Raw genomic sequence first — 144,179 nt, 5'->3', positions numbered from 1 at the left:
AAAGTGTATGCCTTTTAGTGGAATACTATTGCAATTGGCCTAATAACGTGGGTTTTATCTTTTATCTCCCAAGGCCTGAGGGACGGAGGGAGGGATGAAGGAGAGGGCAGAAAAACAGTAAACCGGTGACTGCTCTTATCTTTGACATGCTGTGAATAGACAGGATATTAGACTAATACCCACAAAATCACAGATAAATGATTATCTTGTCTTGATTACTACTGCCCTTTAACAGGCTCCTCTTTTTAGCCAGAGACATTAGTTCTAATTTATTTGACACAAATTTCAAGGCCTTCTGCCAAGAGGAGAGCAAAAGCTTCATGAAAATGTTCTTAGCATAAATTTGGGACATCACTTGTAAAATGAGTCGATAAAAAGAAAGAAAGGTCTTTCTACTGAAACCAGAAGATCTCTCAACTTAAAGCAGTTCTGGTTTCTATATTTTACCATGTATTTATAATAAAGACTTAACTCACCTTTGATGTGAACTTCCTAGCAAAAGCTGAGGCTTAGAGATTGTCTATATTATAAGCACTTAATCATAAAGTACAGGAGAGCACACTTCTTACCTTCATATGATTTATTTCCTTACAGAATAACCTTTAGGAATAAGAAGCCTTTCATTTTTTCTGTTGTGTTTCTGTGCTAATTAATTTCCAAGAAGAGTCAACACTTTATTTCAACAGCCAGGGAAATTCTTTGCCTTGCCGTAGGAAAATGCACCACTGTGTTATGAACCTCACTCGCTATGGGCGATGTTCCTAACAGTTCAGGATGTCGGTGAATAATGTCAGAGTTACTTTGTTATGTGTATTTTAAGAAACATTTATTAAATGTTTTGGATCCATTTCTGATGAATGATATGCACTATCACTTTCCCAGCTGCACAGATTTAACTTGGAGCAGTTAACGTGTCTTCATGGGGTTTTTTGTTTGGTTTTACGTTTTTGGTACTTCAGATGTTGAGTACATAAGAACCAAATGCATTAAAAAATGCCCTTCTTATTACCGAGGGTCCCTGGGTGAAAAAGAAGGTGCGTGCAGGGGGATTCTTCAGTCCAGCGGTGGATTTGCAGTTACTGCAGTTATCATTTTCATCTTCGTTTTGACTGGTTTCTGTATTATGTAATTCTGAAGCAGCTTTGTGTGTAATGAGGCTGTTGTTCAATAACAGGAAGCCACATTTTCTCTCCTGCTGTAGTTTGTTTGGGCCCTGGTATCTGTAGTCCTTCTCATATTCAACCCACACTAAAATTAATCTTAGAATTATGGAATAATTTGTGTTGGGAGAGACTTTAGCTAGTCCAGACTCCTGCTCCAAGCAGGGCTAACTTGAAGGCTAGATCATGTGGATTGTGGTCTTGTCCAGCTGAATTTAACCATCTCCAGTCTCTAGATTTAGAAAATCAAAAGTGGGAATTCTTCCAAAGACACAAGCTAAAGAGACATAGTAGCTACTTCAAGCCAACTAATTCATTACAGTATGACTTCTTCATACATACAGTTCTGAGTAGGACCAAATCAATAGCAACAAGCACTTTAATTAATATTACCTGAGCATTTCACAAATATTTGAAATTTAATAAGGGTCTAGAAGGAAAATAGTGAACATTATTAATTGAATAAGAAGTTTTGAGTAGACTCCTACTTATTTTTTTCAGGTCTTTGTTCAGAAGAAGCACTTGAGTATTCCCATCAAAGCAGTCTTTTCTCCAGAATATAGAGTAGAAAAATATATTTCTACTCTAGCCTTGATTCTAAAAAGACTCAGCTGTTTAATTACATTCAGGGATTGGGAGTAATTCCACTGAAATAATCCAGCTGCTAAAAGTCCCTGTGAAATTAAGTCAAGGAAATAGTTTTGAAACACTTAAATATAATTTCTACTTTTATTCATGGAAGGTAAGAATAATCCAATTGGAAAATAACAGAAGAGAAAAATAAAGAGAGATATTAATTCTTATTTTCTAAATCACGCAATTTTCTTTACATAGACTGATATTTTCATCAGGCTTCTGACACAAAGACTTTATTTAGGTACCCATAAACTTAGTATCATTTTTGCATGAACCGAAATCCTCACTTGTTTGTCTATTGAAATTTCCATTCACCTAACTGGAAGCCCTCTGTGCTTAAGGAGTAAAAACTAACTGAACAGTTATTTTCAGAAAAAAAAATCTGTTTAATATTTCACTCAAGTATTTATGAGTAAGAAAGGCAATTTGCTACAAATGCTAACAATATGTTAACATTGAGACTTGTCATAGTTAATGATGAGTTTTAGAAGACAATTGTTTAACAACCTTGTGCAATAGGAAGCAAGAGACTTTGGAATAATATTATTTATTTGGATTAAATACCACATAAGTGAAATTTGCCTGAAGTAAAATTACACTGAATAGAAAACAGAAGCTGAACTGATTGACTTTAATAAATCTAAAGGTTGAACAATCAAACCTTAACTGAAGAATACAGAGGAAACATTCATCCGGTTCTTTGTTAGAAATTCTTCTTAGAAATTTGCCAGAATAGTCATAATAAGAGGTATAATTAAGCAATCAGCCTTTCAAGAGATACATCTGTAATAACTGCCAACAATGAAGTGTCTTATTGTGGATTATGCTTCATGTAATTTAAGAAAAACAACTGTAATTGTAAGTAAAGCTTATGGCATCATACCTCATGTTTACACAGGTGTGATGTTATAACTTATCAGACTGAAAGCTTTCTTTAACACAAGAACAGTATAAAAATGCCTTACAACATTGCTAGAATTAATTGGATGGTTAACAAACAAGTGTATTCACCTGTTCAGAAAGAGCTTTGCATGTTCTGCATGCAATGTCTGTGCTCCATCACTTAAATCAAAGTGCTCTGAGTATGGAGGTAAAGTTAAGCCTTTTTGGACTCTTCTGGCTGGTCAGTTTTGTATTATTGACAAATCTGTTGCTGCTGTTTCCCAGATATGTGCCTGGCCCATGCAGCCTATGGTGGGAGCAGCCAGCCCACACTGTCTCCTTTTGTGTCAGTTTCTGGACAGGGAGGAGTGTTCCTGTTGAAGGAGCTGATGCTGATCACATGCAGGGACCCAGCTAGCAGCTGAGAGCAGCAGCAGCCACTGGCATTGCCAGATACACAGAGAGGCCACCGCCAATATCCATTGTCTGGGAACAGCCTGGCTGGGCCAGGCAGAAGAAGGTGGCAGCAGTTCAGGAGAGGTTTCCAAACACTTATAACTCTCCTCTGTGTTTGTCAGTGTGGGCTGGAACTGGTAAGAAGCTGTTTTAGGGAGTGCTTGGCTATCATGCAACCACTCAATCGTATCCCATTTCCCACCCGCAGACAGCACCCGTTTAGTCCATATTATTCCCCCCTTCCACACTCAGCTTTGCTGGTTCATGGGACGTCTGACATAAAAAACACCTCACTGGCATCCTTCCATCTTGCTTTCAATTGTGTATACCACCTCCTCTCCATCTGTCATCTCAGAAAATCCCTGGACAGCAACAACTTTGGTGGGAAAGCATGTCTATTTTTTGCTGCCTCTGGGCCATGCTACAGAGCAGTTTTGAGCTTCCATTCTCATCTACAGTGGAAGAGCCTGGAGACATAAAAGGACATCTAGAAATATGATCTTTAGATATATATATATTAGCAGCAAGGGAGCAGCGGACTCTACTTTTGTAATCAATATTTAAGAAAATCTCATTCAATGGTCAGTGCTGAAGCAGCATGGCTTGTTTTTTAGTCTGTTGACACAACATCTTTACCTTTTTAAAGGTAAAGTGCAGATAAAGTGGCAATTACAATAACTGTTCTTGCATTGGGAATTTTTAATTTTTTGCAGGACCCTGGCCTTGAGACTGTTGTTAATCAGTCATCTGTTCCATAAAGGTGAATATCCTAAGACAAGATATGCTCCTCTTCTCATTTCCAGAAAAGAAGTACTATAAAATACTAAATTAAGCAAGCTAACGTTATACATTCTTGACTTCCAATGACTAAAATGTTGTCTGTATCTATCTATGGCACTAAATCCAAAAATGTAAATCCATGAAGTAAACATAAAGATTTTTCTATTATCTTTATTTTATGTGCAAACTCTAAGCCAGATTCTCAGCTACTGTGCTTTTTAGCTCCTCCTCCCTCCATACAGATTTACAGTTGATACCACTTTAGGACTGTGTCCATATTTTAAAATGTGTTTTCAGGTGGGGGGTTGTCACTTTTCATTTTTATAAATGCAGGAAAGAATGGAGCAGATTTATGGGGAGAAAGAATTGAAGACTATTCTCATATTTTGTTACTTGTGTCTGAAGCTCTTTTCTTCCATTTCTACTTTTTTTTTTTAAATTTTGTAAATTTCATATCTTGATATCTTTCATATTTTTCATATCTTCATATCTTTGTCATTAGACAAAGATTTAGCAAGGTAAGTAACTCCTTGTTACTTTAGTAACAAGTACTTTACTTATTAGTACTTTAGTACTAATAAGTAAAATTAAAGTACTTTACTTATTAGGGTATACTAATACACACACACAAACACACACACAGACATAAGTATTTGCAGCCTTCCAGGCTATTACCTCTTTGTTCTCTGACCACCACTACACCCATCTTACATTAATTCCAAGAAGACGTGCAAGTATAACAGGAAACAATGATACATCTGATAGAAGTAGGGTTGTATATTTAAGGGAATCCTTTTGTTTGTGGTACTGCACAACTGAACTGGTCAGGGAAAATTGTGAATGACTGGATAGATTATTTAGCATTTTTCATTTTAAATTAATTCTCTCGATATTTTATCTGGGAGTCCATATCACAGATTAAGTACCAAATGATCTACAAACACATAACAAAGCTGCTATTTTGACCACAAAAGGTTTACAAGACAAATTTAGGTACATTCCTCTTACGAATCCTGAACTGACAGTTAGAACCTCAGTATTAAAGACAAGTTCTATTTTGATCTTCCTGTAACTGTCTTTGTAAACATCACGTGGTACATGGTTAGAGCAGACCAAAGAAAAAGTACATTAAATACATGGCATCGCATCTCTTTTAATATGTTGATTCTTCACTTGTATCTAGTTGGGCAATTAAACCTGATAATAATCCCTCACCCCTCCTGAAAACTCCTGGAGCACCAGCCTGTTGTCATGGATGATCTGAATCTGTCATGTTGTAAGAGTGGCATCAACTCCTAACATTAGAGTGAGACAAGAAAGAGATCTAAGATTTCATTAGAACAACCTGTTTTTTCCATGTTCTCAACATAGCTTAAAGGAATTCAAGTAAACTTAGTGGGCCCCTGAATCTAACATACAGTCTGTGTTCCTAAACTTAGAGAGTCTCTCTTGGTGGGAAAAGGAGGTGAGAAACTGGAAACTACCTACAAAAATGTTAATAAAATTGTGGAAAGAAATAATTTGTTGTGCATATGTTGTTGTATGTTCTTTTAAAATATTTTAATAACAACTAATTGGCCAGTTAAATTAATATGGGTATACGGAGCCAAAAAATTCCAGGCATGTGAAAATAAGCAGTTTAACTACATCATGCTGAAGTGAAGAAAGAGCAACTTGCTGCACACCACGAACTATGCAAATGCCAACAGTAACAGAGAGTGTGTATAAATGGAACATGAATAAAGGATCATAAACAGTAATTTTAAAAATGTATAGTCTACAGTGTTCTGTTTCAAGATTAGGTTAATTGAATGTGAAATGTTAGTTTCAGGGAAAAAAAGTGATAGATTAAGATTCACAAATCCTGAAGATAAGTGAGTTAAGGAATACTACTGCAACTGTAAAATAAATTTGACCCAAGAGCATACAGATAATCATAAGCTCCTTTATCTTCTGGACCTTTGGGTTTAGGGCTTTATTTTTTATTTTACTGTTTGAAAAATAGATTTTAAAGATTTACATACTTGCGACAGAATAATATCTTAAACGTGTCTGGATAAAATTATGACTTAGAGGAATTCAGCCATGATAGGCCTTGTATTGAAAAACCTGCCATAACAAATTTTAATTCATAATTGTTATTGAATAGCAAAGACAGATTTAATTATCTCCATTATTGACCTGTTCTAAGCAAGTACTTTATGTTATAAATCCACACATTATTGCCAAAGAGCAGGCTGAATGCATAAATTCTCTGCCAGTTCTCTCAGCAGGTTCTTTATGCCACAGGAAAACTTCTAAAGGAATAAAATATGTCCAGCTTCCTCTGGCTCACCTAGCTATAGCTCAGACACAGATTTGTCAAGGTTGCGGGCCCACAACAAACTAAAATTATTTGGGGATTCATGAGAGTTAAATAAGTCAAAAACTGAAATATTGTATAAGCCCGATTAAAAATTCAATGGTGAAAGAGTGGTTTTGATTGGTTGTGGCACTGGACATCAATTACACAGAAATCCTTCAGCAGCGCTGCCATTCAAACCCATCTGTTCCACAGTCATCTAAAGGAGTGATGACACTTTCTGAAAACAGGTAAAATGTGGGATTCTTTTTCTTCGCTGAAGAAAAGAAAAGGGGGATATAATAGCAACAATGACCTTGGTACAGGACATTTCCCGGGGAATTGATGACCGCCGTGGACCATCAACTCTCCCAGCTAGTCATTAATCCCCAGGAAATGCCCTGTGTCTGCCTTGTTATTGCTTAATTCAATTATTTGTGGTTGTGGCATTTATTCTGTGAATATTTTATTGCTCAATCTGCTCTCTGTCTTACCTCTGCTCCTCTTAAAGTCCATCTCACTGGCGCAGACTGGCTCAGCTCAAGAGCACCTCACATTACCAGAGCAGACTACGGTTTACACATTTCTGTGTGCCTGCTATTTCATTAAGATATGATAGCTAGAATGGAGTAATAAAAAGTGTACTTTTCTATCTATCTTAGGAATTTCATAAATTGTAATTACCAAGCAATGTAGGTGGAATCAGGTTTTACTGGGCCTATACTTTGTATATATACAAGCACCATAACAAAAACAATTGATCCTGCTACTTGAAATGTCATCATTATACTGAGAGATTTTTAGGTATGCCAGAGTGGTAGGATGGTACAATAAAGGTAGGAAATAGGATGGTGTGATTACTTTTTGTTAGTTTGGGTTTTTTTCTCCTGCCTTTTATCACTCTTGTTCTTATTTCTTGTTCTGAGGATGCAGCATGACGAGAGTTGCACCATCAGCTTTGTTTCCTCCTCAATACCACACCTCATTTTGGAGGGTATTCCTCTCCTTATTTCTAGCAGTGGGAATGTTCTGTGGGGAACTAGAAAGAAAGATAAGGGAGATGGATTTAAAAAACCTATAGAAAAAACAAGGCTAGTTTTAACCCCTGCAATCCATTTCACCAAACAGCCACACCAGCTCAATGGAGGGACTTGTCTGGAGCCAGGAAGGAGGGGTGAGGAGCAAGGACTGCTTAGCCAGCCTGCCATGGAAAGCAACGCTCCTCTAATTACAGTCTGAGGGTTGTATTCTCTTCTATGCTAAAGGCCGTCACAGTGCTTTGACTGTTTGAAGGAGCCATTAAACAAGTCTAAATATAATCTATGTTTATATTAGTACTAATGTGGAAGAAAGAAGACATTTCTGAAGCAGTTGAAAAACATAGGTATACAAATGGAAATTACTAGACAACATCTGATCATTCAGTCACAACAAATGCACAGAGGTCCATGGGATCAGATGGAATGTATGCCAGAGTGTTGAAGGAGTCAGCCAATGTCACTGTGAGAACACTGTGCCATCTTTTAAAGCTCATGGCAATCAAACAAAGTTAATAAGAACTGCAATAAAGTTAATGGGAACTGGAAGAAAGCTGTCAAGAAACCCATGAATTTTGAGAAGAGTGAATGCAAAGCCTTGAGTTGGCTACAGAGTAACTGCCCACACCAATACAGGCTGGGGACCAACTGGCTTGCAAACAGCTCTGCAGAAAAGGATCTGCAGGTCATAGGGAACAGCAAGTTGAACATGAGTCAGAATTGCAGCAGCAAGGAAGAAGCAAAGATCAGCTACATCCTGGGCTGTATTACAAAGACTGCAGCCAGCAGATCTAGAGAATTTATCTTTCCCCACTATTTGATGTTGTGGAGACTGCATCTGAAGTGCTTTTTCCAGTTCTGGTCTCCCCGATACAATAAAAATTTGGATTTATTTGAGCCAGTCTAGTGGACAAAGATGTTTAGAGCTGGAGCATGTGACATAATGAGGAGAGGCTGAGAGAACTGGATTTATTTTCTGGAAAAGAGAAAGCTGAAGGGAGACCCTATTGCAGTTTGCAACTGCACTGATCAGAGTATGCACATAAAAGAACCAGAAGTTTCTCAGAGGTGCACCATGACAGTCCAAAGGCCACAAATACAAGCTGAAACACGGGAAATTCTGATTAGATATACAGAAAAATATTTTATTGTGTGGGTGGTCAAATACTGGACCATTCTGCCCAGAGAGGATGTGGAGTCTCCATCCCTGTAGATGTTCAACAGGGTAAGACTCTGAGCAACCTTTATTAAATATTAAATATGACTTGCTCTGAGCAGGGGGTTGGACTATATCACCTCAAGTGGTTCCTCTTAACTTCAATTATTCTATGAGTCTATGATTCCAAAGCCATATTTCAAGCATGAGGACAACATTTCAAACACAGATGCCTAAATGGTATGGATATAACTATCTAATATAACTGAGTTTAGTGTATCTCTTTCTATTTGTTCACTAAAAGAAAGACCATCCCCAGGGAGAAAATTTTGAGTTATAACTTTTCCATTAAGTTCTGCATTATCAACAGTTAAAAGTTCATTTTAACAGTTTAGTAGCTTAAAGACAGCTACCCCTGTATAGCCAGTAATTGAACATATTGCCTATAGTGGATTGACATATTGGCGTGCCACATACTAGAAGATGGAAAAAGTAGTGATGTTTTGTATTTGCATTTCTGCTATACTATTAGCCTTCAGAATCATAAGATTCAAAATGACATTTTTGGAAGTATGACAGGAGTTGGTTTTGCTTTCTCCTTGATATCATCACACACAAGAAGCTGCAGGAGTTTTTTGCTAAGAAGTAGCATTGCTTTGCATCAAAACTGAATAGTGTTAGAGCACCTAATTTCCTTGAGATCCTTTGAAATAGTGCTCCTGTTATAGGCAACCCAATGATGGTCTCTACCCCGTTCATGCAACCTTTTATGTTCAGAGTCAGTGAAGTAGCTGCAAGTCCCATTAGAAATTCTGTAAATCCTATACAGGTTTATAGATACAACCCTTACCTTGATGAGTGATAGGTCCAAGGATGATTGACTGGCCCATTCCATCTGATGCAACTAGACAGGCACTACAGGGATGTGTGATTGAGCTCATTCCCCAAAAATCTCAGTTCTGCCCATTCAATGTTTATAATGTCTATTCTGCTCATTTCATTTTAGTTTTTCATTAATGTCACTAAAGAGGCCACGAATCTGAAGTACAGAATTGAAACTCAGAAGATTCATACTCTGGGCCCAACTCTGTAACAGGTTTGTGTGTCATAACTCAATTCCCTAACTAGAAAAAATAGAAAGAAATTTTTAAAAAACATTGCTCATCCCCTATTAAGCTGTACATGCTCTACTGGCATTTTTTTTCCAGTTTTTGAAATGTTTTTATTGTTTACAGACAACAAGCAGGAAGGATACACATGTGAAGATGCTATTGTTGGAACCAGTTTGTGACTTTGCTTCTCAGAGTGTTCAAAAACAAAGGTAAAAGGCATGTGTAAGTCAAGATGAAGTTTTAGACAGACAGACATAATTGCCTATAACACACAAACGAAATAGTTCCTAAATTCTTAAATGCTGCACTCCTTTGATAGCATAACCATAGTTAATGTTGTGTCAGGGTTTCCACTATAAACCCTCTCTTTTATAACTAGGCAATAAAATTTTACCCCAGGCATGAAGTACCAGGACTCAGCACAGAGGCTGACATTTTTATATATACACGTTTTCACACACATTTAAAAAAAAAAAAAAAAAATCAGTTTAGCTACTTTAATACATGCAAGTATAACTAATATAAAAAAGTTTAAGATACTTTTCAGTTGAACATATGTAATGCACATACACACACACGCACATATACACATACACACATGTATAACTCCAAACATTTTCTCCTTGTTACTGAAAGCATACTGGAAAAAGATAATACAGACTCCTCAACTAGAAAACACATATTCATTACTTATATCTAAAGAAATAATGTATATGACCAGATATTTGATTGAGAGTTACTTTGTTCAAGGAAATACGAGCCCTCCCACGTGGATCTACCTCCCACGCCATCAGCAGTCCCCTCACCCCCAACATGATACACTTCATTAAACACAGAAGTGCTTTGTTGCATTAGGGGGTTTAAAGAAGTGGAAAGGTAGGCTCCTTGCACTTCCTATGAGAAATGAACATTGACTTCCTCTGAAGAAAATGTAAATGGATTTGCTTAATTGGACTTGAGGCACTGGAGCAATTAATAATAGATTGTGTCATAGTAAGGGCTTTGTTTATATTTAAAGCAATAAATTACAAGTATTAAGTTTATATTTATTCCAAGTTAAACTCATTTGTAATTGACATGTTACTTAGCCCAAGGCTTTTAAGATCTTTTAGTATAATTAAATTAATAGAGAGTTATAGATCACTGCATGATAAACAAACAGCATGGACTTTAATATGACAGATATACAGAGAACAGGCCATGTAAGTAGATCATTATTATCGGTTTTACCTTCAGCAAAAATACAACTGAAATAGCAGCAAAAGATTCAGTGCAAACAATAGTAAGCGCAAGGATGGTTTGTAATGAATTTTCTTTTCCTTTCCTAACTTGATGGTTAAAAACATATTTAGCAGTGTGAGGCAATATTAGTCAGTATAGTAAGCTTTCCTATCCCACCATTCCACCATCATTTTGTTTCTTCCAATCTCACACCAAATACTTTGGATTACATTTCTGAAGAGGTCACACCATGCAAGCAATCACTAAAACTTTGGACACTTTTGATTTCCAAGGGATTCTTCTAGTACTTTGGCCCTCCTCATAAGGTTAAGTACACCATTCCCAACAGACCCTTGTTGAAACAAGTCTCTAATAGCTGTCATGGACACCAGTGATGGAGATCCCACACATGTCTTGGCAACTTATTTCGACATCTAATAATTCTGGGTTTTGATATCTGACCAAATATAGTTGGTGAATAGAGTCTGTTTCTTCCTGTTTACTGAGGCCATGGAGAAAAAACAATTCTGTTTCTCTTCCAGCAGCCTTTTAAGGCTAGTATGAGTCAAGCACTCTCCCTATTCTTTTTTCTGTGCATTACACACATTAAAAAGCAGATTTCTCAGCCTGTCTGCTCAGGAGCTGCTATTCAGATCTCTGACCATTCTCTTTTCTCTCCTGCAGTCTCCCACACCTCTGTTGAAATGCTCCACGCAGTACTCTTCCTGAACTCAGAAATGCTGAGCAGAGCAGAAAGATATACTGTATGTTTATGCGCTTTGCTCCTTTTAATCTTCCCAGGATAGCGCTTATCTTTTTCTCAACAGCATGATATTATTGACTTGTGTTCCACTTGTGATCTACTAATACCTTTAAATCCCTGTCTACTGGCCCTGTTGCTCAGCCAGTTTTTCTAGATCCTGAATTTGTGTGGCTGATTAGACCTGTCTGTCTGCACAGTTTCACTTGTCCCTCTTGAACTGCATTTTGGTTTTCTTCAGACCATGCTTTCAATCTGTCAAGATCCGTTTGAACTGAAATCCCATCCATCAGTATAATGCAAGGCCTTCCATCTCAGCGCCACCTACAGATTTAATTACCACTCCCTTCCCATCGTTCAGGTCATTAACGAAAACATGGACTAGTGCCAGATCCCTGGCAGTCATATGCAAATTTAGACTCGGTGCTTCTTTTCATTTTAGGAGTAGTCCAATAAATAAATACCCATTGATAAATATTTATCAGTGATTTTGCTATTGGTTTTACATTATGCTAAAGCGCACTTAATAAGACAATGTTTTCTTATAAGAATATCATGAGGTACACTATCAGAGTCAAGATTTTAGTAAGTCTAAAGTTAAGATAAATATTACATTTTTTTTCTTCTTGTCTGTCCATAATGCGTCTTTATCATAGAATAAAATTACATGGTATTGACATGATTTGTACTTAAGTAACCCATGTTGACTTCTACTAATCTCCTTGCTTTTTTGCAGCTGAACAGTTTCATTAGTTTTTCCAGGAGGTTTTTTAAAGTTGAACCATCTAGGGGTTTTTTTCCACTATTTTAAAGCGTATGTACCATGTCTCTTCTTTTTCCTATTTTTCATAACCACGTCTGGCCTCAAAAGTAAATGCAACAACCCTAAAAGGGGTATTTTGAGTTCTTTAAATATCCTGGGATGAGACATTTCAGAAACAGTATATTTAACTGTGATACTCTACCCTATTCCTTCTGTATGCCCTGGCTTTCTGCATTAGTCAGATGACTCCTTTCATTCCCTTAGCTGACCTCTTTCCTCTCTGCTGCCATGGACATTACAGTATTCTCTCAACTTCCCCTTCAAACCCATTAGAAGACCAGAGACTAATGGTCTTCAAAACCTTTCCTGTAAGTGGAGCTTATGCTGAGAGTTTATAGTGTTAGAATAAATATGTCCTTTTGGGATACTTTACCTTTGAAACTATTTGTCACCACCTTCTGTAGATCAAATGGAGACAAAGGAGTAATTTGCTAATTTATAAGGTCAGTGTTTGCATTAAACTTTCCCTCTGCTCCACGGTAAAGCAAAGAAATAATGAATTTTCCTGGTGATGGCTTCCTTCTGTTTTCTCCTCTTGTTCCTCACAGGACTTTCTCTTTTCCATCTTGTCTTACTTTTTCTAAATGAAAGCCATCTTCTTCCACATTGAGCTAAAATCCATTTGTTGTTTACCAATTCTATTCTTACATACAAACATGTGTATGTGTAATGATATAAATATGGAGATATATATGTGTATATTTATAAATTAGTTTTACATATATACACACACATATTTACTTGCATATATATTTATATAAATTCTTCTGTTGTCTTGTTTTTTCATTTCTAATGTCTCCTTTGTACTGCTTGCCCCATATTAATAACTGGATCTTTATTGAATATCTCTACTGTGGATGCCAGTTTGATTGTGCTGCAGTTTACACTATTCACTGTGTGATGCGAGTACATCTTCAGTTTCTGAACTAATACCGGATTTAAGAAAGTCCTTCTCTTTTCTGGTACTTGTTGTCCCAGGGAATGATTGTTCAAGAAACAGAAAATGACCTTTCTGAGTTGTTGCTCCTTCTGATCAGCTAATTGATTCCAAGTAACAGAAATCATATAATATTAGTTTTTCATTAGCCTCATTTGTCTGGATCTGTGCACTATGCCTTTTGTATGTTTGAGGGGTTTTTTATTTAATAGGTGGCTAATGGTACATTTGTACTGATGCAAATCTTTTGTGTGGTCTTCTCTCTCTGGTCATAATTTTTAACTCAGACCCACTGAAATGTTATCACTATTATTTATTTTATATATATATATAATGTTATATATTATATTGTAGAGATCTGTGACTTAAAATGTTATTCCTATTTGATTTAGAACTAGGTATTATAGTACCTTATTGATTTTTGTCATTGACATTTGTCATTGACTATGGTATATTAAGGTCTTCCATTCTCAGGTGTTATGGCACCCTGAGTTTGAAATTTTCTGTATTAGAAAACTGACCTTTTATTTGAGGATGTTTGATCAAGAATTTATAGTGAAAGGCTATGAATGTGGAGACTACTTTCAATACATACTCACTTTTTGTTCAAACTTTATTGGGGAGCAGAAAAAGAAGTACAATATCAGAGTGACAATCTTAATTTGCTGTGAAAAGATTCTAAGCAAGCAGTAAAATCCCTACACTCTACTACTAGAAATTAATAGAACAGATTTTTTTTTTTATTTAAAATGTTGTTGCAATCATAAAATTCTCTTACGAGATTAACAGTACTGAAACTGAACATGTGAATATTCATTTTCTTTGGTTATGAAGCTTTAGTAGAAAAGGTGAGAAAAAAAGACTAGGAAGTAAAAATAGTTATCCTTGTAGATTTATCAGCTCCACTCATCATGTTGAACATCCATGTGCACTTTTAATTTTCTTATGCATGGTAGCTTTCCTGCACATCAGGGCCTCTAAATATTGCCAGCCCAGAGAATAAGCACCCCCTTCTGGGATACACTTATGACATTACAGCATAGATTGTTGTCACATGAAATAATTTCATATAATGAAATTCACAATGAAATTACAGATAAAATTAATTACTTCATATGTGCCATAGACACCAGTATAAATTAAATAACATCTGAATAAAAAGAAATCTAGCTTTTTAAAAAAGAAAATCCAATAATAGCAAGTTGCCCTTGTCATGTGCTCAGAAACAAAGGATGTTTTTTTTCCCTTGCTCAGTCCTAAAGTTTTTTAATTGCTTTACCTGCCATACTTAAGTCACTCACCTTTACTGAAAGGCAATCCTACAGGCAATGCTTTGCTTTCAGATCAAGAGAGTTGATAAGCGATATGAATGTTAGTCCAGAGGTTTTTTTCACATCAACACCTCTTTAAAAGACAGTTATTACTGCAAGTACTAATTCCCTAGTATTTAATTTTCCAAACATCTATACTATAGGTTGGTTGTTTGACTAGCTAACCATTCCCATCGCTTTTAGGCAGATAAATCATTAGCTTCTACTGGTATCTTTCACTGATACAGGCTTAAAACAAGCTATGGCTAATTTGGTACCTAAATATAAATTTAGTGCTCAATTTCAGTCTCTCAAGTTTGAAAACTGTAATCTAAATGACTTTGCCAACCTCATCTTGTGATAACTGTTATCTTTCAGGCTTACTAGAATTAGACTAGGAAGGAAAAAAACTGTCTCAGATTGCTATGTGATAAGTAGTGACCTATCTTGACTCTAATTGTGACTGGTAACTATGCGTAAATCAGTGTCATAACTGAAACTAGTTATAACTAGTGTCATAACTGAAACAGGGAAAATCCTGATCCCTTGAAAGATAATGAGAGTTTTGCCCTTTTTATTTCTTGTGGATAACAACAGCTTATGCTGAAATGGAGATAGTTGCTTTCTTCAAAAAATGGCCAAGACTGTGTCTTCATTCTTGTGGTGATCTTGTGTGAAGCCAGGTTCTGACATTACCTGCTAACATGCAGAGCACGGACTAAATTTTTCAAAATGTCATTAACAGCATCAGGAATGTCTTATCTTTACTACACGGTCTAACCTGAGAAATGCCAGATAACTTGCTTTAGGGACCTGTGAAAAGAGCTGATCATCAACCTCAGCTCAGCTTGATTCTTACTAGATTATCTATAAAATTTTGATACAACCAAAGATGGGGAAAATGTTTTGGCTGTGATGTTATACATATCTGTGTCCAAACAGAAAGATTTGCATTCGTGAAAAATGCCACATAAAACATTACAGGATTACAGTAGATCACGAAAGTCAAGTAATAAGCTCTGATTCTTACACTGAATATGCTATGTGCAATTTTCTATTAATATTTTCTCACTAATGTTTTTAATGAAAAGATATTTTTAAAAGCAAGCAGAGAACAAACAAGATGATTTTTCAAAGTGTTGCCAGTATGCTTCTGACTCCATCTTGCAGTAATTTAGTTTTCTAAATAATTCCAGTTGATGTACCCTTTGGAGAAAATTCCTGCAGAGAACAATGGGGTTGATTGTTTTGTTGACTGCAATTGTTTTATGTGTGGGTTGTTGCTCAAACCTCAGTGCTGGGCAGAGAAAGGAGTGGTTCAGAGAAGCCCCTCTAATGAATGGGTAACAGATGACTGTAAACCACAGGTATTAGACCTTTTCAGCATGGAGCTTTAGTGACTCAAAATGTTAAAAAAAAGAGACAGAAGAAAAACTGTGAACTAAAAGCTCAAGGAGTTCATTGTCTCAAATTAGGTAATTTGTGGCCAACCTCAGTTTGGATTTTTAACATTTTTGGAAATGTGGTTGATTTTGCAATGCTCAAGTAACTGTACACTTTAATATCAAATGTACCTTGTCATTTTGCAGAAGATAAAACTGACTGTGGGACTTACCAATAGCACAGAGTCTCAAGATATATGATGGTGGTTGCATTTGCATGTTTTTAACCATCATTCCAAGTAGCAGAAATTACTTGATAAGACAACATTTATTAAAATAAGGAGGAATACATTTCAATAAAAGGGTTGCCTAAAATACATTCACAGCAGTGCTCAACCTACCCCATTTTGCTTGATTTTCATGCAGCATCTCCTGAATGCTGTAACACTTCCTCACATATTTCTGGAAATTCATGTAGTTCAGCATGATCACAGAAGAGCTAATTCAAATATAGGTCTAAGACATAAGGTATCTTCTTTAACCAAGTCTTCCCCACACAAAATAAAATATAAGACTTTATAGTCGCTGTTACTGATTGACAATTTTAGTGGAAATAGAGTGACATAGCAAAACATCCCTGAGATGCTACCCACATTTTGGTACTTTGGTTCACAACTTAAAATTAGCTAGTTTCCACTGTGAAATATTATTTCTTTGGAAAGCACATATATTTCATTCTGCTTGAGTCACAGGCAAATCTTAGATTAAACTATGTGGGATATTTGTCCCATTCTGTGCCTGGAAGTGGACACCATCTAACAGCTAGAAGATCCCCACAGTACATTATGCTTTACCTGTCTTTCAGACCTTGGAAACCTCATGAGACCAGCAATCCATAAAAATGCCATATCTTGTTAGTACACCTGTATGCACAAAATTACTTATTTTCTTTTTTATGCGTTAAATTCAAGCAATATTGAAATGAAGTGTCACTTCAAAAATCAAGGTCATTTATTTTGAAACAAATCTGAGACTTTACATTCTTTTCTTTCCTCTAAAGCTGCAATTTTCATCAAACAAACAATGGGCCCAAAGAAACCTTTCGTGGTATCTAACATCTAACATCTGTGTCAATCAAAGAAAACCCTCTTAGGTTTTTTTGCATGGAAGCAAGCATACCCTATCCCCCTCCTTGCTTCAGTGATTAATGAAGTGACTAAAACATTCAAACATCTTAAGGAATTTGGACACCTAATCTCTAGTTATTTTAAGTCAACTGATATGTCCACAAGGGAGCTTTCAGTTCCCTACATGGCCATAACTTACACATGATCCTTTCCATGTTTTTCTTGATTTCTTTTCCCTGTGAAAACAGAAAGACTAATACCTGGAGAAAACAGCAGGATTTATAGTGCTCTGTTTGAAAGGCTGCAGCACTACAAGTGTTTCTTCCCTGCTTTTCTCTTTTACTGGCTAATAATTGATCACTAGCAGTTTCTGTCCCAGTTTCTATTCACCCAGCTGCTATTCTCCTGCCCACTTTCCCAGGACTCTGAAGCGCACCGTAAAATGTCTGCAGATGGGCTTCACTGTTCGTCTAAACAAGTACCTTAATTTTCTTTATTACAGATAATACAGTCATTCATTTTTACAGATCTGGGCTTTGTTTCTCATCTTCTGCATTCTCTTGTTGTTCCCACTACATCAGTGGTGACTTTGCACCGGGACTCACAGTGTTATGATTGCCCTTCTCTCTAGTGGACCTGTTTCTCCCATTCCAAAAGGACTATATCACTGATCAGCTCCATTGATTAGGAGCCCACATGGAGTCCTGAATTCACTTCAGTAACACAGGCAGGTCTTCTCTGGTGCACTTTTAAAATCTGTGTATACAAATATATCTCTTCAGCTTTCTTGATGAATACCTGTCAAGATGACAAAGCTTTGGACACCATTTTGCCTTTATGACATATAGGACTTATACATCAGCGTTGTTCATACTGCTCTTGAGTGGTTGTTGAACAGATAATAATACTCTAATCAATGTTAGAATTCAAATTTCAAAGCAAATCAAATAACCATCATTGGATGTTGATGTGTCATTATTCACTGGAAATTAGAGACGTTCACAGTTTCCAGAATAAGCTTGGCTTGTGCAATCACAAGCAAAGTAATGTCATAGAAAATTCACACTATGCTGTCTATAGCCATATTTTCTTTACTGCAGTTGCCACCGTTCTCTTCACTAAGTACCAATTAGAAGTACAGTGCCCATGCCACTGGAGGTGGGTCCACACCAGCAGTTTGGGGAACAGAGCAGCATGAGGAGAAATTCTGCAGGTCTCTGATTGACAGGAGGACATAGCAGCTGCCTCTTATTTCAGCCACTGTATCACCGCTGCTCAGCTGGCCACCTCAGGGATAAAGCATTTAGATCCCTGTCTGTCATTGCTCCTTCTCAGTTGCCATATGCACTTATAAATAGGCATAGCATCCTAATTCTTGGCTTCCTTTATCTTCTACTTTCCCCTTCCTTCTCTTCCCCTGTACCTTACATGTCCACACAGATATACAGAATCTTGCCTTACATGAATATTATATCATTACCTTAAAATTATTTCCCTTTCAAATTATTATGCCATTAATTCCTACATCCTCTAATTTATAATAAAATGATGTTCTAACTCCTGAATCTTTAAACAAAAGGGATATCGAGTGCTTTGCAGAGAAGGGCTGTTGGAAGCAGAAACTCCCCATCCTAAATCTTAATTACAAATGTTATTTGTACAACGAAGAGTGAGGTTTCAGTAGTCTTCTATTTGTTCAGAAACTCTTTATACAGGTTTTCACAGCAAATTAATTTGTATAACACAGGAGGATTTTGCTACAGTTGTGACTAGACTAATGTAATTTTGGATAATCTTCATAATGTCTAAAATTTCAATATCTCCCTGAACAACAGAAGCAGCAGGAAAAAGAGAAACTTCCCTTCCCTGTGGCTTATGGAGTTATTTGCACTGGTCATATTAAGCACTGCAAATAATCTATTTGGTGAAATTAGCCCTTTCTGTTCAAGCGATTGGAAACCAAAATGTTCATGTCTATGGCCTTGTGTTAAGGACACTCTCCCAGAAGGGAAGAACAGGATAAAAAGGTGCAAAGAGAGGTAAAAATGAGAACTGCACCATTTGGCAGAGCATTTGACAAAGAATATACTGTAAACAGATGTTACAGTCTGGATCAGTTACATATCAAGTAGTTCATAGGGTGAGCATTTATACTAAAAACTTATTTGATGGCTTAAGGCACATATTCTGTTCACTAATTAGATAAAGTAACCTTACCAATTAATTCCACTTTCAGCTGAATTAAATAATTGGCAGCAAAAGGCACTTTACTAACATTTTAAAACCACTAGACTATATTGCAACCAGGTTCTGTAGGAAGGTTTCAGCTGTTTGTTATTTTATTAGTTGCAGATATCTAGTTGGAAGAACTATCAATTTTATCGTCTATCCTGCTTTGAACACAAGGTTGGATTAGGATTCTCCCAAGGTTCCTTCCAACCTGAATTATCCTATGATACTATTAACCTGTAATAAAATATTATTCTATTATTGTAAAGTATACGAATAATATATTTTTATATAAAGTTAAATATATAACAGTTGCTATCCTATGTTCATGTTTTTCTGTCTGCTGTTCATAGATTCTGCAGCATTCATGAAAAATAGCTAAGAAAAGTAAGCCTTTAATCAGCAGACTTATTTGCTTGTACAAGGGTCCTTATCCATACCGTGAATATGTTAGGGCCCTGCAACAAGGTTTAAAAATAATGAACTACATCAATCCTGTAGCTTTTAAAAGTAATCTCTGCTAATTGCTTGAGGGTTTAAATAGCTTGTTAGGATATCAAGATTTTTAGAGACTGGAAATAACCCTCTGCACCCAAACACTGCAGTATCATTTATTTTTAAATACCTATAATTGAGGTCCTCGAGAGAAGAGCTCTGCCTATTGGGAACTTCTCAGCCCTCTGAGATTGGTGGCTAAGCAAGACATTTACTGAAAATTGTCTAAATCATCAAGCCTTCTTTAGAAATTGTTTCAACATGGGTCTCTCATGCCTATCTATTACTGATTATTTGGTTTAAGCAATTTTTGTCTTTGAGAGGGAACACTGATACTGTAATTTCACTCAGAGAGTTCCAAAGCACTGCAGTTCTTTTCAAGCCCACAAAGCTATCTTTTTTTTTTTTTTTTTTTTTTCCCAATCTGAAAAAGCTATTCATCTTTTCCTTTTCTCTTCTGGCCCATCTCTTCTGTGGTAGCTGCAGGGACTGGGCTGAAGTTAGAAGAATTTAGCTAACGGAGTTCAACAAGTTTATGGTGTTAACAACAGGAAACCACTGCACTAATCTGCAGATTGCCTGCTTTCACATACAGGGCTATTCATGAATTTGTGCTTGCTGTTTTCCTGCATTTCAGAACTTCCATTGTTTTATATGGGAGCTTGGAGGCTGGTTTAATTAAAGTGATCTGAATAGAAGTACAGTATGCCAGATGTACATTATAAATATAGAGCAGGTTATGTAATGGTAAACCATCAGGAAATATATGGGACTGGTTTGTGATAACTCATTGTTAACTAAATATAAATCCTAATTTATTTCACTGTTTTAAACATACTACTTTTTTTTTTTTTTTTTTTTTTTTTAACTAGCACAAATGAACTTTCTTTGTATTTTTACTTTTTCCTTTTTTTACTACAGCTTTCCCATGGGGAAAGTCTGCTTCAAATTAGTTCATTCTGGTGAACAGGTACTATTCAATGTGAATAAGGACTGTAGCATTTGGGCTAGATCCACAGTGGGACTAAGATGAGGTATGCTGCTGTAGTTGCTTCTGCCCATAACAGAGGTATCTTAAAGCCATGATTCAGCTGTCATCTAATTGGCATAAAGACAGAAAGTCTTCAAAATTTAAATTCCCAAGGTCTTCAAAGAATATAGGCTTGCTCCAAAATATCTATTTTTCATTATGTTGAGCTGCTCAACTGCATTGTCCCATGTTTCACCAGTTAAGTATTGCCTCTCCTAACTTACATATGTGGCCTGATTGATAAAGCACTTTCAACATCCCCTTGACAGAAAAGACAAGGGCAGTGAAGTTCTTATTCTTACCACTTTTGATCCTATTGTTTCTTTGCTGGAGCATCTTAAACACAACACTGTAGTTCCCTTTTCACTTCCCTTTACTGAATCTCATTAAACGGGGTACATGGTACACTGGGTACCACATGGTACCCAGTTCCTGAATTCAGACTGAATGCAGAAGACTGCCTCTTCATCTCACAAGTAAAAACTTCTTTGTGCCACCCTGGTTCAGGACCTACAGCACCAGCTTTTTCTGGGTTAAAAGGTAAAATGAAGTTCATATTCTTCAACTACTTGCATACTACTGTATAATCAAACCTCAACCCAGAGGGTCACTTACCACATAAATCATGGGTGCATATACATGTTTCACATGTGATTTACTTTTCTCTTTGAAGGCCCATGAACAACTCATTTAACAGTCAACTATTTTCAGATTTTGGACCATGCTAATTTCTAAATGATGGTACTTTTTGCATTTCCTTTTAGACTATTTGTTTCACTCAACTAGAAAAGAGGCTATAAATGCCGAAATAACTTTTTATCAGCCACATTTTGTATCAAAATTGAAATATTTCTGACAAGAAACATGTTCCTACATGTTCATTCAGTGCTTTACCTGTCTTTTTCCTAATTAACAGTTTCACCTGGTAGATATTCTCAAAGTTGACTGGCCAAGAGGTGTAGAGCAGACAAATCCCACTGCTTGCTAATTAATTTCTCTCTTCTTGAGATCACTAATGGAAAAATCAATGGTCATCTAACACATGTGTTCTCTATAACCTGGCAGTGGTTTAGCATAATTTGATGAAAGATTACCCAAACACTATTCACAAAGAGATACAAGTATCAAAAGGTCATTAGAAGCAGAATAGTAAGAAATATTACAAATATTTCTCTAACTGTGGAATTTTCTTTCTGAAGAATTTACATTTCAGAGCAAATACACATCTCAGACTCTTGCAGAGAGCTTCCTAATTTTAACCTGCCTTTCAAGGAATTTCTGTGTCAGGGAGAACTTCTGACTAGCCTGGGAGACTGGAAATGAGACAGAACTCCTCTAGCTTCATCACCACAACTTACCCTATGATTCCACTTGTTGTAGTGGGTGAAACTGGAATAAACTAGAGTAATAAATCAGCCTGTCATGTCTGAACTGTCTCTCTAAATCCACAACAGCACTGGATGTGACTCAAAGTATGAGCCAATGGGTATGTTCGGGCAGTGATTTTCAAGATTCAGCTTCTGTCTACATCATCACCCATACATCTGGTGCTGCTTACAGCAAGAGATTTTGATGAATGATTTTAAATAATTTTCATGAGCTTTGGAAAACCAACCAGGGCTTCTGAAATTAGGCATAAAATCTTGCATTTCTTTATGTGTGGTCTTCTAATACTACACATATTCAAATTGTTTAGAAACCTCAAAATATGTCACAGAATCATCTAGGTTGGAAAAGACCTTGAAAATTATCCAGTCTAACCATTGACCTAACACTGACAGTTCCCAACTACACCAGATCCCTCACTGCTATGTCGACCCGACTCTTGAACACCTCCAGGGATGGGGACTCCACCACCTCCCTGGGCAGCCCATTCCAATGCCTCACAACCTGTTCTGTAAAGAAATGCTTCCTAATATCTAGTCTAAACCTTCCTTGATGCAATTTGAGGCCATTACCTCTTGTCTTATTGCTTCTTACTTTGTTAAAGAGGCTCATCCCCAGCTCTCTGCACCCTCCTTTCAGGTAGTTGTAGAGGGTGATAAGGTCTCCCCTCAGCCTCCTCTTCTCCAGACTAAACACCCCCACTTCCCTCAGCCGCTCCTCGTACGACCTGTGCTCCAGAGCCTGCACCAGCTTCGTTGCCCTTCTCTGGACACGCTCGAGTCATTCAATGTCCTTTTTGTAGTGAGGGGCCCAAAACTGAACACAGGAATCGAGGTGCGGCCTCACCAGTGCCGAGTACAGGGGTAAGATCCCTTCCCTGTCCCTACTGGCCATGCTTTTCTTTCCTCTGAATCAGTTCAATTATATAGAAAGGAATGTCCCCATCCTGCATTTCCACTCTCACAGGCTAGTCAGACATTCTGTCTGATGCAGAAACTCCTTGAAAGGCAGGATCTATTATAACAAATACAATGTAAGTTATGTTAAAGGCTTCTATAACACACTGCTGTTCTTGGTTTCTCACAAGCACCCAGGAAAAATGGGGGAAAATTATAAATTTGGTATTCATGAAACTATAAACGTGCTGTTTAGGATAAACATAGTTTTGATCATGACTCAAGGCAGCTGGGAGGTGGGTTGGAACAGCTCTGACAAAACAGACTGCCACCAGCTATAGCAGTCAAAGTCTAAGGGTCTTGACAAATGGGGAACGATGGCCAAGCCAGTCAAAGGACAGGCTATTTCAGCTATAAAACCAGCTATAGCAGCCAAATTCTAAGCATCTTGACAAACAGGGAATGATGGCCAAGCTGGTCAGAGGACAGGCTATTTCAGCACATTACCTCTGCAGCCTGAAGCCTCTGCCCATGCTGATATGACCCTTTCAGTGGTGATCTGCACCAGTCTTTCCCAGATGGATCCCCCTTGGAAAATCTGCAGGTGACACCACCTGCTGCCCACACTCCTCACTTGATTTAGATACCTTGAACAGGGTTAAGTTCAGCCACCTCCAGATGTTGCAGGGATGTACATGTTGCAGTCACCAGCTCTGGGCTTGCAGTGATGTTTCAGAGCTTTCTGGGAATTCATTGATGCATGAAAACCCTTTGGCAGTTTCATGGTTTAGCTTTACTTGCTCTTGTAGCTTTTGGTGCCTAGCACTCAGTGCATATGCAGGAGGTTGCAGAGTAGGAACCTGATCATGACAGGAAAAGATCATCTTGTGCCTAAATATATACTATTATTTTGAATATAGTAATACATGTGTAGTGACATACTGAAAAAAAATCAGAGACTGTCACTGTTCCCTGCAACAGGACACATGGGTAACTCTCAGAATGTGGCTTTTAGGTACTTTATGGACGTACAGCTGCCCAGGCAGTGTGTGAAGTCAGCAGCTGTCTCACACCTGCCAGACTCATTCAAATCTTGGCTTAAATATTCTGTCATTGCAAATTAATCCCTGATTTCCTTATGGCTGGACAGAAAAGAAAAAAACAAACAAATAAACAAACAAACAAAAACAAACAACAAAAAACTAACAAAACCCAAACAAACAAACAAACAAAATCAACCCGCCTTTTGGGTCCTGGAAGTAGCATGAAAGAGTGTTGTGGTCATGTATGACCATGTAAGATTCTTGTACTGAAAACCAGAAAAAAGGCAGCTACTTCCACAATTATTTTTTTCTTTAAAGTGGGAACTGTACTAAGTCCTCCTTCTGCAAATAGCAAGAGAAAGCACAGACCCAGAACTGCTAAAAACCCATGGTAAGAACAGTCAGCCGAGATAGCGGAGACCCTTACTCCAATGCTCATTCTCTCCATTTTAGACATGAATCTCCATCCTGGGGGAGTATTGTAGGCAGTATTCTCTGCCTCACTAGAACTCTGCCGTGTTACATCAATATTTCAACATTCACTGAGACCAACAGGAAAGCTGTTGACTCTACTGCCTTGTAAATTGGACCACTCAACTGGAATGAGAGAGACTTAGGCATTGAATCCTTGCTTTCCAGATACTCACTGCAACGGTTCCTGCAGAAGACCCCAAATCTTGGCTACAGCATTCACCTGATAAGACCTAGTCAAGTCTTTACTTTTATCACCCCAGTTTACTACTGGTGCAGGGGCCTGCTTTGGTGCTTATATATAGTTAACTTAGAAAATGAAAAAGGGAGATATATAGACAAAAGCATTATGTTTCTGGTACTGTCAGAGTACTTGTGATAGAACAAGAGGAAATAGTCTCAGGTTGTTCCAAGGGAGGTTTAGATTGGATATTAGAAAAATTTCTTCATCAAAAGGATTGTCAAGCATTCGAACAGTCTGCCTAGGGGAGGGGTTGAGTCATACTTAAAAGAGATGCAGATATGGCACCTAGGGACACGATTTATTGGTGGACTTAGCAGTGTTAGGTTTACAGTTGGACTCGAGTATCTTAAGGGTCTTTTCCAACCTAAAGGATTTTATGATTCTGTTTTGTACTGATAGAGCTTGGTGTTCAAGATACCACAAGTTCTGGGAGAAATTTACACTTTCAACATTGCTATTAACTGGAGAAAAAAATGAAGAAAAAGGAACTGGTCATACTCCCTGGGCACTGTCCACTATATCATATGATTGTGTAGTCTCATGTCACACCTACAGCCCAAATATACATTCCTCACAGAGAAAAGGCAGCCTACGAGAGGTACCTTGAGGGGATGATTAGTGTTAAAGTGTATATATCTAACATACAAGTGCTTTGGGTTCCTAAGAAAACTCAGTAAGATCACAGTCTTATCGCACATGTCATCATTTGGAATTGACAGGCACACCACTCCTCTTATAATTAGAAGCTTTGAATGTTAATTTCCTGAATTCCCACATCATCAGGAGGATGAAATTTAATCTCCGCATATGTCACAGTGGACTGATCCAGGGATTTGATGCATTAGGAGAATCCTGGACCTTGTGTATTTTTAGGTGGAAGGAAATGACAATATTTCAGTCTAACACTGTGCTGTGCTTGCCCCTCAGGGGAGGGTTTATATGGAGTGTTTCGGTAGTGTAGGGTCATTTTTGAAACTGACAGGGCATTGCTTCCTTTAAGGTCATAGCATCTAGGAAGACCCCATAGATAGCAGTGAGTCAGCCTCTAACACTCAGGAATAAAACATCGCTAGAACAAGTCAAGTAAATGGTGGTTGGTGGATGCTGCAAAACCTGAGACAGGAAAACAGTGAGCTAGTGGGATACCAAATTGGGTAAAAAGCTATTGCTTCAGAAACTATCAAACTCCTAGTTGTCTGTGTGAAACTGAAGACTGCAGATTTAAGTAGAAACAAAAATGAAGGAAAGACTTTAAACAAGTAGAAGACGGTTTTTTAGTTGATAATAGGAAACAGCTGTGACATTGAAAAGAAAAAATCCTGAAAAATTAGAGCTCTTGTTAACAAGTTTTAACAATCACTAATAATCATAGAGTTATAGAATAGTTTGGGTTGGAAGGGACCCTAAAGATCATCTAGTTCCAACCCATCTGTCATGGGCCTTCCACTAGACCAGGTTGCTCAAAGCCCCGTCCAACCTGGCCTTGAACACTGCCAGGGAGGGGGCAGCCACAGCCTCTCTGGGCAACCTGTGCCAGTGTCTCACCACCCTCACAGTAAAGAATTTCTTCCTTACATCTAATCTAAATCTACCCTCTAACAGTTTAAAGCCTTTACCCTTTGTCCTATCACTACATGCCCTTGTAAGAAGTCCATTCCATGCTTTCCTGTAGGCCTTCTTTAAGTACTGGAAGGCTGCTTAAAGATGTCCCTGGAGCCTTCCTTCTCCAGGCGGATCAACCCCGGCTGATTCATCCTGCCATCAGAGGAGAGGTGCTCCAGCCCCCTTTGTGACCTCCTCTGGACCTGCTCAAGCAGGTCCATGTCCTTCTTATATTGGGGGCCCCGGAGTTGGACACAGTACTCCAGGTGAGGTCTCACAAGAGTGGAGTAGAGGGTGAGAATCACCTGCCTTGACCTGCTGGCCACACTTCTCTTGATGCAGCCCAGGATACGGTTGGTTTTTGGGCTGGGAGCACACATTACCCGGTCATATTCATTCTTCCATCCACTAATACACCCAAGCGCTTCTCTGCAGGGCTTCTCTCAATCCAATCCCCGCTGAGTCTGTATTAGTGCTTGGTATTGGCCCGACCCACGTGCAGGACCTTGTGCTTGGCCCTGTTGAACTTCATGAGGTTTGCATGGGCTCACGTCTCAAGCCTCTCCAGGTTCCTGTGGATGGCACCTCCCTTCCCTCCAGCGTATCAACCTCACCACACATCTTGGTGTCACTGGCAAACTTGCTGAGGGTGCACTCAATCCCACTGTCTATGTCACCAACAAAGATGTTAAATAGCACCTGTCCCAATACTGACCCCTGAGGAAAGCCATTTGTTACTACTCTCCACTTGGACATCAAGCCATTGACTGCAACTCTGAGTGTGGCCATCAAACCAATTGCTTATTCACCAAGTGGTCCAATTTAGAGACAAAAGTGCTTTTGCACAAGTCCAGGTAGATGAAGTCAACTGCTCTTCCTTTATCCACCAACACTGTAACCTAATTGTAAAAGGCCACCGAATTTGTCAGGATGATTTGCCTTTACTGAAGCCATGTTTGGCTGTCACCAATCACTTCACTATTTTCCATGTGCTCTAGCATAGTTCTAAGGAGGATTCGCTCCATGATCTTGCTGGGCTGGGCACAGAGGTGAGACTGTCTGGCTTGTAGTTCCCCTGGTCTTCCTTTTTTCCTTTTTAAAAATAGTGGTTGTGTTTCTCCTTTTCCAGTCAGTGGGAACTTCACTGGACTGCCAGTTCCCTCAGGACCTGCAGATACATGTCCTCAGGTCCCATGGAATTGTGTACCTTCAGGTTCTTTAGATGTTCTCAAACCTGATTGTCTCCTACAGTGGGTGGTTCTTCATTCTCCCAGTCCCTGTCTTTGCCTTCTGCATCTTGGGTGGTGTGGCTGAAGCACTTGCCTCTGAAGACTGAGACAAAGAAGCCATTGAGTACTTCAGTCTTCTCCATACCCCAGGAAACCAGGTCTCCTGTTTCCTTCTGGAGAGGCCCACATTTTCTCTGGTCTTCTTTTTATCACAGACATACCTATAGAAGCTTTTCTTGTTGCCCTTGGCATCCCTGGGCAGATTAAATTCTATCAAGGCTTTAGCTTTGATAATAAGTGAACTTTTTGTAATTTATCAGGGGGAAAAAAAGGTAGTAATTTCCATGAACTTTCCAGGGGAAAGCCAGTATGGGTATTTAACCTGTGACTTGTCAACTCTCCCTACAGAAATTATCTTTCTTCTTCGGGGAGTGAGCACTCCGCAGTGGTAAATGACCATGCTATCTTTTCCACAGTCCCATATGTGAAATAGCTACATTTTTGCTCATGATTAATGAGATAAGTTCAAATAAAGGTTATGAGTTTAACTAAAGCTTAGCAGCAGAGTTATGAGACACACATTGAGTATTTTTTTCATCAGAAGCTACATGCTGTTCTAATTTGCTGATTGCCAAATTATGTCATCCAGCTAAAGAGTTTTTTTGTTGATATTCAGGACTACAGAGATGTCTTATTTAAATAGCAAGATAGAAAAAAACTATTAATATGAAGGAAAAACAATGATCTAAACTACAAAATATGGTTATCAGCCATTGTCAATAAATCCCTGTATTAAATGAATAAATATGATCTGAGCCTACCCATATCATTCTTATACTCAAGACCACAGTTAAATTAATAAATCTCCTACTGGTATAGATTTACTGCATAAACAGGCAGTAGGCTAGAGAGGTTATACAATCTTCACCTTTTTGCTTTATTTGGGAGAAAAGTGCATGGGAAGAAACTGGTTTTACTTTTTCTTCTCATTTACTCTCCTTCTTTTCTCTCACACACCAATAGATATAACCCCGTCACTTCAATCTTTTGAAAGGCTTGTCAACTCATGTCATTTGTTTGGACATCTTGCTACCAACTGTAGAATGGATACAATTAAAATGTGACGGAAGTGATAAAACTTTCCCTATAGAGACTACAGTGCAACACAAAGGAATCAACTCAGGGTTTTATGATAAGAATTTTGCCTTATGCTTGCACTGGAGTCTGCAAGGCTGTGCAGAGCTACTAGAACAAGATTTATAAGAAGCTATTGAGCCACGGCAGTACCAAGCCTGGTGAGGACAAGGTGATCACAGCTCAGCCAGATGGATCCTTTCTCATTCCACATGTTGTCTCTAACTGTTGGGATATTTCTGGAAGGACTTCAGTAGGTTTTTCAAGGTTTTTCTTTGTACCAGAACACCAGAAAAAGTATATTTGGGGTACTGATTGCCACATGCAATCCAGAGTCAGAGCTTGAGAATGGGGAAGAATGGTCACTGAAGAGCATCCTAGTGTCACTCTTGACAAAATGTAATGAGAGCTGAACTAGCTAGGGAGGACAGAAATACTTGAAGCTAATCTGAAGTTTTCAACCATGAATCCTTTGGTTTTAACCAAAAAATTACTTCCTATTTCAGGAGTGATAAAAAGATAGGTAACCATACAAACACAGCAATGACAGATTGTCCCAATCCAATGTCAGGGGAGATTTCAATATGATCCCAAGAGAGACATTAAGACACAAACGAGGTCAAAAGTGAAGAGGGGTAGGGACAGAACAGAATGGAAGGAAAAGACAGAAATAAAGCAAGGATGTGGATAGGGCTGCAAGGAATAGTCACCACCATGGATCCAACAGTGTCCCATTGGTCCTCAGTCTTCAGTTCTTCAGTGGTGGGTGCACACGGATCAGGCTTCCATGGTGGATGCACACTGAGCAAAATTTTCTGCTACCTTTTTAAGTTCATCATATCCACTGATTAGCATATCTGCCAACCTTTAGGGTTTTTTTCTCTGGTCCCACAGGTTTTGTTGCATCTGGCTTCAGGGGCAGAACCTTTGCCTCTTGTCAGTTTATTAGCGATGCATGCATGGGGTCTGGCCTACACAATGGAGCAACCACAAGGAAGTGGGGGGGGTTGGGGGTGCATCCTTCAATACACTCCTGCTTCTCTGGGCAGCATCCCCCAGACCAACTCAGAGGCTGCAGCAGCTTCTCTTGGAGGTTTGCACGGACACAAGCAAGCTTTGAGACAGTCATAGGACATTTCAGTCTCTCACACAGATTCAATTTTACACATTTTAGAAAATCTTTGAATTTCTGTTGTGATGAGTCCGCAGCTTCTTTGCTCTAACTCAAAAGGAATAAGATAACCACCTGGGTCCAGAGGACGGACACAAAAATGGTCAGAGGCCTGCAGCACCTCTCCTATGAAGAAAGGCTGAGTGAGTTGGGATTTTTCAGCCTGGAGAAGAGAACACTCCAGGGAGACCTTATTGCGACCTTTCAATATATAAAAGATGCTTATAAGAAAGACAGAGGGAGGGGCCTGTAGTGATAGGAAAAGAGGTGATAGTTTTCAACTGAAAGATTTAGATTGGACATAAGGAAGAAATTTTTTATGATGAGGGTGGTGAGACACTGGCACAGGTTGCCCAGAGAAGTTGTGACTGCCCCCTGCCTGGAAGTGTTCAAGGCTAGGTCTAGTGAAAGATGTCCCTGCCCATGGGATGACTGATGGAGGGGAATTTGCTTTTTAACAATTCTGACTATTCAGCATGATGCTCTAGCCGTAAAAATCAGAAAGATATGGTACTGTGTTGTACACCGTCTTATAGCCTGCATAGAATGTGCTAAGCAGATCAATGTGCTGAAGTTTTTAATTATGCCTTTCTTAGGTGTGAAGTTAAGTTGAATTACAAAACATTTTTTTCTCTGCAGGTCAATGTATCTAAACCCAAATCTCAACTGCACTTGGGTAATTGAAACTGTTTGCAATATTGTTATAGAAACTTCATGGCATAGCAACCTGAAAACAAAATGTAGAACTTAAAATGACACCATCCAAGTAGTTTATCATTCCTCAGAATATTTTACAAAGGGCATGCTTACTCCTCCAAACATACCAGGCAGATTCATACAAAATATTCTGTAAACCTGTAGACATTATGTTGAGTTGACCAGTGTAAGAAATATCCAGGTCCACATCTTCTCAAAAGCACAAAAATTAAAAATTTAGGCAAAGGTGAAGAGTGAGGTGTATGATTGCTAACTCATATCTTGAATACCAAAACTTCGTCAGGTAGAAACATTAAGAACACAATTCCAAATATGTAAAGATTCTTAAATAGTGATTTCATTATTTGCTAAACAGTGTTGATTATTAAAAGCTTTGTTTAGCTTCCCTTGTCAGTCTCTAGTCTCTACTCATTGAATATGAAATCAGAAGAAAACCAGCAAAAATAGGCAATACACAAGAGTTTAACTTGCCAACAGGATGATCCTTATGCATAAAACTATTTTAACTTCTATAAAACACTAGAATTATTACACAAACACGGGATTATGGATTAATTCGGGGCATGTGTGAAAATAATAATGCACTTATCTGTAATTTTCAAAATAAGAGAAAGCTAAATTAGATTATTTTCTAGATAAAATCCTTTATACATTAAAAAGAAAATGCAAGACTTGAAAAATGTCATATTATCTAATGGAATAATGAATTTCATTAAGTTTCAAACAACTCCCCCATAAATTTAAATAATCATTGTTCATACTGCTATCTATTTCAAGTGCATTTACACAGGAAGCATCATAAAGAACTAATCCTGTGTGATTATTGCAGTAAACATGGCTGAAGCTCACTGTGGGTGCAAATTTTTAATCTTCTACAACAAAATGTTGAAATGTGATGAATGAAAGAAGAAAATGGAAAAAAAAATTGCTAGATTAATCTCACTTTACCAACTCATTTTAGCATAGGATTCTGTGCTTGGTGTTACAGAGCAGAAAGAACTTGCTATGACCCATACAATAATTTACCCTTTTAAACTTGTCTATATTTTTAATAAAAAGTTACAGATATATCTTGTTATACACAGGCGTATTTTAAGAGATAAATGTTCAAGAAATTTCACTTGAAACTTGATTGAGACATTCTGAAGGAAAGGAGAGAGGTTTGAACCACTAGGTTGGATTAATGTAAATTGATTTGTCCAAGGTTATTTGTTTAGATAATAGAGGTAATAGAAGGAAGGCCTTGGGTCTCACAGAAGTGATGCTCTGAGACGTCCCATCCTGTCATCATGCTCAAAGCAGGTTCACAACAGGGCATATTCCATTTAGACGGGGAAAATTCAATTAGGATCATTCTGTGGACTCAGGGATCCCAGTGGGTATCAGGATAGGCAATATTCAGATTTCATTGTCTCACAAAAATATATGCCAATGAAAGATATTTTTTGCCCTGCCTTGTGCTCCCCCTTGTGTTTTCCCAAAGTCTGTTAATAGGGTTTTGATATCAGGAAAAATAAGATGGCAATTGTTTATGGTATATTTTATTAATTATACCTGAATTAATAAAAACTGACCATAATTAACTACTACCAACAGTAGAAAAAATATTGCCAAGCCTATCCAAAATTATGATTTTGTCACTGCATATTGACTAGAATTAAAAAACATGCAGTATATACAGAAATACAAGATAATTAAGGAAGAAACATAAAAAAAAAAAAAAACCAAAAAACCACAACAATTAAATCTTTTCTGAGATCAGATATAATTCTTCCTGCAGTGTACTGTCAGCTAAGTATGTATGTCATCATAGGTCTGAAAGGTCAAAGCAAAAACCTAGGCATGTTGGGAAACACTTTAAGAAGACCATAATTTTAAACATGCATATACCAGAGTTGCCAACCCTAAAATTTCAAAATCATGAGCAAGACATCTAAAGTCATAAGGTTGACTGAAGCACTGATTAAATGCAAGAGACAGTGTTTGATTCGTCCTTTTGATTTTTAATGTCATCTTACCCTCTGTACTATATATGTGTCACAGTTACAGAGGTGTCAAATGTCCAAAACATAAGTAAGCTGGTTCTTGTACATACAGCAAGAGTTTTTATAACCCGATGATCAATTTCATCCAGCTTTTCCCCAATATAAGAATGCTGATTAATCAGTCATTACTCCTCAGCCACACAAATACTAGTCTCTTACCCATAATTCTTTCCTACCACTGAAGTGCTAGTGGATGAAAGTCTACACTTTTCTTGTAGCAGTTTTTGTGGGCTCCTTTACCACAGGAGCCACAAAGATCTGTATTCAGACCATTTGTCCTTGAGGTAGAACTGAAATTCATATGAATCCTATAAGCTGTATAGAACACTTCTGTGGAGACATGAACACAACAGATGAAAATTGAAAACACAAAGGCAGAGAAGAAAGAGCATGAAGGACAATATCCAAAAGGCATAAAATTAATAAACTCTATTTTGAAGACATCAGGAGCAGGAAACTTGCCAAAGCACCTGTAGGGCCAGTAAGTAACAAGGCATAGAAGGAATGTTCGGAGAAGATCAAGTTATAGTAGGAAAATTCAGCAAATGTTTTCCATCTGTTTTCCCCTTGGAAAAGCATAGGCATGATTCTCCAGAAGACCCCTCTCTATGCAGAACTTATCAGAGGGTCTTGCTCATGCTGAACTGCTGGAGGAATGTGGAACAAAAAGACGAAAAATTTCTCATCGAGATGATCTGATACATGCTGCAGAGTTCAAGGAACTCAGGTCTGAAGTCTTGCTTCACAGAGCTATTGGAGACCTCTACAAGAAAAAGGATGATTGCATAAAGCAAATCTGGAGAATATAATCTGTCCAGATTTCCAAATCATCTAAAAGATGCCAAAGAAATGCAACTGCTATAGGGCAATGTGAAAATCCTAATCTGCATAAGTAATAGGTTAAATAATAAGATAGTAATAGGACTTAGTGTATAAGAGATAACCGCACTTTCATCATATGCACAGTTTGCAAATTTATCATTCAGTTACGAATAAAACAGTTAATAAGATTAATCTCTTAATACGCCCTGTCTGCCTCACCATTAATACATCCCATTGTTTTTCACAAAGTCATTGGACTTGCCTTAGACTTGCTTAGCTCCATTCTGCTCTGTAATTTAAATGCTGTCAGGCTTTGGGAAGCCACCTTAGCTTCACTGGCAGGAGTCTGCACTTGTGATAAAGATAGGAGGAGCCTTTACTATATAGGTTTCATTCCTGGATGTTGGGTCAATATCTAATAAGAACAAAGATATCATAGACAGATAACATTTTGGTTTTGTCAGTCTATTGGACCAGCTGCCTGCTTGGCAGACTTCAGCAGATAAAGAAAACACTTCTTGTCTGTTACATTTTAATTATCTGGGAACTGAGAACTGGTCAATATCTTCAGTCTGCAGCTTTTCATCTCTCCATCCATACTTGTTCAATTCACAAGTTGCTTCTTACCTGTTTTGTTGTCTTCTGCTTTCATTTTGGAATTTCATTCTCTTTTTTTTTTGTACATATCTCTTGCTTTAGCAGTGCCAACATTTGCAATGATTGATAATTATATGGAAAGACCTTAATTTTGGTATACAGTGCACAAATAACTGCAGATCTTTGTTTTCCTTTGAAATACATAGTATTTGATTCTCAGGTCAGTCAGACTATCAGAGCTGGAAGCGAAGATTATAATAAAATCCTAGGCTTGTTCTTTACACATTGAAGACATATGCAAAAATACAAAGAGAAATACAATTGCTTCCAAATATTTAAAGGGAAATGTTTATGTATATGTAGATGCACATACCTGTGCTTAACATGTACCTATGATGGTATGTGCATAATAGCAATTCCATGTCCTATTTGGCACAGGTATTTGGAATAGGTTTTATTTGTCCTAGCAAAAATTGGTGGCTTTGAGAGTCCCACAGATGTGACGATTGTGTGCATAGCAGTGCATCACCCTGATAGCATGGGCAAGTGTTCACATCTGCTGAGAGGGAAGCAACAAGTGTATGACAGTACAATATGGAGCTCCAAGAGGGTGGATCTCTGGAAATAAGAAGTTACACAGAGAATCAATGTAAATCATTAGAAATATGGTAATTTCAGTACGAAGCCAGTAGGAAGAGTGAATTAGATGACTTAAACTATTTAATTCACAGTGAAAATGAATAAAACGGGACAAAATAATAAATAGTTTTAAAAAGACATACAGGGCACCTCTGTGCCTCCTTTTCATAATACAATAGCAAGGAGATATTAAATTATCAGCTGAAGATAATTTTAAGTATGACAAATTTGAAGATGAGAAATGGTATTATATTTTCATGCAACATCATTAGCTGATGAAATGCACCCATGTGTCAGAAGCTTCACAGGATACAGAAGACATTTATATGAATAAGAGAATAATGATAAAATGGTTTAAATCTCCATTCTCACAAAAAAAAAAAAAAAATCCAGTTGCTAAGTCATTTTGCTTAGTGTGGGCGTTTCTCTTTTGAACATTGTAATTTTTTCATGCATTGATAAACCAGCCCTGTGTTTTTGCATATTATTCTGAGAAAATTCTGGAGCTCATCACACCAGATGGCATAACAAATTAAGTAGTCAGACCTGGGTTTGGATCAGGTGTGGCAGTTCCAGTGTTGCACTGTTTCAGAAATCAGGAAGATGGTCTTGAGAGTTATCCACAGCATTTTTCAGTTTATCCCATGATGTCTAGGAGGTTCAGAACTTGTTCCTCCATCTTTCCCCTAAAAACACAATTATGTTTTTGAACCCACAGATGTTTTGTTCCCACACATTTATGGTTACAGACTATCACTTTTTGAATTTGTAAGACCTGCTTCCAACCTATCCCTGTCAGAGATGTAGGACATAAAAGTGCCAGAGGGAAGAATGAAAACAACAGATGGGACACTACTGTCAATTGGTTAAAAGGAGGAAACAGATTGCCTGCAGGTAGGATCACCTTGTTCAATAAGTACAACCTAAGATGGGGATCTATTTATTGCTTTACCTCACTGTGGGAGCCAGTGGTGCTTTTTTTCTCTCTCCCCGTGAATGGTTTTGATAAAGGACAAGGAAAAGAAAGTGTGGTGTTGACCCATTTCTGGATAATTAGAAAAAGCCAGGGCTGAGGATAAAGTAAAGCAGGTGCACAACTCTTATCTACTTGTATGTGTCTCATATAGAAAGGACAATGTCTAGAAACTCTTTGGAAACTGATACCTAATTGCACGACTGCTTTTTACCGTACCAGACAAATCTGGTGACCTAAGTGAGTTAGATGTCCTAAGTGGTCCCTCTCAAGCCTGTGTGTTTCTGAACATGTTTGGCCCAAATTCAATATCCATTTCAGATAGACTAGGAAAAAGTATTCTTCAACATACATATTTATTTCAGATGAAATATAAGAAACTCCTTGGTTCACTGAAGGAAGCCCTGTCTGACAGTACCATTACAACAGTATTACTACTAGTCTGATCTATCCATATAATGAAATCTGGGGAAAAAATAATCAACCTGGTAGTGTGTTGTCCTGAACATTTTCTGTGTTGCACAATTGTTTTGCAGCTACATTTACAGTAGCATAGCAAACAGGAAAGGCACACAGTTGATAATACTAATAACAATTTTTTACTTTGTCTCAGACAAACTGAACATGTATGTCTCTTAGTTGAAAAAAAAAAAAAAAAAGGCAGAAAGACTAGACATGACACAAACCAACAACTTAATAATTGGTCAGTATTTTTCATGTTACATCTTAGAAAATGAGCCTGTATGACTGTCTTGCCTGTTTGTACATCTGGCAAACAATTGTCCCTCCCTCTACAATAACTTTTGAACCAATTGCCCAATTTCAGTCAAATTCAGCTCAGAGGTTAAGGTCTCAAAGGTTAAATTCCTTCAAATTTTGTGAAAAGAGACAGCCAGATAAAACAAAGACAAACATCTAAATTAGTGTCACCACTAAAAGGAAAATTGTACTTTGAGCTGAAATGAGTTTTTGACAGCACAGAATCTATTTCAGATAGAAAAGAAGTATAAAAGCATTATTGTTCACCAAAAAAATGTTTATCTTGAAAGTCACTTTATATATGGGTTTGAATATAGACAATGATATAAGATCCATGATGGTTTACACCCAATTCAGATTTTCATTCTGGGTCATTTCTACAGTGAATATTATTATTTTGTTACATTTTTGCAATGAGACGTTTTTTCAATTCCTAGACAAACCAGTATTACTCATTTTCTTAATTAAAAATACCAGGATATGAAATAGAGAATTAAGACATGATGTAAGTAGCAGGAGCTCTGAGTTCATTTCTTTTGATGAATAATTGGTTATTTGAAAAATAAATAATAATATTTTGTTACCATTTTCTCAAGTATTTTAAAAACAAACAAACACACACACAAAACCCCAACCTCTCTGACACTGTTTTCTTGGATATTACCTAACAGCACTCTTTTTGGTTTGAGAAATACTTTTGCCTAATTTTTTCATCTGGAGAAAGTGAGGCACATGGAGATTTAGTAATATATTTTGTCTCCATGTTAAGTCATCGTTTCTGTGCTGCAAGTTCCTGTGCTTTCTTAGACACTGTGAACAGAAGAGAGAGTGAAGGACGCCTAAAATGTGAGCATTTGTTTTTTCCAGAAGTGGATTGGTCCAGCCAGAGAAGTGATTAAGTGTGCAATTACTCCATTTTGTGATTGTCACTGAATCATGGCAGCAATTCTACAGATACAAATTTTACTTACAAAGAACATTTACACACTTTGTACTTTTTTGGCCTGCGTTCCCTTCCCACAGTAATTGAGGCATATGGGGGAGCGTGCAGAGGAACAGTGCAGCCCAGAGTATTACCTCCAAGGTTCCACATGCAAGAGTGAGAAAGCAACAGTAGTCAAGTTCCATAATTGTACTACAGTCTTGTCTTTTGTTTTGTTTTTTATTTTGTTCCTTAGTCACTGAACCACCTTGCTTTCTTTTTTCTTTTGTTTTAGCTCCTCATTTTCCTAGCGTATTTTGAGAGAGACGCCTCTGAAGAAGGATCAAAATATTTTCCAACCCTTGTCATTTAGAGGATCAGCAGAATTTCAAATTATAGAAGATGCTGAAGGACTAAAAATATGTCTAAATTAAGGATGTGATGTAAACATTTTAGGTTTTTTTCCTCACTTGAGAGAATCTCAGCAGAATCGAGAACAAACTGACCAGCAGGCCTAATGCTCCCTTACTGAATGACGTAAAACCATGAAGCTTTCTAAGAACTCAGTCACAAGCCAATTGCACCAGTTTACCTGTAAGGGTACAAAGAACATTTCCACCATTTCATTATAATGAAAGGTTTCCTAAATAGTTAGTTGGAGTTATATCTTCAAGGACGGAGTCTGGAGATGTATGCTTACATATCCATGTCTGGGATAAAGGAACTTCTCACATCCCTCTAATGCAGTAAATGACAAACAGTTTTCAGAATTTCTGCATTAAGCAAATGTCAAATCTCCACAAGATACTTTGTGGAACATGTCTAAAACATTATTTTTCATTTTCTTGTCACAAACCTGTGTCTTCTGAAAGAGGAGATATTCTGCAGCTCACTGTAGAACTAATTGAAATAGAGAAAAATAAATGAGAATCTCATGTTCTGAAAGATTTGCTCAGGTCTGATAATGAACAGCACAAAAAGCTTAGCTTTCAAATAACTCAGGAGAAGCCAGACAGTTAAAAAAACCCACCACCTATGTTAAAGTTGTTACTCGATTTCCAAATTTACTGGCTTAGGGTAAGTAAAACAAACAACCAAAACAACCCAGAAGCATTTTAGTTTTGACACAAGTTCTCCTTGGGTTGATATATGTAAAACTAAGTCATTCATGAAGATATTTTGATAACACATCTTTTGCCAGAAATGTTTGAGAATTTTAGGAAAGGCGTCAAATTAAAGACAAATATAGTAGCTCTTGTTCGTAGAAGGAATACTTCTGATAGTGTCATCTAATAAACAGTACCATAAACAAAGCAATGTTTTCATGTCCTATTGCTGCTAAACTTCTCACATTATGAACATCTGAAGTTCAAGAGACTTTCCATAGACAGAAGTCTGATAATGTCTTGCTCAAAAAGATAATTATAGCATACTACTAATAGCTCTATTAAAATGCATTAAAAAGCTTTTCCAAGCATATTTTTTCATTCTTTAACCTCACTGTGACCCCCAGCACCTTTACATAAATGTCCTACAATCCGGTTGTTGATTAAAACAGAAATTTTACTACAGACTTAAACATGATGAACACAATTTACATAGCATAAGCAACTTACATTTTTATTTGAATTTACTGTAAAAATTGGCACAAAAAAGCAGTAGTGGAGCTTGCTATTAGAGAAAGAAAAATAATAAAGACTTGTAAAAGTATTACTATATTTCTAATATTAGATGTGCACTTCAAGATGCAGCAATACCTGGACTAATTTTGGGCAAACTATTTCAACTATTGACTGAAATCAACTTTACTGTAACATCATGAAGTTTTGGGAAGGCTAATTTACTTTACTTTACTTTTACTTGATATAGTGCAGGCATACTTTTACTTTTCTAAAGTTTTGGGTACAAGTTTAAAAAGAACATTTGTATGCATGTGTATTTATATATGCTGCTATGTATAAATGTCAGAAAACATGCACAGAATTGGAATTTTACATCAGAAAGCTTCCATCAAGCTTTTGCGTTTCCATAAAGGGAAGTGTTTTACTGAAGGATTTTTTTGTTTTATTGTGAAGTTTTACAAGCTGCAACACTGAAAGCTCAGTATATGAGGAAATGCAAAAAAAATACTAAAACAGAAATGTGTTTATGTAGGGCATATTGTTGCTGCTACTATTTGCATTCTGTCCAATGAAAAGGTCACTTCAGAATGGTGATGCCATACAATAATATTCTTTAAAGAGTAAATATATTCACGAAAGATATGTCATAACTTGATATATTTATGGATATCTGAATGCTGGATTGTTTGCATAGCATACTTTAAAGTTGGATTTTAGAATCATTATGGACAATAACTAACTGAGATCAGTGTTACCTTGGGTGTAATTCTCAGAAAAACTGCTGAATTTGATCATTAATTGAGCTAAGAAACATTGCTGCCTTGGGTTTTTTCTAATGTTTTCATAGTAGATATTCCAAAAGTGCTGCCTGTACAGGACTCAATGACAATATTAATTAATTTATTATTATTATGGAATTTAATGGATATTATAAAGGATCTATAGATGGTAACTATAGAGGAGATTTTGCTAGGTTGTGGGTTTTTTTTAAAAATATGGCTGATACACAATAAAAAATGTGGTGCAAGTAGACCAGAGGAAAATGTATTTATACCATGCTGCTTTGGGATTTGAATACTTTGCAAATCAGAGAAAAAAAATAGGAGAAAACACTGTATCATTCCCAGTGATGCTAACTGGAAGGACTGAAGAGTATTTAATTTGGGAAAATTTATGAGGAACTCAGAAAAATTGGACCTACCAAAATCAAGAAACACTTTACCAGAAAAATATGCTTGCTCAAACAAACAAAATTATTGTAAGTTATTATGATTTATGCTTTCTAATCCTAGTAGTTGGGGTATTTTTTAATAATATTTAAATAGAACAAATACTTTTTACAACTGTTCAAAGTGCTAATGCAGAGAAAACACCAGCAGCAGGAGCATCCTTCCTCCTTATCAGTCCCCTTTTTTTGCTTTCAAATGTGCCTACCAAGATTTTGAAGAGCTGAGACACTGCCAGCCATGTTTTTAGGAGTCAGAGACCACAGCACGGAACTGAGACACTAGCAAGTAAAAATAGGAAAAGAAATCATTATCATGTGGTTATAGAGCAAAAGCTCACGTTACCTCCAGAAAAAAATATGCCCATGTATTTGTTGTGCTTTCCTCCTGAGTTCATCAGAGCAGCCACAATATAAGGAAAAAGTAAATCTAATTGATATAAGCAGCTCTTGTTCCTGATACTTTGTGTATCCTCCTGTCTTTCATCCCTGTTATGTGCTATGTCATTTTTCTACTCAGATTAGACACTCTGACAGTAGTTTTTCCTTTGTTTGCACAATGTCCAGTAAAGGTTGGGGGAGAGAAGAGGTAAATTGTGATGGAATTCTTTAAACAAAAATGATAAAAAAATTAATATATTTGCTCACAAAAAGAGGACAAAATCTTACAAATAAGTGATCCTATTCTTCCATCTATTATTCCTAAACCATACTAGTTTCCAAATACAGAACAAAGCCCATTTTCTGTTAACTCTCCACTTACTACTGCTTGGATTAATAGGGATATAGTACTATAATATTGGTTACTCTGAAGCTGTAATATTGAGAAAGAAAACTGCAGAAAAGATCTGGATGTTGAAAAAAAAAAAAAAAAAAAAGTAAAAGAAAGACTGTACTCTTTTTGATTTCTTTTACCACAGCTAACCAGAGGACTGCAGGGTCCAAAATTGTTAGTGTCTCTGTCAACTTCACCATCTTCTCAGACAACAGAAAAATTTTCTTTGGAACACTTTAGTAAACTTTAATGCCCTTTTCTGGGGCATTCCCTAAATTATTGATATCCTCCTTCATTGCCCCTGACTCTGAACATAATACCTTTCTTTTCAGAGCAGCAATCTTCTGTTCTGCAAGACAAAGTATCTTCCCTCAAAACTGAGTTACAGGATGGAACCATGCAAACCTCAGCCCAAGAAAATGCTTTGTCTCCCATCAGAGGCACAAGCAGGGTCTATGCTAACTTAGATTCTCTCAAGGTCATTTATGGTCAGAGATATTATTATCTAACTATGACACATTTCCATCTGGTTTTAGCAGTTATCAACTACAGCTGAATAAATGCTATTTCATATTCACGCATAGCCTGAATAGTCAATTCTTTTTTCCTTATTTAATTTTATTTATCAACTAGAATTAGGAAGTATTATTTAAGTTGCAATATTCTATTGAAGAATTTGATAAGTCAGAAGATACACAGCTCAAAGTTTGACTTTTACATGTTTGCTTTAGTTTGTAAGCCTCATGGTTTGAAACACTCCCATTTTCTTCCTGACAGACAAATTTAATATGACATTTACTGTAACATTAACTCTGATTAACTCTCGTGGCATTTTCAAAAAGTCACTTTTAGAGTATATCCATAATTTTTTCAAAAGAACTATAAGCAGGAGGATGGATACCACATAGTATCTTGAACAAATTAAAAACATAGAAAGCATAGTCAGAAATATTCTGGGAAAATTTCCACAATCAAGAGGGAAATCTTGTATTAGAGGTTATGAGCTACGTCTATGTGTAAAGACAGAAGTTATGAAGGGGGAAAAAAATGCTACACTTTTTCTTGCTTTATTTTTTACAGTTTTGAATTCTCTAGTTAATAATAATAATATTGGATTTTCTTTCTTCCTCCTCCCTCCCTCCACTCCCTCCTCCCTTTCATCCCCTTCAACTATATTCAGGCTGCCTGATCAAAACAAATTACAGGACAGCCTTATAAATTAGTTACAGTAGACTAATGTCTAATGGTGACATGTCTGTTTTGCCATGGTGATGCTCATCCTCCAGAGGTAATGTCACCTAGGTTGTCAGACAAGCAACAGCATTTTCATAAATAATCCATGTGATGCTAATACAGGATGATTTGTGATGCCTTATAAAAAGTTTGGTTGGGTTTGATTGAGTTTCCCTCAAGATACTGTATAGTTAACACTATGACCTGATCTGACTTGGCTGACTGATTTCTGAAAAGGCTACTCTAAAATACTGGGTGCAACATGAAGGCACTATGTTACCCAGACACAGCTACACTGGTAATACACAGAAGACTGTAATATTCTGCATGTATCTATAGTTAGATCAAAAATTCACAAATGCATTAAAATACCTATAGAGCTAAAAAAATCTGTCTGACATTTTTCAAGCGTGGAATTATTGGGTGAGGAGAGAAAACAAAGGGAGTTGAATCTCTTCCCCCCAATTACCATGGCCTAATACAGTTTGCATGCTTCAGTTCACATGACACTGACCTGTCATTCAACTGCACAACCCTCTCTCACCCCTCCTGCCCACCCGATCATGGCCAATCTGGACCCAATTTTACCTTTCAAAAGTGCAAACAACCATGCTGGTACTAAACAGCAGCTGAAACTACAGAGGGAAAATGCTTTGTGATTAATCTAATGAGGTTATATATACCTTATTTGTAGAATATTAACTCCTTTTCAACTAATAAGGGCAAAAGTGCAAACACACAATTGTAATATAAATAACTCCCTAACTCTAGTTTACAAATATGAGCCAGATGCTCATTGTAATACTTGAAAAATCTTAGGATATTCCCATACCAGAAATGCCAAGCTAGAGACCACCACCAACCTACACTTCTCGATGCAACTGGTTCTAGTTCTAGTGGCTGATTGGCTACTCTGGTTAAGGACATCCTGGGCTTTCCATATGTGCTGCAGTTACTTCTCCCCTTTGTTCAACAGGACATGTTTTGCCAATGTCTTGACATACATCCCAGGAAATTACACTGGCTTCACTGTTGTCACGCAGAGCTGGCCAGTCCTGTGAAAACAATGTGGTTCTTATTCTGAAAAGAGTATTAAGTATAAATGTGGTGTTGACTATTTCCGCAGCAGTTTACAGGGTATGACTGAGATATGATATGGTTTAATAGTTAAAGCTGTTTGATGGAAAGAAATTAGCTAGATCTTTAAAAGCCATGTCATATTTTCTTGAGGGTCAGAGTGTGTGTGTGTGTGCATGGACATGAAGAGATTCAGACAGTAACTGAGAGGAAAGAAAGGAAACGTGCAGGAAGATAGCGGACAGAGGACAGAGTGCTCAGTTTAGGAGGAAGAATTTAGTACTGACCAACTTTACCAAATGATGAGAACCAGGAATGCCTTCTCAGATTTCCTATATTCTCTGTGTTTTTTACAATGCAGCTTATGATGCAAACACTCTAATACTCACATATAGAAATCAAAGGGCTTATTGAAAAAAACCTGTAAAAGCTCCAGCAAATATGGCATCCCACTCACACTCTGATCAAAGGCAACAATACAATGCCAAAATAAGACAACAATTCAATACTGAGATCAAGCTACAGAATAACATCCAAGGATGCAAGGATCAGCACAACTCTCTATTTAATAAGAACAGAAAGGGAGTTTTAATATTGCTGCAATTGGATCTCTTGGACATGCAGTTCTCTGAATTGATGACATACCCATGTCCCAGGGCTTCAGTCATGTAATTGCAATTGTTCCCCTTAAACGCTTATTCTCCACAGTAAGCTGGCAGTTGGAGCATCTGACAGCATTCCTGGAGAAATGGAGACTCTCTTTGGTAAAGTGTTGGTGAAATTTATTCTCTGAAAAAGTCAACACTTTTTAGAGTCCACAATTTTTCTCCAAAATGTTCCCTTCAAGCTTTGTGGGAACAAATGAAACTATCTTGATAAACAAAGAGGACTCAAATTTTTTTCAAAATCTGGACTCTATCATGCCTCCCCTCTGACATTATTAAAGTGCTCCAAGAGCACTTAGGCCTTATAAAGCAATTTGCAGGTAGAACTAAAACACTTCTTCCTCGAACCTGAAGTGTCACTTCAATTAAACAATATCCAACAATCAAGACTGTTAGACTGCTTCTGGTGAGTTATCCCAAAGGATGAATGTAGCTCTGTTAAGCAGCCTGTGCTTCCATTCATCAGTGCACATCTTCAGTTAGGACTTCTGTTTACAGCTATGGTGAGACAGGTCCAAGATATACAGGTTGCTCAAGCCAGTTTTCCACATGACAGTTTCTCTTTCACAGCAGTGCAGAAGGACTACAGAGGGGTTTCTCTAAAGCAACACTCCTTGGCTTAAGCAACATCTGATACTGCCCCTGTTTCTTCCTCTAAATCCATTTCTTCTTCTTGGAGGACACACTGACACATAAGAAAAACAGCTGCTGCAGTTTTTTCTTTGCCCTCTATGATCAACCAGACACGCAGGCTCTAACTCTTTTAATTACTGGGCTGTTTCGCAGCTGTAGACCCCTGTTTCTCCAAGCGGTTTTGAGATACCAACTAGAAGGGACTGTGTTCAATTTTTCATTAACTGCACTTTCATAATAATGACCCCTCTCTTGAACTCACAGTTTGGTACTGCCTGTAAGAGCTTTTCCAGACATCATTTCCAGCTGGATATTTGCGGTTCAAGACATTTCAACAAGCACATTGCCGTAGTCCTTTATTCATAACAGTTTTATTAATATGAAGACCTTGTGAAACCAAAATTCTAGTTTTAATTGCTTGAAGAGAAAATTTATTCACTAATTAAAGGCATCTTTAAAATCAGATGTGCCCACCCTGTTCCACTACAGGTACACAAATTACTCAAGCAGTTCATAATTTTGGAGGAAACCAGGATTCAATTAGGATATGGTTTACTCAGGAAGAGAATACTGACCATGTTTCATGGGAAATTCTGCTCCAGTTAATTTTATTTCAGTTGCTACGTTTCATTCCATATGCAAAATGGCAGCTAATCTACAGCAAGGAATGGGAAGCAGAGGTGATCCGCTTGGTTTTGGGAGGGATACAAAGAGCATCAGATCAGCTCTTTAGCAGATCAATGCTTCAGGAAACACTGCAGCTAACATTTCTGAATATTCCCATTCAAATTCCATGATCAGAGATATCCATTCCTGAATGTTATTCATATTTTAGGTGTGAAGATGGATGACTGGGTATCTCGCTACTCTGTTTACCAGAAGGCCGAGATTTTCATTATACTTTTCTGAGTGCCTCTAGAATTTGTCACATAATATTCTTAATTCGTCTCACTATTCCTCTTTTAATCCTCCTCTTACATTTCTGTTTCAAAGTCTGCAAGATGCTTTCAGTGAGAAAACTGTAGTGATCAAACGACTCTCAACATGAATGTGGAATTGCCAGAATTATGTTCAGTGTGAGGGTAAGTAAGATCCTGTATTGTACTACAAAATACATCAAGAATCGTTTGAGTATAAAAAAATGCTTTTTAGCAGTGATTAAGTGGCAATAAAAGCCAACATAAAAAATCCTGGTATTTGCTAAACCAAGGTATTTTCCCAAAATAAAATATGTTTTCACATTAATATCCAGAAATGACATTTTTGTGATATTTTTTAAAACTATCAAGCTATATTGCATCTTATCATAAGAAATCAAATCTGAAGATCCATACCATATTTATTGTTTCCTGAGAGATATAAAGCTCATACAGATTTGAAAAGAGTTTGATAAACATAAATAAAATAAATACTAGTTTTTCTTAAATGACTTTTTAACCAATCAGAATGCATCCCCCAAATATGGGATACGACTAGATAAAATTACTCCAGACTTCACTATTATTGTCATCTGAGAAACCTGTTTTCAGTCAGTTGTAAGTCAGCAGTTGTTTCAACGATGTAACCATACCTTCTATATTCATGAGTGAAGATAACTACAAGAACATTCCTAATCCTTCAGTGAAAAACACAATATCGCAGTGCATCCCTGCACAAACACAGACAGCTACCCCTCAACTAAAAGAAGTACAGTCAATTGTCTTGTTATGTTCCTTTTGCATTACAGATGCATTAGAGCTCTGCTTAGGTTTCATAATTGAGTTATAGCAGTCATCCTCATATTAGATTCTAGGGTGAGCTTTGGCAAGACTAAATAATAGATTGAAAAACACAATTATTGCTTACCTACAGAATTCCTTTGCTTGGGAGGTAAAGCATATCTATCAGAAAAGTTGGGGTTTTTTTTCCTCAGGCCTATTCAATAAATGAACGTTACACCAGGATTCTTACACAGAGTATCTTTGAAATGGGTTTTGTATTGATTTTTGTAACTACCCTGTTAGATGACGTTATCCCTTAGTGTGTCATGTTTAGATGGGTCCGCCCGGAGCAGGTCACTGAGGTGATAACTGTCATTTGGAGGGACAGAAAAGCAATCATAGCTTTTTCATTACTTACTGTTTTCCCCCTGCAAGTGTGGGATCATTTGACATATTATGGCTTCTGTGATTTAAGCTGCATTCTGAAATTAAGTGCTAGAATATCAAGCTGTGGGTTTAGAAAAATAAACTTCATGTCAAAGGAACCACATGCCCTGTAGGTCATAACTAAGATCCAGAAGAAGGAATAGTCTTCATCATTTAAAAAACAAAACAAAACCCAAATACACACACCCCCAAAAAATCTGCCAGAAAAGACATATGTTGTTATAAGAGGCAAAAGGATCCAAAATTGTTAAAGTAGTTGCAGACTGCACTTCCTATATAAATGAAAAATTAAAAAGTGATTTACAACCTGAAGCTCTTAATTTTCCATGCTAAAACAAAAACATTGTGAAAGTATCACCAATTTGTTAAAACATTCAGTAAGCCAATAACAGTTGAACATTAGGGTACAAAAATAATCCAAAAAGTGTTTTTTCCCAGCCTTCAGATAAACTGCCACACTTGTCTGCAAAGCTTTTGTGAGTGTGACCAAGTTTCTAGAAAAATCTAAGGCAAGTTTTAAATCAATCCAAACTCATTTTAAACCAAATCTGTATTAATGAGTAGTTGCTGATGGAAAATACAGAATATGGTAGTTAATAAATTGTTTTGATACAATATACAATATTATAATAATAATACAATAATAAATAATAATACAATAAATATTGTAATAATAATAATACAATATATAACAAGGAAAATTGTTATACTTAAGCTGAGCTTCTGCAATTTCTAAAAGTTTACCAAATACCAAGTTAAAAAGCAGGTTAATTAGTTAATAAACTAGTCTCCTATCCCAGATACACTTTTATATTAAAACTTTTATTGGTGTATTTTTAAAAACAAGGCACAAAACCCTTCCCCAATAAATCTTGAACACTTACTATGCAAGAATTGTTCATGTATTTTAGGGATGAGCCCATAAGCTGTCAGGGGTTTTGTTTTCATTTATTCAGAATCTTTTTTGACCAAAATCACATTTCATTCACAAGTTAGATCATATATGTTTTACACTAAACTTATTTTTATAATTCTCAGTCTGTAATTCCTTGAAAACTCCTAGCACTATAAATTATCATTATAGCATTGTTCATCTATTATATGGTCATTGGGTAGAATGCACAAAAAATCCTGGAAGCAAGGACTGGGAAGAAGTATTTCAAGATACCTTACATAAATGCCAAGTTACAGAACTCGTTCTGTCTTGTCTTCTTTCTCACTCTTCAAACCCTGTGAAGTTGAAGGTTTTGCCATATAGAGGAACAGTTTCTGCCCAAGGCAATGATTGTAGTCTGGTGTTTCAGGTACCCTCTAAAGAGTAGAATGTCTTGGTCTGAACAGCTTTAGGCTGAGGAATCCAGGCGGCCCACATGCTGCGCTAAGGTTTTAACCATGAGGTTATGTCCTTCTACTACATTTTCAAGGAGCAAGTCTAATCTATTTCTCCAGAAGAAAGCTTAAAATTCTCTTTTATGATTCCAGAGTGGATGACGTTCCTAGACTCTGGAGAGAGACAGTCATATGCCTATGCTCAAGCACGTCTGTCTGAGCTAGTCCTCAGTAGCTCCCTCCTCAGCAGTCAATTTGGATTTCATGCTGAAAAGCTTAAATCACCATACCATCTCTGAGGAGCACAAATCACTAACTAAAATATTAAATCCAGACAGGGATAAAATTTTCAACAGGTTAAGAGCAAGATTAGAAAAACAATCTATCATCCCCTTACACTTCCGCTTTCCTCAAAGTAAGCTAAATAACTAACAAAACATTACTTTTTTTTTTCTTTTTTTTTTTAAAGTAGACATTAATCTGTACTGAAGTGGTTATGGATCTTTTATTTTCAAACTCTTAACCCCCAAAATTGATGAAAGTCTTAAAGTACTGTTAATCGTCATTTACCTTAAAATGTCCCACAATAGATTTGCAGTCTTGTAACTAAAATTAAATCCTCTAATAGATGTTGTTTTACATTTTACGTTTTACATACAGGTCTTGTAAGTAATGCTTTTTTTTAGGTTGCTATCTCACATGCTTAAGAAAAAACTGACCATAAATAAAATCTATTTTTAGAATATCCTCAAAAGTATCCTACTTACTTGGTGCTGGTTAAATAAACTTGGACAGTTGAAAATGGCTATAAAAATATAAGGTCATCAAGTTACATACTTCTCTTTTTGTTGGATATTTGAACTATTTCTGGATATTAGCACTATTTAAATAACTACAGTAAATAAAATCAGAAGAATAGATATTATCTGAATTGAAGAGTAACCATTTGACAGATCTCATAACCAAACATATTGAGAAAGAAATTAGTGGAATTATTTCTAGTGAATAGTACTGGTCAGTGTATTCAGTAGCGCTATCATTCATAAGAAATAACTGATCAACTTTATTGATGACACCAGGACTGGTTGACTAAAAACAATGATGAAAATAGGGCTCTTATTCAGAGATATCCAGATCACATGGCACCATGGGTGTATTCAAGTAACATGCATTTTAATATACATTTAATACATTCACTATTCAGCCAGAGGCATGTTTTGAGAGAGCTCAATACCAGGTTTCTGATGGAATGCTAGTCACAATCTTATTAATTATGAAAACCTTTTCTTTTTCATTCAGAGGACAGTTTTAACTATTTAAGATTTGAAAGAACTGTTGGATTTTTCTTTTTCATATTTGCAGAAAAATATATCACTGGAAAGTATTCAAAACCAGTTGTTTTCATTTAGTGTTTTTTTAATAGATTTTCATATGCAGAGTCTTCTGGTTTCTGGATGTCATAAAATTCAAATTGCAGGCACACATTTTTCCCTTGGAAACAAATGAAATCATTTTTTCATTGATTACTGCAGTCGTTCTCTGAGATTCTAGAGGAGTTCTGAGCATCTAAGCATTTTGAAATGATTCAGATAAGCCTCACTAGAAATATCCACCATTAATTATAAGGAAGTAATAAAAGATCTACAGTATTCTCTTCAACTATCAATATATTTACTCCAAAGGGAAGCTAAGAGAATATTGTGGAGGAAACTTTATTGTCCCTACAGAAAGCTGTAGCTGTGGGTTAACTGTCAAGGAAGTATGACAATACTATCCTTTTTTCATTGACAACATATTTTGAAAACACAGAATATTAAATCAGGATACTATCAGTTATTCTTTCTTACTTAGATTCCAGACACAAAAGGAAGTGCAAATTGAGTGAAATTGACATTTTTGAACTTCTCAAATCTCTTTCATAATAAAAAATTAGTTGGGTTTTTTGTTTTGTTTTTTGGGGGTTTTTTTATTAAGCATACTTTCTTTTCTACCTTACTGGGTCATAGACTTGCCAAATGACTTTACTTTGTATCATCTTAAATACGCATTATTGCCTATCATGTCAACTTTCAGAGATATAATTCAAAAAATATATTCAGGTTGTTTAAAATCCTTGCATATAATTCTGATAGAGAAACACTATAAGAATCTATTGTAAAAAAAAATCCATTCAACCACAATGTATTTATAACTTGTCACAGACTATTAATATGCATCATCCCAACAAAGACTGTCTTTGTTCCAAACCGAAAGTGGAAGAAGTGAGTGAAGCTGGGAAGATTCTTGATCCACAGGCTTCTGTTGTTCATTCTTAAGCCAGCATGGCTTCTTTTTCATGGATATACTTATTTACTTTGTCTTCTTTCAGGAATGTAAAAGGAGTTTAAAGTAGCTTTAGCTGGGCTGCAAGATTGGGTTAATAAGATTATAACAAATCTTTTCAATTCTTCAGTCATCTCGCCTTGGGTTTGACTATGTGGTCTGAGGAAGCCTTTGAGCTTCAGCTGAAACAACTTTCACATTTCTCAAGATGCAAACTTCTTTATTAACTCCAAAATTCATTAATAGAAGCCAACTTCTAGAGAGCCATTATATATCCACCATAAAATTTTTGCAGGTACTTTGAAAGTCTGTCTTTATGACGTAACTGACCAGATGACCCCTGTTATGACTAACTGGGTTCAAGAAAGAGGCCAGATAGATAGGAAGCATCAGCACAATGTACTCACAGATTTCAAGATGTTCCATACACTGAGGTGGCACTACACTTCTGGGAGTCTTGGACAAAGGTGAAGCCGTACAATTCTTCTTCTTCAAGACACACAGTGTCTGGCTTACTACCTAATTTAACCTAGTGTCAGACACATCCTATTCTTTTCCCATTCCCTGTCAGAAATTTAGCTATTTTTAAAAAAAATCATATACCCTTTTTTAATGTAAACAGACTTTTCTAAAGTAATATTAAATATTTCAAGGAAATTAAGTAGCTTTACGTCATGTTCACTGGATACTACCCAAGAGACAAACTTAACAACAAACCTGAAAACAAAAAAGAATATTATAGTCCTCTTTATTTTTATAAAACTTCTCTATAATACAGTGACACACCATTTCTGTAAGAGCTTCTATTAAAACAGTATTTATTTACTCTCTCTACGCTCTTATAGACACGACTTTCCATAGAGGAATTTGGTTGACTGCATGATTTTTTGTAATTAAAATGTTACATTTTAGGAGAAGAAAAAAAATATTTTCAATAAATAAATAAATGGGATTCAATGCATTTAATCACTTAATAGAAAAGGAAGAAATTAAATTGCTGGGAAGTCAGTATCAGTCAGTCCAAATATTGATTTATACATCTGTTCTTAGCTTATGTAAATTTTGTCAATATTTGTGATCCATAATGCCAATTTCTGGAAAGTGTAACTGTTTGTAAACATGGGATACCAAATTTTTAAAATGGCTCCAGTGGAGATAAGTATATGGGGAACTCCAGATCAAGTATGGCACCAAACCTGATTAAACCTGTAGAAACTGTTGATAAAGTACAGAAACAGTGCCCTCAAGGACACATGTTATTCAGTGGGGAAGAAATAACCTGGTATTCATAGAGAAGCAGCATGCTTACAGTTGATTTGTGATCTCTTAGGACTGAAGGGAAGGGTGATCTGGTTGGCATACTGTATTTGGATTTTTAAAAAGTTATCTGCCATATCTCTCATGGTAGGCTCTAAAAAAAATTAAAATTCAAAGTGGTGACATAAATAGCTATTTGTATATGATAGAAAATACAGTAGGGTAAATGGTGATTCTGTGAGGTAGGTCAGCAAAGCAGCCTGGTAGGAACCTGCGCTAGCATCTGCAGTGTTCAAAATAAGCTGAAATTACTAAGTTATTCAAGGTTCTCAAGTTAAAACAGATAAATGGAAATGCCTAGTACAAATGTTAACCATTGTTAAGGGTAAAACAGAGAATCAAATCAGGTTGCTGTTCTGGTCCCACAAAGCATAAAATAACACTAGAAGAGGTAGAGAGGAGGATGTGTGGCACAGTTTCCATACAAAGAACAGTTAAAGAGATAACTCTACCATCTGGAAGAAAGATAAAAAAGATCTATAAATAGATTTATAAGAAAGTGATACAAAATCAAGAGTGACCTGGGTGAATCAAAATCATTAAATAGCATGTTTAAAAAGGGCAATACCACATCACATAAAGAACACAAAAAGCAAAAGCAGAAAATCCGAGATATGTTCATGGAAGAAAAATCAGAAAGATACAGCCTCTGACTCACTGAGTCCACACATTGCTGGCAGCTAGGAGGGTACACAGAGGGAATTATCACTGTATGCTTCCCTAGGCATCTGCTGCTAGTCACCAATGAAGAAAGGAAACCGGGATAAGATGGACTCTTTCATCTGATCCAGCATGGCAGCACTAATGTTTTTATTCAGGAGCCCCTGGCATTACAGAGGCGAAACAATGTCAATTGGCTGATTAGCAGTATCTTGCAACAGGGAAAAGCAGATGCTCTTAAACTAAATTGCTTTATTTGGAATGCATACAGGACTGCAGCAGAAGTTCCCACAGAGATCCTGCAGACTGGCCAAATGCAGTCCTTCTCACCACAACTCTATGTCCATCTAGGGGGGGTAAGGAGGGGGAGGGACGGTTATCACATATCTTTTTGAAATACCCATCCAAGCTCACTGTAGGAGTACCTATTTTAGAAACAAACCAACCATACAAACCTGGTATCACTTGCTTTTTCTTCTAAATTACTGGCACCAAAACCACAAGCTTTTTGAGATCAAGTTTGTCTAAAATTTTATACACATGAAACAGACGAAAGTCAATGTCCACCTCTGTTACTTTAATGGGTTTAGTTGTGTCCTTCATTTATGGTCCTTGTAATTGTAAAAATACTTTGACCCAACAGAAAACAGCCTCTCTTAGAATCAGAGTCAATAGAGATCTCCCCTTAGTTACAAAGAGGAGATTATCCTCCAGGAGGATCTAAACAGACACAGAAGGAATCTAACGACTTTAAAAAACTTTTAAATGTAATTTGGATCTCTGGGTCTAGTACTCTGTAATCATAAGGTTTTGGCCCTTGCAAGGCATCATCAGAGATCAAAAGCAAAGTATTTGGGGTGGTTTCTACTCTAATACATTTGGATTTCTCTTCAGTGCAACTTAGCTCTGAATTTCTTTGATTTAAGGATAGCTACATTATCACTATAATGTTTTATTACCATTAAATGTCACATTCACTTTCAGCTGTAATTGGAGTTTTTCTTGTGTGGTAATACAGGGTCTGGTTATAGGACTTTAGCTAAGAGACATAGTTCGTAATTCATGGAGTACTTTGAGATATGCAAAAAGTATCTCATAAATCAGTTTAAAGAATAATAATATAAGGCAATGGAATTAAATTATTAACATTACATATACACTCAATTTCATTTCAACGGGCTTTTCATCGTGATGATTTTTTCTTGACATATAAATATGAGGGTCTACAAAAGAGGGAGATTTTTTGTTGTTGCAAGAGAATGAGGGTATTAAAAGAAAATTAGTCACTTATGTAAGAAAATTTCAGCAAGCGACTGAGTAGTACTACAGGCAAAACCAGATATTCCTCACAAGGACTGTGCAAAATAGTGAACTCTAATAATCTACCTTCCTTGTTGCATTTAGGCATAATCATCTGGAAAGGGAAGTTGAACCCATGGGGGTTATACAAACCACACTATATTGTGATTACCTCTCAAAGCTGAGCACAGTGGCTGCTGAAGCTCATTATTTTCTTGTTACATATACCCAGTTTTGCAGTAGTCTTCACCAGCCCACACCACACACCAGGGATCACAAAATCATAACACAGAAAAACACCCATGTCCCAGAGACATTACCATCTGATGGCCAGATCGCAATAGAACTAAAGCTGAAGTGGAATATAGGTGGATTTAGCAGCCTATTTCCAAAATTACCATCCTGAAACATTTTTTTTAACTGCTACTAAATACTGGCATGCCAACTTCAGTCTGCTATCTTATCACTAGCAAGCTGAAATTAAAAGAGCTGGAAAGCTTGAATGAGAAAGAGGATAACAATTTTTGAAATTGAAATAATGTTCTGAAAAGAGACATTAAGTGTTGCTGAGTATTTTGGAAGAAAGTGGGTAGGCAACTTGAGAAAACTATATCAGGCTGTCCAAATGCATGACAACTTCTCCACAAAGTCCTGGATAGGTCTTGTCACAGAGCACGAAGTTCAGATATGGTTCCTATTCTCCCCGTTTTCTATTGATTACCTTCATATGGCTGCAGACTGAGGAACAGTGTGTTGTCTGCTCAGTGTTCTGAAACACCCACCTCTCCACATAAATTATAGGTCCCTAATCTAGTTTCCTTGGACAATACTGCACTCTCTGGTTTCAAGAAGAAGAGCTCAAATTTTCCTCACTGCAGCACATCAATTTTAAGCGGCTAAGACCCTGGAAATATGTTCTAACTTTAAGATTAGTTCGGCTTTGAGCACAGGGCTCGATTTCCAGAGATTCCCTTCCTATTTTAAAGACTTTAATGATTCAATGATCTCTGTTAGGTGTATCCCCAAATTACTAATCTATAACCTCAGAAATGATTGTTTGTTCCTCCAGTATGGCAGCTTTGCACCATAAGCTAAAAGGGAAATGGAGATTCAGGCCAGCCCCCATCATGACCTTCTACTACACTGGCCCACAGCAGAAGCAGCTGTCCCTGTCTGCAGACAAAAGAGATCTCAGTTCTCCCTGGACCTCAGAAGGGAGCAGGGGAACAAGAAGTTTGTTAAACATTCTTCTTTCTCTTGCACTTATGTAAAATGGTGTTACAGATGTATAAAATGTATCCTACAAGGGCTTAATTTGGGGATTCAAAATCTTCTAATAAAATAAACCAAAGCATTTTAAGGACTTTACAACAAGACATTGAGAGAATGGATAGTTCATTTTCAAAAGTTAAGAAACACATAGCAAATTATCCTTCGATCAGTAACACGGGTAAAACTTGCTGCTTCCCCATCTGCATGACCCCAACTCTGAATTTTTAGGACTGATGCTTTCCTGAACAATGACAGGTCATCAACATCTTCTTTACCAGAAGAGCAATATTTTCTGTTTATTACTCAGTTAGCTCTGTTCTTCTCTATAAATGAAAACAATACTATGCTTTGATATTCAAAAGAACACAGTACTGTACATAAAATATACCGTTCAGCATGTTTTGTTCAGAAATAACACTGAAATGGTTAAGGTAAAATAATTCTGGAAAATTAATGCATTTTAGATGTCAGATACAGATTGTGAATTCTTTGCAAGCCAAAATGGGCAAAACTTGTCAGTAGTTATTATTTGTGGTGAATAGTCTAACTCTTTGAACAACCACTATTACATTATTATAGTTTAGGATAAACTGTTGCCCTCTCTTAACAACAAATTTTTACAGATTACATACTTTTATCAGTTAAAAACTCTGTTTACTCCATTGACACTGACTTTCCCTAAATTTACAAAAATATGGGCTACCTGGTTGTTGTACAGCTTGCAGCTGTGCACCTGCCTGTGTTTATTCCTAACTAGCATTGATTTTAATTCATCATTCACTTTTATGCACTACACAACAATTATACTTTCACACTTTCACTTTATTCTATTCAGTGCATTCACCTTATTACAGGTTGCTATATTTCCATTCCTTTTCATCATATATTTGACTAGAAAAAAACACTGTTTCTTTTATTCTTTGCCTAAAGTGGTTTTACAGAAATGCCACAAAGTGACTGAAAGAATTTCTTCACTAAATGTAATGGGTTGCAGAGTGTTCATACTAACCCACTTCAAGCATTGATGCAAATGCAGAGGACAGCTGCCTTCCAAAGGAGAGCAAAGTAGCCATTACAGAAGTGACAATTTGCTTGGTCTATGCTGAGTTCATTTTGATTTTGCTTTACTTCTGATCATACTTCAAATGAAGAAAAGCCATCATCTCTTTGAAACTGACCCTATGCATAGAATGTTACATCAGAAATATTACAAGAAGATTCTTATCGATGATGTTTCACAATATGCCTTCAGCTGTTAGTAAAAAACAGGTTTCAGGGGTTTTTTTTCTGTATTAGGCAGCACCATTTCAGTAACACATTAGACTATGTATGCTAGAGATGACATTCCGTCACTTATAATCACTTTAGGTGACAGCTACCAATTACCAGTCTTTGTGTTCATCATCACTGACCATATTCTCCAGCTGTCTGCACACCTGTTTGCAAATTATATTTGACTCACCTAGGAGTCCTTCTCATTTCCCAAATAAATTCTTCTTCCAAGACATTCTGTGTACCAGAAATGCCATCACGTTTATGCAAATGTGAATAGTGTAAAATATCAACTAGTTTAGCTAAGCATTCTATGAACAAAGTTTTGTTTTATTATACGGGATATTTATAGACAGAAATCCAGAAATAAGATGGAGACAAGCAAGATGTTAGTGACCCAACAACTCTGTCCTGCAGAAATTACATTTAGAATGGTTCAGAATATTTTTAACAGAAATTAATCGCAATGTCACAGAGTTACAAATTCAGAGTCACCTTCCCCTTATTAGGGAGGGTCTAGCCCATGCTTGGGAGAGGCTAGGGAGAGGTGTGCAGTTGTCAATGAGCTATATTGACAAGTAAAAGAGCTTCAGGGGAGGTCTCCAGACTGTGCAGAGGATGAGAAAGATCAACTGTATCTTCTCTGAGACCAGACACCTTAAAAAGCCTGAACCTTCAACTGTAGTGAAGGGGCAGGGAGAGCCTGTGCCCATGAAGCTGAAAAGTGGGAACTGTCATAATGAGAAAAGCTAGAAGCTGGTGACTTCCCACACCAGGAAGAAGGTTCTTGCTGTACCTGAAGACTTGCAGTAACAGAAAAGGTACAGTGTCCTCAAAGCAGATGGGAAGCTGGGAGTGACATCAATGTAGCATATTTAGCAGCTGAGCCTGAGCTACTCAGGACCACTAGGAGCAAGTGGTGAGTAACAGTGGTAGGAGACTCCCTGCTGTGAGGGACAGAGGACCCCACCTGCAGACCTGAGTTGTCATTCAGCAAGATTTGCATTAATAGTGTTGTAGAGACACTATGGAGTCTCATCTGGTCCTCTGACTAGTACTCTTGTTGCTATTCCATATATACACTGCCAGGGGTGACCTGGGAAATCAAATGTGACTACATAGTTGTGGTGGCAATGGTCAAGAGCGTGGAGGCCCAAGTGGTGTTCTGCTCAATCCTGCTGGTGAAGTAGAAGGGTCTGAGGACTAGATTAATCCTATGAATCAACAATTGGTTGCACAGTTGGTGTTGACAGCACAGTTTCTGTTTCTATGACCATGGGATGGATCAAGAGCCAGTTAAAAGCTTATGAGTCAAGATCAGCAGGCAGATCATATATGGGTGATTTTGTATTGAGTATCTGCTATAGACCTCCTGATCAGGAAGAAGTAGATGAAGCCTTCTTCAAACAGCTGGAAGAAGCTCACATTCATAGGCCCTGATCCCTCTGCTGGAAGGACAACACAGCAAGACACAAAATCTAGATTTTTGTAGTGCACTGAAGACTACTTCCTGACACAGTAATTGAGGAGTCAACAAGTAAAAGCATCCTGCTGGACCTGGTATTTGCAAACAAAGAACTGGTCAGAGAAGTGAAAACCTGAAAACCTGAATACCAGAGGCAGCAATGAACATGAGCTGTAGAATTTAGCATCCTGTGAGGAGAGTTCAGGGTAAAAAGTAGGACCATGACCCTGGATTTCAAGTGAGCAGACTTTTAACTTCTTCGGAGATCTGGTTTGGAGAATCCCATGGGATACAGCCCTGGAGAGAAGATGGGTCCACAAGAACCAGTGGTTCAAGGAGGCTCCAAGCTCAGGAACTATTTATCTTGACAAGTAGGAAATGAACCAAAGGCAGCAGGAGACCTGCATGGATAAACAAGAAGCACCTAACTGAACTCAGGCATAAAAAGGAAGTGTACAAGAGGTGGAAGCAAGGACAGGTGACCTAGGGGGAGTATAGAGATGCTATCAGATCATACAAGGATAAGATTAGGAAAACAGGTGTTGAATCTGTCAAGGGATGTGAAGGGCAACAAGAAAGGATTCTGCAAGTGTATGAACAGCAAAAGGAAGAGTAGGGAAAACATGGGCCTGCTGCTTAATGGGGAAGGAGAACAGGCAACAAATAACATGGAGAAGACCGAAGTATTTAATTTCTTCTTTGCCTCAGCCTTCACTGGTAGAATCAGCCTTCAGGAATGTCAGGTCCCTGAGATCAGGGCAAAAGTCTGCAGCAAGGAAAACTTACCCTTAGTGGATCAGGATCAAGATAGGGACAACTTAAAAAAAACGGGACATGCACAATATGGGCCCCGATAGAATGCACCCATGAGTGCTGAGCGAGCTGTCTGATGTCATTGCAAAGCCACTCTCAATTTTCTTTGAAAGGTCATGGAAATTGGAAGAGGTTCCTGAAGACTGGAAGATAGCAAATGTCACTCCTATCAAGAGGGCAGGGGTACTACAGGTCAGTTGGCCTCACCTTGGTCCCTGGGAAGAGGGAGGTGATCCTTGCCCTGGGAAGTTGAGAGAGGTGATCCTTGCCCTCTGCTCAGCCCTCATGAGGCTACATCTGGAATACTGTGTCCAATTCTGGGCTCCCCAGTACAACATATGGACTTAGTGGAATGAGTCCAGTGAAGGGCCATGAACATGGTTAAGGGACTGAAGCAATATTCATAAAGAGAGGCTGGAAGAGCTGGAACTATTCAGCCTGGAGTAGATATGGTTCAGGGGAGATCTCATCAAAGTGTGCAAATGCCTGACAGAAGGGTGCGAAGAAGACAGCGACTGGCTCTTTTCGGTGGTGCCAGGTGACGTGACCAGAGGCTCAAACTGAAACACAGGAGGTACCATCTGAACATCAGGAAACACTTTTTTATCATGAGGATGACCAACATGAGTGCTTTGTAGTTTGAGGGCAAGGATTTATTCACAAAGCATCTTTTGGATGCAAAACTCTGTGTTTTTTCACAGTAATGAGGCCTGGTGAAGAATGCCCAGAACCGTGCATTGAGGCACATACCACAGCCCCTTAGAAATATGTAGAAAAGCTTTTGGAATATTATCTAAAAAATGTGTCAACACAATAAGCTTCCCATAAACGTTTTTCAGTTATTCTTGGAATGCTAAAATACTGCTGTCAAACTCCATTTTATTTGACGTACAATGGCAGTTTCAAGAAATATACTAATTTTTACAAATAAATTAGATTACAACAATATTTAATGAAAAACTATGTCTCTACTGATGTTCCTAAAGCCAACCTATTGAATAAAGTATCAGCAGTGGCTCACATTGTTATCCGTAGCACAGTTTATGAACTGTAAGACACAAATAAGTTAATCATATCTCTGTTGCCTCAGTAATATGAATTAATCAGGTGTTGAATGGATTGTGAAAGTGAATTCATTCTACTGAAATCACATCATGTTTGTATGGAAAGGCTGAAAGTCTACTTTTGAAGCCAAAAAGAAATTAAAGTTTTAATAATAAAATGCACTGTGGCCTCGATCCGACTTAACATGTAAAATAAATAATCACAGCACACTTCCAAATATGACACCATCACTGTTGCACTGTTGCAGTAGTTACCTCTGGACTAGCTGCTGATATTCTCTTCTCCTTGCATGCTAATTATCTAGATCTACACATGTACATACATATATGTTTGACCTTGCACACTATACACACAGACATGTATATGTAGTGAAATATATATTATATATAAAGTCAATATATATATATAAAATCAAATATATATTATATATTAAGTCAAATGATATAGACTGAACTAATTTTAAAAATGGACAGTATAAAACAATATGAAGAATGTTTTGGAAGCAGGACTGGTAAAATGGCATTAACAGGAATAGGAAAGTATAATGGGCCAGTAGATGCACAATGAACAGCTTAAAGACTGAAAGAATTTGTCAAATTATGTAGTAGTCTACATTCCACACCTGGAGTATGGTATCCAGTTTTGGGCACCTCAATACGAGAGAGATATCGAGGTGCTGGAGCGAGTGCAGAGGAGGGCAATGAAGCTGGTGGAGGTCCTGGAAAGCAGATCCTGTGAGGAGAGATTGAGGGAGCTGGGACTGTTCAGTTTGAGGAGGAGAAGGCTGAGGGGAGACCTCATCACTCTCTACAGCTGCCTGAAAGGACACTGTAGAGAGGTTGGTGCTGGTCTCTTCTCACAGGTAATTAGTGACAGAAGAAGGGGGAACGGCTTTAAACTGCAGCAGGGGAGGTTCAGACTGAACATTAGGAAAAAATTTTTCAAGAAAGAGTGGTCAGACAGTGGAATAGGCTGCCCAGGGAGGGGGTGGAGTCACCATCCCTGGATGTGTCTGAGGGTCGTTTGGATGAGATGTTGGTGGATATGGTGTAGGGGAGAACTTTGTAGAGTAGGGCTGATGGTTGGACTCGATGATCCCAAGGGTCTTTTCCAACCTGAATGATTCTGTGATTCTGTGATTCCTAAACAAGTCAGTTATTTCTGCTATAATCTGCATAGTTTTCATTCTTTGCTTGTACTGAGGTGTCTATACAGCGTAAATAGCTGCTTTTTTAAACCAATATACCTGCTTCATAATACAGCAATGGCATTACACATTTCCTTGGCAGTTTTAACCTAATTATTCATTTATCCATAATACCTGTGGTCACTTTTAAACACTGGTATTTATCTCCCATATTACGTTTGGTATTTCACTAGTGATGTTTGTAGCTACAAAACAAGTACATACGTACAGGAGTTATATTTACAATAGGTTTCATTTTACTTGATAAAAAGAAATTAACCTATAACATATATTTGTTACAAATACAGAAATATATTGCATTCACTTTTTATAGTTCACTTTTTAAAAGAACAAAAAATAAACTTTTAATTTCTTTGTATAATATCTTAATATAAAATTACAATATATTGGATCATGATTTACATTTAAAGTGGAGTTTGCAGGGACTTCTACAAGGAAGTCACACTCTGATGCTAACATGAGACTGACACACATGCTTACCTTCCCCTAACCTCTGTTTCTTTACTGAAAGACAGCTATACCCAGGCATCTGTAATACAGTGTCATTTTTGCTTTCTCTCACTTCAGAATACACTTATTAGAGAGACCTAAGCCTATATTTTCAAATTAAGTCATATCAGCTGTATTTGTTTTTGTATATAGTAATTCAATATTAATAATAAAATCATAAGAATTATTTTATTTAGCTGTAGCCTTAGCTTCCTACTTCTACTGAAGTCAATATAAAAATCACCTTTGACAATCATAGGACCTGGCAGATCAATTAATATGATTTGATTCCTTCAGAAATAGTAACTGTTGCTTATTATAATTAACAAATAATTGTTACAACCAAGATATAATTTCTGTAATCTTCTCCTCTAAAAACAGTTACACTAACTGTAATAAAATACAGAAAAAATACATATTTTTTACATTTTACATACAAAAAAATGCATATTTTAATTTCTAGGAATATATTGATTGCTCATCCATATACAAACTAATATGTATTAGGAGTGACCAAGAATCACATTTAAGCTTTCCTATGTAACATTTATTTTATATGATAATACTTCACCATCCCAACTGAATAACTAAAAAATTACAGGCAATAATTAATATAGCCACAACAGCAATAATACATTATTCTATGCAAAGAACAGTTATTCTCTAAACACCAATATGAACTAAATATGATTTGCAGAAATGTCAGCATGATCTAACCGCTGTACAGTCTTGTGAAAAACAGCTGTTCAGCTAGGAGTGAGTAGTAGACTAGCCAGTACTCATCCCTTGCCTGAGAGCTGTGACTTTTTCATCCACCTGTGAGAAGTTTTGAACACCATTGAAGGGCCACATGTGTATTAAGTATACATTACTTTTCATCCACATATAAGATTAATTAAAAAATTGTTTTGAGCAGACAATGGAAGGGCATCATTTTTTTATTCCCTCAGACTGATACCTTCTTGAACAAGATGTGTTGCATGTGGACCATGTGAAATTGACCAAAAATCTTCCACCTCAAAGGCTGTGTAGCTCAACTATCTGGCCAAGTGCATATTCCTAGGCAAATATATCTGCTGTACCCTGAGTAACTCTCTCATGATCACCTTTGAAAAGAAATCCAGGGATGTGAATGAGAAAAGAGCCACTCCAGTAACCTTTCCAACCTGGACAGTCCACAGGCCACAGATGTGCAGTTCATGGAGTAGTTACCAGCTTTACAGTGTCAACACAGGCAGAGAGACACAACTCTCATGACTAATGTTGATGACCAAATGGAAAAAAGGGAGAATGAATTTCCAAAAGCAGTCACCATCTCACCCCGGAAACATTACAAGGTGGTTAGACATAAACTGAAACCCTAAGGATGTGTTCATGTATCTCTGTGACCAAGTATATGCTTTCAGCAGGCTGTCTTAGCTCACATATCGTGTTGTTGGAACACTAGAGACTACAGCTGGCTGGTGTTAACTAATGTTATGGTTTATGTATTTATTTCATTGTTGTTAAACACTATGGCTTCCATTAACATTTAGCTCAAGATTACTTCTTAACCATCCTTTTTTTTTCCAAAAGAAGTCTCACATATGAGCAAGCAAGTCGATGTGAGATGTACAGCTTTAAACCAGCTGAGAATCTGGTTAAAGAGTGTCTGAAACTAGAACTGCCTCTTCTGATGCACCATTTACCATAGCTGTCTATAATACTTTATTTTCTACACTGTTATGCCATTATATATAGACACAGGCATAGCTGTACACACAGGAACAACTGTGTGGATGAGTTTCTGATGCGATATCACGTTCCTTCCCTTTTGGTCAAAAGCACTGCTAGACAGAGTTGATTCTGAGATATGTGCTTTCAGGAAGCGTGCCGGAATAACCTGAAGAACATTTCTTCTGTTTCTACTAATAAAGGAAAAGATTCAAGCCACATCTGTAATGCTGCATTTCTGAACAAGGTGTGCTTGTTCTACCAAGGATATGCCAATAATTCAAGGTAATCAGCAGGGTACATTACAGAGGAAACTCTGAACCAACAAGCTGTACAAACAAAATAGCAATCAGAAGATTTAATGCATTTCTGATGTACATTTAAGGCATTGACACTGGGCCACAGATGTACATGTGTTGTGTTTTATCTTGTTGAGATATGGCCTGTGAGAACCTATTACAGCACATCATCACCCACAACTACTGGGCCCAGCAAAGGAAAAATTCCATCACACATTACTCCTGCAGATATATTAGAGAAACAAATTGTACTTGGAATTGAAAAGTCACAGGCTTATTCTGTCTTAATAAATTCCTGCCAAAAGGCTAAGTGTAAAACTAGAAATACTTCCCAAATGTTGTTACTGTATTATCATCTCTGACATCTCAAGGGCTGCTCAGGGGATCATCTAGATATCATTTCAGAGTTCTCACAATAAATCTGTTTTTTTTAACCTGTGCTTGGTTTTATGTAGCCATTTTGAGTTTGCTGTACTTGAAATTTAACATCCCCTTTACCAAAAGGCAAAGGCTGTTTTATAACAAGAGCTCTAACATTTTGGTGATCTGATGATGCTATACACTTTTCAAAATCATAGATATACCTTCAAGTGTTACTTTAAATTTTCCAAAGATATCGTCTGAAATCCTGTGATGCATCTGCAGAATCTTAATAGATCTGATTCTGTCCCCGCACTGCCATCTTTCTATTCTTGATCATGCATTATATTCTGATATTTTTTTATTCTCTTATCAATACTTGCAAAGACTCTTGAGTGTCTTGTTTCACACACATCTTCTAACTCTTCCACATGTCATTGTATATAGCAATATTGTAAAGTTCTCAGCTACATCTATTATTTCTGGTAACTTCTCTTCTGTTTTTTATTCTCTACGTCTCTTAATAAATACGTGAGGAGTTTACAATATACTGGTATGAGAATGACAACATAGTAAATAAAATGAGCTAGGAAATAGAACTTTTTTGAAGTTATTCCAAGGAAAGCAGTCTTCCATGTCAACCAGCAAAACCATTTTGTCCCATTTTATTTCTGCTTCAACTAAACAGATAAAAGAATAGGAAAATGCAGAGGGTGTGCCTATACTGTTAGCTTAATTATTCAATTTCACTCTGAACTCCTGCTTCTTTGACAGGCTACACTTCAGGACTGCCAGATATTTCCTTGGATGGAGTGATGAGGTTCCTACCCAGGAAGAACCCGGGCCTGGCTGAAAATTTAGGTAGTCAGGTACAGTGATGAGACGGCTTGCTCCGTTGCCCATTTGAGTCTGCCAACACCTTACATCCAAAACCACATTCATCCCACCCTCCTCTGCATGTGGTACATACTCTCAACATCATGCTATTAAAGGAGAAACATGGAGTGATGTAAAGCAGCCCTGTAATTATCTTTGTTCCAATATAAATTTATATTAATTCTGAAAGAAACTTAGGCAAATTCTATAAGAGTCTCAGTCCCAATCAGAAAAAAAACACTCTAGACCAAGAAGAACGAGACTTGATAAGTGCTTCTAGCTATCCCAGATGCAGGGCACAGGGTGCCATACTGAGGGTTATGAGAAGTACAATCCCAGATTAAAAAATGGTCTCCAATAAGATGGGAACAGGTATGATCATGTAGCAAAACAGACACATGCTGCGACTGGCACAAGAGTCCTACAGGTGTAGATGCAAAGGGCTATGAAACAGGTACCAAACAAGAGATCACTGAGAAGATATGCGACGCAGGTCAGTCAGAACACTTCTGGAGGAGCTGACTGTGGACAGCACGGATGTCACTCACCCTCACTCTGTGTGCTGGGGAAATGCAATGACTCTCTGGATCAAGTCGCAAAGCTGATATGGGTGTAGCCAAACAGCAACAGCAACCTCATCTGCCTGTGGTAAATCTGACAAGGATCATGAAGCAAAAGCTGCATTTGATTTGACAAGTTTATAAATTAAATAGATGTGGATTTATTTTAATATAAGAGTTTCTAAACTCTGTCAGTTCACAAGTGCAGCCATTCCTACTACATGGGAAGCAACCTATAGCAGTGGAAGGGAACTGAGCTAAAGGTGCCAACTCCTATCTTTGTTTCAGCAAGAAAATTGTCATTTTCTTCAATTAGAGCCTTCCACCTCTCTGGGTGACATCTGGGAAGCAGCGTTGAGAACAGTATTGGGTATCTATAGATAAATAGGTACATGAGTACTTTTAAGGATGTGATCCTTGATGTGTCCAGTCTATAAACATAAGCAAAGGCGTTCCAGATCAGGTCAGTGTCACACTGAGTCACGTATCCCAGCAGTCATCAGTACAGCATGGTGTAATGAAAAGTGAACTGACCTAATAAGAAAAAAGCATTGATTAAATTTAATGCTTAAAAGATTAAACAGGAGATGACATTTCCCTTGTAAGTAGTTTTCCCTTATGAAACTTAGTTGTGGACTCTGACTACCTATGAATATGCTAACCTTTTTATGTTTAATACTCTTTCCTCAAATAATTCTGGGTTCTCAGTGGGATCTTAGTGTAATAAATCATTTGTTGTGTAAAAAAATTGTTGCCTTTTGGTCCAAGAAGAACCATCGTGTTGTTCTTACACTAGGAAAAAAAGGTAAATAGTAAAATAGTAAAGGTAAATAGGTCATTCAGCTTTTTCTCAGTCATCTATGTGTTATGATTCTTCTTCTGTACCTCCTTCCTAAAATGTCCCAGTATTTTTTTTTTAATATGAAAATGTGGACAGTTCTGGATTTACACAGTGTCAGTCCATCACAAGTGATGCTACATGACATAACTTTTCCACCAGTCATTCATCTTCATCGGTGTCCATATCCCTGTGTGTTCTTTTGGAGGTGAGGAATTAGTAGGGCACTGCTGTACTCTGGGTAACCAGGATGCCTCATCTAGTATCTTGTTTATTTGGGGGATGTCTTTCCTCCTTTTCTTTCTCATAAGTGTAATTTTTCTAATAGTTAAAAGTTGGTATGGCTAGTGCTGAGCTCTATGTGAGGTCAGATATACTGTTCCAAGAGAGCTTCAAACTTCGTCCAGTATATATGCTTAATGTGTCAGCATGCAGTGATCAAAATTTTCTGTCTTCGTTTCAGTGTTTTGAGGAATAAGAACAGCAGATTGCTGTTGGCCATGTACAGGCACCCCACACAACGCTTTTACATCAGCAATCAACAGGTAGGTTAGCCAGCCACAGGTCTTGAAATAATCAAGTAGCAACTTGCCATTTCAGCTGCGATGAAAGTCAACAACTGTGGTTTGAGATATGAAAGTGCACTGTGAAGAGTGGTGCTCTCCTTTTTCTGGCATCTGTGTAAGACAAAGAAGACAACTGGGTTTCACGGTTGTGCATCAGTGCCTCATAGTTTAAAATTTATTAATGTTACCAGGCTCTGGTAAATGAATGAAAAGAAAATTGATCATTAAATGGTGTGATAAAAGGTATGAACAAGACATCCAGATACCAGGAGCTTTCTACAGACTGAATGTAGCAGCCTTATAAGCAACAAGCTTACAATGTACACCTGCAGACCCCACTAAATTGTTTGGATTGCACACTTTACTGTAGGTCAGGGCTGTTAATCACCAGAACGCCCCAGGGCAGCCACATACAGCCTTATTTATGGGCAAATCAAGAAACTGAAATACTGAACCGTGCCTGATTAGCTGCACTAATATGCTACTTGTGGCTAATTTCTGAGCTGCTTAATTCGCAGGTGTTTGCCCCAGCCAATAAATCATGCTTTCTACCTCCTCTTTGCACTCATGGACCTGCCATGCATATGTGGAGCCTGTTTAAGTGACAAGCAGGAAATAATTGATGGTGCATTAAATCACTCTAGTGTTTAGTGAACTGGCTCCCCTTTGAAACAAGCCTCGCTACGTTCCCACTCCCAGGCTCATTTCAGATGTTATTGTAACCCAAGTCTTCTGCGCCACTGCTTGCAATCTTTCAAAGGTACAATGTGTACATTTCCTCATTTTTATTTGTTTTACTTGTAGAGCATACTATTTGCATAAGACATCACTATTAAATTTTCCACAACAGCTAGTCACCAATGCGATGAAGCAGAACAAAATTCTACTGACTGAGAAGTTGGAAGGGAACGTACCAGGAGCCTTAGCAGCTCCAGCCCTGCAGTTTCTCTTTAAATATTTTTCAACAAAGCTGTCAGTAAACAGGGGTTCCTAGTCGTGTTTGTATTGATCATCACTAACTTGCTCACTCTGATTTTTCTCCTTCGGATGAGAGGAGGGGATCTGAAAGCTGAACTCACAGAAACAATCAACTCCTAACTCACTCTAAGTCAAAACCAGGCAGATTCATGTTCTTTCCTGCATCTTCACACAGATCCACAGAGAAGCTGTACAATTTCAAAATTTTAACTGAAAATGCTGTCAAGGATATACTAGGAAGCCTGAAACTAAGGAAGACCGAGTTTCTCATCTGTCTTTTGGTTCATCCCATATTAACATGTGGTTACCTGAAGCAATTTTTTATTTTGGGAGAATCTCCGGTCTTCAGCTTGCATTGTAGCTGAGATGATAGTTGCTCAGGGAATTCTGGATGAGTTGTATAAATCCTTTGTATACAGCTTATGGAGAATGCCCTTTGGAGCAAAGGATAAGAGGCAAGACCTAACCACTTCTTTCTACTTGAAGGAGTCTGTTACCATTGTCCATATTAAAATTCCTTTTCCATTATTCTGGGGTCTAAGATAAATGATCTCAAAGTAAAAGATTTCAGAAAATAAGTAAATATTCTGGGTTTTGAAGATTTTTACTGGTCACTTAGGCCTTATGCTGACATCAAACAGAAATTGAAACTAACAGGTAAGGAGGTAGTCTGCTTAATAGTGTAATACACAAAAAGCTTATTGGTGTCCTGCAAACAGCGTTGCCACCAATTTTGTGGTAACAGCTAAAAGTGGGGATTTCTAGAGATATTTTTTCTGATGGTACTTAAATGTGATTATATTAACTTAGAAGAGTGTTACATTGTTTGAAGTATATTTGCCTGAAACATTTTCTCCTGCTGCAGCTAAGGCCAGCAGAAAAAAATCAGCTCTCCAAAAAGAAGGCAGCTAGTTACATGTAAATGAAAAGGAACAGCAAAAAGGATAAAATGTCCACAAGTGGTACGACAAGTTTTTAAAGAGAATATATTAGACATTCTCAATAACAATGAATCACCCCTACCATCAAAAAATAGTTCTTTCATGTTCCATAGGAAACCATATGGCTGAAAAGATAAAGTAAAGGAGGCAAATGAAATCTGAAAAAAAAAAAAAAAAAAAAAGGAAATTGTCCTCCTTAGTCATATCCACATGAAGAAGTTTTTAAAAAGTGTAAACTGAGAGAAATTATGTACAAAATCACAATAAGGCACATAAAAAGAATTTTGGGAATAACTTTCTACAAACATAAAAAAAAGAAAAAAGATAATAAGAAAACAATAAACTCTCGAGGGTTTTTTTTTCCAAGCTTGATGAGTAATCTGTGAAGTGAACAGAAGGCCAAAGTTTATAAAGAGAATTTAAATGCCCTGTAGTAACCACTGGTGAAGATGCAATACTGAGTTACATGAACATTTCACCTGACCTAATATGGTAATTTTATGTTCTTCTGAGGTTATAAAATGAAAGTTCTGCTGTTAGGGTAGAGAGATCTCTTGCTCTTACCTGCTTTCCTCAAATGCCAAGAGAGGATTTGTTAGCTTCTGGGGAAGCTGTAAAGTGATGCTTTGCCATAGACTTGCAAAGGAGTTGGGTTATGACCTGGATTATGAGATTATTTTAGTGCATTTGTAAATTTTAAGGCCAGAAAGAGCCATTATGTTTGGCCAAAGTAATTTCCTTTGTTATCTGGTTATAACATTTTTTTCTGGAGTGTTTCTGAGTTGGATATTATTATTTTCCATTAAAAGGGCGTTTGTTTATATTTTGAAACCAGCAATTTATCTTGGAATAAACTTTTCTAATTTGTCAGACTTTTGAAATTTTTTAGTGGTAATTCAGTTATGAAAATAAGAACTATATCTGGGATACTGTGTTTCAATTTATCTCAAACACCTTGATTTAAAGGAGGTTATTAATACAAATATATGTCGAATAAAGGTAAATCATAATGTCTGACCTGAAAACTTTAGAATAAGATTTTCAAAGCTCTTCTACATTAAATTATTGTAAACCAGATCTCTAACTCCAGTATAAATAAACATAAATTTTATTATAAGGGCATGAAATTGTTCCACTATTTATTAACTGAATGTTTTCGTTTGGTTTTGATGCCTAGTTTGCTAAGATGCCTACTAGAACAAAATATAATGCATGCATGCTAATTAATATCATTTCAATATAACAGACTACAGTGTTTTGACTCAACAGAGTCTTTTTCCCTAAAATGTCCTTTCTTGGAAATGAATTTTTTGCGATCAGGCTTTTTTTGTTAAAATAGATTTTTCATTTGCTTTCTGCATTACCAAAAAATTTCACAACCTTATTAAGTATTTTTAATGATTTTTCTCAAGGATTAGAGAATGGTTATTGATGCTAATTATTTAATAAATATCATGTTTTTAATTTTTTTTTTTTAAAAGTTACAATTTCTATGAGATATTCAGTAGATATTTCAGGTAAATAGCACTGTTGTATTCCATTATTTGAATAAACAAGTGCAATAAATTTAAGCTTGATGATATGTTGTAAATAAATAATAATATGACTGAAGTGGAGAGGCAAGGAGTGACCAAATTTGTACACCTTCAGGTCTTCATTTATAACCTGTTGGGGGAGTTTGCAGGAATAAATTACTTTTTGGTCAGCTGACATCCGTGGGAAAACTCCAGCTGAATTCAGTGGGGACAGGGGAAAAAACACACATATGTAGTCAGTCTTTCTAATCTGGCTTGATATTTTAGGTCTTTTTGTGCCAGTCTAGAGAAATTATCGAGAAAATGTTCATTGGCTCAGTTCTGTCTCCTTTTTAAAGTCCAGGATCTTTTAAACAGGAACACAAGAAATGTTTTCTGAAAACTAACTTTTAAAAATATTTTGTTCTATATTCCTTTAATTTTTATGATATTTTAAAGAAAATTACTGAAAAGTTCATTAGGATTTTCCCACAATGCTCAGTTCAGGATAATGAAATAATTTCTGTTGTTTTCATTTGCATTTTTCTTTTCTTTCCTCACTCATCCTGTTTAACATAGTAGATCAACCTATGCCTCACTCATGTTAATTTTATGTTTAACAGCCACACAAAAACTCTGACTCAGGGATCATCACTGGGGATTTTCAGACCAATTTGTCACACCTCTATAATAGTCTGGAAATCTGGTCTGAAGTTCACGCTCTTTCAGAAAAAATATACTAAAATAAAGTGAAATGTACTTTGAATTTTCTTTAGACTCTCTTGATTTTTATGTTTGTTTCCTTTTAACCAACATATTTTTCCTAGTTTGAGCTTTAGTGAATTCAATAAAGAGATCCCTCTGAAGTTTCAAAGGTTGCAGAACAGTCTCAGGCTGTTACAGAAAATCTTACAAGTATAAGCTGAATCTACAAGCTCCTATTTTATGCAGTCAAGTTCCTATTTTATGCAGTCTTGGAGAGGTTTATTAAGATAAAGAGTAACATTGGCTTGTGATCACTCTTGGGGTGTACACTAGTAGCATTCTGATAGAATTTTCTGAAGTTTAACTTATTTTTTTCAAAGTCATGTGGTAAGGAGAGAGTTAAGATTGTTTGGGTTGCCTTAATTTCTCTTCTGCATATTCATGATGTTTTACCAAGTAAATGATGTTTTACCAAGTGAAACTAACCCATGTCATTTTTGTGCTTTAAATTATTTGTACTTTTGAGAATAACTCTGAGAATGCACTAAAGAGATCTGATCTAGAAATAACCAAAAGATACCTACAATTTAACTCCATATTAACAAAGATTCTTATTTTTATTGAATTTGGTTTTCATTTGCTTTATTAGCCTTGAATTATTTTCACAGTTGAAGATTCACTCCGTATTTCATCACATTCGGGATCAACACCAAAGGAATAATGTATGACAATCCAAAAAAGGAAAAAGGAAATGTATAATGCAACTTAGTAACACTATGTAATTGTCATATTGCTGAAGTGTAAGCATTGGAGAGGGATATGGGAATGTCAAGAAGTGTGGTTTCTGTATTTAAGAATTAAAGCTGTGCCAGCCTTTACTGTCAGAATACACTTCAGGAGGCAGCAATGAAAGTTTATATTACAAAGGTCACTCACAGAAGAAGAATGTCACAAAGTTAAGTACACCCAGGGAAGATCAGATAATAGGGAATATCTTTTTCAAAGCTAAAATGATAGATTGCAAGAATGGTAAAATAGAGCACATGGCAGATAGAAAGGGAAATCAAGACAAGAAAAAAAAATAAAATAGAAGGGTAATACAATATAAGTGAAGCTGTAGAAATCATAAAAGAAATGCTTGGAAACAAGAGTGAAACTTATTGAATAAAATAAAATTTATTCAGAGCATTCAGATGGCAAGATTCAGAAAAATAACCAGCAAAGTGGCATCTTAGCTGATTGCAAGATGCTTGACGAATACATTTTAAAAAATTGTCATGTGTTTTCATATAACACCATATGAATAATTTAACAGCAATGCCAAGATTTATGAAAAGAGTATTATCAGTGAAATGTTAATGCCTGAGACAAGAAATTGTGGGGGTTTAGGGTGACTGTACAGTTCTAATTTATAAAAACTTACAGCATTTAACATGGACTTGTAAAGTTGGGGCAAGATCTGTCTGGATTTCTACGGTATTAACAAAGATGAAAGTTTCATGATATTTGGGAATTGTGTGCTAGTTATCATTTAATACAATCTTTGGCAAACATAATATGTATAATACTGTCAAAGCAATATTTGCACAGAATAACAAGACTAATTATTTTTCATTTAATATTTTGCTTCCTTTGATGAGCTCATCATAAAGTGATCCTTTGTACTGAACAAGAAATTTTATTATGTCATTAAGATGTTACAGACACAATCATTATGTAACATTAGTCATTTTGCCCTTGGAAAACCTATAAGGAAGAGCATGTGCAGGACAATTTATTTGCTTGCTTGCGTGCCTGGCCACAACATGAGACAGACACAGCATTTTGGTTTCCTGTGGACAGCATCTGTTGCACCTCAGCAAAGAAACCCACTTGTATTCACCATCTTTCCTACGACACATAAAACAGTTGATGAACAAGCACAAAATCAAGACATTCCATCACTTTACCTGCATAGCTCTCATCTCCAGAATTACAACAGTTTCTTGCAGTAATAGGAAACTGTTGGGGACATCTCCTGAGAGAACACAAGTGGGTGAGGCACAAAAATATAAGCAGTGTCTGTTTTAAATTTATGATACCATAACCATTGTCCAACTTCTCCTATAGGGAGAAGATACTAGGCTGAATTTCCATGGGTGTAATATGTGTACAACCAAGACAATCTGATCCTTGGGGATTAACCCAGTGATGTTGAAATCAGGAATGGTGAGCATAATCATTCTTCAAAAGAATACTTTCATATGGAACAATGTAATTTTAAGTAAAATTATTTAGACAGTACAATTTGTGACCAGAAGAGCATAGTTTATGGCTTCAAGCCTTTAGGGTGGATGACGTTAAAAGCAACCTTTCTGTTAGACATCTGTTATGCTATCTGTTCTTTGCAAACATACCAGAAGACAGAAAGCATACTACTCTGAAAATGTGTTCTTTTCCACTTTTTCTCCACAAATACTAAAAATTTGCTCAAACCTAAAATCCTGATAAAGTGCAAATAAGCTCTGGGTCAACAATTATTAATAAACAAACCCCATTTCCTCTTCCTCCCTTGGTGAGCTAAAGAAATAGTGTAAATTCATTTGCAAACTACATGATACAGTGTGCTTCACAGAGTGACTTAGAGGGCATACTTCCTTCCCTACACATCATACAATGTTACCCACAAACATTTCCAAACCTTCCAGTACTTTATTTCAACTAAATGCTACAACATCTTTTCCTTGGCTTATACTCAGTTCTTAGCTATAGAAAGCGCATACCTGGTGAACATGGCCCTCTCTCAGAAAATATTCTAATTATTAAATTTGTGTCAGCAACATAAAACTCACATGCACACTGAGACTGGTCATAAAGTCTGGCCATGGTCTGGACCATGGGTTGCCTCAAGTTACAGAAATACAAACCTTTTACCAACCAAAAAACCACATCTTGCTGTGGACATGCTGCCTCCCAAGTGTCTGAAGATGCTGGGGTCAACCCATTACCCCTTAGAACTATAACAACTGACAAAAAATAGCAGCTGGGAACAGGCTTTTCAGTTGGACCTCTCTGGAGGTCAGATTGACAGGAGAGCAAGAAAAAGCACAGAGAGAAAAAACATCCATGAATGCATGGTGTGACTTCCAGGAATCTTCAGCTAGAAGCAACAGATATTTAAAATTCTGTGCCTTCAAGAGTACAACCAAAACTATGCTGTCTAGTCTGCAAAAGCAACGGTGTAACATCAGGGATTAGACATAAGCAGGACTTCAGGAGAGAATTTCACTAATGTCTGTCAGCTCTGAATAGGGTGCAATCCCAGGCAGTTATTATTGCTTGTCCACCTAAAATGTTTTTACAGGATCATTTTATCTGAAGATATGTCTTAATCAAGCCCACTTAACCAAGAAAAGATGAGCCAGGGTTTAATGCTGAAGTTTCGACTTTTGCAATGTGTTTTTGTAGTGCATTTTTAAAGAATGCTTTGCATATGCATGCAGACTATTACACGGGTAATTATTATTATCACAGAATCACAGAAACACAGAATTGTCTAGGTTGGAAAAGACCTTGAAGATCATCCAGTCCAACCATTAACCTAACATTGACAGTTCCCAACTACACCATATCCCTCAGCGCTTTGTTGACCCAACTCTTGAACACCTCCAGGTATGGGGACTCCACCACCTCCCTGGGCAGCCCATTCCAACGCCTCACAACCCGTTCTGTAAAGAAATGCTTCCTAATATCCAGTCTAAACCTTCTCTGGTGCAACTTGAGGCCATTCCCTCTTGTCCTATCACTTACTACTTGGCTAAAGAGACTCATCCCCAGCTCTCTGCACCCTCCTTTCAGGTAGCTGTAGAGGGCAATGAGGTCTCCCCTCAGCCTCCTCTTCTCCAGACTAAACACCCCCAGTTCCCTCAGCCGCTCCTCGTACGACCTGTGCTCCAGACCCTGCACCAGCTGCGTTGCCCTTCTCTGGACACGCTCGAGTCATTCAATGTCCTATTTGGAGTGAGGGCCCCAAAACTGAACACAGGAATCGAGGGGCGGCCTCACCAGTGCCGAGTACAGGGGTCAGATCCCTTCCCTGTCCCTGCTGGCCACGCTATTGCTGACACAGGCCAGGATGCCATTGGCCTTCTTGGCCCCCTGGGCACACTGCTGGCTCCTGTTCAGCCGGCTGTCAATCAACACCCCCAGGTCCCTCTCTGACTGGCAGCTCTGCAGCCACTCCTCCCCAAGCCTGTAGTGCTGCTGGGGGTTGTTGTGGCCCAAGGGCAGCCCCCGGCATTTGGCCTGATTGAAACTCCTCCAGTTGGCCTCAGCCCATGGCTCCAGCCTGTCCAGGTCTCTCTGCAGAGCCTCCCTACCCTCGAGCAGATCAACACTCCCACCCAACCTGGTGTCATCTGCAAACTGACTGAGGGTGCACTCGATCCCCTCGTCTAGATCATCAATAAAGATGTTAAACAGGAGTGGCCCCAACACCGAGCCCTGGGGGACACCACTCGTGACCGGCCGCCAACTGGATTTAACTCCGTTCACCACAACTCTCTGGGCCCGGCCATGCAGACAGCTTTTTACCCAGCAAAGCGTGTGCCCATCCAAGCCACGAGCAGCCAGTTTCACCAGGAGAATGCTGTGGGAAATGGTGTCAAAGGCCTTACTGAAGTCAAGGTAGAGAACATCCACAGCCTTTCCCTCATCCAACAAGCAGGTCGCCCTGTCATAGAAGGAGATCAGGTTTGTCAAGCAGAACCTGCCTTTCATAAACCCATGTTGACTAGACTGGAGCATCTGGTTGTCCCTCATGTGTTGTGTGATGGTACTCAGGATGAGCTACTCCATCAGCTTCCCGGGCACCGACATCAAGCTGACAGGCCTGTAATTTCCTGGATCATCCTTTCGACCCTTCTTATATAAGGGCGTCACACTGGCCAATTTCCAATCTGTCGGGACCTCCCCAGTCAGCCAGGACTGCTGGTAAATGATGGAAAGCGGCTTGGCGAGCACCCCAGCCAGGTCCTTCAGCACCCTCGGGTGTATCCCATCTGCTCCCATAGACCTGTGTGTGTCCATGTGATGCAGCAGGTCACTGACTTTCTCCTTCTGGATTGCAGGGGGGTCATTCTCCCAGTCTCTGTCTTCTGGCTGAGGAGGCTGGATTCCCTCAGTACAACTAGTCTTGTTATTAAAGACTGAGGCAAAGAAGGCATTAAGCACCTCAGCCTTCTCCTCATCACTTGTTACCATGTTTTCTCTTGCATCTAGCAGAGGATGGAGGCCCTCTCTGGTCTTTCTTTTGCTGCTCACATACTTACAGAAACATTTCTTCTTGTCCTTGATTGCTGAAGCCAGATGGGCTTTAGACCTGATTTCTACCCTGCATAGCCTCACAGCATCTTTGTAATCATTGTGACTCACTAGCCCCTTCTTCCAAAGGCTGTAAACTCCTTTTCTCCCTGAGTTGCAGCCAAAGCTCCCTGTTCAGCCAGGGTGGTCTTCTCTGTTGCCAGCTTCTCTTACAGCGCCCAGGGACCGCCTGCTCCTGTGCCATTAAGACTTCCTTCTTAAAGAGCGCCCAGCCTTCCAGGACCCCTGCACCCTTCAGGAGAGTCTCCCAGGGGATCCTTTCAAGCAGGTGCCCAAACAAGACAAAGTCAGCCCTTTGGAAGTCCAGGATGTCAGTCCTGCTTAGCTCTCTCCTGGCCTCTCTAAGAATAGAGAACTCTATTATTTCATGATGGCTGTGCCCTAGTCGGCCTCCAACCGCCACATCATCCACCAGTCCTCTCTGTTCACAAAGAGGAGATCCAGCAGGGCACCTTCTCTGGTCAGTTCAATCACCAGCTGTGTCAGGATGTTGTCTCCCACACATTCCAGGAATCTCCAGGACTGGTCCTGCTCTGCTGTGCTCCAGCAGATGTCTGGCAAGTTAAAGTCTCCCACAAGAATAAGGGCAAGCAATCATGAGATTTCTCCTAAATGCCTATAGAATATTTCATCCATATCTCTGTCCTGGTTGGGTGGCCTATAGTAGGCTCCTACTACAACATCTGCCCTGTTGGCCTTCCCCTTGACTCTAACGCAAAGACACTCCACCCTGTCTTTACTACACTTGTACTCAAAGCAATCATAACAGTCCTTAGCATACAGAGACACCCCACCACCTCTCCTTCCTTGTCTGTCCCTCCTAAAGAGCTTGTACCCATCAACTGGCACACTCCAGTCATGGGAGACATCCCACTATGTTTCCGTAATACCCACTACATTTAATTTTCCTGTACCATCTCGGCTTCAAGCTCCTCCTGTTTGTTACCCCTGCTGTGTGCATTGGTATACATGCACTTCAGATGGGCTGATGTTTTGCCCCCTTCCCCCTTCAAATCTAGTTTAAAGCTCTGTCAATGAGCCCAGCTAACTCCTGCCTCAAGATCCTCTTCCCCCTCTGGGACAGGTGCATCCCATCTAGTGCCAAAAGGTCTGGCATCCTGTACACTAATCTGTGATTGAAAAATCCAAAGCCCTGACAGTAACACCAGTCTTGGAGCCACAAGTTCATCTGTTGAGTTCTCCTGTATTCTTCATCCATCCCCTCAACTGAAGGGATGGAGGAGAACACAATTTGTGCCCCCAACCCCTTAATCAGTTTCCCAAGGACCTGAAATCTGTTTTTATTTCTTTAGGACTTCTGGTAATGTCGTCACTACCTATCTGAAAAACCAAGAGAGGGTAGTAGTCCTTGGGTCTCATTAGAGCGAGCAGTTTTGCCATGAGGTCCATGACGTGGGCCCCAGGGAGGCAGCAGACTTCCCTATGAAATGGGTCCGGTCTGCATATGGGGCCTTCAACACCCCTCAGAATAGTCTCACCCACTACAATGACTCTTCTGGGGTTCTTTTTAGAACTGGTCTTAATACCTGGTCTAGAATGACCCGGCCTTAGTGGACCTTGGTCTTCCTCCCTGTTTGTCTCATTTTCTTCCTCCTTCTCTTCTTCATTCAGAAGTTCCAGGGCCACAAATCTATTGTGAAGGGACACCATGAAGGGTGAGGGATGTTGAGAGAGGATTTTCCTGCCTCCTTGAGCAGAGACCTGTTTCCAGCCTCCCTCATTTCTTATGTCCCCTCCTTCTGCCTGGTAGCAAGAAGATGAGGGATTACCTGCTTCGTTTGGAGCCTCCATTTGCTCCTGTTTCTTCATGGGTGCCAAGGTGTTACTCCACCAATCAATCTCCCATTCACAGTCTCTAATAACTGTTAATCTTTTGACCTCTTCTTGGAGTTTTGCCACCAGGCTGAGCAGGTCATCCAGCTGATCACATAAAATATAAACCAAAAGAGATTCCTCAGTTATTTTAATCTCTGCAGTGAAGAACCTTGTAACATTCATGCTTTTATACTTTTCAGACTGCCCTGTATCAGACATGACTACCTATAGCAATTGTGACCATTTTTCTCTTTCTTTTCATTCTTTTTCAGCACATGGTGGCTGATTTAGAAAAAACAGCTCCTATTTTGAAACTGCAAAGAGTTGAAAACTCTTAATTTTTTTTTTTTTTTAAAAAAAGGATGTTTTGTTAAGATATTAGACTTACACATTGCAGTGCAGTGGCATATATTAAGGGTGGTACTCAGGATGATTATATAGTTTCTTTACATTCCTATGGTTTCTTTGCACCAGTGTGGTATAAAAGATCTTAAAAAAACATAATTAGGCCTCAGGGCTTTTTTCCTCTCTGTCTATGAGTAGTTCTCTGATTTCAGCAATCATGATTTATTCTCATGATAAAATCTACTGATTCATGAACCACTAATTTACTTGGTCATCTGTTTCTACACAAGTCATAGGAAATAGGAAAGCAGAAACTACGTGGTCATCTCATCCTTCCACTTGCCCTTTTATCATTCATGATGGAAACTTGTCGACTCTGGAAACTCCTGTGATGGAGATCCCACTACCTCTCTGGCAGAACCATGCACTTTTTACTTTAAGAGAAGGATTTTTCTTTTGTTGCTTTAATGCAGAACACACACATCTTTTGCTGAAGAGGAAAAAAGTTTATTTTATTTCAGTCATACAAAAAAAATATAGTTATGTCTCTATTTCTCTAAACTAAACAATACAATTTCAAGCAACCTTTTCTCATAGGTCACAGTTTCTATGTTTCTGATCTTTCTCATTCTTCTACCAATTTGATTATCCCCTTTCTAAAAGCATGGTATTAACAAACTGAACATGATACTTTAGCTGGGGCCATTCCAACACTAAACAGGGCTAAAGCATTAGGTCACATGTTTTTCGGGGTATGTTTTTGACAGCCCAAGGTGTGGGTTGTCTTTTTGCAACACCATTGGCATCATTGAATCAGACTGGGGTCTGTTACAACCCTCCAGATCCTCTTCTTCGGTCCTCCTGCCTAGTCAACCTGTATTTGTTCTTGCAACTATTTATTCTTATCTAAGCACAGTGCTCTGCGGATTCAGTATCTTTATCTTTTCAATTTGTCAGGAATCTTTTTTATTCTAATCACATCCACCGATGCACTTCATGCCTCAGCTGATCTATAGATTCTTTAAACATCCTCTCAAGTCCATTGCCCAACTCTCTAGTGACAATCTCAAACAAGGATAGATCTCTGTCAGGTCTCATTCACCGCACATTCCATTTTGAGAACTCACCACTAATAGCTATAAACTGGGTATGGTTTCCCATCAGTTTCTGTGCTGGTAACAATTTAACATAAACCACATTTGTCAAGCTTTCTTAAAAGACCACAGTGCAAAATGTCTTATCAAAAGACATATACTGTCAATTACTTCTTTCACCTATCATACAACTGTTTTGATATGATTTGCCCCTCACAACTCCCCATTGGGTGTTTATTCCTCTCTGTTACCACTCAGGTGTTTACAAATTCTTTCATTATTAGGTGCAATTTTTTCCTAGGAATGGAAGTTTCTGTAACTACCTTATATTTCCTACTTCTTCCTCCTTTTCTTGTTCATATCTAAAGACCTGCTTTGCCATTTTCTCATTTGTGGAACATCCACAAAGTCTCAGAGAAAATGGCTTCTGGTCTACAACTGCTTCAGCCAGATCTGTATCACAGAGTGAATTTCACCTGGCTCAAATGATTCACATCACCTACAGAACAGATTTCTCACTTGCTCTTTCCCTACTGTAGACTGATATTTTTTTTTTCCAGTCTGACACCGGTCAGTGTTAACTGTATGATCACAGTCAATCCTTTTAGCAAAGGTTGTAACACACTGCCTTGTGGTATGTTGCCATACTTTCCAGTAGCCTTCATGTTACAGCATATCTGTAAATAATGAAAACATAGAAGAAGAGCAGAAGAGTGAGCTGTTACCAAACTAGTGGAATATGTTTATCTCCTCTAATTGACAAGTATATTGTTTTACGTTATTGTTTCCTAGCTTTAACCTGATATATTTCTTACAGATAAAGGAAAGCTCTTTCTTTCTCTATCTCTTTCCATATGTCTGCCTTCTTCCTTTATTTCTTGTTCTCTGTCTATAATTGGAAGTTACAGATCTTGCATGATCTAATGAGATGAATGTTATAAAGTGAGAATGGGAAGCTCTGTGCTTTCACTGAACTAATCTCTACTCTGGTCTAAGGGTCTTATTTGAGGCTGAAAGTCCTGGCAGTCTAGAAATAAATGCCTCATAAAGAATTACTTAATTTAGTTAATAATGTTTGAATCAAGTCATTCTTCATTTTCCATAAAACTAGAATAGGCTAGAAGTAATTCAATTATTTTTTACAAGTACTAATGAATAAAGTAAATGTGTAATTTCCAATAAATTACATAGTTATTTGTGGTGTGAAAAATTGTGCACTCAAAACAAGTAAAAAATGTGTCACTTTTATTTTTATAGTATGTCCTTTAGAAGAGATATTAAAGCACTGTTTACTTTATCCCATGGTACTCTATAGAAAACGGTAGATTAATTTTCCCTCAGAGAAGCCATATAGTATTTCAAATCTGAAAGAAAAAAGTGCCTTAGAGAGAATCATTCAGGTACCTTGTATAAATTCTTCAGTAATAAGAAATAGGTATTTATGCACTTCACACATAGCCTGTATCTGTTGAGGAAATATATTCTTGCCCTGTTAAAGGAAAGATTTGGGTTTTTTCTTCCTGAGTCTTTTTGCCCCTCTTTTAATTAAAATGCAAACTTGGGCACAATCCTGCCCTCTCAAACAGTGTTTTTCTGTTCTGAAGCATGTGCTTAGACTTTATTTTCTCTGGGCAATGGGTAGGACAGAAAAGTCATGAATGGAAAACAGGATGAAATATCCCTCATGCCATGCACTTCCTTTCCTTCCTGTTTTACTTCCAAAGCTCAAGAAAACTTCTGCTTGTTCACGGAAATGACAAAGGAATTTATTTCATATTTCTGAATATAAAAAGAGGCAACTTATAAGAGCATGGCATTTATAAAAATGTACTTACTGCAAGCTGGGATCCCTCTTGGCATACCTGCATGCAAGCACCATCTATGAGTAACACATCCACCGATTGTGCTGGTGCACTGTGGGGGGAAGGGGAAAATACAGAGATTTGCAAAATACATATCTCAGTAACCATAAATGAAGCAAATCCACTTTAGCTTTGCTGTGACCTCCAGGAAGCAGAGCATGAACTGCTTTGATTTATCACAAAATTGGAGCTTGCGTCTAGAAATGTAAGTGTGAGATCATTTACTTAAAAGCTGTAGTCATCACCATAATCTTTAAGGAGCCAGATCCTGAAGCAAATTGCTGATGTGCTGATGTGCTAAGGCCTAGAAAGCAAGTCAGACTTCCAGGATACTTTACAAATATGGCAATACTGACAGGCTGTAAATTGCTTTCTTTGTGCATGCTGCCTAGCCAAATAACCCTTAAGGAAAGCATGATAATAGCATAAGTCACCAAATACATTTCACCAGGCCTCTGTGCAAATGTAACCCTTCATAATAAAATAAACCAGCTATGCTAGTTTTGAAGACAAGGTACTCTTACTCAGTTGTGAAATAAACCATCACCCAGCACAATACAATCTCCTTCTCCGTGGCAGGCTTTGTCTATAAGACATGAAACCAGTACCTTCACAGAAGGCACTGGCTCCAGAGCAGGAGTGGGACAGACATGGATTTAGTGAAGAAACATACTGGCCACTAAGACAATCCAGGTAAAGCAGTGGCATGCATTCAGAAATGCGTAGAGGAACAATGATTTGTGAGACCTCCATGATCATTTCTGGGCCATGGAGGTGAACACAATCTTTGCCAGAATTTCTTTAGATGGTGATGTCCCTTTGGTTGGAGCATTTGCACTCCTGGTAGACAGAAGTTAGAGAGTGACTCTTGTTTCAGCTCTGCTGACCAATGACCCATCACCTTGTTCCAAGTACATCTCATTATTATATTCTGTGCTTTACAGCAAATCTACCCAAACAGATAACTGTTACTAAAACATTAAATAAATGTTGATTAAGTGTTGACTTCTTACAATGACTGTCTAGTATTATCCTTTCAGTAATCTGAAGACCAACAAAAAAAGCATGCAGTGAACCATATTTTACAAAGGAAGCAGAATAACAGAATGATAAAATATATTTTTTAAAATGTTTAGGTAATTTTTTTTTTTCTTTGGTAAGCTGATTCAGAATAGAATCTTCGGAACTAAACAACGTATGACCAGTATGTGCAGTTATGTACTAAGAGTCCATATAAGTGTTAGAAATGTCTGGAGTATTTTTATTTTCTGTAATATGTTAATGACATATGCTGATTTCCGAAACAGTGTAGGCTAACTACTGGCAGATATAAAATTATTTGCATAGATTAACAAAACTGTGTGTGGTAATATAGTTGCAAAGTTATTTTATAGATGTCGTTTCCAGACATGAAGTCATTATAATAGTTTTCTACTTAGCTCTAATTAATTAGCACCATAAAAAGCTATAACAAATTACTGTCAACATATTTGAAAGCATTTTTTAGAAAGATATTCCTGTATTTTTCAGTCAATGTAGAAATGTGGTGATAATTCTACTATTCATATTCCTTCTGAGATTTGTTTCCTCAGCATAAACTAAGAAATTATTTTTTCTTCTTAGAAATATCAGTTCTTTCCAAGTTTCCAGTAAATATTTTCTTTAGAATTTATTTTCCTATGGGGAGAGAAAGGAAACTTCACAGCCATTTTAAATTTATTTTTGCAAAAACATACAGCCGAGTAAATCAAAATTGAGCCACCCCACTCCCCAGAATTAAGAGCGGCTTGTATATCCTCTGTATATGGCAAAATATTATAACAAACACTTTAAAAAAATTCACAAATTCCAGAAACTGGACAAGAAAGAATCTGAACTAGCCAGTAAGAAACAGTGAGAACTGTGATGCACCCAGTCCTGGGCAGAGGCAGATGAGCCCTGAGTACCCAACAGGAGGATCCCAGCAATTCCTCTCTGCCCATACAGCTCTCTGGTCCCACACTAGCAAGTCATACACCCTCTTGTGTTCATTTTCCCTGAACCCAAGGATTTTGCATTCATGACATCTCTGTTGCCCAGCTTCAACAAGAAAATGGAGAGTCAGTCCTTTCCAGCCAGTGTCATGAAGCCTGCTGGTTATGCTGTATCTCTATGTGACATGAAAGCTGTGAACTTGAACCCATTCAGGCTGAGCCACTTTTTGACCCAGCTCAGACACTTTTTGTTAAAGCTCAATCAAGACAATTAAAACAGCCCTCGTCAATGTAGAAGAAACTCAGGCACGTAAATCAACATACTGAAATCTATTCCTGAGAGGTATTACTTAATTTCTAAGTGTTGTAGTGTTAAGTAATCTTTTTGGTATTTTTTTTCATAATGACTGTATCCATCCAAAACATCTGCTTTCCAGTGACTACATTTTCAGAAAATGTCCCATAAATGTTGTTCTCTCAGTTCCTCACATTATGTTCATAGAGCATAATATTTTTAGTATGTTATTATTTTCATTGACCTTAAATTACAAAGACGTAAGTAGCATTTACATTAAGTTTTGGGCAGATAAAAAACTCGGTAGGAGAAAGCATAGCCAATATCAATGGAACTGTTTTAAACATTAGTCTGAATTCTTAACACACAGTTAAGCTTAATTTATGAGGGCTTATGAAATCTGACAGCTCTGAATTGGGAAACTGAGCAAAATTTCTTTTAGAAAAGGGCCATTTTCTTGTGGAAATTGGCTTTTTATGTTCCTGAGTTATTTCTTTTTAACTTGGCTTTCTTTTTCTTTATGTGAGAAAGTTTTTGAAAAAAGTCTTTTTTTATTATTATGGAGTTGAAGGACTTTTCAAATATTCCAATTTAAAAACTATAATGAATAATGCCAGGAAAAATGACATGACCACAATTTCAATACAATTCTCTCATCAAAAGAAGCACATATGACTTTGGCTACTCAGGAACATAGGCTGGGGATATTTTGTCCAATGCAGTGGTACCATGCTTTCTCAGAATATTTGGAAGACAGCATTATGTAAAAAGTCAGAAAACTATGATGTCCTATTAGAAACTAACTCAGGATTCCAGCCCATATATGTGCTGTATGGAAATGGTGTGTGGAAGCAGTTTTCATGTTGAAACCCTCTGTCTAGGATTCACCCTCCTGTCTTCCGTATGGGCTCTGAGCACCTCTGAATACGAGAAAGTTACATTTATGGCCCTTGTAGTGCTCAGAGCCATTAGCTGCGCAAGAGTAGGAAAAAGATGCCTCTGAATGCTTCGCCTGAACAAGGAACTGTAGCTCACTCACACTGCTCAGTGCCCACCTCTGTCAATTTGGTGATGCAAATTGTCTGGTGATGGTGATCAAGGAGTGGTACCAGCACTTCTGAAGAAGCCACATCTAAAGTGGTGTGTCAGGTCTGTCCCAAATACAAGAGAGATGGAGCCAATGGAGAGAGTCCAGCAAAGGTCCATGAAAATGATGGGGTGACCTCCTGTAAGGAGGGGCTGAAAGAGCTGGAACTGTTCAGCTTGGAGAAGAGAAGCTCAGAGGGGATCTCACCAGTGTATATAAATACCTGAGGGAAGTGTACAAAGAAGAGAGATTCAGTGGTGTTCGGTGACAGGACCAGAGGCAATGGATACAAACTGAAACACAGGAGGCTCTGTCTCTGAGGGTGATCAGGCACTGGTACAGGTTGCCAAGAGAGGTTAGAGTCTCCACCCTTCAAGATATTCAAAAGCTTTCTGGACATGTTTCTGGGAAACCTGGTCTAGGTGGCCCTACTTGAGCCAAGGGGTTGGACTGAATGACCTTCAGACGTCCCATCCAACCTCAACTACTCTCTAATACTGTGAAATATGTCCCAAGTCAGAACTATGGATATGTAACAAAAGCCAAACACTGTATGCACCTCTTCTGGACTCACCCAGACAGCCATCAAGGCCATGACGGGAGGCAGAGGCAGCATGTCCTTGCTTCCCCCTCCCCTGAAGACTTTTCCTCACAAGGTTATGCGCTCACCCAGTGTTCCATGAAGTTTATATTTTTAATAACCTTTAAAAAATGACTGTGCTCCCCAAAGATTTCTCTCCATTTCAGAAGGAAGTTCCTTGTGAGTTCTTCATCTCATGAATGTCCCCCATGAATAATTTCTCTTCCTGAAGCCAGCATTCCCCCTGAAGGCTGATTCATGGTGAGAGAGTCTTCCTCAAGTTCTGCTCTTCAGTGATTGAGGTCCCCTGTTTATGGAAAGAAAAAAAAAAAATCTTTTGAGAGTCTCAGGGCATTGATATCTTGCATCTCAGCAAATTGCCATGGGATAGAGCATTCTGGTGTTATCTGTTAATACCAGAAGGTGCAGTCTTATAGATTTTTATGTTAAGATGCAAAACAGTGGCACCTGGTGACTCCAGCTCCTTGAAGAGAAACAGTATTTTTGTATTGAGTCTGTTCCATTGCTGTATTCATCAAGTCACTTTGCTGAGCAAGAACAGATCAGTTAATTTTTTGGCCCAGCTTGCTGCATAGCCATATTAATTGGAATTTTCCATGAAGGATTTATAGGGCACAGTTAAAATGAAATATACTTGCTAACACCTCTGCAGAGGAGTTTATATTAGAAAATAGATGAGGACTAACTGGGTTCCCTTTAGAAAACAAATGTACATGTATACACTGCACATTGCAAAACAGATAACATACATTGTTCAGGGTATAAATTAGACACAGGGGAAAAAAAAAATAAGGAGAAGAGAAGATCAAGAACTTAAATCTGAAAAGCTTCCAGAAAAATAATAATGCAAAATATTTTCTACTTGTTTTTTTTTTCCCCCCACAAACCAGCTACCTCTCAGCCACCGGGTGGTAAAGTTTCACTCTAAATAAAGCATTGATGGTATGAAAAAACAGCTGCAGAAAAACAAATGACAGTCAGTTCTGACTGTCAATCTACACATTTAATGAGAAACTCTGCTCGATTTAATGAATCCTGGTGCTTCAGTCTACCATCACTTTAAGTAGAACCTGCATACACAACTATGTAGTGTCAATTTGGGGCGTATATTCTGGCAGTACAGTACACCTCTGAAGGGAGAACTTCATTTTCTGAACTATTAGCCATGTAAGCAATTGTTACTAATTTACTGTGAGAAATGAGTGTGAAAATGTATGTGCACATGATTGGCTTAGTGAGACAGCTTGAAAATGTTTAATCAAGGCTGAATAATTCTCTGTCTACAGTGGCAGTTAGATTAAAAACAATCAAAAGAGAAAAATAATACTATCACTTCACCAGTGTGTCAGGGGTGAAAGTCTAATTGGTTTGTAGTTGAAGATAAACTAACTTCACTGTGAACTGACTAGTCGAAATTTTGGGGGAGGATTAGTTATGTTGGGCTTGACCTTTGATTCCTGAGTCTGATAAAACCTGAAAAGGAGTACCCTTCTTCGGAAAGTGTGTTTCATATAGAGAAAAGAAAGAAAGAAAAGAAAGAAAGAAAGAAAGAAAGAAAGAAAGAAAGAAAGAAAGAAAGAAAGAAAGAAAGAAAGAAAGAAAGAAAGAAAGAAAGAAAGAAAGAAAGAAAGAAAGAAAGAAAGAAAGAAAGAAAGAAAGAAAGAAAGAAAGAAAGAAAGAAAGAAAGAAAGAAAGAAAGAAGAAAGAAAGAAGAAAGAAAGAAGAAAGAAAGAAAGAAAGAAAGAAAGAAAGAAAGAAAGAAAGAAAGAAAGAAAGAAAGAAAGAAAGAAAGAAAGAAAGAAAGAAAGAAAGAAAGAAAGAAAGAAAAAGAAAAAACTCCCTGAAAGCTGCTCTTTGACATCAGAACCAGGTGGCTGATTACAATGCCTAGGTCAGGACCGTGGACTCATTATAAGCATACGGATATAATGTTACCTCTGACAAATGCTTACATCTATGCATGTGTTCATCGGCCAGAAGTGCTAGCACAAACAAAACACTTTGATTATATTAGGAATCCCTCTGAAAGACTGCCCTTGAAATTCTGCACAGTTACTGATTTTAACAATGATACTTGAATGCTGGCTCTGAACATCAAACTCGCGCTCATTGCAGACAGCCATGAACAAGCCCAAACCTCATCCCCTCCACCCCATGCTCCCTCGCATAAACCCATCCTCACACAGCTATAATGGACTGCAGCCCAGTTCCTCTCTGCGTGAGGCTGAGAACGGGCTCATGTAAATACAAGCTGGAGAATTTAGGTTGTGTCACGTAGCAAAAACAATGAGTGGAACAAATGAGTCGAGCAGCTCAGAGAGTTGGAAATCTCTAATTGCCAGACCCAGTCACAGACAAACACTGAAGGAGGGGCGGACTATTTGCACCTAGTGCCACTCAGCTGGGGTGACAATAAATTCATGAAAGGTCAAAGAACTTTCCATATGCAAAACTTGCAGTGGGAACGAGGCGGGGCTGCCCCCGGCCAGGGCTGCCAGGCCTGGGGCGATGCTGCCACCTGCCGATGTCTCACCCTGCTCCGAGATCCGTCGCCAGGCTGTGCTCCCCTTTCTCCAGCCCCGCGGCTCCTGCTGATGACTTAGGTTTGTTCTCATCACCTGACAGAATTTCCATCTCACTGACATTAGGACCTCGCTTGCTTAGGAGCTACTTAGGTCAATTTGGCGTTTTCTTCTCTGCTGGGAACCCACTATCTTGTGTGCAACTACAATTATCACTTGCCAAAAAGGCAAACATAAATATTAGACAGCTACTACTTGCTTTTGTTAAATACAGCCTCCTTTTCTAAACAGAGCTTTCACTCCTAACAGTTATATTGCTGTGGACTACACTATACTCCTTGCCTGCATGCCCCTTATTGATTAGTTATCAGACTGTGAAAAACAGTTTTCTCATAAAAATGTCTCTCCGATAAATGTACAAAAACTTCCACATCAAGGTGTCTTAATGAAAACTCCTGTAATAGCAGTAAGTCTTATTTATAAAATTTACACAGATGCATATAAATGCACACATAAACATACACACAGAGGGAAATAGGATTAAAAAAAAAGAGAAATATAATCTAACTATATTCAAGAAATATTGTGTCTGTGAATTCCTCCTGCTGGGTTTTTTTGGGGGTGGTTTGTTGTTTTTTTTTTTTTGGACAATTCATCTAGCCCAAGCTAAAAGGTGAAGGAAAAAACTTTGCAACAGCATTCTCACTGCAGACTATGGATTTTTCTATATGTTTGTGTATCAAACAGGACTTAAACATCAAGAAGAGCTGAATCACAGGATGAGCACTTTGGCAACTACTCCTGCTGCCTAACTGTACAGCAGTGCAAAAAGCAGCCTGGCATCTGCTACAGCACCATCCACCTCTCAGATTCATTCAGGAGCCGTGCCTGGGCAGCAAAAGGGGCTGCAAGAGCCACACAAGCAGCAAGAAGCAGGAGTACACCACAAGAACAGTCCTCGATGGTACAGAGGAAAGGGGACACTTCTCAATGTCTCTGGGGCTTTTGGGATGGTCTGTGCCCTGCCAAGCTCCCCCTCCCCAGCTTTGCAGGGAATTCTGCAATGTCTCACTCATGCCATTTCTGTGCTTGTACTGTCCCATTGCACAGGTTTCTCCGCCTCACCTGGGAGTCTTTTTGTGAAGAAGGATCTGAAGCTCCTTCCAAAGAACTGTTTGAGTAGGACAATCTCTAGCTGAACTCTCAAAATTAACTCACCAGCTAAGTGTGTCCTGCGAGTGCTGTTGCTCCCCAGCACGCACACACACACACACACACATACATGCTTTCAAATAGCTCTTGAAAAATGTCACAAAGTGTTGTGGAAGGACTACCATGACCCTTCTCCCTTAAAATCTTGATTTTGTGCAATTATGTGTGCAAGACTGCTTAGGGCAATGGCATCCCAAGTTTTCATCTAGCTCTGTTCTCTGCACTTTGCTGCAAATGTATCTAAATTTTCATGTTCCAAGGCTGCACATACCATCATCACATTTACTTGTGCTGCAATTACAACTAGGCCAACACTAAGCAACAGTAGGAGCCAACCCGTCTTCACATGACCAAGCCCCTTCTAGCTATGCAAATACTTGCATTGACCTATAGTGACCACCGTGGTCAAACCCTAGAGGAAGCATGTGGTAGTGGCAACAGTACCTGTCCTCAGAGCAAAACCATCAGCTCTCCCACGCAGTCAGTCCAGCACGAGCGTCATTCTTGTTTCTGTGTGCCTGATTAAGGACTCTGCACCTGAATTTTAATCATGAGAAAATCGTGTCAAATACAGAGCAAGAGACAGAGAGAGGGTGCCCTTGGAGGACCTTCTGTAGCAATTATTTAGCCTAAACCCCTAAATTTCTTACATTATGTTTAATCATTATAAGACAGATAGACTAAGGGTAACAATTTCAGCAGTGCACAAGTCCTGATGGTTAGCTAAGGTACCTAAGGGCGTGCATTTAAAAACAAAACAAAACAAAACAAAACATTTGCCTAATGATGTGGCTGTTTAAAAATTACATAACAGTACAATTAAAATGCCAGAGAATGGCACAGTTAAGCTGTTGCTTAGGTTAGCTGATGTGATCCCGAATCTCTCTGCCAGCTGCTTTCTGCTCTGAAACTGCTTGCCCACTTCAAATGTAAAGACATGCTTTTCTAGTGGCTCTCAGAGTTTTCACTTAAAGTCTGGTGGGATGCATGGCACTTCCTCAAATAAATAGTTCATACCTATAACATAAAATAGCATTTTAATATTTGCTGCCAAAATAATACCAGCATTCAAAGGTCACCTTTATCTGCTGTTATGAAGTTGTGGACTAAATATTGTTTACAAATGTATATGACAATAATAGATGTATGCATAGACCAGCTTTCTTTTTTTAAAAAAAGGAAAACACCAATACTCCCAACCCTCTGCTAAGCTTCCAATATATCCTAATAGCTTAATTGAACTATGGATCTGACTATTAAAAATCTGTTAACACTAATGTAGGTTTCTGCACTTCAGCACCACTATATATCTTTAAAATCTGCATTTAAATGGCATTTAACTTTGACATCCACAAGTGTTGAAGAGAGTATTCATATTTTTTTCTTGCTGAGAAAATTCTTCTTGGCAAATGTAATCAAGCCACTAACAGCTGCCATGAGTCGTATCTGCTTCAACAATCGTGATACTAAATGGAAAGTCACGACTTCCCTTGCCTCTGAGTTTCAAGATCACAAAGGACTCAGACCAAAAGCCCAGAACTGAATATTTCCTTGTTCAGATAAGACTGATTTGTGAGATCAACTCTGAGTTTAAGTTTTGTGTCTGGTTCTCATCCCAGTTCAAGACATGAAATGGTGCTGGGAGGAACATGACAGGATGAATTTTAATGCCATTTCCCATTTCTAAAAATGAAAATGTAAGACTGAAACTTGCAATTCTTAACTGCAAATGACTGCAAGGCGCTTATTTTTGATCACTGATATTTGCTAGAAATAAATTAAAAATTAGAGGAAGGTCAAATATAATCTCCTGTCTGTGCTTCAGAGAATTAAAGATAATGACCACTGAGAAGCCTGCCTAACTTAAAACACTAGGCTTCCTGCTGTCTATTAAAAGTTATGCAAGACCAATAACAAATGGTAGTGAACAATAATCTTCCACGACGTTGCCAACCAATGGAATTCTTTAACAAAAACCTGCAACAACTTAACCAATTTTATGTAAATAAACAATTGTTTTCCGATGTGCTTGATTTCATCCCAATTTTGTTTTGCCAAGAACTTTGCTACCATGAATTCTGAGCTGCTGTCAGGATTATTGTTATGTGAAAGACCTCAGTTAGTACTGAAATTCATGTTTTTTCTAAAGAAGTTGCAAATTGAATCTGAAACATGATTTTACTTCACCTATCAAACAAATGCATCTTCTATGATGTGCAAGAAACATCTTACAATGAGCACATGACTGTCTCCAAGGGGACTTTCTTCAAGGTAAAAACATAAAGTGGTTTTCACTTGCCAAAAATGTATTGTTGTTTTAAAAAAGCAAATTAATTAAATATATATGTATGATTTACATTTACGAACCATTTAGGAAAGGGAAATTCTTCCTGAGTGACAAGAAAATAAATTAAAAGTTCAAAAGCAACCTTACCACTCCAAAACAGATCCCAGTATGTGTTGACTGACATGCCTTTAGCTTATTACTGGTGTTACAATATTTATTTGCTACTTGCAAATATTACAAAGGGAAGAAGGTATATGGAAGTAACCCTCTTTCGCAGTACAATGGATTTGAACTGTCCAAAGAACATAATTTTCAGTAGAACAAATATGATATAAATAGGCCCAAGGACTCCCTTAGCAGGAAAGTAGACATTTCACAAGGAAAACATGGCTGCAGGTATTGAGAAACATGGGAAAAAAAAAAAATGCATTTTTTTAAATCCTGAAAAATAGAAATATTTTATAGCTATGTCATACCACTTTCACACAATAGTTTATAAGAACAGGCTGTTATTCAGTGAGTTGTGTATTTCTTTCACAAGGTCAATATGACTCTTTCTTGAAGAAATGTACACTGGTACATCCATCAGGAATGGTTAAGAACTTCAGAGTCAGGTACAGTGACTCTTCTTCAGAAACAATGTTACTCTGAAGCCACACTTGCAGCAGAAGTCAGTGAGAGGTGTATCTTGACCAATTGTAGCATCTACTGTACATAAATGCCACACATTTGTCAGCCGTTTGAGGTTTGTAATTGCTTGGCTACAGCATTACACAGGTAAAGAGGAAGACCAGCTCAACAAGTGGTTTTAACATAAAAGCATTTCATACTACAGTTTAATTTGCTTGAGGTGAAAGCCAAGAGAATGGTCTATTTTTCTTAAAACCAAATCAAAATTCCTTTAATTTTATCCCAAACATTAATACGTGAGATCGAAAGCCAAAGTAGCAGGACAGTTACAGGGAACAGCAGCATGTCATTGTGCCATAGCTGTATTGAAGATAAACACAAGAAAACTATTCTGTTTTCTGGAAATTAGCCTTACAGGCCATGGACATAAAATGCACAAGATATAGTCCTCCAACACACATGTATACTACATGTACACAAGAAAAAGTTTGCATGCACATTTATCACTCTGAACAAGAGGAAACATTTTATGAAGTGTGTTTGAATGCTATTAATTCAAACTGAACCTTTCCATTCCTATTCAGTAGACAGACTGGAGATACATCTATTAAAAAACCATATTTGAACCAGTTGAAAATGCAGTGCTTAATTGCTCATCTCCAATACATGTAAGATAATACCTTATGGGTAATCTATGTACTGATCAAAATGGTTTTTATGTACTTATTACTGGAAACCAGATACAAATACGTCAAGTAACTGGATGAATTTCATTGTTTTGCAGGAACTGAATGAGGGGAGAATCAGCTATGATCAAAAATGCTCTTGTTCTGCAAAATAAACTATGATTCTATACAGTGTTTTAAAGTTTGTTCATTACTATGTAATATAATGAAATGTTATGTAGCTATACATATCTTGCTTCTACTCAAGGTATTATAAATCACTATCGATTTCAGTGGAGGCAGGATCAGATTCTCAGTTAGCAATAATAAGTCAGTTCTAAATTCTCTTATACTTAACAAAAATAGTCATCATCTTTGACAGAGATGAAGAAATGGCAAGAAAATCTATTTGTGTGCTTTGGACACTGGCTTTTAGCAGGAGAAAAAAGATATCAAAGAGCACAGCTTTACAAGCATAGGCAAAGAGTGGCATTATGGATGACTTTCCTGAACAAAGGCTCGCGTGATCAAGCCAAATTGCTTGTAAGGTTTTCACCAAGCTTTCAAATTTTATGGCAAAAAAGGAGGGGAAATGGTGTTAAAAAAGTATTTTTAAACCTGTTGCAGTATACTGCCTGGGTTTGAATTAAATAGCAGTCGTTCAATGTCCCTGAATTAGTACTTTTTATTAACAGACAAAGAGCACTGCATTAAACTTCATTTTCAAGTCAGACTACTTGTCATTAAACAATCAGAGCATGTTTTCTCTTTCTTTTGACCTTGGCAATTAACATATAAACTTTCAAAGCACTACACTCAGACCTCTGAAAAGAAATATGATATAGAACACAATTAGTGACATCGAGATGAAGGAGACAAATAAAGGGTATCTAAATATAAAGAAATTTCCTAAAAACTCTTCCTGAAAATGAGACACTGTTATTAGAGATTAGACAGTTTAAAGTGAAAAGACATCTGACATTTGCATTGGTGCTGTAGTAGTGTAGCTCTGACTTACAGTAGGTGTAATTAGAGCATTCGCTCTATGGAGGAAGAAAGACCTGTCACTCTGCAGCAAAGCCCCAAGCAAAGCAGAATAGCTAACAATGTCTTATCCTTAAATTACACTTCTGATTTGAAAAAATATTTTAAAAAACTAAGGTTTGAGGTGGATTGTGTAGCGTTAGTAACTGAACCTTTCCCTGCTTCTCTGTTAATATTATTACAGCAAGTTATTACATATTTTTTGAAGCCCAGAGGACAGCTCAAGATTCATCTGCTTGAGTAAATGCACTGATAGGATTATTTTGGAAAAGCATGATGTAAGCAGGCTCTTTCTAATAGAATGAAACCCCTCAAGATACTCATAATTAAATTGATTAATTTGGCTTGTGAAGGTGCACTGTGTCATCTGATTTTGGAGGTAGACAAATATCCAAGAGATAGAATATCAGTGTCTTCTTGTCCCTTCTTTATTTAAGGTTAACATACTATCAGCTAACATGAGGAGCATCTCAGACAAAAGCTTCAGCTGAACAGAGTTGGAAATTTCAATTTTCTCCAGTCCTGGACAAGAAAGAATTTCCATGCACTGGAAATAGCTTTGAATGTTCTGAAATGTAAACAGTTCAATCCCCGTTCAACCTTGAAGACATTCCCTGCAAACCCCACTGTTCTAAAAAAATCCCTTCTTCTACTAACAGGTGTTTAGACAAAATAGATGAGGTTCTCAGTCCTACATGACCAGGGATAGAGTGGATGATACCTACAATGATGATTTTCTCTTTTCTTGAAACACTATTGATCTTTTTGTCACCTGCCCCCAGAGATCCGCTGGCACATTTTTGTCATTACAGTGCCTGCCATAAGACACAGAAGGGACAACTTAATGCTGCTTTCTGAAATACTGGTCGTTTTACAGACTTCAAAATGAAGATTGAGACCAAATGCTGGAAAGTTTTGTGAGGGATAGCTGACTTCCACATAATGGCCTCACACCAGCTCCTAAAGCAAGCCATGAAGATTTTGTCTTGTAGGGATCTCTAAATCTACTCTGTTTAGAAGGAGCAATAGCTTTTCAGGGAAGTGGAAAACAGTACTAAAAATTATTGACAGTTTCAATTTGTAAGGATCCCCTTGGCTACAGCCACAATGGAAGAGAAATATTTGGGCTTCCCTTGCCAAATTAATGAAAATCCATAACTGAAATCTATTCCAACAAACAAAATATAAGGCACGTAAGTAAAAGCAATGAAATATAATAGAAAATCAGAGCAATTTGGCCAGAAATCAGTTTAGGATTACTATGAAAAAAAGCAAGCTGGCTCCTCAAAGAAGGCTTTCTCTATATCTCTCCTACTTCTATTGAGTAGGCATTGCATTAAACTTGATCATAATTTAAACTACTTATGAATAATTGATTTAGGAATAATTTCACTGAAAAAAATCTCAAAGTTCAATTTGCTATGGTTTGTGGAACATATTTATATCAATTTATAACAATGCTAATCGACAGCAATCCAGACTTTGGAACCCTTAAAAAAATTAATTGAACATAACAAACTCAAATACTGTTGATCAACATAATTTAATAGAGTGTCTTCCATAGATTACCTAACAAAGATCAATCATAATCACAGGACCCTCAACCATTTCTCTTCTCCTGTGGTTATTAAAACAGATGGGATTTTCCAGTATGTCTAGAAGATTAATGAATCAGATTTCTGGCAGATCAGAGAAAATTAGGAAGTAGTTCTCCAGAAGAACCCTCACCAGTAGCCTGTCCCCATATACAGTTTTTGTCAATGGACTTCCATTCGAAATATCTTTGTTGATCACAATAACAGAATTCTGTCCCCAGGTTGCAGAATATTTAACACTTCCAAGATTCCCAGATGAAAACTGGACCTACAGGTGCACTGTAAGATGAAAAAAATATCCAGGAACAATCCTGCAATGCTATATGTTGTCTTAATGAAATGTATTTTATTATTTTTCATTTTGTTGTTGGAATTGATGACTGAATGTAATAGAGTGAGACTTTTAATGTGGTATCAGTTATGGACATGAAGATAGCTGAACAGAAAATGCATGTGCCCTGTAGTCCTAGACCGAACATCTACTTATGTCACCAGGAGAGATGAATTACATTTAACTCACTGCAATAGCAAGAGAATGATGAGCAATTATGACATCTCTGGGTTTCATACATCTCTACGTGAGAGCACACTAAAACCTAAAAGATAACAGTGAATATTGTTTATCTTTTTGTTTGCTTGACATGTGTGTCTGTCCCAAAGAAATTACAGTGTTTTCATAACAAATACATTTTCTGTGTAAGAGTGCATATGCTTTGTTCACTTGGACAGTAGCACACTGAAAATAACATCTCAAATGCAGATCCAGAATAAGAAGACAAGTAGGAGAAGGGTCATCAGTACAAGAACTGGTAACAGCACAGTACATTCTACACAACCAAGAGACATAGGGTACCTGAGGTGACTCAGTGTAGAGTACTGAGTCTTCTTTTACCTCCTGAGTACAAGAGATGTAATGTTCAGTGATAGCAATACACTTTCCCCTCATAGACCTTCACACGATGATGAAAGTGGCAGCTGGCAGAGAGGACCTCTGGCACTGAGCTTAAATTTTGGCTACAAAAATATGAATTTTTGCAAAATTTCTTCAATCCAAGAAGTAAATCCCCAAAGGGACATTAATAGAAAAATCCATTTTGTTTCCACTTCTCTATTTCTAACCAGTTTGCCTTTCTAGTCAATTTTCAGGTTTCCTACATGGCTTTATCACAAAAACTGCAGTTACAAAGCATTAGAGAAACCGATCTGTGTACAAACCAGTTGTATTTATTACATGTGTTTATTCAGTAACAAGCCTGACACCACCATATTGACAAATATGTGGAAAATTGCAATGCTCCAAAAGCCCTTCTGCCCTTGTAAGACAAGAAAAATTAGAATCTTCTTGGAACAGTCCAATGAGTCCTAAAAGAAACAACAGAACCTTGGTCCTGCCTTCCCTCCACCTGTGCTCATAAAAGGGGGCTACAGAGCATGAGGGAACAGCTGCAATGAGTATGTAAGTTTTGCTTTCCAGATTAGTTTGGTAACCCTTTCTCTGCCAGGAGAGAAACCTCCTGTTTCAGGAGAGCGGTGGCAGCAGCTAGCAAGAGAGATAGATCTTGATGGGTCGCCTTCCCCAAAGCCACACTACCACAGGTTCAGAGTGTCAAGGACACAGGGGGGGTAAAGAGGAAACCTCTGCATAGAGTGTGACTGCATCTAGTGTCTCATCCTAGAAGCAGATTTTCCTATTCAATAGATGATTACCAGAAAAGAAGCAAATTCCAAGTGCGTCACATGGTGAGAATGTCGTCAGATTTCCTGGCTTCACTATCTCTTAAAATGACCTGAATAAAGGTGTCCTGCTATATATGAAAATTAAAGCAAGTATTTAGAGATTATGTAGAAGACATAATCTCCAGAAGGCTGGATGAGCACCTTGTAAACCACCCAAACAAAGGTCCATAACTCTTTGCCACCAATGCAAAGAGAGGACTCGAATGCAACTCAGACCATTGTGCTTCACAACAGAATTGTAATGGTCACAGTAAGTTGGCTGCTCTGCACCTAAGCGATGAGGAAAGTTAAGTGCTGGTGTGGTAGCAGCTTGTCCTCTGCAATGCCAAGTGCATCAGAGAGGTGTCCTGTTCTCCACTTCCTTATGTGAGCATGCAGCAGTTGTCATCAGCTGGCAGAAGACAAGTAACCAGCCACACACTCCAAGGACTGCCAAGGTTAAACCACAGTGTCAGAGCAGGGTGAGCATTAATTTGTGATACAAAGATACCAAAGAATAATTGGAATTGTGTTCTTCAGGTCCCTTTTAAGATATTGCAAATCTTCTTGAATTGAGGCAATTAATGCTGTTTGGGCCTAGTACTGCAGCAGTCATAAGACTTAAGAGGATCATTTTGAAAATAATGGATTCATACTGATGGCATACACTCTTCCAGTAAGGAGCTTCACCATTCCCTTTGGTGATGCTCAAAATGAACCAGGATCTAGAACCATAACCTCCAGTAAAGAAGTGTCATGAAGCTGTGCAAGTATTTATAGGATATTTTTGTCACATTTTCTACATACACAAAGAATGGACACCTTGGCACTTATATATTCCCTTTTCTAGTGCATCCTATCTCCATTGTCATGGTCTGGCACAAGGGTCCAGCTGGGTAGCACACAGAGGAATGTTGTCCCAGATGACCTTTCAGCTGTGCATAGGTGGTTATAGGGACAGCACAACAGTGGGGTTCTTGAGACCCTTCTGAGAAGAATCCTGTTGTGGGAACAAAAATCACAGCAGGTGCATGAATGTGGTCCAAATAGAGGGGAGGACAATCTCGCTGGCAGGCAACCATGTCCTGAAGCAGGCCTACAGGTACCACACAGGGGACACAAGCTCAAATTTTGCAGCCCCTCTCAACAGGTCCGTATGAGACTGAAGAAGCAAAACATAGTTGATACACACTGCTGATGACAGGAAATAAATTTTCTTCATCCATTTTCAGCTGTTCTTCAAAATACATAGAAGTATATTTTGTTTCACAGTCACTCAGAGTTTTAATGCTATGACATGACGTTCAAAGTGGTAGAAGTTTCTTATTCTCTCTTGAGAAGGGAGGAAAAGTAGAAGTGAACAATTCAAGAAGTTACAAGACTTTTGTTCGGAGAGTAATATGCGCTGGCATGGAACACCAGGAGAAGACTTAGATTATAGGTTTATCTGTCGCTTTTTATGGGTGACCTTGAAAATGCTTAGAGAAAGCTAGAGAGAAAAGCAATTACATTTTTGAAATTACACACCACTGTTCTCATTCATCTTGATAAGCACTTTTAAGGAATCCAAAAAAGGCTAGAATATTGCTTTTATAAGAGTTATAGAGACCTTGGTTCTGCAGAGTCAGTTTTAAAATAAATTTAGATGTACAAAGATGAATTTTTATTTCCTTTGTGTTGCTAAATTGGCCACTTTAAAAAAAACCTGCAGTTCTACACTGAGGCCTTTGGCAAAAAAAGTATACAGGATTTTTTTTCCTTGTTCTGAAAAGATATACAGCAGCTCAGCTTATGTTGTGCAGTCATCCCTACTGTGTCACAAGCATCTGCATTCATCCTTTTCTGTGTGTTTATAAGTGTGATTGAAGTGTTGATAGGAAGCTACATTTATAAAAACAGGATGTTATGCAAACAATAGGCAGTAGATCTTCGTTATTCTTATTCCTGCTGGTTAAGCTCCCCTGTGTTCATTTAAGCATGATCTGTCTTCGTGTCTCTTTTACTCTCATTATTATCTTGCCTTACCAATTAGGTAAGGCACTGAACGGCCTGTTATTCCAGCCTGGGAGGGCTGAGGGTCAGGAGTCATGCTTAATGTTAAGTAGCTGTGAAACGTTAAAGCCTGTAAATTCATCAGGACAGTTGGCCTAGCCCACTGCAGGGCAAGGGGTGTAAGTACTTTTCTGCTTGAATTACGCATGGAGCAGCACTAGCTTTGAAACGCCAGGATCCATGCTGAGCCCAGCGAGTGCTCCCCAAGCTCCCCCCAGCCTCAGCATTAATAGCAGGAGCAATAGGGGTTATTTTTGGAAGCTCTTGGCAGTCAGATAGAAAAAGAAACTTCAAAAATCATTCTGCCTCTTTACAGAGGACCCCCTTAGGAGTACTACTGGGAAGAAGTCTGTCGACCTGCCACAGTTAATAGTCACTCAGCAACCCGGCGTAACCACCGCTCCAGAATCAATGCATTGCAGCTATTCAGTAGTACCACATCTGATGCTTGAAAGGATGGAAAATATGATATGTGACAGCTGCTTATGAGTGATAGTGATAGTGAACAAAAAGCCTAATGGGTACTGGAATCTCCCCACCCTGCTTACAGAAAAGATGAGGAAAGGAATGATGACTTTTCCTAGCACTGCTGCACTCTTCAGCAGGCACCGTCCTGTGTGCCAGATTGGCATCTCCAACAGCTGAGCAGCAATTATTCACATGCCACCTCTGAAGCTGTAGTTTGTTACTCACATAATCTCTGCTGTATCACATACCAGACTGCTGACTGCACATCAAGAGGTTTTTCACTTGTTGGACAAGAGAATAAGAGACCAACAGACAGGAAACAGAAAAGGGTCAAATCTGTTAGTCTAGTTTGTACAAGGAAAGCAAGAGCTTTTGTAACCAACATCCACAAGGTTAAAATCTAAGCAAGGCTAGTTTAGCTTTGGAAAGAATGATTTTCTGATGCACCAAAAGAGATGGCCAGGCTTTGTGGTATGCTGTTTCTACCACTGGCTTTGTTGGGAACTCAGTTGTATACCGTCTTGACTGGCTTGAAACTTAGCACCCAACAATATTTAAATAACTTCTAGAATTTTGGATTATTTCCTGAAATCCCGTAGTCTCCATTTTGATGTACAGTAAGACATTTCTTTGGGAAAGGCAACTTTACTTCTGTCTACTATGCGGCTTAGTACCTCAAACTTTGACTCCAAATTTGAATAGATACTTATACTTCACACCCATGAGCTTCATTCTTCATGGTGTAAGCATAACTTTGATTGTTATTTAGACAAAAATATTCACTTGTTCTGAGAGGGAAGCACATCTGTTAATATGGCTGAAACTTTTTAAAATGTGTCTCAAAACAAATGTAATGAGCTATTCATTCTGGCAAGCTTCTATAGAAAAAATCTTCAGTATAAAACAATAATGTGTTTCTAGCATGCAGAATGACAGAACACTTGCCCAAAAGGAAGAAAGAAGACAAGAAGAAATTTCATCAGGAGACAATCTAATTATTAAAGACATTGTAAAAGCAGAGGTGACTGAATTTGAGGTAGAAAGATGAGTTTGATCAAAGGGCTAGTTCAATCATTTGTCTATACAAGAAAGTGCTTCCTAGAGTTGTCAGTAGCTCTTCTCGACATATTAAAAGTCCTAAGTGAGTAATATTTTGTAGATCTCAATTGGAAAGACTCCATTAATATTCCCATGTATGATAATAATTAATATCTATTTTTAGTAGTTATTTTTCACTCAAATATTTTCTGTTATTATGTTCAATTTTTTATACTATAAGACCTTTTTTAATATTGATTTAAGATATATAAACATCCTTTCAAATATTAATATACTATCAAGAATATTTTCAAGGCTACCTCTGTTTGTGATTTTATCTTCATGCTAAGGGACACAAAAGGTTAAGATTTTAATCCACTGCAAGGGATTTGCTGAATAAGTATGTAAGAGTTGGATTAAGACAACACACTAAAACTACTCCATCTAACTACAACTCAGTGAATCTTGTCAAGCAAATATCCTTAGTTATGCACAGATCTATAAATAACTCTTGTAACCAGCTAGTGATCCTGCCTACATTATCTCGTATGTAAACACGTTCTGCATGCTGAAACAGCTGAAAGGAACATACAGGATTAGGAAAAATCACAGAAGCTGAAAACATGTTTTAACACAACTATGGGAGAAAAAAAAGAATCCTCTGCTCCAGGTGAAATGCTTTACAGTCTTTCTCATCTCCCCTTATCCTCCCACATTGCCCAGAATTGCCCTACTTTGTCACAGAGAAGCTGTGATGAAAAGCTCCTTAGAATGATCCAACCTGAAGGGATACCTCCCACATTAATTTCTCTAAGAACAGATAAACCTGTAAAGGTATTCTAGCACTGGTTAGAAAAAAAAAAAAAAAAAAAAAAAAAAAGTTACATCTGAGCAAATAAAACACAGACCCCAAATGCATCCTGAATTTTTAAAGGACTGCTTAAACTCTGAGTTTCAACATTTGCTTTGTAGCCCAGGAAGTCCCAAGCATGTTACAAACTTTATCAGCTACCCTGTTCCCATTAATTCTACCAGAATGTTTGTTGCCAGCATCGGTTGGAGAAGCAGTGGGCTGCTTGTTTAAGGTGACATACTCTCCCAATGACCCAAAATAGACTTAAGCCAGAATTCTACATTTTCTGTAATCTGCAACATCTCAAAACTGCAATCAGCCATCAATTCTCCTCAAAAAGATTCCATATTGGTATCTGGGGAGACCCCATGTCACAAGACATGCCAACTTCACAAACCCTACAGGCCCCTCTGTTTATCAGATAGAATGAGCATAAAGCCCTTGATACTTACTAGGATAGGATTTGACTTACAAACATTAGCAACACTTCTGGTTTTGTAGCTGAGCAAGAAGACTGTAGCTGTGGCACAAAACTGTTACAACCTGGGTTTGTTACTAAATGTGTCTGATACAAGAAGGTAAATGCGCTTCACTGAATATTCAGTACAGTCTGAAGCACCTCAGTCTCACCCAAGGGATGAGAGAAGGTTTGGTATAGTCATGTAACCTCACCTCAGTGATATGGTCTGCTGATGTGACATATTTAGAGACTGCAGGCTCTTGAAAAATCTCATCAGAAAAGCAAATAATAGTATAAAGATTCATTTATCCTACTTATGAGTACATCATAAAAATTTCTTGAAGACCTTTATCTTTCTGGAAACTAGCTGCCCAGCCCCAGTGGGCTGGGGAAGTAACAGAAAGAAGATGCTGACCTTCCTTTAGAGCTCTAACAGGGTGAAAGCAGCTAGGAAATTGCATTTCTAGGTGTTGCTGACTGCTCTCTTTGAGCAGAGAAGCCTAATAACCTGTGCTGATGTTACAGATATACAGCAGGCTCCAGGGAAGCCTTTCTCTCAGCACTGGATGCAACCATGGCCTGCAATCCTACATTTCATATAAGAACTTACTGCCACATGCAAAGAAAGAGGTGCATCAGCTAAGGCTTAGATTCAGCAAAACCTTCTCATCAAAGATGGAGTGATTCTGTACTTTGCTATCTTGAGACTGTACTTTTGTCCCACTCAAAATCTGCTGACAGAAGGGATTGTAAGATGATTCCCTGCCTCCTCAAGGGTAACAAGAACTTGTGAGCAAGATGAAGAATGCTTACTTGCAGCTCACCCAAAATTATCTGACTTGTTTGTCATTTGGTAGGGGAGGGGAGGAAAATTTTGCTTAACAGCAGGATGTTAGGAGATGTAGGTCAGTTTCAATAAACCTCATGATCCCCATGGAAAGGTCTCTGACTTTCTGCCTGCTGGTTTCCAGGCTTCAAGCTCTTAGACATCAGGCTTTTAACTTTTCTAGGAAAAACAGCACCTACTCTTGAGCAGTTGGCCACCCCACCATGATATTACATGACATTACCCTGGGAATCAATCAGTAAATCCTAACTCACCATCCAGGGAAAAGAAGATGAGGTGTTGCCTTCATCAAAACAGGCATCAACAACAGCTCATAGGCAAGAGTGGCTATTGCCTTAGGTACATTTATGTTTCTATGAACAATATGTTTTGTTCTGGAGTGCTCTACATGCAAAAAGTCAGAAAACCAGATGCATTCAACCTGATGTCACGTGGTTAGGTTGTTTAAGATCAAAAATATAGGCCAAGGTCTTTCACTCATATTTTGAATGCCGCTACTGGCATTTTTGATGAAAACAGTCAGCTCTACATCAAGGCTGTACCACAGGGAAGAAAGTCTGGCATAGTCTGTACTTAAACACCAGTGCTACTATTTCCCCTTTATGATGCAATGCAGTTAATGTAGCGTGGGACATACCACAGATCAGACTCCTGTATGTATGGGGGTTTTTTTCCCTTCGGCAATTGGCGAAGTATTGAGTTGCTGTACCACTATGTCTTCCAAAATACTATTTCTACCAGAAAGGAATACAGTGGTGAAATACATCAGATTAAAATCAATGTTTGAAACCTACACAGAACTAACAGTGGAAAGAAGTACAAATTAATATCTTAACGGCACTGTTAAACTACAAGATTTAAAATCCAGACTTCTTGCTTAACTTTCTACTATAGAAAAAGTGACAAAGGGGCAAAAAATGCCATGCTCTTGAATTTCTGAACACTAAGAAAATGATTCCTCTTTCCACCTTTATTGGAGAAACCTGTGTGTTCATGTATGCAACCTCAGAATCAGATGCATATGCAGTGTCGGTTTAATAACTGTTACAGCTTTTGCCAACAATTAAATGCTTTTCTAATTAGAGTATTTCCCATTTAACTTCTTTAGCTAAAGTTATCACACAGGAAATTCTCTCAGTTGTTTTCCTATTATTTCCTCCCCCAATCTTCTGCTATACACCAATACATACTGTGTGCACACACACACACAAATTTATATATGCTTCATTTCAATAGTGGTTTTCGTCTCTAGTACTTGGCAGAAAGTGGTCTGACTCCCCTCTTGTTATTTAGTTTTATAGTGGAGTAGTTTGCCTGAAAATAAATTACATTTTTGTACAAACAACGTGAGATAAGATCATAATTTAACATCAACTGAATGACTAATACCTCTAATTCCAGAAATGGTCATGAGAAAGAAAATGTATTCCATACCCAAGGTGTGTGAAATACTAGATCTAAACTGAAATTTAACCACAGAATTTGGATAGCAAGCGTACTAGACAAAGGGAGTATGAGCCCTCCTGTGATGGCTCACTAATTCTGACCTGGAGAGTAATTTTTAGGAAGAAAAGGAAAGCCTATTATGTACACTCACTCAGCCTGCAGTCTATCCTCTGAACCTCTGAGATTCCATAGTAAGATCTAAAATATACATTTATTTTATGTCTCTCTCTTCCCTAAGAGGTGAACTGAGAATGTCTGATTAATAACAGAAGTGCTAAATCTCATCTTTGCTGAGTTCATTTTCTAACACATATAAGATTAAATATTTACGTTCTTAAATACAACTTTGATAGTGCACAGGAATGGTTTGCTGCTACAAATTGAACATTAATGAGACCCAGAAGAACAGTTACATGTAAAATGATTAAAAACAAGGACAGTAAGGCAAAGATCAATCACATGATCTTCAAAAACAGACAAAAGATGACAGGAGCTAGAGAGAGAGTTTAATGTTGCTATTACTCTCTGATAATTTGGTCAGGTTTTCCTTCATATACAAAGAAATACTAGGGGACCAAGAAAGTAATCCGAAAACATCATATATTTTATTTACCACACTTCTTTTGACACAAAACTTCAGGCCATAGTTGAAGCACAAACTGACAGAAGTTTGGCTCTAATGAAAAAGAAAGGTTTGGAAACAGATACGTAACTGTTACACATTGCGCATAAGCACTGCACAATACCAGATGCACATGGTAAGTTTTTTGCCTCAGACAGACCACTGCATTTTACATATTGCCAAATTTTGAATATTTAATTACAAAATCAACTACGAAACAAGATCCACAGATGTTCATTTTTTTTCTCATTCAATTTCAGAAACAGTTCCAGTGGATATAATTTTGTAAAATTAAGCTATGTAAGATGCTGATTTGCAAAGATGTAGGTTATAGAAGACATTCTTAATAGAAAAACATATAAGTTGCTGCCTGTAGAGCATGGACTTTATAAATCTGAAATATGAGTCTAGGGTTTTCTTCATGTTTTCTCTTCAAATTAAAAAAAACAAAAAAAACAAAAAAAAACAAAACAAAACAAAACAAAAACAAAAAAAAAAAAAACAAAAACAAAACAAAACAAAAAAAACCACAACCAAAAAAAACAACTGAGAAGTCCATGGGAAGTTGGAATTACAGCAGTGAGAAAATATTTCAGATGTGATTCTGCACACCTTAATAATATACATGGCCAGGAGGTTCCTACCTTCCTAAATGTGTAGAGAACTATTTTCTCTAATAGCTATAGAAATGCAAAAAGTTAAATTTTTCTAATTTCACATTTGCACCTAAATTTTAAGTTTTTTCTTATGACGAACAGAGATTACATCTCTCATCAGTTTTCCTCCATAACCAAACATATTTTGCCACTAGATTTCTTAGAACCCCATTCAAGAAAAAGTGTTTTTACAATTTTTTTACAATTCATAAGCAAAACAAAACAAAGCCTCACAGTTCTTGTTGCTAATAAGAGCAGTAGCCTCATCTGCCTTAAATGTTCCATAAGGCACGGCATGATACTAAAGTTTTTTTAAGGGTTGCTCTTGCAGGTTTGTCTGGTAAACAAGCATATTTTATTATTTACTTTATTTCTATTATACAATGAAAAATAATGTGTGACCAGCAAAACTAGCAAAAAGGACAGTAAAATGATCATCTGGTGTACAAGTTGAGACATTCCAGTCAGTTAATTTACTTTCCTACAGGAAGTGTAGCTATCTGAATTTCCATAATGTAAAACCATTTACTCTTTCACTGAGTAGGAATTTCTGAACAAAATATCTCTGTGGCATGGTTTAAGGACAATTACTACAGTAAAACATTCATATTCATTATATATATGAAATAAAGATATAAATATAAACCACCACCATTTCTCTCATCAGCAGTAGTAAAAGCAGCAAATAGTGAGTTCAGCAAGTGGACCTCAAGGAAGTTTTTACAATTCTTCGTCAGGATCTTTCATTGGTCAGAAACATCAGTCACTTCTCTAATTATTTAGGAGTAAATATGTAAAGAAGTGAACACTGCTTAGTATTCATTGATGCTTCTATAAGTGAAATTATAGCCTAGATTTATTCATAAAATAAAGAACACATTCACTCAGGATATATGTTCATTTTATTCCCTCAAATAGTTTCACAGGATCAGCAGTCTCTTCTCATAAAAACCTTACCACTCTTAATAAAATGGGGAAAAAAATTATACTGTGATGAAACACACACAGAGTTCATAAAGATGAATCACTACGTATGCTGGTTAATAATATCTCAATTTAATAAATGTAATTCCTGAAAGTTGTGTATCAGAAATCATTTGAGCAGTATTTATATGGATTTGTTCGTGGTACCAGAAGAAAACAAACACATTTTAATATGGTTTCCTAAAACTTACATGTAAGCATGCACTACCCAAAAACTAGACTTATAGCTAACAGCGATATAAATGTTATTTTATTTCTAGTCCTGTAGAGGTCTATTTTCTCTAACAGTTCCAGAAATGGAAATGAAATTATGTCTAAAATGAACATACTGTATTTTTCTTCTTCAAAGACCAAGAATTTCAACTGAATAGTTTTGGATAAGTTGTCCAACATATTTTTGGAAATATATATTTCAGACATAAAAAAAAAAGCATCTTAAACAGAATATAGTAATATATTGGAGAAGACCTTATAAATGAAAATATTAGAGAGTTTTTGAGAAGGAGTAGGATTCATTCCCTTGGACCATGAGTTTGGGAATACATATGTTCTGGGCTTTCATATGTGTATATGTATGTGTTATTCTCTGGTATTCAGCATGTCTGCATTGGCAAGTAATCCATCTGGCACTGACAAAAGAGCTATGGAGAAGTCTTTTAGAGTTATATCCTGCAACCTCTGGCTTCAGGAGAAATAGGATTTTCCCTCATCTTTCCCAAGTATTGTGAAAATTATGTGTCTGTGGACAGAGATTCTACAAATGCAACTGCCGTGGTTTACACTCCCGCCTGCGACTAAGCACCACTTAGCCACTTATTCCTTCCTTCCCCCACCCCCTGGTGGGATGGGGGAAGAATTGGAAAAAAAGGGAAACTCATGGGTTAAGACAAGAACAGTTTAATAATTATAAAGTAAAATATGATGAAGATGATGATGATGATAGTAATAGTCATGAAAAGGAAGATAACAAAAAAAAAAAAAAAAAAAACAAAAACCCAGGAAGAACAAGTGATGCACAACACAATTGCTCACCACCTGCTGACTGATGTCCAGACAGTCCCTGAGCAGTGATCTGCCCCTCCTGGCCATCTTCCCCCAGTTTATATACTGAGCATGACATTCCAAGTTATGGAATATCCCTTTGGCTCCTTGGGGTCCGCTGTCACAGCCATGCTCCCTCCCACATTCTTGTGCAGCTCCTGAATGGCAGAGCATGGGAAACTGAAAAATTCTTAACTTAGAATAAGCATTTAGGCCAGACCCAATACAGCACTACTTAGCAACAACTAAAACATCAGTGCGTTATCAATATTATTCTCATACTAAATCAGAAATACAACACTGTACCAGTCAAAGCCAAGACAACAACTTAATGTATTTCACATAATAATATCTGTCTATATATGCCCATGACTTAAATTTGGGGACTTTTTTCCTTAAATGTATAACTCTTTCCTCAATTCTATTGCTTTTGTCTGTGTGAGTGGACCCAAGACATATTTGGTACCTAAATTGAAGGAGGTAAACTTCAGTCTAAATACTGGAGGAACAGGAATTAAATCATAGAATTAGAACCAAAACTGTTAAACAGATTATAAGAATAACATTTTCTGCCTAAAGATTTATTGAAAAGATTGCTGAATGATTTATGCTCTTCTATAGGTACATATACATACTTTAAATAGTATTCCTCATGACTATATTGAGTTATAAAATTTTCATTGTGCCAAAATTTCTAACTACCTGAAAAAAAAACCCAAACATTTTACTCTTGGAACATTTTTTCTGGTACCATTGATTAAAAATATTACACAAAGGATATGTGACATTGTCAAACCACAGTAAAAAGTTTCATGTTACCATTGAGAGAAAATGGGATAAGAAACTTAGAGCAACATCTGGATCCCAGTATAATTCTTCTGTATCCTTTCACCTCATCTATCTTTGATGTCCTCCAAGAAATGAAATGCATGTAACTGAACAACCTCCTAATTCTTGGACCAGTCAGAGGAGTCACATAGTACCATCCTCTCCCTCTGTCCTCCTGACACTTGATTCTAGTCTCTGTTGTTTGAAATAGTCCTGGACAAGTCTTCCACAAAGTCTGAAGATGTAATCTAGCTCCAGAGAAGCCTGAAGACCTTCCCTTGAAGATCATTCTTATCATTGGGAAAGAGAGCCTTTGTCCAAAGGAAAGCTGTGGGTTGGGAAAAGAAGTCATGTATGAAATGAGGACTCATTTTTCATGAAATTTAAAAAAAAAAAAAAAAAAATCTAATTTGTGAAAAGTTCTGTTATCTGAACGGGACTGTATTTTACCTGTGACCTTCACTCAGAACATCTCCAGTGTACCTTCGGGACTGTATTTTACCTGTGACCTTCACTCAGAACATCTCCAGTGTACCTTCCATCTATGGCAGTGCTTCAACAGAGTTTTCCGTTGTCCTAATCCAGCAACTTGCACTTTCCCAGGCCAGCAGTGCTGAATAGAGTCTAATATCTGTGTTCCATTTGTGTGCAAATACTTCAAAGACACAAATAAATTCCACTGCTTTTTTTATGAAACACTTTGGATCTGTGGCAATGGACAGGTATTAATGCACAACCAGCGACTTACTAGTTTGGACTGAAGTTCGAGTGCCAACTGTAAGCCACTATTTGTAGCAAAACTGAGTTGCTCACTGAAGGCAATGACTTGAGAGCTGTCATCTCACTTTGAACTTTAAAACATACCACAACACTGTTGTTTCTGGCAATCTCAAATGCGTCTCTTACGGTTGTTTTCCTGAGCTCTCCATCTGCTTCCTAGTGTTGGAAAGTAGTGGGATGGGTAGGAGAACCAAAAATCAGGCAAGGGGGCTTTCTTAAAATATGAGTATTTCCTACCTATTCTCATGCTGTTCTGTTTCAGATTTTGAAGGTATAACATGCTTCAGTAATCTGGGACAATTGCCTGCCTCAAGCCCAACTAGTTGCTTCAAAATGTGAGAACCTTTTCTGAATTTTCCCACAACTTTCACCCTTGCCTACAACCATTCTGTAACCCTCAATAACCTGCTTTCTTTGTCAAGGCAACTGCTCCTGAAAGACAACCTGAACCACCTTATGCCGGTGGATGGAAGTATATTAGTACTTCCAGGCCAGTTCAATCAATTAATTGGCAATAACTATTAGATTTAATCATCCTTGCCCATCTGGCTTCATTACGCAGGAAGAAAGCATTAACATCTCTTTCCTGCTGTCAATTCTATTCATTTTTTTCTATATATTTTGCTTAATCTCGGATGTCATTACATCTGATTTTATTTAAAAGTAAGGTCTCAAATTACTTTTCAGTATCTGTGCTTTGCCCTATACCAGCACAGCGTAAGGAAATAAGGTGCTCTACTTAATGGGCTGCATTTTTGTGAGTGGAGAGTGTGTATTAGGAACAGTGGAAACCTATGCAGATTCAGTGACTCTATGGCTTCTACCCTTGCATCTGTCGGTACACTGAAAGTGTGACCATGGACTCTAACAGGTAGTTGAAGTAGGATTAAAACAAAACGTCAAAGGTCACCGTTCCTTGCCAGCCATGTCATATTCATCACCTCAATTGCAAAGACTTTTTTTGCACATAGGCCATCAGCAGCAACAGTCATAGGCATGTTAATGTTAATATAAATGCTGAGGTGAAACCTGTTTAGGAGAAGTTTAGGAGAAAATAAGATTTCTCTGCCTTATGAACAGAGACATCTGTCAGACTGTCAGTTGAAGAAGATACTGGGCCTGTATAGATTCAACTTTCCTGTTGTGTCTACTCCTGGCTGTTTATGTAGTTCCTGTGCTGCAAGTTTTATCCCAGAATGGAAATGCAAGTACACTGTATCCACAAAAATGGACCAGTTGTTGCCATTTCAAAAATATTCTTATCCAAGAGTGTTCTCATATAAGTAAACTCTAGACATCTATGCTGAACGCAAACCTAGTATGCTCAAACTCAACCATCCAATCCTGACCTCCTTCTTCATGAGTTTTAGTTATTCTTCTAGATATTACTATTTAAAGCCTTTCCATGATGTATAACATGCTACTCCACACTTTCTTTAGTTTCCAAAGTCAGGTCCTAAATAAAGACCAAAAAACACTTCAAACAATTTAATCCTTCCTAGAAAAGGCTGTTAGCATTCAAAGATGACATTACATCAAAAGCAAAGGTTAAACTCCAGAATGCATTCTTTGAATGAAGTAACAAAAGCTCCTTTGATCTCTTGAGCTCACCTGTAGGAAATGTTACACCTTTTTATTAAACTGTTGAATTGTCTTTGCTGTACAAGCTGGAGACATTCTTGACAGGCTTAAAGTCGTTAACACCTCTGAGGAATGCTCAGCTGAGCCTGTAATACTCTCTCGTGTCTATGCATGTTAGCCCAGCGACTCTGTAGTTTCCTAACATCCCAGGCACTCTTTCCTCTTGATATTTGTATAACAAATTTATTGAAATGAATGAAATAATAGCATACTGGCAAAATTCTCCATTACACAGATGTGCACAGTAAAATATTTGATGGTTACAAATAAAAACCCCTAGCAATAATTTAGCAAATTTATTGAATTATTATACCATGGCACATTTGAAAAATAAATCACCAGTTAATTACTGTAAAAAGCCCCAAACAAACAACTTTGCATTTTTTATCGGTGTCTGGCCAGTACATTTAACACTGCCCATTACCAACTACTGTATACACAGCCAATCTGTCTTCCATTCACATAATATACATTCATATTCTCACACAAATAGACACACACACACCATGCACTTTCACCACTCTCTCTCTCTCAAAATATCTACTCATACATATATGCATGCAAGTATGGCCTATTAAAATAAGAATAAAGTTCAACATCGTATCTTTGGTTTATCTTTTTTTTAAAGTTTGTGTTATGCATTTGTTTTGTTTTAGAAGTATAGCCAACTATAAACATGCTTTCTCTTTAAAATAAATAAATAAAGTTTATAAGGTTTTTCTGGCAATCCAAACTGCTATTTAGTTCTAATATCTTCAGTAATGAACAGCTGAAAGCTATTTCCCCCCAGTCACTATGGATCCTTTGTTTCCTTTTATTCTTTCAGTTCTTTTGCAGAGCTCATGTCTTCATGCTTAAACAGTATTTTTATAAAGACTAGCACTCTTACATGGATGCACTCTCTCAGACACACAGAGAACTAGGAGCTCATTCTCCTTCTGTTCTCAAGTTGTGCTCTATGTACATTATTTTTTACATCTCATGAAGTTTTTGAATATTTCTAATCCACTTTACACTTCAGGTTCTGAGATATCTTCTGCGGCTCATATACATGAAAGCTTACTGCCAGACCGTCACTACATACTCAAAAAAATTCTTACATAGCAATGAATACGATGAGACAGCTAAGACACACAGCGCAAAAAACTACCGAATATAAATGATAGTAGATTTTTAAAAGAACATGTACCCTTTAAAAAAGAAAATACACATGACCTTGTATCGTAGCCAAAGCCCCACATACAAGGTAATGCAATCACCAAAACCTAAGTTTACATCCTTCTTTCATACTTGACTTATGATTTTCTTTAAAGAACTGTTGACTTACTCATAGTTCTATTCTTGGCCTATTTAGAGATAACTATTCAGTGGAGGCTTACAGTGAGCTTCTGGATCTTAATCCTGTTGTCTCGATTAGTCTCTCTAATGATTACACAGTCTGATTGCCTCAGAGGGAGGTGGAGAAGAATGGGGTAGAGGGAAGGGAGCAGTTTGTACAGTCCCCATTAGCTTCTGATTACAGGAAAAACAAGATAGTGTCATGTTGGCTGAGTTCAGTGGGGAGGAAGGCAACAGCCTTAGAATAATTCTGTACAATCAAGAGATTAGAAGGATTAAATGTAACCAAACCTTTCCTAAAACAGAAGGATGAGCAATATGTTTTAAAATGGTAAACACTGGCTAATTTGTTGACTCATTTGTGAGATAGTCTACTAACACAGTGAGAACACTAGTGAGAATAAAGCAGCAGCATATACCTGTTTCCCTGCTAAATCACATGGAATGGATTTGAGATTGCTGTGCCTATCTGACTTTGTTCACTAAAGATTTATCTCCCTCTCCTACCCCGGACTCAATTGGGCAATAAAAGCCGAGTAGTTTCTAAAACTATGAATTTTTCTGTACCTGTGGGTAACCAGAATGAATGAGTAAAAGCTACCTTACTTGGAAGAATTTTTCATTGGCAGTTTCTTCTTAGGTTTTGAGTGATTTAGTATTTTTTCATAAAATTTGAAAATAGTTTTCATAACGATTCATCCAGAAAAAAAACAAACCAAAACAAAACAAACCCAAACAACAACCAAAACATAAATTAATTTGCCAACTTCCTGTAAAAAATTATACAATGCAAAAATGAGCCTAACGGATTTTTCATTTTTCCATTTTTCATCCCTTCTTAAAGTAACAATGTTTTCCCTATTTCATTTTATGAAAATAGCTCATTATTTGCAGTGTCATATGGAAATTCTTCTACTTCAAATGTCTTCAGTTGCTGGAGAATAATTTCATCTTTTCTGTAATCACGCTGCTGTCTGATGAAGAAAGCAAGCTTCACTCTGCCCAGAAAAGCCCTTTTCGGGCCCTACAAGGACTCTACTAATGGAAAAAATATTCACACCAGTGAAAAACCAAAAACATATCCAGTACTATCCTCCCCTAAGAAACTCATAGAAGGTGATGGCTTAAACTGAGAACAGCTCCTCTGACTGAAAAAAAACATGTCCCTTCCTTATCAAACACTTTAGTCTGTGCTGCTTGCTCACTTTTAAAAGTAATTTATCCCCAGTAATGTCAGCCTGCCCTTCCATTCCAGTTGCAACCTTCAGAAGAGAGGGTTAACTGCAGTGAAGTGTGCAAAAGGATGTGGAAGGCAATAGTAATTACCTCCTATATGTGCAGTAACACTAGAAGAGGACGCCTGTCAGTTGCTATTCTGAAAACATTAAAATAAAAATGTTAAATGAGAGTTTACATAATAGCTTATGTATCACGTCAACAGAAATGAAGGTAACAATATAGGTAAACTGAAAGTTTACAGCTCATGTAGATACATGCTTGCAACAAACTCAGACACAGACTGGAAAAAAATTCTGAATTGCTCTTGGCTTCAGATACCTGGCCTTCAGGCATCAGGATGAGTCTCAGATTAGCATTCCCAGATTAGTTTACTTCATAAGCACTGTGTTTATCATAGAATCATGGAATAGTTTGGGTTGGAAAGCCCAAGGTCATCTAGTCCACCTCCCCCGAAATGAACAGGGACATCTTCAACTAGATCAGGTTGCTCAAAGCCCCGTCCAACCTTGAATGTTTCCAGGGACGGTGCATCTACTAACCTGTTCCAGTGTTTCACCACCCTCATCATAAAGAATTTCTTTGTTACATCCAACCTAAATTTATCCTCTCTCAGTTTAAAACCATTACCCCTTGTCCTATCACAACTGATCCTTCTAAAAAGTCTGTCCTCATCTCTTTTTTAAGCTCCCTTTAGGTACTGGAAGGCTGCAATAAGGTCTCCTTGGAGCCTTCTCTTCTCCAGGCAGAAAAACCCCAACTCTCTTGGCCTTTCCTTATGAAGTAAGTACAGCTTTTTATACTGGCTTTCCACCACTGCCTAAACTGGAGAGCAGTCAGTGTCACTCTTTTCCAATTAGGAGTCAGAATCTGAGGTTTACTCAACTTGTGGTAGAGCATAAAATTAGTAAGAAGAGAAACAGGGTTTGTTGACATTCATAGGACTGAGGTTTGCCTTCTTGCTGGGAGCTCAGCCTCATTTGGAAAAGTAAGTGCATAGGCACTAGCTCAATTAAGGATCTGAATGATCAGGTTAACATGGATATTTTAACAAAAGAAAAATGGTGATTTCCAAACACTCACCCCAAAGTTGGATTGTTTTCCAGATCATTTGTTCAGCAACCTTAGTAATCAGTAAAGGAGTTTAGGGATTCTTCTGACACATTATTCATCACAAGCAGAAACTAGAAAGTCATAACACTAAAAAGTTTGTTGCCCTAGGCATGTTTTAGCTTACTGTCAGCTCAGTCTGTTCTAGTGTTTCACTTGTAATAGCTCCCTTGTTGTATTTATGATTAATAACAATAAAATATTAACAAAATAGTTTTGCTTGGTGGCGACTCTAGAGATAGGGATAAAAACTCTTGTTCTGTCCTTTGTTTTGTTTCAAGTCTGACAACTATTTTTGCTCCCATTACCACTGTATCATTTTAGTGCTGAAAGGATCAGTGACAGCAGTAGCACCAGAATCCTCACTGGTGTAAGAATAAACAGGCCAGTATGCTCTCCTCATCTTAGAGGGAATTTCTTTTCCTTTAGCGTCTCTTGCTCCTCAGCTTGAACTCCTCAACACCGTCCAGCTTCCTCCAGTTTTTCCAGCTTCCTCCCTGATGTTGCTAGAAGACACAGTGATAATTTTCCTCCTTGAGCTGCCTTGATGCATGTGTTGAGCTTCCTTTTATCTCTTCCAGCTCCTTATGCACTTATTCTTCCTCCAGCCACAGCCCTTATAGCTGCTACGATTCACAGAGCCTCCAGAGTGATGCCTTCTTCAAAAGCCAAACCTCTCCCCCTCTGTACTGCAGCAATGGATGTGAAAGGTTTGCCAGTTCTCAGAAGGCGCTCCCATAAAATCGCCCCGAAATATCTGACAGATTACATTGGAATTTTTTTAAAATATGTTTTTATTTGATTTTAATTACTGCTTGATTATAATCATGCCTAACAGGTCCCATGTGATATATTGGACGCCTTCTCTACCCATAGTAATAAACAGTCCTTAGTGCAGAGTTTGAAGTATAGTCTTAATCAGACCAAAGATGAATAAAGTAGGTACTAGAATTCCTGTTATCTCATTTCACTCCAAGGTACAGCTGAGTTTGTTCAAAATCTTTGGCAACTGCAGCAAAAGCATTCAGGCAGTGCTATGAGCTTAATGCTGTGTATAGTGAAATGAGTTTGTAACATTTGCAGAGTTTTTTGCAAAAGCTTCATGTGGTTCTAGTACTTATAGAACTCCAGTCTTTGTTTCAGCACTAGTGTCTTATGAACTAACGGGATCTGTGAAGAGGTTCTCAAGCATTTCATTCCAAACAAATTCTGTGGTAAAGTTAATTTTTTAAAATAAACTAAACTCTTATGTTTTTAATCCCTTGGGTGATGCCACAGGGATGTAAAATTTTATGGGCATGTGAGGATGGATTCTTAGAATGAGAAAAAAGAAAGTTAAAAAGAAAAATAAAGTTTGAAAAAGTCAGGCACTAATGATTGGCTAATATTGAGGTTCACTTTTACATTTGCTGTGTAATTTGTAGCCTGTCATTCCAACTAAATGACACCTTTAAAATCTGTTTTGCAAACAATATGATGAAATTAGATAAGATTTGTATGCTCATGCAGAGATCCCTGTTTGTCCTAATGCTGTGGCGCTCACCTCTTCGAGGTATTTCGTTTTCCATAGTTTGTCCTCTCAGACTTTTGTATTCTGGTGCTTTTTTAATGCTAACACTGGCTGACTCCAGATTGCAATATCCCTTGGCATTATAGTGGTGATATGATTCACACTACCACTGGCAGGTTATCTCCTGATAATTGCATAATTAACTTACTGTGTAATTGCCATTGTTTCCAGCAACTTGTAATATGATTCCCACCTTGTTACCACAAAGTAGCACATGTTGGTTTTGACACAGTCAAACTGTGTGGTGTTTGAAGGCTTGTGAACTTTATGATGTCTGGAGGGCTTGCAGGCTAATTTGTCATAGCTGGGAGACTGAAGTGAGAACTGAGTCAACTTGAGGGGGACCACCATACTTAAATGGATAACAGCAATCTCTCTAACCTCCCAAACAGAATATTTCTGTGAACAAATTATAAATTCTCAAAAAATAACAGATTCTAGATACATGGAAACTCCTATCAGTTAGGAAAATTTCGACACATCTAGGGATGCTCAGCACTGTATATGTCACAGTATACTGTTCTTCGAATTCTTCTACGTGTCTCTTTTTTATATACTAGTCTCCATACTTTTCCACACTGTCTGTTCTTTCCTACTGTTTTTAATCCACTATTTTTTTCTTAAGCTTTCTACACCATTTCTCTAGACATTTTGTTACACACATTCATTGAGAAGAATTTTAAAACACAGGATTTTCAAGCCAATTCAAGAAGAGGCAAATGTGGTTTTCTCATCTCACACTCTTCTACAAAAAACAGGAGAAAAAAAAATTTCCCCAGTGCTTCTCTACAAACACAGCAAACTCTACAAACCTTTTAAACATCAGTTGTTATCAGTGAGATCAATGCTTTAATTTTTCTTACACACAGAGTCATGACTCATTTTTGTCCAGTTTTGTTCAGTTTTTCTAAATACTGAAAGGAAATAGGAATTCCTTTCAGTTCAAAATGACAAATTTTCCCAACATCCCTGAATCCTACAAGCATTCAATTGCCTATAACCAGAACAAACATTGACATAACTGCAGATTATGTCTGCGGATCAGTGGCAGAAGCAGAAGTAGGACAGATCTATTGGGTGATCTGGGAGTTAGTCAACTTTGGTTTTTATGCTGGCATGTGACACACTCTTTGCTTCAGTTTCTTAGGCTGAAGACCAGGGATACCCATTCTAAACTAGCCTTTTGGACTTCCATGAGAATGCTGAGCAAATTACACTGGATATGACCACATTACTGTTACATATAAATAGTTAGAACTGAGTATGGATTCAGATGAGACCAAAACCACTTTTTCTATTGAAGACTTCTCCAGCAAGACAGGCCAGAAGGGTGATGTTCGTTATTGTTTAAATATCTGCCAAGCTGCAGCTTTAATATTAATGGCTTATTCAGGTCATGCCATTTCTTAACTTTTTTTTGTATCATCCTCTATGATATTTATGCTAATGGCCAAATGCTTTCAGTGAACCTAATTTCCAGCTTCAGTGAAATAACTTCTACACATCTAATTTAAAAAGTAGAACACTTAATTTAAACAGAATATACATAAAAGCATTTTTTTTTTCTCTTCTGCCTTATACTGCTATTGTTAAGCCTGAATCAGATATGAAATCTAAGCCTGTTACTGGGAAAAAAATCCATTCACATTCAAAGTTTAATGTTACTCAGCTTTCCATACAATCACTGCAATAGCACTTTATCTGCCTATTATGAGTGTCCTTGACAGAATGTTCATGGAGCTAATCATTTACAGAAAAAATCAGAAATATGGGTAAAATTATATGTATACATTTATACACACACACACACACACATGCACACGCGTGTGTGTACATCCAAGCATATATACACTTAGAGTTGATTTTTTTTTCTGCTCTGGACATTTGGAACTTCTCACTGAAGTCATAAGAAGTTAACTATAACCTAAGAAGGAAATCGGGGCTTCTGTATTCAGTTATGTTTTTAAATTCTTACAGTTACAGAAATTGTTTTGAAATTCTTAAAATAACAGCCACTCTTACATACTGATTTGCTACCTGTACTAAAGAAAATATTGCTGTCAAATATAATCCTACTCAGTGTCTGTGGTGAAATCATATACCCAAGCAACAAAAACTTTCAGAAAGTTATGACTGCATTCAAGTATTTACAGCTGCTGGCCTAATATACATTCTGGTACAGCTTCTTTTTTAACCTCTTAATGAAACCTAATACTGCAGATCGGAGCGTAGCTCCTTAAAACTGCAGCTTACAGGATACTTTTGTGGTGCATTAATCTTTTAACCCCTTAAGGCATACTGAACATCAATTACACAGTGCTGTTGCCCAGAGGTGAGATATGTGAGCTGGAGCTGAAGACAGACTACAGCAGCGGCATCTCACACACAGATCATGAACAATCCATCTTCTTCAGGGTGTGGGGGCAGAACAACTTCAGAATGCCATCAGTGCGTAATACGGTATTTGAGTGCCTTTGCAGCTAAAACTAACTTGTCGCACAAGGAAGAGCTCGCAAATCATCCTGACCTTCCTGACCCCACGCAATATGCTGCTGAGGAGCACAGACTATTCAAGAGCCTTGCAAGATCCACACAAAAGGAGCAAAAAGGGACTCTTATAACTGCCCTAGATTTCTCAGAGCGTCCAGGTTAGCAAAAGGATGGAAGGTAAATAACACCACCAAAATTGAGAGATACCTTTGGTAATTGATTGAAGACAAGTTCACCCTCAGGAAAAAAAAAAAAAAAAAAAAGGAAAATAGCTCAAAAAGCCATGGTATGAACTCCCTGATTTTGAGATTTCCCAGCAGTTGCAAACATTTAAAAGTGAGCTTTTCCTATGTAACGAGGCTCCTGTGAAAACTCCAATAAGTGTATGCCTCCTCTATATGTTCTGCTAGATGCTGTTTGTTCTTAAGGTGTTTACAGATTAAGATAGTAAGAATCTTATTGTTGTAGGAAGCAGAAATTTAATACATACAGAGGGGCTCTTATGAACTTCAGCTTGCTTAAGGGTAGATAGAACTTGTACCATCACCTTTATGGTCATCCAGTATTTCCTGTTATAGGACTAGCTGCTTCTGCATGAATATATGTATAGCTTTCATGAGCAGCTACCTGCAATTTCATCAGGGCTTGCCTTGATGCTGTGACATACTCTCTCTTCAAAAAATCACCACAGCAGTGAGTTCAAGAAACCTCTAAAACACTGAATAAAAGGATGCATTGACTGAATAAGAAGAACAACATATCGAATAAGGGATGTGTTAGAGCATGATAGATGCATTTCCCAAAGGTTTTCACTGAGGCATCCTGGGGCTGAAGAAAGGGAATGAGTAGCCAGGAACCAACATTGGTGTCAGGCTCCAGAACTAAGAATTTATTATGTGCTTGTTATAGGTCCTCTATTTCTATTGGACAGAATAACATGGAAGTAAAGGAAGTCTGCATCCATCTGTCTTCAATATTGTACTTATCTTGATACCTATTGCACAGCTAATGCACTATCAGTCAGTGCACATTAGTGCATGATTTCTTCAGAAAATACTGGGTACACCTTTTCTTGTTGCATTTTTTTGTTGAGGTTGGAATTTACTACCTGCTCAATTCCTTCTGTGAACAGGCTTACTCTAAACTCCTTCTTAGTAATTCTTGTTTCATCTGACATTGCTATCGTCTGTGTTTCAAGAACGTTTCCCATTTTAGAGATATCCTTTGATATAGGTAATGCTCTATGCTAGCTGAATGTGTAAAGGCATAAATATTTCTCTAGTAATCAGATAGAAAAGACACTACAGTAAAAGTCCATTATCTCCTTCTGTTTGCCACAAGTCTGACTATTGTCTGTGACAGTCTTAAGTCAGACAAGGTGTCTGCTCCTGCTTAGTCATCAACACCCTTCACAGGAGGCAGAAGTTTTTAGAAAGCAAACAAGGTCCACTGGTTTGTGGGTCTGCCCAAAGTTTCTCAGTAGCGTAGGCAAAATTGAATTCGTCATCTTCAAGATAAGGAACAAGTAACTTACTTTGCTTTCATACACAGGTTGATAAAATTAATTTTTTATTGCAGCAAAGCATGAGCCATCTTCTACTCATGCTCAGTCTCTGCTTAAAGCTGGCCACAGTTATGTCTATTTGCCTACCATTTCTACTCTTCCCTTCCTTTTCAGATTATCAGTATTTTAAGTACCTAAACAAAGGCATGAAAACAAAGGCATTTGCATGAACTGTATAACCACAGAATTAAATGCAGTAAATAAACACTCACTTTAGTAAAGCACAAACATTACACAGATTATAGTTCTTCCTAGATTCAGTATGCTGCAGCTGCAGAAGCTTGCTGTGCTTGTAAAATAGCACAAACTTATTCAAGGAGGAGAAAGGCTAGACTAAAGTTGAATATTTTGCACACATGTAAACAGACTCAAACCTGGCAACAGCAGTGCTGGTCTTGCTGAAGTTTATAGAGTCACTGATTTTAGTAGGTCCGGGGTCTCATTCCCTCTATTTTAGAAAATAATTGGAGGGGTTGGCAGCATCTTTCACTAATGGAGCATAAGGGAGATTCTTGGCTCCATTAGATCTTTAACTTCTAGATAGATAAAGTTAATCTAAAATAGGCTCCCTCTATAGTTAATGGATGCAGATAGACATCTCCAGAGGGTGTTTCATCCCACCTAGTTTTGATGTATACCAAGGAAGATCTGGCCTCAGGAGATGCATGTTTTCTGTGCTGATTGTAGAGAGAATACAAACGACTAGTGCATTTACATGTCTAGCTTTCAGATAACTAACTTTATATTAAACAAATACCACTCTGAGTAGATATTTAGAAGCAGATATTTTATAAAGTCTTGTGATCTCACTCCCAAAATGAAAATAAAAATGCAGAATAAACAAGTTACGTATTAAAACTGGTATATAGATGCATGCAAAGAAGGTAATGGGCCTCTCGCAACACCATTAACTTCTACTTAACTTGCTAGATAACCCTTATTTCTTTGATCAGTCTGAGTAAATAATTTCTATGTTATATTATCCATAAAGCCACACAGCTAGAGCGATATTCATTGCCTTCATACACAGGCACTTACACAGTAACTTCTCCGTGTTGCTCTCTGAATCTCTTACAAACATTAATGAATTTAACTTCTCTATGGGCAAAATAGTATTATTATATTTCCTATACAGCTGTTGAAATTACAGCAGCACACATAGGATAGATTCTAGTGCTTCAGAACTACAAAGTTTCATTTAATGTTCATCCTATGAATGTAAATATGAAACAAAGACTTTTGAAAGCTGCTTTCTGGAAGAAATGGTTCTTGGCAGTAGTGTCAAAATTACAACTGTCTCTCATTTTTGTGCAACTTATGAGTGACAATCATCATAGAACAGAAGATTAAAAATCAGACATGCTGAGATGCTTCAAAATCTGGCCAAATGAAGAAATATATTTCTAAGTCAGTTCAGAGGAAAGTTTGCAACTTAATACATGACATTGTCTTTTCCATCATAATACACTATACATATTATGGTGAGTGTATATTATAAGACTAGTTGGAAAACATGTATCATCACTATTTTTAAAATGTTTAGTTTTTCAACACAGTGTTTATTCTGAATTAGAATAAAAATAATTTTTGAATTTTTTTAAAATATTGTACCTGTGCTCATGAAAAAATGTCATTTAATTTCAAGAGTCAAAAAAACCATTATACCCATTACTATTAGATAATCCTGTACTCTATACATTGTATAATGTGCATGTCTACAAGCATATATATATATATATATATATATATCCAGAAAGGTTCAGAGGAAAAAGCCAGTAACATTAGAGACTGTGTTAAAATTTTCAGGAGATTGTCTTTTATTATTTTGATCATTTAAAATATGTCTAATAACTCTACAGGCATATAACCCACTGGGGGAAGAACATTTCAAAGACCATTTCAAAAACTTATGCCTTGAAGTATCACATCTGTTTTGTATTTTTGAAAATAAATTGATTCACAATAATATTGACTAGCCTGGAATGCTTGATTTATTGGATGAAAACATCAGATCATTCAGTCACTTCTCTGTTTTGATCATTAAAAGGATCATTCTCTAATTTATGGAAGTAGACAACTAGACTTTTTTCATGTGTATACACATACATGAACACAGAAATTACAGTGTCTCTGCAGTATCTTTTATTATTCTAATCACTGGTAAAGAGTAGACAGTTAATATTATATCTCCATCATTATGTATTCCAGCTGTCAGAACATTTCCATCAAGAACACATCAACTATCCTTTTTCCACAAAAAAGCATTACAAGATTTACTTCTAAAGGACCCTTGTGGTCCAGACAGAAATACAGGGACCTCCAGAGATCACTGTCAACTGTTTGGAGCCATCCATTTCAGTAGTAAATTCCCTGGTAGGCCAACTTCTACCCAAGTAATACTGTTGGCTCTGTTTGTAGCATAGTATACTCAGTCCCCATTTCCAAGAAGAAATGTGGACTAGGAGTTATTTCTGGATAATTTTGTTCAGTGTGTCTGCTCCCTCACCTTATTCTGACCAAAATACTTGTCTCGGGTTCTTCAGGTGGGGTTTCTCCCCTGCAAGAAGCAGATAGTTCAGAGGAGGCTGCTCTTTCTCTGAATGCGACATTTCTTGCCATTCAGCTTATGGGAGAATAGATAACACTGACTGAAGACTCAAGACAAAGAACACTGGACGTCTGAAGCTTGCAAGGAGTTACAATACAGGGCATTTCTCCCTCTCAGGTTAGCAGCCTGTTTCAGCCACAGGGCTTTTCTCATCAGATGAGCTTACCTGCCTTAGCATTACTTTTGGATCTCAGTGCCAGAAATACCTAGAAAAGTATCTACTAATTATCTGATAAATGTGTTTGTTCATGTCTGAAGTGCAGCTTATCTAATTGCCAGTGCCCTTCCTATTTTCCTCTAAGGGGTGGGTTTAGTTGAGAGTTCTCCCAAAGAGCTTGCTTTTCATGTGAGTAATTATATGCTTTGATTGCTTCGAAGGGATATTAGCTCATCTGCCAATGGCAGCAAACGAGAAAAAAAAGTATTCTCAAGGAGATTCAGATCTAAAATAAAACAGGGCAAATAATTTTGGATTTGTGGCTTCAGACTTTATTAAAATCAACATAAAGCTAACAGTGAGGCTTGTTAGAAAGTACTAGCAGATCTGTGTTACTGGAAGTGCTGTCTTAAGGGCATAAACTTGTAAGGCCAAGTCACTAATCAGCTTTGTACTTGGAAGCCAGGAGACTGAAAAGTTAATAAAAACAATCAAACAAACAAGAAAAAATTAGGTTATTAAGAGGATAAACTCTTGCAAAATCTTGCAAACTCCGCAAATCCATTGGCAACTGTTTCTACATCTGAAATTCCCACTACTCGCTATGTCCTGCCAACCCATCTTCGAGGCCTAGATGTCCCTTTCTTTATGTTTTGCAAATCTTGAGGAACTACTATGAATCTGCAGGCAGCAGAATATAGTTCAGCTTCTGTCATGGTTTGAGCCCAGAGGGCAGCTGAGCACCACACAGCCATTCACCCTCCCCTTCCCCCCAGCACTGAGAAGGAGAAAAATAAAGCAAAAGTCTCAGGAATCAAGATAAGGACAGGGAGGGGTGTGTCATCCATTATAGTCATGGGCAAAAGACAGACTCAATTTGGAAAAAAAAAAAAAAGAACATAACTTTAATTCAAACACTAACAAAACCAACACTTAACACAAAGTGAGACAGTGAGAAGCATTACCACATCTTAAAAACACCTTCCCCCCACCCTTGCTTTCCCCTCTGGCTCAGTTTTGTTCCTGATATCTCTACCTTCTCTCCCCAGCGGCACAGAGGCAGGGAATGGGGTGATGCAGTCAGTCCCAACGCTTCTTCCTTCTCAGGGCACGGGGTGGGGCTCTCCTCTGACTTTCTCTGTAGTAAGTTCTGACCACGGGCTGCAGCCATTCAGGGGCTGCTCTGGCATCAGTCACACCTACATGTTGCAGTCCTCGCAGCACCGAACTACAACTCTTCTTCCCACAGAGCCATGGCCTTGTTTGTACACAGCTGCCTGCTCCAGTGTGGCATCCTCCACAGGCCACCGGCGAATCTCTTCACCTTTGGTGACCTCCATGGTGTTGGGGGGGGCAGCCCTGCCTTCTCACCATGGGACACAGTGGGGGGTCTCTGCTCTGGTGCACCTCCCCTCCTTCCTCTTCCTCCCACTGACTTTGGTGTCTGCATAGGTATCCTTCTTGTAACTCCTCCTCATAAGTCCCAATCCACTCAGGTTGCCCTTCTTAAATATGTTATCGCAGACTAATCGGCTCAACCTTGGCTACAGGTGGATCCACCTTGGTGCTGGTGGAGGTTTTGAGAAGCTTCTCACACGGGGCCACCACTCTAGCCCACTCCCCTGCTACCAAAAACCTCATCACACAAACCCTGCACAGCTTCTTACTAGGTCTACTGGACTTTGAATGAGAGGACAAGAACTCAATCCTTTTCATAGGACATATAAGCATTAACTTGGGGAGAATATGGTTCAGCTTCATTCAGTAAAGTAGAAAGCATTAATCTGGATAATACTAAAAAATACGAGATAAATTGTAACATATATATATATATTGCATACAAAATAAAATAATGTTTGCATTTATCAACAAGCATATGAATGAAGGAGAATGTTAACACAGAAAGTTATATAGGTTCATTTGATGAATGAAGCCTTCACTAAAGGCTTTTAAAGAACCTAAAAATCAGTAGGACAATATGTATCTGCACACAGAACTCAGGAAACAATTAAAAGGCAGGAAACAACGAGCAGTTTTTACTTTCTCAAGTGGTTGCAGCTAAAGTCTGACAAAGAGCTATGCCATGGATGGTGTTAAGCAATATAAACATTCTTGAAAGGGGATGAGCTGGAAAAATTTATTGTTGCTCATTAGGGCTGACTGTTAAGAACTACAGACTAACTCATTATACTTAGTGATAGAATGAGTGATGAACTTCAAGACAGATTAACATTTAAAAAAGGGGCGGGGGGGGGGAAGAACTTTCCTTATTCACAGATACAGGGATGGTCTCTTGACTTACTGTTACTCCAAGATAAAAAAATCTTATAAATATATTGGGAACTTTATGAAAATGCCAACTCCGGATAATTTTGTGAACAAAACCAAATATACAGACTAGGACTCTTCAGCTTGAAAAAGCGATGACTGAAAGGGATATAACAGAGGTCTATAAAATCAAAAGTGACAGAAGACTATGAACTGAGAACTGTTGTTCATCATTTTTCATCAATACAAGAGCTAGGGGCAAGAACTGAGATTAGTAGATTTCATATTCAATACAGCAACAACAATAAAAGAGATTTCTTCATACAACCAATGTTGTGTGCCAGAAGATCGTGTAGCTGCTAAAATTCACATGGTTGCAAGAAATGACCAAACCAATCCACTGAAGAAAAAAGCCACCACACACCATTACAGAGCTCATCAGTGATGTAATTAGGAAGGCCCTGTGAAATAATTTGTTGGATGGTGGAAGAATATACCTAATAAATAATATCACATGTGGTCATCTTATACTGTTCCTTATACTCTGTCTGTTGTGAGTTTATATTCTCAAGTTAGAACAAAATTATTAAAGCCGTAGAGCTAAAGCAAAATACAAGACAAAGGAACCAGGTCTGGCTAGCAAAGCTTATCAAATCTACTTAAATGATTTCATGCAATTTCTTGCAAAAACTGAACAAGTTCTACTTTGAAATGTGTCTGATGGCTAGTCTCCAATAACCCCAAAAAATCTTACTCATCCAAAGGTGGATTTTCAATCTTAAATTGTTCCAAGCAAATTTGTAAGCACTGTTTTTTTAGCGACCACTGTACCCTAAAAGGTCTTTGTTCCCTCAGTGTCAATTGATGCTCCCTTGTTTTCCCTTCATCCCTAATCAGCAACAGAAGCAGATCAATTATACCTTCTTCCAAATTTTATTTTGCTGGTTTAAAGAAATTGAGCTTTTTATGAAATTAAACCTTTGGACCTGATGAAATTGCTATTATTTTATACACTTTTTAAAAGCAAGAAGTATTTCATTTTGATGACAGCACCTTTTCTAACAATGAGGTGCTTCAGCCCTTGCTGAACTCTGCAGTATGCAAGTACGCAGTCCGACTGAACTAACACTGCTTAGGTACCTCTAAATATGGACCACCCACACTAAAATATCAGTAAAGCTGGTTTCATCAGGGAAAAACAGAACTCATTTTTCTTTTGTGTTTTTTTGCTTGTCTTGGGAGTTAATTTCTGGCACCCTAAACGGAAACAAAAAAGAATTAAAGAGAAAATGGAAATACAACAATGAGAGAAATAAAATAATAAAAATAGTATCACAAAAACATTCCCTGAAATTAAAATGGATTAGTAGCTAGTTAGATAAAACAGTGACGAAAAGCAATTGTAAAGCTAGAACTATATAAAATGGAATGTACAAGTAGTGTGAGAGGGTCATTGAAGACTAACATGTTCCTGCAGACTGAAGATCATAATAGGAACATATGCATAATGCAAAAGATATAAAATATGTTTCTGCATGCAATACTGGAGATAACTTAGCTTTTAATTTCTTTTTTTTCAATGTCTTTATGTCCTGTTCAGTATGTGTGCAATAACTTTTTCAATGCATACAAAAATGTTTAGGTATCAGTAAGTACTGGTGGTAGGATCAATATTCTGCATATATCCATATATTTATGTTTTAATACTATTTAGCAATGATAGTCTTCCATCTTGAATATTCTTTTGATCCAGCTAGATATGACCCCTTCTGTCAGTACACATGATAGAGCCTCATCTCAGCCAAACACATAATAATTCAGTATCATTTCACTGAAGAAAAAAATCACAAGATTTGTAAAATTGGAAAAAAAAAAAAAAAAAAAAAAAAAAAAGCCCTGAGCAGAGAAGCATCTAAAATATTTTGATTTCTCATAATACTTGGGTGTTTACATATCTTAAGCTATTTTAAAATTCAGTGTATAAGAATGTATCTCCCCTGCAGTTGCATTTACTGAAAAGACATGTAAATAAATGTTGCACCAGCTAGGACCAACACCAGAAGCAGCCTAGACACAGCATCATGATGTTGTTTGCAACTGTTTTCCTTAGTTTCTCAGTCAGATTTTGAGCCTGCAATGCTCAAGGCGGATGAATTTATGTTACCTAGACTAATTTACTGAGCTGATGGCACACTTAGTTTAATTTATGTATAGTACACTATTAAATTTCAGTAACAAGTTTCAACTCATAGACCTAAACATTTTTAAAACAGTACGTACCAGAGTTGAAAGTACAGAGTCAGTTAACTTATTTCACTGTAGCAATACAAAAAAGATAACTTAGAGCATCCATGCTTAAAAGTAGTTTAAAGCCAGGGGCTTTTTCCATGGCAGCAATTTATTATGTCACATGAATCTGTCAACTTCTCTAGATTTAAGTTTACATTTGTGAGTTTTAACCTAAGAATTCACTGATTTAACATAGAGTTAACAACAGCTAGCATGTTTTGTATGTATTCTCAAAAATGTAAGCTATTACTTTTGTGCTGATTTTAAACTGCTTCATTTCTCAGAGTTATAAACTGCTTTGAACATTAAAGGTACATAAGTTTCTTCTCACTGAATTCAATAAAAACTTTGTTATCAACATGAAAGAAACCAGAATCAGGCTCTCAGTGAATATTTAATGGATATTTTCAGGCCATGTTGGATGGGGCTTTGAGCAACTTGGTCTAGTGGAAGGTGTCCCTGCCCACGGCAGTGGGGTTGGAACTAGATGATCTTTAAGGTCCTTTTCAACCCAAACCAGTCTATGGATTCTAAGATGGCATTAATAGGGTTAGCTGTGAAAAAACACTACCTGGGAAAACAGTTTTCAACTAAATTGAATTGGTTTCAGTTAAACGAGTATTCAGTTAAATCATAGTTTCAAACTTGTGAATTACTTATGGTGATTACTTTCATTCAGGCAGTAGCAGACAGTTTCCATTAGACCTTCCAGCTTGACTGGCAAAGTAATAAAGAGATCAATAAAGCAACCATGGTTCATTTTGATATGGATTTTAATATATTTGCCTTTTTACAATAGTTTTGAGTCTATTACTTTGATTTATTATTTCTTGAAATGAAATCATTCGTTTAGCCATTGTAAACATTAGTATTAAACCACTTTACAGTATTTTCTTTCTGATTAACAATCATCAAGCCCATATTTCATTGCAAACAATCTGCATTTGTGAGAAACATGCTAAAGGACAAACAATCCTTAACTATAGTTATTTTACTAACACATGTCTTAGCATAATTACTTTGTTGTTTTCAATGCAAGAAAGAAAATCAGGTTACCACTTCATAATTATCATCTCTATTTTCAGAGCAGAGTTTGAAGTCTGGTCCCAATATATTGTACTATACATGGACTGATTTTCAGACACTTTGATAAACTTACCAAGTATACTTATGTGCTGAAACACAAGCTCAGCTCCTTTGAAAGGCTGGACCTAAGGGCCTGATCCTGTAAAATGCTGGACTATATATGCAATATTTCCATGATCTTTTTCTTTCTGCTGCCTTCAGAGTAAATCTTCCCTACCACTACAAAATACACTTCCACATTCACACACATGGACAAACACACACACAGAGATATGCACAGTTACCCCTTTTTTTTTTTATGTACTTTCTCTTTCCTTGAGCACCTCTATGTACACTCCTTCCCATCCCTTTAACTTTCTTCTGGTGCTCCCTTCTAAGAAAAAGTTCAAAGACTGAGAGGTTTAGCACTATTTGGATAAGCATGAAATTCTAGTTGCTTATCCCAATTACACAAAACCTCTAAGTCTTTTGAACTTTCCCTTAGAAGGGAGATCGCAAAATTTTATGCTTATCCAGGACACCTGGATTTTCAAACCTGAGCTGGAATTTTATGAGGACTGCCTCTCTTTCATGGGGTAGTACATGTACTAGGGTGAACACAGAAATAAGAAAAGCAGTGATTTATAATCCTGGATTTACTACTGCTTTTTGAAAACTTTGGTGGCCATCCTCCTGTCTCATCTGCTCTTTCTGTAAGATGAAACAAATGAAATTACCTACCCATCACAAGAAAGCTGTCAGGGCTTTTAATTCATAACCCATTGCACACGCATTACTCTACAGAATGAACATGATAATGCTGTTACCTCTTAATGCTGTCCAGAACCAGAAGTTCAGACCGGTCAGTGCAGAAAAACAATGTAAGGAGCCAAATAAATTCTATTTGCTTATGGTAACAGTACAAAAACCTGTAATTAGGCTTGTCCATATTTAGGTTTGCATGTATTTCATATATTCCATTTGGCTCATGATTTAAGATCTGGCATCATAAAATGTCATTCAAATTTCCCTTTATGACTTTGCAGGTTGAACAAAATCCTTGAGATCATGATTTTGCCTTTAAGTCTTGAAACTGTCCTCCTATTCCTCAGCAATAGCATCTATAGACTGGCTGAGAACTTCAGTTTAAGCTTTTTCTTCTATAGTTATCACTGTTGTCAAAAGTATGGTTCTGAGAATGGCACTAGAGAATATTATTGCAATGCAAGGACAAATGGTCTGAGTATTGTTCCCCAAGCATGGAGGATGGAGATAGCAAGGCATCTGCCTTTCTTGTGGTCCTGTAACAGCTGAGTTTCTTTCAGTGTGCCTGGTTATGACAGTACCATCAGAAATATTTATGTTTCATACCTGTGGTTCTTATAAGAGTGCAGCAGACACACAGTAAAATAATGAAAGTGGCATTATTAGCATTAAATGTCATAACACTTGACAGCTTCATGTAAATGAGGACCTTACTAGGCAAAAACTGAAAAGGATGCTGTTTTTTCTTTAAAGTGAATTCAGGACTAAAATAACAACTGATCCAGGCTGGAACCCAGGAACGCAGTGCCTGTGACACACACAGGCAGAAATTATCTTCTCTTACTCTCACTGCTTTTTCGGTCAGAAAAGGGTAATTTGCCTATTTTGAAATGAGTTGCATAATTCTCAGCAAAGCCTTCTGATATTTCACCCTTTCTTCAGCTGTTAGGAAGGGAGGGGGAAGAGATACACTGGGAGGCAGGGAAGGAGGGAGAGGATGCAGGCTGGACTGAGTGGCAGCACAGAACAGGACCAGCATTGAGTCCCCACCCGCTCTCCCTCTCTGTCAGAAACAGCCCAGGTGCTTTCAGACCTAAATGGATCAAGTCAGAGCATTCCTCCGTTGTTGTCACAACAGATGTAGCAGGTCCTCCTGATGTGGCTTCCAGCTTTCTCATCTTCTTGTCTTGTCAGAAAGTTGCCATCGTTTAGAAAGGTACACAGTGTTTTGAAAGGATTAGGGTATAAAACACAACTCAGTCCTTTACCAAAGAGAGAGACAGAGAAGGGGAAAGGGAAAAGTGTCAGGTGCTACAGAGCAGCTGGACAAGAACAACGTGCACAAATAAAAATAGCAAATTGATTGAACTCCTCTTGCTGTGAAACCGGGGCAGAAAGAAATGATACATGACAAATACTGCTTGAGCAAAGCAGGAGGTGCAAAATGTAGATTATTACAAGGTATAAAGGCAAAGGATTAAGTGACACCAGCAAGGGAGAAGTCACTCCCCAAAAAAGCACTAGTTCTACAATTCTTTAATGCTGACATGGGAAGCTTCTGCTTTATTATTAACTGTATATTAACTACAGTAATTTACAGGAATGGCAATAAATGCTGATTATTATTGTACTAGGAAAGCCTGACAAGTTTCTTTTACCCTTTCTTGGGCTTTTCTCTTAAACTACATCTCAGGAATTCCCCTTAAATATTGAGGTTGTCCACACTTCTTTCCTCCCAAAAAAATGCCCTTATGTGGGGGGTTTGCAGACTTTCTTCTACTCTATTTCACAAATTGTTAGTCTGCTCATGAGCTTGACACATTCAAAATATTTGTGGTGAAGAATGAATGAATATTCACTCCCATTAATAGGTCAAACATCTGTTATTTCACTGGGTATTTTGAAAATACTAACAACATGATGTATGATACATAGTCTCATGCAAGTCAGAAGTTGGTTATGATTTGCACTAATAGTTTCTAACATTAAACACTGAAACACACCGTTCATTTAGAGAAAGATAAAAAATCCCATTTTTCATCACTTTAGTATATTTTAATGATTTTCCTGTCAAATTCAGCAGAAAATAAAAAAACGAGAGACAAAGATTTGTAATACTCTTTTTACCGAAGACAACATTTTATTTGTTTCCCCTTAAATGAATATAAGGACTGTTTATAGCAGCTTTTACAGTCACAAAACCCCCATGATTAATCACAGGTAACTAATTCACAGGAGCTTTCATTTTCAGGAAGCTGATATAAAGAGATTTCATTAGTATCTTCTGCCAAGATGTAGCTAATTTACTTCTAATTTATGTTTTCTCCATTTTCTTTTCTTTCGATGTTACGGTACTTTTGTTTAGATGTCAGTGGTTACCTAATTAAGCCACTATGCCAGTAATCACTTGCATACACAGATTCTGGAGTGTGATACACAATGAAACTTTTTCTACTGTAATACTGCCAAACAGCCTTTGCTAAAATGTGCATACTAACCAGACAACTTATTGACTGACTGTTCATGGGAATGTGAAGTGTCTGCAAGTGTGGTTTCCATGTGGCTTTCAGGAAGAAGTTCAAGCCTTTTGAATTGCCTAGGTCACCTTAAGCACTTCAGAGACCTGAGAACTCCTCCATTACTTTATCCAGTTATATTTCTTAAGAAAAAAAAAATAAAAAAATAGAAAGGTAATTTCCATGGAACTAATAGAATTTGTAATAAAAAGGCCGAAAGCAAAGAAACAACTTTGCATTCACATGTTCTGAATTTTTAGTGCATCTGTAAAGAGCTTACTGTGCTTCAGCTCTTAAAAAGATTTCTCAATTTTAAAACTAACACACTTATTACAATAACAATTTATTAGTATACTTATACCTCATAGCTATTTTACAAGGTATTTTAATGCTTTTTTTACTAGAATTGATAATATTCAGAATCTTACTAAAATTGTGTCATACTGGATGTCAGTACAAGTTTAGCCCTTTTATCACATAAAGCCTCTTGCATGCTGCAAGAGGTGCTGTGCTCTTACATTTTTCCTCTAGTTCTTAAAATGTTTGGTGACGTCACTAACATGACATCTCTCTAGATTGTCTTTCAACTTTCTTGCTGATCTGAACAAGGAGCAAATACAAGTAGGTAAGCTCATTTATGCCCTGGTTTAGCTAATCACTAAGCAAATGTCTCTGTTCATTCCCTGACACTACTAGCTTTCTCCTATCCATTTGTTGACAGGACAAAGCAGACTCATACCTACCCTGTCAATTAAACTATTCCTGAAAAAGAAGTAGCAACTATGCAGAACAAACCTGTAAAGAAAAGAGATGGCAATGTAGACCTCATCCTGAGTCTTGTTGGTTGTCCTGGTTCAGCTAGGATAGGGTTAAGTTTCTCGCCAGCAGGGGGAAGGGATCTCCAGCCGGTTTATTCATACCATGCTAACTCAGGTCAGGTGTGCAGCGTGGGAACCTTTCCTTTGTGGCTTTGGTCCTGGGAAGCAGCGCGGTGGGCTGGATGTGTTCACTGCGGTATTTCTCTGTATATCTTTTGTCTTGTTTACTGTTATTACTGTTTGTTGTTATCATTGCTACTGTTGTTGTTCAGATTGTTTATCACACTGTTGTATTAAATTTCTCCTTCTTTTAACCCGGGGTTTGTGCCCTACTTGTGTCCGAGGGTGGGGGAGGGACAACGGCAACATGGTCTCCAGTCCCGGCAGGGCCTAAACCACCACATTGGCATAAAGATTTCTTTCAGGCATGGAATTATTAAACTTGCAGAAAAATGGCATATATGTAAAATAGAAGCATTGTTCTTGTCCATTAGGATGTGCAATAAGGAAGAGATTAGTTATGTTGGAGGGTTTTTTGGGTGGACTTTAGTGGTTACATTGCTCCAGTTTATGTCTAACCATATATTTAACAAAACTGACAAACCAGATCAGCAACTAGATGGCTAAACAAAATAGGTGCATCAGTCTGGCTGTGCAGTAGAGTTTATAAGTGTCTTTTATGACCTGTTGAGTAGCCTAACCTGTGGTAGGAAGATCCTGCAAGAAAATAGCTTTGCAAGTGCCAGTTATGCAAAAACAGTAAGAATGCCCAAGGGCATTTCTGACTGATAGAGTACCCACTTAGATTATTATGGTGCTGGGTGCTCACAATTCATTCTCATTTGTAAGTAAATCCTGACTGCACATTTGGTCTGCTGTCTGGTCTCTCCTGAAGATGAGATATTCATTCCTAAACTCCTAGCTGAGGATAACTGTTTTATACCACTTCCTTTTATTTTCCCTGTTACAAAATATATGCCAAGGGAACTATTCAGTGAATGCCAGTGAGTCGTGGGAAATACTTTGCTATGGAATGCAGCTTGAAGAAGAAGCTTCTACTAAGGGAAAGATAAGGCAGTAAGATCCTGAAGCACAACCCCCAGAGATACAAGGAAGGCACAGGAGAGCACAAATTCCATTTAAGGTGCCAGACAAAACAAATCCATTAGTTTGAAGAATACCAGCATCTTTCATTTCAGATGCCACACTGGACAGTCTCCCCATAGTCACTGGTCTTCAATTAAAAACAAAAAACAAAAAAACCCCAACCAACTAATATTCCAAGGCAAGTAATACAGTCAGATAGGTCTTATCTTTATTCTGTTTTACTTTTTATGGGGTTTTTTTTGTTTTGTTTTTTTAAACCTCTTTATTTTTGTTTAATCACTCATATAATTCACCAAACAAAGATAAAGCAATTTTTCTTAACACTTTCTAATTTTTGCTCCTCTACCCATAGCTGAACAATCCAAGCTGACAGCAAACACCACTGTAATCCCTAAAATGAGGACTGTAAAGTCAAGGATGAGCTCTACTGAAACCAGTCAATTTGTTAACTGCTGAGAGGAACTTGATTTAATGTGACAATAGCTACCCTCATTCAAGAGATTCAAAAGAGTTTGTGTTCCTAAATGGCTGTTTTGGAAAGGATATTACCTGATTCGGAAATTACAGCAGGATGTTGGCAAGCTTTAAGTTCTCTGGGCAGGACTTCAGCAGTCCAGAGTCTTTTCTACACTCTCAGCATCGACTTGGCCACAATACAATCCCATTTATCCTGAAACATCAGAACCAGCCCAAGTCAGGATCAGTCCTGACAAAAGGGGAGAAAGTAGTGAGCTAACTACCCGAAGCGCATGTATCTCCTTAAATTACTGTAGTCTGTTCAGAACATGATTTGAATTAAATATGTGAAGCATACAGACAGAAAGTTCACAGTAAACTGCAACTGTACAACACACCACAGATCTGAGAATTAAAGGGGAAAGTCCTAGTATATGCACGCAAAATATATTAATGACTATTTAACTGGTTTATTCTATTTTCAGCCTAAATCTGAAATAACTTGTACATATAAAAGATGCTATCAGATCACTGCATTCATTACAAAAAATACATGTTACAATATGAAGTTTAAAACGAAAAATACATAATATAATGAAAAAAAAGTGGAAGAACATGAATGCAACCCAGCATATATGGACATCTAATCAAATTTTTTAAAGACTGGGCAATAATGTATACAAATAAACCCCTAATTTTGACCTTCCCTGATCTCGAAGTTGGTCATCACACTTCTTTATCATCTTCAGAATGTGCTCTTTTTTCATTATATTAATAAGGCTATTTGACTTTCCAAATATGTTTTAATAACAAAATTTATTCAAATAACAATTGTACATTATCTGTATTAGTAATTTTGTTATCCAAGTTAAGTATGCTCCATATTTCTTTTTTGCAGTTTTGCAGTAAGAGGTTTCAACACCAACTGACTTTGGGGGATTGGTTGCTCTTACTTTCTGATGGCTCTTCATTCTTATCCATGATGGGAAGGCCATTGATATACAAACAGGCACTACAGAAATGGTTCATTCTCTGTTCAGTAGCTGCAGAAATTTTTAGAGATAATTTTTTGCCATAAGCTACTTACATAGAAACTCCAAGCTAATGGATAAATTAACCCTTACGTTTTCGATCATTTTATATCACATTTTTCATCATTACTGATATGCCACCTCTTACCACTCCCTACCAAAACCATTATGGTGTACTTTAAACAAATTCAGCTCCTTCAAGCTGAGACTGACAGCCAGTCAGTGCATAGCACATTTCATTATAAGACACAAAAACTTGGTCAAAGACACCCAGATTCTACTTTTTACAAAATGAGGTTTATAATGAGGTTGTAATCTTCTGGCAGAGCTGTGCAGGATCTCAGTCTATGAGGCTTTATCCTAAAACTCACACTGAGAATTTCAAAACAAATTTGAAAAGTCTGCAGAATTAAAGGTCTATAAACTGACACGCAATGGATAGTGCTTAGCATACATCAAATGTATATCAGCAATAAGGACTGCCACTCAGGAGAGAAATTTTGCTGGACGTTGCAGGTTGTCATCTTTAAGACTGCAGTTCTGATGCAGACAGCTCATCTATTATGCTCCACAAGTCTTCAGTTTGGGGATATCTTAGTACAGAACTATCCAATTAATTGCTTAAAGCTGTAGTAATGTTATGCATGACAAGCAGGAAAATTGCTCTGATTAGGCAAAAGTGCAGAGTCAGACCTCAGAACAATGCAGTTGTGTTTCCTTGTGAATACACAGGATAGGAAAACCAAGACAGCTCTTCTCTTTGAGTGGATGTGAAATATGTACTTGATGCTTTCATTAAAAATCAAGTAAATGGCATTTTTATATCATCACTGTCACAGAGGGCCGCCAGTCCTCTTTTACTGAAAGAGAAACATCTGTCTTTGAATGGCATTCTTGGAACAACATCTCTTACTCTTTCCACTGGAACATAAACAAAAATTCTCCTTACCAGAAATACATGAACAGAAGCAAGCGTAAGTCAGCTAGGATCACTGCAAATATATTGCCATTTCTTTCTCTTTACCGCTGAGAACACTTATCCTTTTCCTAGGAACCCTTCTGGATATGCTAGTAGTGGAGACACAGTGCACTCTGACCACTTCAGGAGAGCACAAATTCCAGTCCAGCTGCAAAAGGGGCATTAAAACTGAAACAAGTGAATAATTAAATATGATAGATAAAAATTAAATTAAACCAGAAAAATGTCCTACATTAAGACAACAACTCAGAGGAAGATCAGATGTTCTATAAGCCAAAAATAACAGACACAGATAAGATGGTTCCTGCTCTAGTTTCACAAGTGACAGGTATATGTTCCAGCATCAAGGCAGAGGTCAACCTGGAACTGAAAGAAAAGTTAAAATAAGAAATTATTAACAGAATATAAGATAAATATCATTAATAACTGATGCACTTTAGAAAGCATCAGGAAAAAATAACATGTAAGTAATGAGATGCAGTTCCCTCCATTCTGGAAATCCTTTTAGGTGAAGGTCATTGACCTTAGCCATTAAGGTAATGAAATTAGAAAGGAAATTACCTAAATAAGCTGAAAGGTCTTAGTTAAAGCAGTAACATCCAAGATTATTGTAATCATTTTTCACAGTTCTAGTAAACCATTTATTTATATTATGCTTTATAGTTGTATAAGTATACACCACAGTTTGAAAGGTGTGTCAATGTATGAATGTACACTAACAGTGTACAGTGACATTTTTACATTTTTCTGGACCAAGGACCCATGCAATAAACATTATATATGTAAAACAATGTACACATAAACAGTATATAAACAAGAAGTGTGAAGAACAAGAGAAAAGCATGACCTAACTCTGAGGTTAAATCTGCTCTGAACAGGAGGTTAGACCAGACAATTTCCAAAGTTCCCTTCCAGCCTCAACTATTCTCTGATTCTACAGCAGGTTCTTTTTCTATAAACTACAAGCAAACATCTCACCTTATGAACCTCCTTGTGGTTGACCACTGGAGAGTAGTTTTGGGAACCAGTAGCAGAGCGAAGTTGGTGTAACAAGGTCCCACATGATCTTACAGTTGTAGGGCTACTGGAAGTAATGATATTCCCAACACCCAGCAGGTGAAGCTTGAATGCGTACAGTGTTCCACCCTACCACAATTTTCTAAGATACAATGTTTTACATAATTGTTAGCTCTTACAATTGCTATGGAACCGAAACGGTCAGAACGGATAAAATAAGGGTGGAACTATAAATTGCAAACATAACGTTAAGCTCTTGAGAAATATAGTACAAATGTGACAGATACACAAAAGTTTGTGTGTGCAGTATTGGGGCTACAAAACAGTTTACAGACACTCTGAAATAAGTCTTTTTGAAGAAAGTTTTTTTTTTCTGACAAGTCTTGAAAAAAGCAGGAGAAATCAGAGTACAGGTAGAAATGATAATGGCCATAGTACTTGGACAGAGTTACAAAAAATTAAGAAAGAACAGAAAACAGTTCTCAAAAAAATGCCCTTTAGTGTATTTATGTTTGGGCATCAAATCATATTTGTTCAGTGAATGGTTTATTACAGAGATAAAGTGCTCAAAATTATGGAGACTGTACACCAGAGTTTTTACAGAAGAAGTAAAGAGAACTAAATGACATGTTGATCCCCAGCTGTGCATAAACATAGACCCACAACTCCATTCGTACTAAGAGATACTCCAAGTGAAGTGCTAGGCTCACATCACATGTTTGGCCCATAACTATATCTGAACCCTGTATTGACCACTTACCTCTTTCCCTGTGCTAAGCAACCACTCACCCTCCAGGTGGACCCAGAAGAGCTGTCAGAAATAGCATGTAGAGATTAGTGGAAATTAGGCACATCTCTTGCTAGAGCCCTGTGTTAGGACCAAAAGCAGCTCAGAAACTCAGAAGAGAGTAGAGAGAAGACCCAGAATAATCCTGACCGTCTGCTGAAGTCACATTAACTACTTTTGGGTTTGCAAGACAGAGGATGAGATAGCACCAAGACAGCTAGCCTGGGGACAGGCTTCAGGTTATTAAGACAGCTACGGGGTTAGCCAGGAGGGATACAAACTTCGGTGTATTTTCCTGAGGGGAAGGGGGAAAATGGGAGTTAAGACCGACCAAGTAACCTGCCTGGTAGCAAGAGTTAGACGATGGCAGCCTTCAGCTAGCCAGAGGCGTCCATGAAAACTGCACAGAATCAGTTCTGAAATCCAACTGTAATGTCCATTTGTTGTAGAAATTAATTCCCCAAAGAAGAGAGCAAAGGAAAAAAATCAAACATAGCAAATTTTTCTGACATTACAAAATGAAGTGCAAGCCTATACCCTTCTCAATATACTATCTGTTAAAATAAGTACTTCCTTGGCAGTTCATTTCTGATGACAGCCAATTCCCCAAATATTAGTACCATGAAGCATTATTAGATATTGAACCACTGAAGAAATACAGTAGCAGAATAAATAGCAATGCTGTTCTATTTTTTTGAACTAGATTTTTGAAAAAAAGTGTGGGTCTCCTAGCTACACAGGTGTGACAGAGAAGCAGTATGACTGAATAATGAAATAAAATGTTTCTCTATTAAATACATTAAACCAGTTAATGCAGATGAATAGGTACAGCTCACTTGCTTTCCACTAGCATTGGCTTGCAAATTATTTGCAAGCGGATGCTAAATTCTGTCTTTGGTAGGGATCCAGCAAAACTACTGCCAGATCACACCTCCTGGGAAATGTGGGACTTGGCATGCGATTTGGCACAAGACTTTACAAATGTCAGCTTTCCTGTAGAAACATCAGGTCTGTTGTCATGAAAACATCAGTTATGAGTAATTTCTTTTCTTAATATTACTAGCCAATACAAATAGAGAGGGGATGAGATGTCAGTCATGTGCAGCCATGCACTCAGGACTGGATTTTTGTAACACAATTGCCCAGAATAGAAATACGAACTTTGGATTTTGGAATGAATGTCCACACTTTGGATCACTACATGTTGTTTTTAAAAGTATATCTGCCTTGTACTTCAAAATACCTGTCATTATGAAGTAACTGACAATTAGGAGGAAAACAGCAAACAGTATAATCTAGGTACTCCTGCTCAATCCAGAGTTGCTGGGGTATCACCCCATTTCATTGTCTTTACAGATATTTGTCTCTGGAGAGTATGGATTTTTTTTTTTTTCTTTAATGAATATTCCCTAAGAATATAAAGGACTAGAGAAAAAGGATTTGAACAAGATAGTCATGGCAATAAATTCAGCACTCTGTGATATTATTTTTACTAGTCTGGCAAGTAATGAGCTGCATGAGTACTGAATCGGTACATATAAACTAAGCTCCTGGCAGATCCAAGCCTTTAAGTGGTTAATTAGTACCTCATTTCTAATATAGTGCCTAATCTGTGGGAAAGCAGAGAATACCTGCTCCAAGCCAATGGAAGTAAGTAACCTGTGGGAAGATGGCTATTAAATTTGAGAAGCCAAAGAAAACTTTTTGTCTCAATGGACATCTTACTCTGCAAAGCGATTCAATAGATCTTAGTCACTTCTGTATGCATCAACCTGCCAACACAAAAACATTCAGCCCTCTGAGTCACATGTTGTATTTGCACTGGGATCTCCTCACAAATCTCATATTGAGAACATCAGCAGTTACATCTGAACCTTAAGAAAAAACACTGCTGCAGACCCCAAAATTAAACTTTGCCCATAACATGCTCTTTTCTCAAATTCCCCTTTTAATACAAAATTAATTTGAATGCATATTTTTTTTGTCTAGCCCTTGTGTAGAATAGTTATCCAGGAAGTACACAGAACAAATCTCAGAAGTAAAAGCTTCAGTATGGGACCAGTGTCAAAGTAGGTCAATTTTTAGGACTAACAGCCTTGACAGTGTCCCTTTAATATGTTGATCTGTTTCTGTAAAGCACATTAAGAAAAGTTTAGCGTGAAAAAGGCTACAAATGTGTTTGATATGATATGGCAATAAGTGTACATTTTGAGCATACTAAAGCTGCCAAAGTACATTTTAAACTGCTTTTCTTTACTAGCTAAGGGCCCCGTTCAATGAAAAAAAAATCAGACTTCTGTACACTAGAAGCTCAAAAAATCTGGTCTTCTGTGCCATTTGTAACCCACTATATATATTTTCAAGGCGGAATCTACATCTTTCTTTGAGAGATAATGATATTTGTCTGTTCAGACCCCTGAGAAACCTAAGTTGAGATCAGGGCTGGAAGTTCTCCATTTAGAGATGGGCAAAATCACTGCATTTAAAAGTCCTGAATAATTTGTTTTCAGGAATACTGCTGAATCACCTTTCCTGCTGCATTGTATTACTACATTTGCTTCACATGTCCATTATACACATGCGAATCTATTTGATGACAGTTTGATGCTGCAAGAGATACGCAGTCTGCATCACATTTACAGGTATTGATAAGGAAAGCACACTTGCCAAAGAAAGTTTTTTTCAGTGAGATCTCATAGCCGAAGAGACCTTACTAGTTTTTCTTGTTTTCTTCTTTGATTAAAACAGATGTTAATGCAATGGTTAATGCACAGAGAAAGTGTCTAAATAGTACAGATAGATAGTTCAGGATGTGGTTCTCTGTTTTAATCTCTTTTATGACACTAACTGAAGCAATCGAAAAAAACAAACAGGTTTTCAAGCGCACAAGTCCTTCTCCAGGTCTGAAATGGAAACAGTCAAACTTTAAGCACATGAGTAATACACACATACAAGCCTGTTAAGTGAACACAACAAAATAAATTTATTTGGATAGCACTGAGTTCAAACCATTTCCTAGAAACATTTCTGGAGTTGCTTCCAAAATATTTTTAGAAGTGTAAACATTTAAGGAAAACTATTTAAATATATGTCAAAGTATTCTATTAGAAGATGCTTTAAAAAACAAAATCCCATCACAAAGCAACCACTAAGGCTTAATAAAATGAAGACTGACATTCTAAAAATGTCAAAGAATTAAAAGACATAAAATATACACTAACACAAATAAAATATTTTCAAGGAATATATGCAAAACTGTTAATTAGTAGGAAATGAGGATGAAATAATTTTTTTGTGCAATGCCACAATTAACAAAATGTAAAACATGACTCATTGTGCAATATAAATATAAAAACAATCAGATCAACAGTAGGTACTTGGTGTCACCAAGCAAACAACTCCCAAGACCTCATCTTTAACCAAAATATCCTTATACCAGCTTTGATTTATGGCAATGTAGTGTTTCTTTTGAAAAGGGGTAGGGGGAAATGTTTCACAGTTTCTTAGTTTTACAACAGAGCTTCATCTCCTTGTATTCACTCTCAGCATAACTGTCTAGAAAGAAGACAACAGTACTTTAGCTGTCAACATTTAGCATTTTAAGGCAATTTTCCCCTCCCAAAATTATAATAAATGTATCCCTGCACTGTTTATTCTTTCCAGAAACATGCCTCCTACATTTGTCACAACTTTTACATTGCTGCCATGATGGAATCTGAAAAAATAATTTTTTGCAAGAAAAAAATGGAAGAGGGCTGCTTCATATACTAGCTTCCAAATCTAACTACACATTGAACAATCCACACAATCCTTCTGAAATTTTGGTATCTGTAGAAACTATGATGACAGGTCTAGTTGTTACAAATTGTCATTTTACGATGCCTCTCTTCTCTTTAGGATTCTGTTCTCCTGAAAAAGTAAGCATTACCTAGCCTATTTTTCTTTACATACTTTTCTATTTTTTTCCACATTTATTCGTTTTAGCTGACACTCCCTCTATTTCATTGCTTCTTTGTGCAGGTACAACATATCTAAAGACACTTTTGGGTTAGAATGATCAAATTAGGAATATAATTTATTTGAAAGAGTTATTTTATAATGTCTTCAACAACATCTTAATTAGCAACAAGGGCATAAAACTGGTAAGGCAAGATTCATGTGTTGCAGGGCATATCAAAACAGCTGCCCTATTGCCTGATATTTCTTTCATATAAGAAGAACAGTGCACAAAAACATTAGCAGAACAGAACTCTGCACTAGTCTGATTTAATGCAGGGCAGCAGAAAAACGGCTGCTTCAACTTTGCAACAAAAAATCCTTCTGCAATGAGAATCTTTGATAAAAAATATTCATGAGCAACAAGTCTTTAGATAGTAATTTTATTTTTTGACTAGATGCATCTCATTGGCTTTTCTACAGGACAAAAAGCTCTAAATCAAAATTAAGAAGCAGTGCTCAGCCACTGCTGGCATGTAAGAGTCAGTTCTGAAGCTGAGCTTGCAGTGAAAGAAACTACAAGGTGACGGCAACAGTCTGCCATACACACCTCTTCCCTACAGCCTTGCTAATGTGCAGCCAAGCCAAAGTCATAAATCAGCCCTACCTACCCGGAGAGCCTAGCTTTGCATATGGCTGTGTCCAAGGACTGGCAAGGTGCAATCACAACAGACTCAGAGAAGCAGGAGAAACAATTTGAATGGATGCTACATCCCAACACCACATCTGTCAAAGCACAAACATAGCTGCTGTTCCTACAACACTGACAGGCAGCCTTGGACGGAGCAGGGAGGAGGAAGTCATAGCCAAACATTGTTTAATTAATAATGCCAATGAGATATCTGAGGTGTCTCTACTTTCCTTTTCTTTGCTAACAGTCACATATTGGCTAACAGTCACATATTGGCAGAGCTAAAGTTTTGAGCAGACATTAATTAATGAAGTACAGAGAGGCTGACTGCTGAGGGCTCTCAGTTCAGTATCAGGGCAGCCTCCCTCTAGGGACCACACACCTTTTCCCCCTACACAGGGCATTCTGCGTTCACAATCTGAAGACAAGAAGGTCAGATTTAGTGCAAGGCCCGAATGCAACAGGTCTTGTTAAAAAAAAACCTTTTGTGCTGAAACCAGCTAGGTACATTTGGTAGCCAGGAGCCATAGGTGAGAATCACTAAGTGCATCTAACCAAATGCAACAAATTAAGTGACAATTACAGATTATTAAATTTTTTTTTTCCTGTTTCTAAGAATCATCTTTTGAGTATTGTGTTAACTTCACCATTCATTAGTACAAAGATAAGCTATTCATATAATTTACAGTAAACAGAGAATAAGCTTCTTACAAAACAGATTGGAGAGATTATGCACACATTTGCTATCTGCTACTCCAATCCCATAAAAGATATGAGAAATAAATGTGTTTCTTATATAATATCGCACCTTCTCAGCAAAAAGCGTATCACTGAGCCTGGGCAGACAGGGAAACAATCCCTCCTTGAGGGCGCCGCATTGCAGAATTTCGAGCACAGAAGAAATCGCATAATGTGAAAAGCAAGTTCCTAAGAGGTAGCGCTATCTCAGAACCCAATACTGAATATTTGTGCACACAGAAGTACAAATAGGAAAAAATGATCCATGACTGGATGGTCATGAAATAGCCTTCAATGAAATTTAAAAAAATCACAGTGAATGACAGCAGCAGCAAAGGAGTGGGATATTCAAGACTCAAGCACTGAACGAAATCCTTCCAGTTTATAGCTAAATTTATATGAAGACCTAATATTTAGGATTAGAGAAGATAAAAGATCAAAAGGCTGAAATTACGTTTGTTTAACTGTGTTTACGAAAGGGTATATATATTAAGAGGAGAGCTGCACAAACAAATTAATTTTATGTAGTTTTGACATATCCAGCAAAGGATAATGAAAACCACAGCTACCACTGGGAAACAACAGCGGGTAACCAGCTCCTAAAAGGGAGTGGTTCAGAAGATGAGAAAATGATAAAGATCACTTGATATAAAGATATAGGGAAGAGCAAAGCCCTAATGTGCTGCATCTTCTGATACTTCAGTTTCGGTCTTGTCATGGTTTAATATAGTCAAAACGCAGGTAACAACACGACACAGAAGTGGAAAGCCAGCCCGAGGTTATTTTCACTTGAGACACAGGAGTTACCATGTAAATTGCTGAGAACTATTTGGCCTCCAGAACTTATCTGGCCTCTTTTCACTCCAGGAGGTAACAAGACAAATATAATAACTCAGGCTCCAGCCAGGTGTCTGGAAGGACCTGCTGGAGTCAAGTCTGCAAATACTTGGTAACTTCTTGTTTTCGTATCACTGCAATTACTTGAACTCCTCTTGCATCCCATCCTGGTGTTCACACACACACTATCCAGGTGATACCTCA

This window comes from Athene noctua, chromosome 2 (assembly GCF_965140245.1).
Source record: "Athene noctua chromosome 2, bAthNoc1.hap1.1, whole genome shotgun sequence".
Classification (NCBI taxonomy): Eukaryota; Metazoa; Chordata; class Aves; order Strigiformes; family Strigidae; genus Athene; species Athene noctua.
Note: the sequence above shows the minus strand (reverse complement) of the source record.